The sequence below is a fragment of the Rhinoderma darwinii genome, chromosome 5 (genome assembly GCF_050947455.1).
Source record: "Rhinoderma darwinii isolate aRhiDar2 chromosome 5, aRhiDar2.hap1, whole genome shotgun sequence".
Taxonomy (NCBI): Eukaryota; Metazoa; Chordata; class Amphibia; order Anura; family Rhinodermatidae; genus Rhinoderma; species Rhinoderma darwinii.
In genome coordinates this window covers 298817372-298961550 of record NC_134691.1, presented here as the reverse complement: position 1 = coordinate 298961550, position 144179 = coordinate 298817372, and the positions used below count along the sequence as shown (strand labels likewise).

Genomic DNA, 144179 nt, shown 5'->3' with positions numbered 1-144179 from the left:
TATATATATATATATATATATATCCTGTATACAGTTAAATTATATTCATTTTTGGGTTTTTAATATTGTGTATATTTGTTTTTATTGTGACATTAAAATGGCCCACATATCTGAAAGACAATATTTTTTTCTGATAACCGTGCCATTCTGTGCGTCACATTGTGCATTATACCAAGCACGGGCACTGGATATCACATACAGTCACCAGATCTAAAGTTGTGCATGTAGTACCCTCTATAGACACCTACAGATCTCCTAATTCCCCCACTAAATATTATAAAGGAACATATCATCTCAATCAGTAAATACGACCCACTTTAGAAAGTCTTGATCTATGTCACATACCAGCACATGCCACACATGCTCATTAGCTCCTTGGAAGCTGCAGAACCGGACACTGGCACCTAAAAGCCCCTGGCCTCCCCACATGTTGCTAGGGGTGACCTCCAGCTCTCGGACTTTCATTGTCTTTGTGTTGTAGACCTCCAGCTTAACCGGCTTCTCCATGTTGGCTTTCAAGAGATCTTTGAACATGCTGTTTTCTTTGTTCTGAAAAAAAATAAAATAAATGGAAACACTTCTAAAACAGCACGAGAAGATTTATTGGTCACTTGTGATTCCACCTCAAGCAAAATACAATTTTTTTTTTTAGCAATATGAAAATTTATACAATATACTTTCTGTATCAATTCCCCATGGTTTTCAAGATCTCTGCTTGCAGTCATTCAAAAAGAACTATCATTGCTTGCTCCCATGGGATAAACATCGGTCTACGGTCACGTGATGGACACACAGGTGCATGGCTCGTTACAGGACACCGCTCCGATAACTGTACTGTAATTATAAGCAGTCCAGCACCTGTGTGTGAATCACATGACCACGACAGATCCCCTGGACTAAAAGGGTCTTATTGAATGACAGCAAGCAGAGCTCCTGAATATCGTGAGGAATGGATACAGGAAGTATTTTTTGTATAATGATAACATTTTCCAATATAACATTTATTTGCTGAAACCGGACAACCCCTTTAACGGTCCAAGTCACATTGGACTTTATATTAGGACTTAGAGATACTTTGTATTGTCAGGCAGACTTATGATATGGGCTTCATCAGAGAGAAAGTCCTCATACAGTACAACACCATATTAAAACAGGAATATAAGGTTAACCCCCTCCCAGAATGTAGAATTCCAATATTTCGTTGTGTTTGACCAGAGCAGATCTAGAAGAGGTTGTGTCCGGAGTCCGGATAGACTGGTACAGCCCGGATTTCATTACAATGCAGTCTAAAATCTCCTACAGGGATTCTGATATCTCGAGAGCTCCTACAGGTATTCACAGTTCATGGCTCACGAGGTTTCGTCAGCATGTACAAGCCAAGGCAGGTTTATTCAAACCAGTAGCGATACAGAGCAAATGCACTAAAGGGTTAATTGGACACTGTGTTAGAACAAACCCAAAACTACATGGGTGCTCCCTAGTGCAGTAACATTGGAGAAAGAGGGTGGGGGGAATTGCACACAATCGTTGGATGAAGCACAATGGCGCAGGAGTGCACAGGCATGTAAACCGTAGCGCATGAGTGATGGAGGAGGATATGGCATTCGCTGGTGATGACCAAAGAAATGCCACTTTTATTCAGCAGGAGTAATCATGAAAATAAAGACTCCAATGCACTAAGGCCTCGTTCACATCAGCGTCGGGTTCCGTTAGACCTTTCCGTCAAAGGAACCCATTAACGGAATGACAAACGGAAACCATAGCTTCCGTTTGCATTACCATTGATTTCAATGGTAATGCTTCCGTCGCAAATGGTTTCCATTGGTCTCCTTTCCGTAAGGTTTCAGTTTTGTTTTTTTTAGCGGAACCAATAGCGTAGTCGACTGCATTATTGTTTCCGCTAAAAAACCCGGAAACCTTACGGAACGGAGACAAACTGACACTATTTTCAACGGAAGCATTACCATTGAAATCAATTGTAATGCAAACGGAAGCCATGGTTTCCGTTTGCGTTTCCGTTCATGGGTTCCCCTGACGGAAAGGTCTAACGGAACCCATGAACGGAAACCAATGCTGATATGAACGAGGCCTAAGGTGTACCAGAGGTGTAGTCCAGTAGCCCGGCATGGACTCCTGCAATATGCTCCTCTATTATGCTACTTCCTCGGGAGCACCCCTGTATTTTTGTGATTGTTCTAGAAAACTTGTCCAGTAGATCTAATGTTCAATACTGGATCTTGACCGGGTTCCAGAATGATTCTACAGGGAGCCAGCACCTTAACGACGAGATTTGCTGGCCCCGGACATCTTTTTGTTCTTCTGCGTGTTACGGACCCACGAGCACATTAGAAGGTGAGCTCAATTCTTAGGAAACACTTCCAAAGTTTACTTTTCTTTTTCCTTGCCTTCTACTCCCCCATCATACCGGCGTGGGAGAAATCACAGCTCATTCATAAGCACAGCCCTGGAGGACATTTACTGTTCCTGGATAACTGTAAGGGTTAACCAAATAACACCCCCCTCCCCCAGTATAATAAACATTCACCTTATCTGTAATACTTGGACACACTATTTCAGTCACATATAAAATGAATCAAGATAATAAGTAACTTTGCAAATGCCTAATTGTATTTATCTTGTACTGACAAAAGCTGCATTCAGTTTCAGAGCTCAGAACTCCCAGCATCCCCTGCCGACTCAGTCTGCAGAGATTTTTCGGATGATTTGCATTCTGGGACATGTAGTCCCTGGCACGGTTCAGTAATCTTATGTAGAAACTACTAACTTTACCACTGCATTATAGGTGCTAAGCTGTTAAGGATTAGTCCGGCATCTTGCAGACCAGCACAATTCTGCATTCAGGGCTATAATACGCTTTAACTCGGGATCAGTGCTAGAAAAGTGATGCAATTACTCAACTTTTTATGAAGTTTAATTCTACATCTAATCTGTAAAATAATTTTCTAGGCGGAATATAGCCTTTAATAACAAGCAATCATGAGATCCTCCGTATTTCAATACCTATTATGCTACTTCAACTGTGACAACCAAATTCTTTTTGGTGAAAGTGAAAAGTTGTCCCAATTGCACTCTTGTCCCTAATTTTGATTAAAGTCCTCACCAGTAATATGTCCACCCCAAATGTATTTCAGACTTCTGTTCAGAAGAGAGAAGTACCATTGTGTATAGTCCTCAACCTGTAGCTGTCAGAGCATGCTGGGAGTTGTAGTTTTGCAACAGCTGGAGAGATACAGGTTGGGACCACTGGTGTACAACACCTAGTCTCCAGCTGTTAAAGAAAGTACAACTCTCAGCATGCCAAGGGAGTTGTAGCGTCCCAACAGCCACAGGCTCAGACCACGACTAGTACATTTAGTTTACTTCGCCCAAAATAATTATCTTAAAGAGGCTGTCACCACATTATAAGTGGCCTATATTGTACATGATGTGATCGGCGCTGTAATGTAGATTACAGCAGTGTTTTTTATTTAGAAAAACGATCATTTTTGACAGAGTTATGACCTATATTAGCTTTATGCTAATGAGTTTCTTAATGACCAACTGGGCGTGTTTTACTTTTTGGCCAAGTGGGTGTTGTACAGAGAAGTGTATGACGCTGACCAATCAGTGACCAATCAGCGTCATACACTTCTACCCATTCATTTACACAGCACATAGCGATATAGCTATATCGTTATGTGCAGCCACATACACACACTATAACGTTACTGCAATGTCCTGATAATGAATATACATTACCTCCAGGCAGGACGTGATGTTTATTCAGAATCCTGACATGTCTGTAGCGTCTCTGTGATTTACAGCACAGCACAGCGAGATCTCGCTGTGAATGACAGTTTACAGCATAATCTCGCGAGACTACGCCTGCTATGCTGTAAATCACAGAGATGTGCAGAGAAGTGTCAGGATTCTGAATACACATCACGTCCAGGCTGGAGGAAATGTATATTCATTGTCAGGACACTGCAGTAACGTTAGTGTGTGTGTATGTGGCAGCACATAGTGATATATCTATATCGCTATCTGCAGTGTAAATGAATGGAGAGAAGTGTATGACACGGATTGGTCACTGATTGGTCAGCGTCATACACTTCTCTCCACAACGCCCACTTGGTCAAAAAGTAAAACACACCCAGTTGTCCATTAAGAAACTCATTAGCATAAAGCTAATATAGGTCATAACTCCGTCAAAAATGATCGTTTTTCTAAATAAAAAACACTGCTGTAATCTACATTACAGCGCAGATCACATCATGTACAATATAGGCCACTTATAATGTGGTGACAGAGCCTCTTTAAATCGGGTGGAGATACATTTTCAGGGCTGTGATCATGAAGTATGTTTAGCAAGAGAAGAACATTAATCATAACACTCATCTTTCTATACAAAATAAAACAGTTAATGTAACATAAGTGACACTGATCAAAGCTTAAGATAAAGCTGGAACTTTTCTTAGGATAACAAAGAGCCTCCTGTTTCCCATGTGGTTTATATCCCTAATAATAGTTCCATAAATCCGTGCACACAAGCCAGTGTCCGTGCCAAGTTGTTCAGTCTGCTGCTGCCATATTCTCACTGCAACCAGCTCATGGGCATTTTGTATGCCAGCGCTGTGTACCTGCCAATTAGTCTCTCGGAGGGTTATAGGTACACTAAAACCAGAGCGAATTAGTGTGTCATTAAAAACGTAGTCGTTATAGAATAATATCCATCAGGAAACCCTGGTGCTGAACTCATGGCATTACCACCTACTTTGCCATCCTCTGATGACTGCAGAAGGCTGGTTGACAACGAAAAAATGGGATATAGAGAATAGGGAGTAAAATACATCTGCAAGTCAAAAAGATCCTAGGTTTATAGTCCCACATCGCAGCACAAACATTTTACACATTGGGAATTTTAAGAATCCCATTCATATGAGGAGTCAAGGAACTGTGTAAAGTTTAGGGCAGTTTTGTTTGGGCATGTAGAAGTTGTTTGATGCACTAATAGCTTGGCATTTTTGCTGTACCAGTACCGCCATGTGTGAACCCAGCCTAAATATAGTGGTAAACTAACGGACTGGCTTCCCTGCCAGTGCAATGGAAAGCACATACATACTGCTGTATTACGGCTCTGTGCAGGAGTTATATATCTAGTGCCAAGGACGTGATCGGATCCTCTTGGGTAAAGTCCTGATCTCCCAGAACCAAACACACAGCTACTGCATGGAGCCATAATACAGCCATGTCCATGAGATTATTAATCCCATAGTCACTGATCGTGCTCACTTCATTGCCACAGTCTATGCACTCAATCTTTCATTTTAATTTTATCAAAATTAGCGATATCAACTGACAAAGCATAACTGGTGTAAAGTAACCAGTTATCAGTGAAGATTCCGTACCATAAACCTAGAACCAAGTACATGTGGACGCATTCACAAACAAATTTTAGGGCATGCTGCAGATTTTCAAATCCACCGCATTGTCCTATATGTCATGGATTTATTTTGACCTCTTTGCAAAGCAGAAGGTGAAATCCGCAGCAAATTCCACACGTGACACATGCAGATTTTGATGCAGATTTGGAATTCCACATCGTCTGAACATACCCTACTGTTACCCAAGGTGTCTTTTATGCAAACATATGCCAAGAGCTTCCTTTTAGCACACTGTGACAAGTTTACAACTGTAGAGAAAGAAGCCAACGATACCATTTGGCACAGTAAAAAAAACAAAAAACGACCATGCTACACTTTTCTTTAATAATAATAGAAATCAATTTGCACTGAGATCCAAACTTTTTGGGCTTATAAATTTGGATTTGTCTGCAAAATAAAATGTTAAATGATATGATACATATAAATGTATGTTTTTTTCTAACAAATCCAGGGTCTAAAAACAAAACAAGAACAAGAAAAAAAAACAACAAATGCTTGAAATGCATGTTTTCACTTTGAAGTGAATATAAAAACACAACTTTTACAATGTTTTAAAATGTACAGCCCTAAGGCTGAGTATTTTGACAAGTTTTTTGACGCGGAAACCGCGCCGCAAAACTCGTCAAAAACGGCCCGAAAATGCCTCCCATTGATTTCAATGGGAGGCGGGGGTGGTTTTCTCCCGTGAGCGGTAAAACCGCCTCGCGGGGGAGAGAAGGGACATGCCCTATCTTGGGGCGTTTACTCTTCTGACCTCCCATTGACTTCAATGGGAGGCAGAGAAAGCGCATTTCGCTGTGTTTTATGCCCGCAGCGTTCAATGGCCGCGGGCGTAAAATGCCGTGAAAATCGGCGTGCAGGGAGAGGAAAATCTGCCTCAAACTTCATTTTGAGGAAGAAATTCCACCTGCAAAAAACTCTGTGTGAACAGAAGATGATGTTATGTAAATGTTTATATCTTATACATTATTATGCTTTATTTATGTTTATATGTAAACTTGTCGAACATAAGAAATCACCTACCAGCCGGGAATGTCCAATTGCAATAATAAAATCAAAGAATGGCTCAAGTCCCCCTTTCTGTGCAGGGGAATTCTCTTGTACCTGAAAAAAAAATTGTTTTTTAAATTATTATATTGATTTGCAATGTGTGATCAACACAACAGATATCCTGAAGCGGTTTACTTTGTCAAAGGATGAGATGTAACAATGGGAAATAATGAGGGACATTCGCTCGTGTCCCCTCTCTATGAGCCAGAGCAGTGAGATGCTTCATTTGAATGGCCCCATGTAAAACTACATGTAGTGGCTGCTGCAATGAGCAGTCGACTGCAACCTTAACCCAGCAAAATCAGCCGGGGGTCTTGGGAGCTGGACCCACAGTGATCATGGCGCTCATATTAAAAAAAGTCTTTGCAAAATCACTATGAGTAATAGGCCCCATGATACAACCATAATATGGATCTCTAGTATGGCAGCCATAATTCACCTTCCTGTGCCTTTTCTACTGTACGGAGATTCTCTCACAGATTGCGATCATAATGATCGTTGTTATGTGTAGATGTACACAGGCCTTTAGTCAAGAAGAGCGGATAGCGAGGCGGCGGTAACATCCAAGCAGCACATACTTGTAGGGCTGAGAACATTCACGTCAGGAATGAAGTCCAGAAACACAATATGGCTATTGACTCTTATCTCATTTAAACATACAACACCGAACATTAAAAATAGAAAGGGAAAAGGTCCAGAGACTTGAGACATCTGTTGTGTCTTTACACAGCAGGTGTTGGTGGGTAGGATAGCAGACAGCGCCTGAAGGTTCAGAGTAAACAAGGTCACTGCGGCCCAGCAGAAACAGACACATTATTAAGAGGCTGGCACTGCCGAGGCTTCCAGGACCATCATCATCTCATCAGAATGGGAAGTATACGGATATACACAGTAGTTATTAATATGACGAGGAAACGACAGGGACGTAAAGATGCTTATTCTGATTGCGATGGGCGACCGATGTCCTGTCCCTTCTACAGCCAAAACGCACAACCGCCCATGGATCATTCTGGTCTTCTATGAAGCGATAAGTGTCAAGACAAACATCACGACGTCAGAGGAAAGAGATCCTAGTGGTCTGGTATAGACAATATCTGACTCTTCCCTGGTCCCTTCATCACCATGACGGTCACTCTGAAACTTTTTGTCATTGCTCTTAAATGAATCCCTGAGGTAACTTCAAAATGGTGCCCACACAGCCCTCTGTGGCTTAACCCCTGCATTCCCTATCTCATGGACCTCCCTGGGACGTGTTTTATTGGCACCTTCAAGCTGTGACCACCATGCAATATAACCTCTCCGACAACTCACATTTTAAGAATTATCAGCTGAGACGCCATTTGGGCACAATTTGAAGGGACTACGGTCTCCCTTGCTATGCCTTTAATGGAGAGTATGGCTAGAACTACCGAATTAGTAAAATCACACTATAGCTTTAACAGGTATATGACGTGGTCCTTCATGCCCCTAAGGGACCATCTCTTGCAGATGGACATGTAAATGGACACTTCTGACATAGACTCGAATGACTACGCGGCTATTCTTGGTACCCAACCAGTGGTTGAGGTAGGAGAAGCTGGAGACTTTGGCTCCATGTTGTTCAGGCCTAAATAGGCCTTGGATTGGCTGGGGAAGCCATCGGCTTCGGACGCATGAAGCCCCTCCTCCCAGTTAGGGCCGCCGGAACCACCACTTCCTGGGATGTGGGGCCATCACCCCGCCGGAATAGATGTGCTGCCACAACCGGAAGTCTCACTAGAATGCGCTGGAAGCCACCAACGCTGGGGCATGCGTACCAGCTCCCTAGGGAACGGAGTATGGCCCAGGGAGAACCGCTCTCCCTCCAGAGGAAGGTCTCGCATCGTGGGACCTGAACCACCTGCAAGAAGGGAAGTGATAAACCGGGAGAGGAGAAAGTACCTACCCCAGGCTTAAGGTTGCTCCCTCCAGAGGAGACTTACACCTTCCAGAGAACCCCTAGGGAGAAAGGTAAGAACCTGCTAGGGGGCCTGCAACCCAGGGAGAAGTGCTTTTTTCCAAGAGGACAATCCCATCCAGAGGACAGGAAACCTGACTGGGTGTGTAGAGAGGTGTGTCCTTTTTTATATCATCAGGCTTCCTGTCCAGCGAATGGGATGTCTCTCCAGGGGTGCGGTCATAGATGAAAGGGTAAAGTAAGTTCTCTAGGCCAGGGATCCTCAAGCTTTTTCCACTAAGGCCCTCACAGTAAGATCATGGTAATGCCTGGACCACACGAGCAGTTTATTTCTATGCCAAACTTAGAAATAATTAAACTATATTTAACTTTTCTAGTATAAAGATAAAATACAGATAAAAGGAGTCAACTATATTGATAAATCCGCTATTTTTCAGCATATAAAGACATCAGCATATAATCACTCCTATCAAAACTGCCTCCCAGTCAAGCCTTACCAACAACTGGTGGGCACCTTGCCAACGGGGTCAGTCTCAGTTTGAGAACGGCTATAGGCAAATAATGCAGGGTTGGCAACTGGTATATTTTGGTAAGGTTCCTCTAAAAACCATAGCTTGGCTACTAAAAGACCATCAGCACCATTGCACACCTATTGGACTAGAATATTGATGGCCTATCCTTAGACTAGGCCATCAATATCAGATCGGTGGTGGTCCGACTCCCGGCAAAGCTGCCAATCAGCCGACTGAAGGGGCTTCATAGTTCACTAGGCGCAGTGCCGTACATTTGATAGTGGCTGTGCCTGGTATTCTAGCTCAGTGCCATTCGATTGAATGGGACTGAGATGTAGTGAGCTATAGTATCAGGCACAGCCACTACTAAATGTAAAACATTAAAGAGTAAAAGTGAATAGTTAATGAGCAGCCACACTACTTTGTAGGACCCAGTATGTACATGCATTACACGGACAGGCCATTGATTTCAGTGTGCCGCATGTAATACTTTATTTCTTCTGTGGTGGTGCTGTAGGGGGAAGTAAACACTTGCTGCCAGGCTACCCACAGATCACAGGTGATCGATGGGGTGCTGGGACGCCCTGTGATGATCTTATTTTCTGGAGCCCCTTCTAACAAATATGGATTGTCAGAAGACAAAAAAAACTTGTTTAATTCAGTAGAATCTAAAGGTGTTCCTTCTGTTAGTCAATTGTTTAAATAACCTGTCAGTAACTTATCTGTACTGTAAGGTGTGATGCAATATTGGATTTTCAGCAAATAGTGTTATCTGTCCTCTTGTCAAAATAAAAGACTGAATTTATTATAAATAGATTTTCCAATAGGTTAGAAGTTCGGGAGCTCTTTCCCTTCTGATCGTTGGTAAGTCTAAATTATTGCCTTAGGCTCCATGCACATGGCCGTAAAATCGCCCAGAATTACGGGTCCATTCATTTCTATGGCTGACGGACACCTTCCCGTACGGGAGAGTGTCCGTGCCGTAGAAACCTGCCGAAAAAAATAGGACATGTCCTATTTTTTCATTTTACGGACCGTGCTCCTATACTCTACTCGGTGGCCAGTCGTGCCCGTTATTACGGGTCGTAATGATGGGGATGGTCATGTGCATGAAGCCTTAAATTGGTTTCTCAAAAAGTTAGTCAGTATTTATCTAATTATTATAATTGTATATGATTGTACACAGCGTATTAAAGGGGTCTAACATCTCAAACCGGGGGAAGATTTAGTAGACCATGCATTTCCCCTGCAGCCACCGTTGCAGGGGAAATGTAATATTACATGGCAACCATTGACACATGGCTGGCTCGAGTCCGCCAGAGTGAGAGCCGCTTATTGTCATTACTATGAAGTGTGTACAAAGGAATCAATATTAATGTGTCCATACACTAACCGGTAATGCGACCAGGAAAGACGCCATGCGTAAAAAATAAAAAAGTTCCAACCAATGTAAACTTGTTCCATCACTCGTAACAGATTAGAACAATTTTGTGCCCTTCAATGAAAGTAGCGGAAAATATAGGAAAGCTGGTCCACATCGGAGGCCTCCATTGTCACCCCTGTTCCTCTGTAGTAAGAAGTTTAACATATTGTAATGAACATTACGAAGTGCGAGTACTTTAACCCCTTTAAAGACAAGTAGGTGTTTGTTTGTTTTTAAAATAAAATAAAAATAAAAACATTACCTTGTTGATGCTCTGTACATATATATATATATATTAGTTTAATTAGGTTATAAAATGTAATAAACGTACTATTGATCTGCCAGATCAAAAAGAGTTAAAAACTATCCACAACACCCTGTGCAACCTTTCACAGACTCATTCACCAGGGAGGGGACCCAATTTTTCCTGTTTGTCAAGAGCCACGCCAGCAAATGAGACGTGTCACACCCAAAACCCCAGCCTGACTTCTCAGTCTGGAAAAGCTGATTTACACACAGTCTTTATACAAAGCTCTGATGCCGGTCTCCGGACACGTTCACCCGGCAGAATTCTCATCAGTATTTATAAGCTGAAACCAGAAGTGGGTCCAAAACATGGAAGAGGTGAAAATCTGTCCATTATACTTTTTTTTCCTTGTATGCTCCACTCCTGATTTGGCTCATAAAATACAGACCTAAATAGCCGTGTGAAAGTGGTCTTAGGCTCAATTCACACCTGTGTTAAGGCTTTCCGTTGTTCTGCTCGGTTCTGTTGCACAACAAACACCGCCAATGGCCAACGGAACCCAATGACTTTAATGGGTTACTTCGCGGTGTCCGTGATTCTACTGAATAGCGCAGCATGCTGCACTATTGTTTCCGGTAATCTCTGCCGAATATGCGATGGAGGCCCCTAGCGGAGCCTCCAACGCAGATGTGAATAGGGCCTTAGGCTTCGTTCACATTTGCGTTATACCTTTTTTTTTTATTTAGATCCGCCAAAACAAAACAGACAATAACGGATGCCTGATTGAAAGCAACAGGGGGTAAAAAAAAATATTTTTTTTGACAGATCCATTTGCAAGACCCATCAAAAAACAAAAAAAAAGGACACTTTACCTTCCGTTTGCTTCCGTTTGGCACCAGTTATGCTCCATTTTTAACGGATCCGTTTTATCAGTATTTTTTTCCATTTATGTTTTTCCGTCATTTTCATTCTGCGCATGTGCATATAAAAAAACGGATCCGTTAAACATAATGCATAACGGATACAAACAGAAGGCATATCCGTTTGTATCCGTCATCCATTGACTTCAATGTTAAATAAATAACGGCAAGCTCCTGTCAAGTTTCAGTCATTTTAGATGGAAAAAAATACTACAAGTATAAGGGCCTGTTCACATCACCGTTCATTTCCGTTCCGGGGTTCTGTCGGAGGGTTCCGTCGGGTGAACCCCACAACGGAAAGTGAAACTGACAGCACAGCTGCCGTTTCCGTCACCATTCTGTCTTGTTTCCGGTTTTCCGACGGAATCAATAACGCAGTCGACTACGCTATTGATTCCGTCGGAAAACCGGAAACCAGAAGGAATGGTGACGAACGGAAAGCTTTAGCGATGTTTCCGTCACCATTTAGATCAATGGTGACTGAAACGGAAGCTGTGCTGTCAGTTTCACTTTCCGTTGCGGGGTTCACCCGACGGAACCCCGGAACGGAAATGAATGGTGATGTGAACAGACCCTAACTGAGCACACTTGATGCTAAAACAAAACCCATTTAAATCAATGGGTAGTTTGAGGGAAAGTTTTCCTCTGACGAAACAGAAATGCACAACGCAGATGTGAATGAAGCCTAAAGCTAGGTCAATGCGGGAGGCCTAATTCACATCTGCGTTAGATGCTCCGTTAGGGGCCTTAGTCACCGATTTCGCCCAAAATACTGGAAACAATAGCGCAGCATGTGGCGTTTTTGTTTCCGGTAATACCACGGACGTCCCGACAGAACCCATTAAAGTCAATGGGTTCCGCCGAGCGCGGGTTGTCTCGGCTGTTAAATGGAACCTGCGCTTATGGGATTTTCATTGTTCTGCTCTTCTGACGGAGCAGAACAACTGAATGCCAAACACAGATGTGAACAGGGCTGGACGGAAATGCTACAGATTTTCCTTCCAGATTTGTGGAGGCAAAATCTGCAGCGAATTATAGTACCAGCCATGTAGATGCTGCAGATTTTAGGAACCGTGTGGAAATGTAACTGTGGTGCCGATTTTAAAATTCGCAACATGTTAATTTCTGTTGTGGTTTTTCAATGCAGATTTCACTCTTTAAACCCTGTTCACACGGAGAATTTTGACTAGCTTTTTGGAGCGGAAACCGCTCCGCAAAACTCGTCAAAAACCGGCCGAAAATGCCTCCCATTGATTTCAATGGGAGGCGGAGGCGGCTTTCTCCCGCGAGCTGTAAAACCGCCTCGCGCGAGAAAGACGGGACATCCCCCGTTTACGCCATTGACATCAATGGGAGGCAGAGAGAGCGTATTTTGCTGACTTTTTTGCCCGTAGCACTCAATGGCCGCAGGCGAAAATCGAAGCAAATCCCAAACGGAATTTTGAGGCAGAATTTTCCTCCTGCAAAAAACTCAGTGTGAACACAGCCTTACAATGTAGAGGGATGAAATCCGCTATGAATCAGCAGCAACATCTGCATGTTACACATGTCGATTTTGCTTTGGATTTGCCGCAAATGTGCAGCGAAATCCGTATGCAGCTTGCAGAACACTTTTCCATCCCGTGTGAAACCCTTCCATTTGTTCTAGGAACCATCATTTCTTTATTGACTTCCCGGCTGACTAATACTACAAAGCAGGAGAAGTTGTACTGAGCAGAGAGAATTTCAGATCCCTGGGACGCCAAGACTGGGGCAAAACAAGTGGACGAGCGATCAAAGCCAATGCAAAGGAAAAATAGAGCAGTTGCCCATGGTAACCAATCAGGTCGCTGCTTTCATTTTCCACAGGGCCTCTAGAGGTTGGGTCTGATTGGTTGCCATGGACAACTACTCCACTTTTCCTTTGCACAGGCTTTGATACATCTCCCCCAGTCTTTTCCAGATGCCATATTACAGAGTATTGATCAGTCTGCAGAATACGAGGGCCTTATAATAAATGAGAAGAAAACCATATGCACAAAAACAGACTAAAAACACATCCTGATCTGCTTAGAGTAGTATGAAGTTCAGAAGACGGTGAGTTATGTACAGGCCAAGAAAAACTGATGGTAAATACCATGATAAAGACAAAATATGGATTATTTCATCCCAAGAGAGGGGTTCACGCCTAGCGGAAATGCTGGAGATTTGCGGGCAGAAAATCTGCAGCGTATTATAGTAGCAGCATCTCATTCACACGCTGCGGAAAACTTCTGTGCACCAATTGACCCGCGGTGCAGATTTTAAAACATGCAGCCTGTCAATTCATGTTACAGATTTTCACTGTGCATTTTACGCCTTTCAATGAAATCTGCAACAAATTCTGCAGCAAAATCCGCATGTGTGGCATGTGGGTTTTGGTTCGAAATCGGTAGGCGGATTTTTAGCTGATTTTTCCTATATGTGAACAAACACGTGACGTGGTCCTGAGCAAACGTAAGATTTTTCTTTGATTCTATGAAAGGAAAATCCAGTGAAAAACCTACTATCTGCATCTGAAAATGAATGCTGGAGAAGGCGGAAGAATTCGAAAATCAAGGAGCACAAGATTGGGACATTCAGCGAGCCGGGCAGACGCAGATAGAATAGACATGTGATGAGAATGGAGAAAGCGGATCTTGCTCAAAAAGTCTTTGAGATACGAATGATGGTGGATGATTGAAGAAGTCAGGATCCACCCCGGCTGTAGTGCAAAGGAGCCAAAGGCATCAGTCCGAACATGCAGCGGACTATAGAATAATTGACGCAATAATTAGTTTTCTGTGGACCCAGAAAACCCTTTTAATATTTCATTACATAAACCAGCTGTAGACCCGACCCCGTGAAGGTTTGTAGATTGAATGATTCATTATACTAAGCACGTGAACTGGGAGCTTTTCCTAAGTAACCAGGCATGCAGACATAATAGGAGAGAAGCCGCGTGTCCAAACACGACTGTATATTACAACCAATGACTTCTTTGGAGCTCTACGTCACAATAAACACGTTAGTCGCCTAATATATTTGTATTCGCTAAAAGTGGAGTTATGGAAACGGAGAAGTCTTATGTAATCCCAGATCTCCTGAAGATTTGCAAACTGGCGCTTCTTCTCACCCCCCGCTGTCCTCTGCAGAGCGTCTGTGTGATATTACATTTCATTAGTTTCTAAAACAGAGCATTGCGGCTAATGCAAGTTTATTAGGGACCTGCTTTATAAGCCCCATGTTCCTATGAGGGATGATATGGAGCACAAATTTACTATAGTCTCTATAATTAGTGTTAATATGCAGCCCCAAAGTTGATCTTGGGGACCACTGCTTCTCCGTGGCATTGTTTATATATTCCCCCTTCTCCTTCATACACGTGTAGACAAAATACGATCGACTTTTTGAAGCCTGTTGAACTTTTTTAGTAGCCTGGCATAAAGACATCAATAGAACAGAGTCAAAATTAGCCAATACAGAGCAGACCTATCCAATTGAAAGCCGTATGAGCATATGTAAGCAAACAATACCCCGATCCTCCTACAGCCGCCGGATCTCAACATAAGGGGAGATTCACACGAACGTTGCGTTTTTGCGCGCGCAAACAACGCAGCGTTTTGCGAGCGCAAAAACCATTTGACAGCTGCGTGTGTCATGCGTGTCTGATGCGCGGCTGCGTGATTTTCGCGCAGCCGGCATCATAGAGATGAGGCTTGTCAACGCCCGTCACTGTCCAAGGTGCTGAAAGAGCTAAATCTTTCAGCACCCTCGACAGTGAATGCCGAACACAACAGCGAAAAACCTGTACAAAAAAAAGATAAAGTTCCTACTTACCGAGAACTTCCCGGCCGTTGCCTTGGTGACGCGTCCTTGGTGACGCGTCCTTGGTGACGCGCCTCTCTTGACATCGGGCCCCACCTCCCTGGATGACGCAGCAGTCCAAGTGACCGCTGCAGCCTGTGATTGGCTGCAGCCTGTGCTTGGCCTGTGATTGGCTGGAGCTGTCACTTGAACTGAAGTGTCATCCCGGGAGGTCGGACTGCAGGAAGGAGACAGGAGTAATCGGTAAGTTAGAACTTCGGGTTTTTTTTACAGGTTAATGTATTTTGGGATCGCAAGTCACTGTCCATGGTGCTGAAACAGTTTAACTCTTTCAGCACCATGGACAGTGACTATCTCCTGACGTCGCGTACCGATAATTTTTTTGCCGGGATCGGCCAAAACGAGTTTGGCCGAACCCGGTGAAGTTCGGTACGCAAAGACACTCCGTTTGGATGTTCGGAAACAGAAAAGCACGTGGTGCTTTTCGGTTTTCATTCATCCTTTTCACTGCTGTTGCGCGAATCACGCTCGTCCCACGGAAGTGCTTCCGTGTGGTGCGCGTGATTTTCACGCACCCATTGACTTCAATGGGTGCGTGATGCGCGAAATACGCAGAGTTATTGAACCTGTCGCGCATTTTGCGCAGCAGACAAACGCTGCGCAAAAAGCACGGACTGTCTGTACTGCCCCATAGACTTGTATTGGTCCATGCGTGCCGCGTGAAAACCACGCGGCCCGCACGGACCGAATACACGCTCGTGTGAATCCCCCCTAAGGCCTTATTCACACGACCGTATATAATGTCCGGGTGCTTTCCGTTTAAACAACTCACCCATGCAATTTAATGGGGCTATTCAAACAGCATGCGGCTGTTGCATGAAACCAACAGAATGTCCTATTCTGGTATATTTTTGTGGATCGGACTCACCCATTGAAGTCTATGGGTGCGTGAAAAACACTGCAGCACACGGACGCCATCTGTGTGCTGTCCGTTTTTCATGCATCAGTTGCTGGAGAAAAAGAAAAGTAAAACCGGGAAGTGCTTACAGTGGAGAAACACGGACGAGAGAAAAACGGATGAAACACAGACGAGAGAAGAACGCATGACTCCGAGAAACCACACTGACGCAACACGGATACAAAAACAGACCGCTTTTTGAAGACGCAATTCGGACACGTTTATGTAAATAATACCCAAGGGGCTCCACAGCGACAGTGTCGCCCACGAGTCCGGATAAAGTCACCAGATGTTGTGACCACGCCGCAACCTTAATGTTTCCCTGTGGGTTTAGAAAAAATCTAGTAGCTGTCGATCCTCAAGTAATTTCAATCGTGTGAACACGGTCACATCAAATTCAATGCAACTCAATAGTACAAGAAAGCGGACGTCTTACTGACCCAGGGTGTAAGAACGCGGAGACTGCTACTTGCCGCAGCGATAAAAGGCATAAAGGGGTTTTCTGACTAAAAATGGTTTCCTATGGTCATAAGATACTGAGAAAATAAATTGTAACATACGGTCAGATTCTATGTTGTTCCCGTGTCCCTTTGCCGCTTCTGGTCAGCAATGTTTTTTTTTTTTAATTCAACTGTTTTTATTGAAAGGGTTTTTTAGTTACCATGAAAAGAGAAAAACAAATCAAAAATGAAAAGGAAGCAAGTAATGCGCTGCAGTAATAACGATGAACAAGGTAGGTAGAGAATCACATCAATCTAATACTGCCAGTATCACATCAATGTAAGTTAAAGGGATATCCACAGGATACGCCATAACTGTCAGATAGATGTGGGTCCCATCTCTGGGATCCGCAGCTATCTCTAGAATGGGGCCCCCTAAACTCCGTTCTACCCTGCTCAGCTCCTCTGCCTCCCGGCCACTTCTGGTTAGGTGGTCGGGAGTAAGGGTATGTTCACACCTACACCCACAGTTTTTGTTTTTTTTTGCAGGCAGAAAATTCTGCCTCAAAATTCAGTTTGAAATTTTGAGGCAGATTTTGATCTACCTGCACGCCATTTGCCGCGTTTTTCACCCACGGCCATTGAATGAAATACGCTTTCTCTACCTCCCATTGATTTCAATGGGAGGTCAGAAACGTAAATGCCCGAAGATAGGGCATGTCGCTTCTTTTTCCTGCAAGACGATTTTTCCGCTCGAAGGGAAAAAACGCTGCCGCTTTTGGGACTTTTTTTGGCACGTTTTCCGACACGGTTTCCGCGTCAAAAAACTTACGGAAACAGCCGGGTGTTCGCTGAGCTACGCTGTTTCCGTAACTTCCATAGAAGTACATGGAAGTTGATGAATCAGCGTAGCACGGCGAGCTACGCTGTTTCCGGAACACAGTAGCAACAGAAACAGCGTAGCTCGTTGTGCTCCGCTGTTTCCGTAACTCCCGACCATATATCCAGGATGTGGCCGGGAGTCGAGTAAGCTAGAACGAGTTTAGGGGGCCCCGTTCTAGAGATAGGTGCGGGTCCCAGAGGTGGGACCCGCATCTATCAGACATTTATGTCATATCAACAGGATATGCCATAAATGTCCAAGATGGGAAAACCCCTTTAAGCAGATCTACGGCATATAAATAGTAATAATAAACCAGATAGAGAGCATCAATTCATTGCTTTTGTGATGAGCAGTATGATGAAAAACACAGAAGACACACGCAACGCGACACGGAATACAATAGGGACAAAGGGGAGGGATTGCAGGGTATCCTGACCTTTCATTCTAGTCAAAAAAGGTTGGGAGGGCAAATGTCACTTTCTACAAATGACATGTAATAGAAAATACATCCCACGAGTGCCAAATTTTCGAGAAATCCTCTAGGCGATCAAAAATCACCGCAGTAAGATGTTCTAGACATCTAATATCTTTAATCCTGGAATATAAGTCAGTGGGCACGGGAGGAGCAGGTTGTTTCCAGCAGAGAGCTATGAGACATTTGGCCGATGTCAAAATGTGCGAAAGAAGTGCTAGGGAAGGCTTCCCTACTGGGACGGGCTGGACATTCAACAGGTACAATAAAGGATCCAACAGGACGTCTAATTGAAGTGTATCGAATATGAGTCGTTTAACTTCATCCCAGAATGATCCTATTCTTGGAGATTCCCAAAAAATTGGAAACAAAGACCCCCTAGCATTTTGACATCTTCATCAAGTAGCAGGGATCATTGGGTTCAGGTGGTGGAGGATTTCAGGTGTATGGTACAAGTGCATCATCACTTTATATAGGTTCAACCTATAAATTGTGAGTACCGAGGTTTTGGCAGCTCTCCTCCAAATAGTTTGCCATGTGGCAGCTGAAATCCTTCTCCCCAAATACCGCTCCATATAAGGGGAAGTTCACACAGAGGTTTTTTTACACGTATTTTGACAGGGAAACCGCGCCAAAAAAGCCTCCCATTGATTTCAATGGGAGGTGGAAGCGTTTTTTTTCCTGCGACCGGTGAAAACCGCTCGCGGGAAAAAGAAGCGACATGCCCTATCTTCAGGCATTTACGTCTGACCTCCCATTGACATCAGTGGGAGGCAGAGAAAGCGTTTTTTGCCCGCGGCGCTCAATGGCTGCAGGCAAAAAGACGTAGTGAAAAACGCGGCAAACGGCGTGCAGGTAGGTCAATATCCGGAATTTTGAGGCAGATTTTTCTGCCTGCAAAAAACTCAGTGTCTTAGCAATTGGTCAGGAGTTGGATTAAGCAGAATGTTATAGATAGCAAAAATAAGGCCTTTAGTAGAGGTGCCCTGCCGGCATAAGTGTTCAAAGCCTAGTGGGATGGGCACTGGGTAACCACGGGAGAGAGAATTGTTGTAGTGCATTAGGAGTATGTAGTGGAATTTATCCTGTATGGGCAGGGAGAATTTGTCTTGTAGCCAATCAAAAGGATGTATTTTCCTGGTGGTGAGATCGACTAAGTCCGCAAAGTTAAACAGTCCTTTGTTAAACCAAGGTCTGGACATTTGCGCCATCTGGCCATGAGGAAAGTGCAGCTGAAACAGGAAAGATATCAAGGGGGATTTCCTACAACAGAGGGGAAGTCGCCTAGAACACGTTTTCCACACGTCATGACTGTGCATCATGAGACCTAGTAGGAAATTATTGGGAGGGGAGTATAGGTTGTTCCACAATAAAGAATTTCCATCCATTTAGTGTAAGCAGCTAGTGTGGACCATGCTGGGATACATCGTAGATGCGAGGCCCAATAGTAATAGAGGATATATGGGACTGCAAGGCCCCCCGACACGGTCAGCGAACATGGCCGACTTCAGCAATGTTTTTGAATGTTCATTTTTGTCAATGTCCCAAGCTGACAGCTAGGCCTTATGCACAGAGCCAGAATACGATGACCATACAATTCTATGGGGCCATACTGTAAGTTCATATGAAGTGTTTTTTTCTCTCAGATGATTCAAATAAAACATTTTTTTTTTTATAAAATACAGCGTTTTTTCTGGAATTTTTCTTTTTAGGCTTCTCTGTAGAACATCAAAAGACGCCAGGAAAAGCCTATGTACAAATGGACACTAAATTTAAAAAAAAACATAAAAACTGCTTGAAATGCACAATATGCGTATTATGTGCGGATTTGCACACTATATATTACATGTGGATACAGTACCAGCAAAGTAAACGAGATCTCAAATAATCTCATCTCTGCGTGGCGGAATTTTTCTGCGCGTAAATTGACCTGTCATGTGGTTTAAAAACTGCAGCATGTCGGAAACCTAGCGGAACGGAGGCGAACGGAATCCAACTGCAACAGTGGTAATTCAAACAAAAGTGATGCTTTCCGGTCATCTCTTCCTCTGACGGAAGAGGCCTAAACGGTAGACAAGGCTAGTGTGAAACTAGCCTTAAAATAGCATCTGATAAGTTTATTTAAAAAAAAAAAAAGGCACCAAAATCCACAGCATAAAATCCTCACCTAAAAACCAAAATATGAAGTGCAGATTTTACCTGCGGAATTACCTGCGTTTAACTGCAGTTTTTCCACATGAATCCTGCAACAGGTAGCTTTAAAATGCTGCGGAAAAAAGCGTAAGAGAAGGGGAGTATTTGTACGGCGGGGAGATCTACAAGAGACAGTTTCCCTGCAGGAGGGCTTCTTCACATTAAAAACCTAAAAGTTCACACGTCGCGGTCAAAGCGAGTTTTTTTTAACCAGGAACCTGGTTTCCAGGACTTTAGTATTGATGGCCTATTCTAAGGATAGGCTATAAATATTTGAATGGGTCCAGTAAATCTCCTTAAAATTCGTTGCGTAAAACTCACATGTCATGTCCTTTCTTTGTGCGCTGTTCACGAATCACGCACCCATTGAAGTCAATGGGTGCGTGAAAACCACGCATGCCGCACGAAAGCACTTCCGTGCGAACTGCGTGGTTCGCGTAACAGCTGTCAAACTCTGAATGTAAACAGAAAAGCACCATGTGCTTTTCTGTTTACAAACATCCAAACAGAGTGTCATAATGATGGAGGCTGCGAGAAAATCTCGCAGCCGCGCATCACGCACTGATGACACACGCAGCTGTTAAGTGCCTTTTGCGCACGCAAAACGCACACGCTCGTGTGAATCCGGCCTTATTGTATCGATACTACAGAGGCTATAAGTATATGAGAGTTCTCGGTATTCTAGAGTATACTTTATTACTTAGTGGGTTTCCATTCAAGAATTCATATATGTACGTGAGCAACGTTACCAGGATATTTCCTAATTTTTAGTGTGGTTGTTAAAAAAAATTGGATTTTATATCTTTGAAAACAATAATGAGTGCCATGTATTTTTTTTTCCCTTTATAGTACCATAATCTCCTCATGACCAGTGGGGCCCCCAGAAATCCAAAATGTTTGGCTTATGCTGCATGCAATATTTTTTCCCTATAGGATCACATTAGAATTGAATGAGATATTATGTGAATGAAATTTTATCCGAGATCCCAAGATCATTTTTTTTTTTATGACATTCAGAACGAAGGCTCCACCCTAAATGTAAAAAGGATTCAAAGAAAACGTGCATGCCGCTTTCTGCAACGCTGTATCGCATACAATTGCGATGTATTTGTCACTTACGATTTTCCTGTGCGATCTCATAATCACATCATAACATTGCGTGAGAAAAGTCGCCCCAGAGGTGAGGTCTACGATTCTCCACTGGATTTCCATTTCCCTTATACTTCTTAGCAAGACACTGACACAGAGTAACAACATGATGACAAGTCTGTGCTGATAAGGAGCATTCCCTTATTAGGAAAGCTGAGAACGATCTCATGTATAACATTATATTAGGAAATAGCTATAAACATGAACCTCCATACAACTCCCAGCATGGCTGGAATCAGAAGCTAGGGGTTGTAGTCCCACCACAGACAGAAAACCCTACGTCACCTACCTATAGCACGTTACTTCCCGGTACAGACAGACATATCCAGGGGGGATTCTCCTAGTGACAGAAGTAACGCAGCACATAACAAGAACTCACCCCGTGGACGTGGTAACCCTCATTGCCTCCATCCGCAGGCTCCGAGCTCAGAGATAGCCCCATGTCGGGGAAAGGACTGTGACTGCCGGGACAAGTGGATAAGCGAAGCCGGGGACACGCACAACACTACACGATCGCCAGGCCTAGCAATCCAGCGCCAATGTCAGCCTGTACGGATCAGGGTGGAGAGAATCCGGAATCGACTGGAATGCCTGGCGGGTAGTGACGCCGCATGACAACAGCGGAAGAGAACTGGTAACCAGGGACGCGCACACCGGGAGATCTCACTGGAAGTATAGAGCTATTAATGGGGTGGAAGTGGAAGATCTAGTGGGGAATCTTAAGAGATCCTTAATAGTCACGGGGAACGGGGAGAGAGCGGGTGAAGTAGTAATCCCACTATGGAAGTCATATACAGGCAATATCATCTGTATTTGTGACAGCCTGGGATCAGACACCTGGGTCCAGCAGAGATCTGGAGGAAGGGCCATCTTATCCTAATCTTATCCAAGACACAACCGTCACAGGAGGAGGTCAGCGCAGACACCACAGCAGAATGGCGGATACAGATCCTCAGGTCATGGTGAGATCAGCACTGCATCAGTATATATTATACATTTATATTATTCAATATGATCCAGTGAGATCGCTGAACATGCAAGAAACAATGGTGCACATAGCGTTTATGTGTATTACTCACCTGGATGTTTCACTTGATTCAATGCTATAAATGTAGGTTATTTTAGAAACAATGAGAAGGTTTATCATGGGCAGGAATCAGTTCCCACACGGTGACAAGCATTCTCGTCATAGTGATCGCAAGGGCATTTCTACTGTGGCTGCATGATCATGAGCGAGACATTGCCTGTAAGGGCGCAGTCAGACGCGGCAGATTTTGTTGCAGAAATTTCTGCAACTGAAAATCAGTTCCATTTATCTGATTGGAGCGGTCAGAAATCCATGCACTTGCTGCAGACACCACCCATTCTGATAAATGGAACTTACATTCAGTCTAAGAAATTTCTGCAACAAAATCTGCCAAGTGTGACCCTAAGGGTATGTGCACACACACTAATTACGTCCGTAATTGACGGACGTATTTCGGCCGCAAGTAGTGGACCGAACACACTGCAGGGAGCCGGGCTCCTAGCATCATACTTATGTACGATGCTAGGAGTCCCTGCCTCTCCGTGGAACTACTGTCCTGTACTGAAAACATGATTACAGTATGGGACAGTTGTCCTGCAGAGAGGCATGGACTCCTAGCATCGTATATAACTATGATGCTAGGAGCCCGGCTCCCTGCACTGTGTTCGGTCCGGGACTTGCGGCCGAAATACGTCCGTCAATTACGGACGTAATTAGTGTGTGTGCACATACCCTAATACTACAATATTTAAGTCCTTGGATGGCACAGAAGCAAAGATCCCGATTGGTACCCATACCACAAATGGACACAGCTCAGGGTCCATTAAAAGAGCCCAGAGTTTTCCCACTATATTGCATGTTGTTAGAGCATACTTAGCTATGCCTATTAGCACACTGGCATATATAGATAGATAGATAGATAGATAGATAGATAGATAGATAGATAATGATTATATAGGACACACCCCTTTTTGCATACCACACCCCCTATTTGCATGCTACGCTATTGAATTAATATTGATGAATTGAATCATAAAGTATATTAGAACATTGTAACCTTTCATCTATACAGCGATCAAGCTTTACTTACATAAAACTGGAAAACCCCTTTGGCCATGTTTATGTGCCACTATAGAATCTGCTTACATTCTGCCGGCAAGGCATGTAAATACCTGTATTTTATACCCCATTCACACACTCAGCAAAATATCTGCATGGAATAACGAACACTCTGCAGATTTTAAAATACAAAGCATTTTTTATTATTGCTACAGATACTGAAGTGCCGCGGATTATCTCCATTGAATTACATTAGGGCTAATCCGCAGGCAAATCCACAACAAAAATCTGAGCTGTTGTTGCAGGAAATCCACGCTGTGTGAATATATCCCTATAGTGTCCAAGATCAGATTGGGAAAGAGTACACTTCCTCTTACATGGTCCGTCTTGTGCCGTATTAACGAGCGCCGATCAACGAGACAGCTCCTTGATTGGCGCTCGTCTGCTCCTGTCAAGGAGCTATGTATGCGGATGAGCGCTCGTTACTCCAATCGCTTGTCGCCATACATTATTATCACGTCGGCAGCACGTCTCACTGGTTACACAGGGAGATGTGCTGCCGACAACGATAATATTTTTCATTTTTTAAAACGATACGATCAGCAGATGAACGGGTATTTGCTCCTTCATCTGCTGTTCGCTGTCCTGTTTACACAGGGCAATTATCGGCAACGAGCGTTCTATGAAGGGCCTTAACTTCCGAGCTGATAAAGACGCAATATTAAGCAGGACACACACATGCCATAACTGTTGGGTGAATATTTCTTAGAGCCAAATCCTCTATAAACATACAAATCCAATGTGGCTGAAAGTGCATGTTTTATTATTAGGGGGAGATCGCCGGCTGCCAGGTATAATAGTATCAGACAGATTAAATACAGCAGGAGATGTCAGGCGAACATCAGCCGGTCTCCATAGACATTCGCTTATCCGTGGATTCTGACCAAATTGTCAAGTGAATGTAATGTCTCTGAATTTCCTTTTCTTTTCCAGGCTTCCATTATTTTCTACTGTAATGATAAATACTACCGCCAGATGCAACATATTACCAGAGAAGGCCTGCAGAAGTATCACAATGACCCAGTGCTTCTGTTTTTCAAGGCTTATGGTATCCTCATGGAAGGTAATTTTAAAAGCTGAAATATTTATTACATTTCCAATTCCTCTTCATGTTAGGCAAAATTATTTCTTATATTTTTTAATTTGTATTTTTTATGAATGAGCACAAGACTTAAGGACTCTGTGTAGTTTTAATTTGATTGGTCTGATACAGTCCTTGAGCAGAGATCTCAGGAACTTCATCTGTACGGAGATGTGTATGTGTAAAAAACACAAACATGGACTCTACAGACGTCCATGTGTGAGTGTAGCAATGCTGTACAGCTCCCATTCATTCTAATCGACACGCTACAGCAAGTGATGGCGTATTACTATGGCATTACAGCCTCAACCCCCAACGATCCATAGAATGAAGGGGCCACAATGCCAGTCACTGATGTTTCCTGCACAGCGACGCTCCCATCCACCCGCTGTGCAGGAGACAACAATATAGCCCCATGTACTTGAATGGAGCTGTGTTGCAGTTCTCTGCAGAGCGGGTGGCCAGGAGTGCCAATGTGCAGGAAAAATGCCAAAGGTACATTTCAGAAGGGGACCTTGGCTTATTTCGCTTTTTTGCACAAACAAGAGGTAAAGAAGTTATGATTGTTGCGCTAGTTACTGTATATATTTGGTAGGCCTGTTAAAGGGATCGCATGTATAAGTATATTTTTTTTATGGTAACAGATCATGGGCAGGAAGCAATGCGAGAGCTGGAGTCTCTCAAGGATGTCCCTGAAGTCTCAATATGCGCCATCATGTTGCTTATGTATGCACACAAGAAAAGTGAGGTCATTGGTAAGTGTATAAATAAGGCCTCGTTCACATCTGCATCAGGATTTTGCATTGTTCTGCTTCCGACGACCACACACGACCGAACCCATTGATTTTAATGGGTTCCCTCGGGTTTCCATCATAGTGTCTGTCATTTTACCAAACAATAGTGCTGCATGCTGCGCTATTTTGTCTGGCAAAAAAACAACGTAATCTGCAACGATGGCTCCTGACGAAGCCTACGACATAGATGTGAGCCTAGATACACTGAGGCCTTAGACCTCATGCACATGACTGTGTCCTGCATCTGTATCACACAAATCCCAAATATAGCTACCAAACTAATGTACGTGCCCATGCTGTGCCGTCAATTTTTCACAGAGACACGCAGAGGACAAGGCACACAGAAATGATGGCACCCTCCAATGCGGAGGTACCGCACAGCAATACGGGTTCATACTAAAGGTCCATATTGCAGTCCGTGTACTGCTGCATCCCTACATGCGCCGTGTGCATAAGGCCAACCATATATAAAGCTTATTTACTGTATAATGGAAAGTTCTGTAACTTTTTAACATCCTTTTTGGTTCAATTCATCACCATTTGCAAGATCTCTACTTGCTGTCACTGAATGGAAACATTCTTATATTTATTCAGCGGTGTACGGACTCAAAGACTTTCTATTGAGCCCCTACACCGCTCGCTCAGTGGTCGGACCCCCTCTGATAAAAACTTCTGACATGTCAAAAGTTTTTTTTAAAGTTTAGTTACCCTTTAATATAATATAATACTGCAGATGTATATTTATCTGCTATTTAACATTAACTGATATGATACGGATTCTCTCATAGGTGTCTCACAATTAGTCTTAAACTACCAACATTCAATGTCTTCTGAATTTGATATTCCTTACAGACCGTGATGCTGTCTCTGAGTTAGAGGCAAAATTAAAAGAAACTCGCCGATCAGCTGGACCTAAAGCATTATACTATGCAGGCCTGCTGCTATGGCTGCTCGGAAGAAGTGATAAGGCCCAGGAGTACATCGACAGGATGCTGAAAATGTCCAGTAGGTCTGGTGAGGTAAGTAGTGAAACAATGGCCGGCTGCCATCTTCAGTCTTGATCCAGTTAGGACTAGTTTTCTTTTCTAAAACCTCCACTGCAATCTAAGATATAGATCATACTAGTTGCAGATTTGGGTCCCAGAATACATAGACTTTTTAATGCGTATATATTACAATAATGCATATTTTATAGGTCGTTCATTATAAACCAATGTACAGGGTGGGCCATTTATACGGTGTTGCTATCAGTGTGTGAAGAGTGGGAGAAGAGGGTTGCATTGACAATCCAACACAATGGGCAGCACTTTGAACACATTTTATAAGTGGCCAGAAACTTGTAAATAACTCATGAAAGAATAAAGTAACGTTAAAACCAAGCACACCATTGTTTTTCTTGTGAAATTCTCGATAAGTTTGATGTGTCACATGACCCTCTTCCCATTGAAAAAACTAAAGTTGGATACAAAATGGCCGACTTCAAAATGGCCGCCATGGTCAACACCCAGCTTGAAAAGTTTCCCCCTCCCATATACTAATGTGCCACAAACAGGAAGTTAATATCACCAACCATTCCCATTTTATTTAGGTGTATCCATATAAATGGCCCACCCTGTATAATTCAGGAATACCGCCTCTTTATTTGTCTAGTGAGCAATAAAAACAAAGTGCCTATTGGTAAATGAAATATTACAAAATGATATGATAAGTGTTTGCCCAAGATTCAGACATTTCCCCCAAAGAACATAAACTTGTAAAATATAAAAACATTTTAAATACATTTATTATTAAAATTATCCTCCACCACTAGCGCCCGCCCGATATGTGTATTCACGTGGCCACAGGAGGGGAATTGTCTGAATCTCATACAACCCGACAACGGTTACTGTGTCAAAATTGGAGAATGAGATTTTTCTTTCGCATCATTTTTATTTCTAATATGGCCGATGTGTGTTCTTCCAGGGCTTGGTGTTGAAAGGTTGGCTGAATTTAACTCCTGAGGCGTCTAATGCAAAGTGTCTTAAATATTTTGATGAGGGGACTCAGGGCAATAAGGATTTATTTGGAATTGCTGGAAAGGTATGTATTAATTTTATGATCTGTCGTATAAAACGGACCTGATTATTACGTTAGTATAAAATATATGCTAAACACCTAAGACTTATCCTGCCCAGTACAAGTCTCCATAAGATTCAATGGGGCAGATTTACCATTATCTTTATGCCAGTTTTCCAAATCTAGGGCACAATGCACAGGGGATACCAGTAGTATTATAGTATTAATAACCCCCCCCCCCCCCACTGTCTTGCTATATGTTCAACACTTTGTTAGAACAATTTTTAGATGCCCATTCCCAAACATTGTATTACGTGTGGCCACCCTACCTACTAATAATCTAATAGTATCTGCCACTCAATGATATATATGTATATTTTTGTTTGTTAAAGCAATAAAAAATTGAGGTACTGTACATGTTGAAAAGGTTGTCTCATCAAGCCTACCCCTTCTTAAAAAGAAGTCAGGCCCAGCTTCCCTAACACCTGGCGATCAGCTGGTATCGCCGGGGGAAGTCAGGACAATGTAGAATAACATGGCGGCTATTCAAAAGAATGACTTTCCATGTAATGCATGGACGTGCCTATTCCACAAAAGCACCAAATAGGACATTTGGACAGGGGTTTTCGTGGTGATAATCCCTTTAAAGTACATTTTAAAAATAACTTTCCACTATGATAGACCGATTAAAATAAGGACATCAGTTTGGTACCCTAATATAGTTATACTGGTAGGAAGAATAGAGGGATAGTGACTTTGGTTTTCTTTGTTGTGACGGCCATTTTTTGTAAAAGTGACAACAGAAACTGCAGCCATATTGGTTATGGCCTTTAAATTTGCTTCCCTGAAAGTGATTGTGAATTGGTAATATGTCAGTCAGTTCAAGCAATAACACCGAGAAAATTTACCAAGAAGCTAATTCAAACATGAAAACCAATATGGCTGCACTTCTTGTTGTCATTATTGTCTAAATTACCTCAGCAACAAAAAGGATAAATGCAAATATCTCTGTAATAAACCATATTCACAAACTTTGGCTGCTGCTCTAACTTATGATCTACTCATATATGGCCATTGTTCTGTTTGGGTGGAATTTTTTTTTTAAGCAGTTTATGTTTGTACCTGTAGTGAAAGCTGCCATCTTTCCGTCTGATCTACTGTAGTATGAATGAAACTGCATCGCCCCGCTTAATGCCTCAGTCATATGTACAAGTGAATCCCAGTGATCTTAATGAATTAACAAATGTACACTTTAGATTATGATTGAAAGAAGTCGCCATATTCTTTCAGTTTTGTGTATGATATTGCGACTTTGTCTCATTTAGTCACAATTGTGCTTGTCTTTGCAGGCAGAATGTCTGATGCTGCAAAATAATTATTCGGGAGCATTGGATGTGATCAACCAAACAATTGTTAGTTTTCCTAAATTCCCAGCAGCGCTCACTTTAAAGATGAAATATGTTCTAGCCATGCAGGATTGGGATCAAAGCCTGGAAATAGCACAGCGGTAAGAGCAAACATCAGTTTTTACTAGTGATGAACATGAAAAATAAGACCTATTAATATCACTGACAGGTCAAGCCAAATTTTTGGTGTTCTTGAAATTGTGTCTAGTTAGTCATTTTTTTTTTCCATTTCATTATTTATTGTTGTAGACTATTAACAATACAGAGGAATAACATTGATGCTCTTCAGATGCTGGCCATTCATTGTCTCACAAGAGAAGGAAATGTACCCAAGGTTCGTTTTATCCATTGCTTTCTTCAAATATCACTAAAAAGGATTGTCGATTTTGTTTTTAGTAACTCCACCCAAACCAAAAAATCCATTAACATATGTCCTTCCCCTCAAAGTCTAATATATTACGCTATTGGAAAGATTAAATCAGGTTTAATAATGGGTCACCTGAATATGTCTCACTCATTTTCACATTACGCCAACCGCGCATTCACAAGTGGCGCAGAGAGTCGTCTTCTTAAACCGCACTCCATGTCACGAGTGTCTATAAAAAACGGCAGGGTCTACAGAACTTTTTTAGGGGCTTGTTTTGTTGCTATAGATAACACCACTTACTTTCCGTTCCACTAATACGTAATATTGAGTTGGAGAGTAAGTACATTGTGTATTCTTAAATATCGATTGATTTGAGATTAGGGTAATAAATCAATTGTGTGATTTTGGCTCCTATTTCGTGTATTCTACATTTTTTGCTCTTTGGGGATCCCACCACAGTATTTACTAGTGTGGGCCCAGGACAAAGATAAGTCATGCTATACCGTGACTAAATTACTGTTTTTTTCTTGGCCTGATGAAGATGCCCATTCGGTGTTGAAACGCGTAGCCTCCACTTTAAAACCCTTAATTATCGTTACTCTTATGATCTCTTTTTGATGGTAGTAGCGCTGCACGATGGTTCTTTTTTTTCAAACAATTGACCTCCTAAATTACTGGAAGACTGGCTATTATAGGAAGGAATATCTCTAGTCCTCATCCCTAACCAGAGGTTAAAGTTGCTATATATTAGCTCACATGATTTTTAGGGTTGGACTGATGTTTTCTGCAGTTAAGTGGATTTCCTCCCACAACATAAAATGATAGGTTCTATGGACTATGGTCTATGTTGTCTTTATGATACACCCCATTTATTACATAGACGTTCTATTAATAACCCTAATATTTTTGTCACATTGTAGGCACTTACCCATGTGAAAGAATTGATCAGCGCACTTGAGATATTGGAACCTCGTAACCCAGTTCTACATTTCCACAAACTCCTTGTAATTTGCAATTTGGTAAGAATACGTCTTTTTTGTGGCGTGGTCGTTGTGCCTGGGATTTGATATGTTGAGTGATTTTATTCACAGATCATCTTCTATTATTTATTTATTTCCTGTTCTCAACATACAAAGATTGTCATGACTCACATTAATCCATGTCCCCAATGGGGATCGCAATCTGATTTCCCTGTCTTAGACACACACACCCATTAGGGAAAAATTCATAGGAAGCCACTTAACCTTTCAGTTTGTTTTGGGAGTATGGGAAGAAACCGAGGAAAGGGCACACGAACACGGGGAGAACATACAAACTCTGTAAGGATGTTGTCTTTGGTCGAATTTGAACCCAGGACCCCAGCGCTGCAAGGCAACAGTGCTGCCCATTGTCCATACAACATATGCAAGCTGGATACACTGGAATAGAAACCAACAACTTATGTCTAGAGTCTTTTCCTTCTGATACAACCGTTGCATAATCTTATGTACTCCAACAGATCAACATGCAGAAGAGAGTATTTATTATGTATAAAGGTTCTCTGTACTGGAATAAGTTTTTTTTCTCAGTTTTCTTTTCTTCAAATTTGTCTTCTTTTTAGTGTGGAAGGAGCAAGCTAATCCTGCAAGAGATCTCTGCCTTCTGTGAGCGCGCATACAGGATTTCTCCAGAGCGGGCAGAACTCGCCACAGAACTGGGCAATCAGCAGATGTACCAAGGCAACGTGACAAAAGCCGCCAGCTGGTATTCAACAGCCATGAAGCTAGATGGGAATCACGTCGAAGCTCTGATAGGTCCTTATCTACATTTCTTCTTGCATTTTGTCTTTAAAGTGAATGTTCGTCTATTTGTTTTATAGTCCAAAATTCTGTTGATTAATGCTGATTAATTTCATAATATAGCTTTACAGAATTGGAGCTCCGTTTTTTCTTACTGTATATAGAGCGCAAACACCCTTATATAGCCCTAGAATTAACTGATGGGCCTCATGTACACGAATGTGTATTTGCATCAGCAATTCATCCGCATCTTTTATGTGCATGGTCCGTGATTGCGGACGGCCGCGGATGACACTCCTCGGGCCATCCGTGGCGTAGTCATGGACCGTGCACACAGCTGCGGCCATGTGCATGAGGCCATAAAGTTCTGGCTGCCTGCATTTACTACGAGGAGAATCTTAGGATCTACTTAGACAACTATAACATATTTTATGTTTTTCTATCAGTTCAATTTGCAAAAGTTTTATTGTTATTTTAAGATGGCTTTAATGCTGAAAATATAACGTTGATAGACAACTTTATTTGTATTTGGCAATAGGAATTATATGGTGCCAGATACTACAAGATAACCTGGAAGAAGCAGGGCAGCAACTTGACTTCCTCCGTGAAGTACAACAGTCCCTAGGGAAATCAAAGGTTAGTAAATTTTTCCAGATTAAAATGATGCCCACATAATACCAACCCGACTAAACTTCCTAATTGAATGGCAATAGATGTGCATAGTGGTTGTATACATGATCTAGATGAAGTAAAGACATTGGTCTAGGGTAGTATTTTGTTTATGTGGGACTGCATATTAGAACTATCTATGTAATAGGGGATGGACACTACTTAACCCCTTAAGGACGCAGCCTAGTTTTGGCCTTAAGGCTCAGAGCCCATTTTTCAAATCTGACATATTTCACTTTATGTGGTAATAACGTCGGAATGCTTAAACCCACCCAAGCGATTCTGAGATTGTTTTCTCGTGACACATTGGGCTTCATGTTCGTGGTAAAATGTGGTCGATATATTCAGTGTTTATTGGTGAAAAATTGCAAAATTTAGAGAAAATTTTGAAAAAATTGCATTTTTCAGAATTGAAATGCATCTGCTTGTAAAACAGACGGTTATACCACCCAAAATAGTTACTAGTTCACATTTCCCATATGTCTACTTTAGATCGGCATCGTTTTTTGAACATTCTTTTATTTTTCTTGGACGTTACAAGGCTTAGAACATAAACAGCAATTTCTCATATTTTTAAGAAAATTTCAAAAGCCTTTTTTTTAAGGTACCTCTTGAGTTCTGAAGTGGCTTTGTGGGGCCTATGTATTAGAAACCCCCATAAAACACCCCATTTTAAAAACTAGACCCCTCAAAGTATTCAAAACAGCATTTAGAAAGTATTTTAACCCTTCAGGCATTTCACAGGAATTAAAGCAAAGTGGAGGTGAAATTTGCAAATTTCATTTTTCTTGCTGAATTTCAATTTTATTCATTTTTTTTTCTGTAACACAGAAGGTTTTACCAGAGAAACACTACTAAATATGTATTGTCCAGATTCTGCAGTTTTTAGAAATGTCCCACATGTGGCTCTAGTGCGCTCGTGGACTAAAACACAAGCCCTAGAAGCAAAGAAGCACCTAGTGCATTTTGAGGCCTCTTTTTTTATTAGAATATATTTTAGGCAGCATGCCAGGTTTGAAGAGGTGTTGAGGTGCCAAAACAGTAGGAATCCCCCAATAGTGACCCCATTTTAGAAACTACACCCCTCAAGGAATTCATTTATGGTTGTTGTTACCATTTTGACCGCACAGTTTTTTCACAGCACGTATTTGAATTGGGCTGTGAAATGAAAAAAATGTCATTTTTTCCAATAAAATGTCAGTTGTGATCAAAATTTCTTATTTTCACAGGGAACAAAATACCCCATTTTCTTTCCCAATTTGTCCTTAGTGTGGCAATACCCCATTTGTGGTGATAAACTGCCGTTTGGGCCCATGGGAAGGCTCAGAAGGAAAGGAGCGCTATATGTTTGTTGGAGTCCAGATTTTGCTGGATTGGTTTTCGGGTGCCATGTCGCATTTGCAGAGCCTCAGAGGTATCAAAGCAATGGAAACCCACCAAAAGTGAACCCATTTTGGAAACTACACCCCTCAAGGAATTTATTTATGGTTGTTAGCATTTTGACCACACAGTTTTTTCACAGCACCTATTTCAATTGGGCTGTGACATTAAAAAAATGACATTTTTTCCAATAAGATGTAATTTTTTATCAAAATTTCTTATTTTCACAGGGAACAAAATACTCAATTTTGTTGCCCAATTTCTCCTGAGTGCAGCAATACCCCATTTGTGGCAATAAACTGCCGTTTGGGCCCATGGGAGGCCTCAGAAGGGAAGGAGCGCTGTGTGTTCTTTAGAGTGCAGATTTTGCTGGATTGGTTTTCGGGTGCCATGTCGCATTTGCAGAGCCCCAGAGGTATCAAAGCAATGGAAACCCGCCAGAAGTGACCCCATTTTGGAAACTACACCCCTCAAGGAATTCATTTATGGGTAATGTGACCATTTAGACCCTATAGTTTCTTCACAGAACTTATTTGAATTGGGCTGGGAATTAAAAAAAAATATATTTTTTCCAATAATATGTCATTTTAGCTCAAAAATTCTTATTTTCACAAGAAATAAAATACTCCATTTTGTTTCCCAAATTGTCCTGAGTGCGGCAATACCTCATTTTTGGTGATAAACTGCCGTTTGGGCCCATGGGAGGGCTCAGAAGGAAAGGACCACCATTTGGCCTACTGGGGATTTTCTAGTGCGAAGTCATGTATGCAGAAGCCCCTGAGGTACCAGTACAGTTGAAACCCGCCAGAAGTGACCCCGTTTTAATATCTACCCCCTTAAGGCATTCACCTAGAGGTGTAGTGAGCATTTTGACCAGAGACCTTCACCCCATAAACTGTAATGTGGGTTCTCCCGGGTATGTCAATACCCTACATGTGGCTGTTATCAGCTGCCTGGGCACACAGCAGGGCCAAGAGGGGAAAGACGAGGGGGGATAAGCTGTGCGGAGTGCATCAGGGTAAGTAAAATTGGGGTAAATTATAAACCAAGGGATGTATGATAAATTTTAAAACTGACTTTCATACAGAGCTCTGGTTATTCGGGACACGTGTCACATTGATATATTGTGTCATCCCTTATCGCCCTCTTATAGCAGACTTTGCACCTCTTTTGACTTTTTCCATTCTTGCCAGTTTGGGGAACTTCTCCTGGAAAGTGTTGCCGCCTTGGTACGATGCGTGTGGCCCCGCTTCCAGAAGTACTGGGTGCCCCCCCTTCTTGGTCCCTAAAGATTAGGTTCTTGATAATCACCTCTTGAAATTCCAGGAAAGTTCCCGTCTGGCCTGCACATCGACGTAGCACGTACGCATTGTACAATGCCATCTGTATGATGTGCCCGGCCAGCTTCTTATACCACACCGCATAGCGCTGTAGGGCTTCAGGATTTGATCTTACAAGTCCATCCCTCCCATGTACCTATTGTAGTCCAGGATGCAGTCTGGTTTGGGGGTGTCCTTCCCTTCATATAGCCTAAACCTGTAGGTATACCCGGATGCACTCTTGCAGCTTATACATCTTCACGCCATACCTTGCTCTCTTACCCGGCAGGTACTCGCGGAATTGAACCCTCCCTTTAAAATGTACCAGGGACTCATCAATAGAAATACACTTCTCGGGGGTGTATGCTTGGGAAAACCGGGCACTGGAACGGTCTAATAGGGGTCTCCGTTTATACAAACGGTCAAAACTGGGGTCATCTCGGGGTGGGCACGGCTCATTATCAGTATAATGTAAGAAGCGAAGTATTGCCTCATTTATTATTTTTTTTAGGTTCCAGTTCAGTTCTGAAGTTGCTTTGAGGGGCCCATATATTAGAAACCCCTATCAAATACCCCATTTTGGAAACTAGACCCCTCAAAGTATTCACAACAGCATTTAGAAAGTTTATGAACCCTTTAGGTGTTTCACAGAAATTTAGAGCAAAGTAGAGGTGAAATTAAAAAATTTTTTTTGTCCGAAAATCCTCTTTATACCATTTTTTTTATAACACAATAGGATTTATCACAGAAACGCAACTTAATACGTATTGCCCAGATTCTGCAGTTTTGAGAAATATCCCACATGTGGCCCTAGTGTGATAATGGACTGAAGCGCCGGCCTCCGAAGCAAAGGAGCACCTAGTGGATTTTGAGGCCTCTTTTTTATTAGGCACCATGTCCGGTTTGAAGAGGTCTTGTGGTGCAAAAACATTGGAAACCCCCCAAAAGTGACCCCAATTTGGAAACTAGACCCCTTGAGGAATCCATTGTAGTTTTCTTGGGGTGCATGCGGCTTTTTGATCAGTTTTTATTCTATTTTTAGGTGGCGTGGTGACTAAAAAACAGCAATTGTACGATTGTTTTTTTATTCTTTTTTTTTTACAGCGTGCACCGTGCGCTATAAATGACATATTCACTTTATTCTGCGGGGCGATACGATTACGGCGATACCAGATGTTTATAGTTTTTTTTTATGTCTTATGGCGTTTGCACAATAAAATACGTTTTGGAAGCAATCATTCACTTTTTGTGTTACCTTATTCTAAGAGCCAGAACGTTTTTATTTTTCCATCAAGAAAGCCGTGCGAGGACTTATTTTTTGCGTAACAAACTGTAGTTTCCATCAGTACCATTTTTAGGTACATGCGACTTTTTGATCTCTTTTTATTCCATTTTTTGGGAGGTGAAGTGACCAAACAATTGTGATTGTGGTTCGGTTTATTATTATTTTTTTTTACGGCGTTCACCGTGCGGGATAAATAATGAAATAATTTAGTAGTTCAGGCCGTTACGGACGCGGCGATACCAATTATGTATAGTTTATTTGTTTATATATTTTTATTAATAATAAATGACTGATAAGGTAAAAAGGGGGATTTTTACTTTTAATACTTTTAAAACTTTTATTTTCTTATTTTTACACATCTTTTTTTTACTTATGAGAGCTGACCAATCAGCGTCATACACTTCTCATCGTTCCCACCCAGCCTCTTTCACTGCACAGACACACAGCGAGATATGCTGCTGCAGATTCAACTGTACCCTCTCGGACACCTGGAGCCGATGTGTCTTCTCTCGTCCGACGCGATGGTGAAGGACCTGTGGGAGGAAGTCACGTCACAGCGTGATCTCGCGAGAACACGCTGTGTGTCTGTGCAGTGAAAGAAGCTGGGTGGGAACGATGAGAAGTGTATGACGCTGATTGGTCAGCTCTCATAGGTCCTTATAGGTCCATTGAAAAACGAATTTGCATAAATCTAAAATTTTAATCTAAAACGTTACTGTTATCTACATTGCAGCGACGATCAAATTCAATAGAAGATAGGGATTTTATCATCTGGTGACAGAGCTTCTTTAAAGGATTTTCCACTTATGCAATCTTCTGGCAATTGAACATGTCAGATTACATTGGTGGGTGTCCTTGATTCTTGTTAATGGCCTAAATATGTGCACAGCCTTTGTGGCCATTGAATTTAATAGCTACCTGGTTAAGTCCTTTTATAACAAGTTGTAAAAAGTTCTATTCAACAAGTTATATCTGTAAAAGATGGTTGGTAATCACCACCCTGACAGCTTCCACAGGGGGTGTCACCCATCATTTTCATACTCCCGAATCGCAACTCTGCTGTTTATGCAATGATATAAGAAGGGTGAATGGAAATGTATTAAGATTATCAAGAAAAATTGGGATCAAAAATATCCCTGCACGGCCACATGTTCGTCATCCATTTTTCAGGAGCCAATACTTCCTCACGTCACAGTTGTTATTTATGGGACATATCTGTGTATTTTAATCTATCTAGTCTGCTGTGATTTTTTTTTATGTTGGCGTTTGCAGGAATTATGCTTTGTGGAGGCAATTCTTGCTTCAAAGGAAAATAAGGATGAGAAAGTCGTGGCCGGATTTTTAAAGGAAGCCGTGGACATGCACTTTTCAGCAATAAATGGCCTACCTCTTGGGGTGGAATATTTAGAGAAGCTCAATCCTACTTTTATCGTTGATGTTGTCAAAGAGTATTTGGCATATTGTCCAACACAGGTAATAAATATTACATGAATATCTTGTGGTGTCTTATTTTATTATTCATTACATAGATATTATTGTCATACTCTTCAGAGCTGTTTATAGAATATATCTGATCACATCAGTCCCATCCCCCATGGAGCTTACAGACTGATTTCACTGCCTCTTAAAAACATCTGACATAGAAATCTTTTTTTATTTAATACAATAATCCAGTTTTCATCATACTCCTAATGTCATATCTCAAGCTTAATGAATATGCTAATTGGTATATGTCAGGAGACAGATATATGGGGTGCTGTATGCATCGTGCTCACACCTTAAATCGGGGGATTCATCAATACTTTTCTTTACCTTATCAAAGTTGTAGCTATGTATAGTAAAAATGTTTCTAGTTTTTACCCATTAGTCCTGTTACCAGGCTATGGCACAGGTTTTGTTCCATTAGATTTCTGTTGTTCCTGTCTGAATAGAATAATGGAGCAGTAATAAAAAAATAAACTTGACAAAAACCCGACGTCACATTCTAAGGATCAGGTTCATAAGGATCAAAACCGATCTGTCATATCCATCAAGGATCCATCAGTATAAGGGGGATGTCATATCGAGCTTGACAATCAAAGCATAATTTATACACATTAGAAGTTATTTTTGGAGATCTTGAAGACATAATTGTTCTCTTGGAGACTATTTAAAATGCACTTTTCCACATATCCATAGTGAACCTATTGTCGGTCTGTTTCGCTAGCCTAAACCGGCTGAAATTGGAAACCCTCTTTAAAGAGGTTGTCCAATTTGAAAAACCCATTTTCATATACCCTATTGGGGAATTGTGAATTCAGAAACCTCAACTCTTGGCCAGAGTGGAGAGCGGATACAAAGGGTGTCTCTCGCTCTGGAGGACCTGCATTACAAAGATAAATGGGCACCATGTAATGCTTCATTTCCCCTATGGTGGTGCTGCAGGGAAATTGAACACTTACTGCCAGGTTTCTCCACAGAATTCAGCTGATCTCTGGCAGTCCCATTAGGGGGACACTTTGTGATCAGCTTGTTGTCAAGGAACCTTCTAACAGGTAGGGATTCCCAAAGTAACTGGATAACCCCTTTAACACATCTTCTGATCTGTTACACAGACGTGTCAGATGATGTCATTGATGAGGATCCATGAGTTTAGACCAATATTAATTTCTAAATTGAAGGGAGCATTGGGAAACGTCTGAAGTCTGGCTGTAGAACTCCTAGTCTGGAAATGAATAGCAGCACAATTCCCTATAGCGTGAAATGTGGTTCATTCATCCATGTAAATCACTTCTAATTTCTACACAAAACTTGTGCATCCCTCAACTGGAATCATGTCTTATGTCATTAAGGTGTAAAGATCTACATGAAAACCCAAAGCTGAGGTCAATACTTTTATTTGACTACATTTCTAACTGTGAAACATTTTATTACTTTTCTAGCCCACAGGCCCTGGACAGTCGGCATCACCCATCCTGGAAAAGGCGGCTGCTATTTTGGCACCAGTGATTACAGTAGCACCTTGTCTACCAGAGCCTCTATACTTCATGTCTCAGATCATCTACTTGTCAGGTATGTAATTTGAAGCGACCTACATTGGAAGATTCTAGCGCTCATAGTCCCGAATGTAATTGCCACATATACAGTTATATCAGTCATCATCCAAATACATATTCCTGCTGTCTCCATTCAGTTGTTGATAAGGACTGCTGGTTTAATAGGCTTACAAGCTATTAGAATAATGGGGATACTTTGTTCACTAACTACAGGAGTTCCGGCAATGTTTAGGCTTCTTGCACATGATCATAGTGTGGATCCACATAGAAACAGATCTGCAATATGGCGTCCCCTATAACTCTGTGTGCATCCTATTGCATTAAGGCATTTAACGTTTGTTTTGAACAGATTTATACAGACTCTGTAAGAAGAAAAGATTGTGGCATTGGATGCCGTATTACAGGTATTCTCCTCTAGAAGCCATTAAAACAATTTGCACAATCATTCATATAAGCCTCTAGACGACCATAATCTGTATATTTACTTTCTAACTGCGGATGCTCCGTGCAGCTAAAACTTAAATATGTGGTCGTCTTTATTGCCAGATTGCACTCTATAGCACTCTGCCATTAAAGAGGTTGGACTGACACTGTGTCAGCCTGATCCTACTGAGGTGGCAGGGAGTTGAAATGACAGCTCACTATCATAAAAAATGCTAAACACAGCACTCAAAATGAACTATGTGTATAGCACTGGTACCCAAATCCAGGAAGATTCCTTCCTGCATTTGGGTCATTGCCATGAAAACATCATAGGCATCGAGCTGTCACATAGGGGACAGGAGCATGATAGGAGGACATGATCTGTGTTCTCCCAGCATTCCTCTGTATACAGATCACTGCTAATACTGACCTAATCCTCAGCAGCCATTAGATCATTATTATGTGTGATCTGCATACAGAGGAATGCTGGGAGAACACCGATCATGTCATCCCAGCATCCTCCAGTCCCACGAAAAATAAATGAAATAGAAATAAATTAATTTATTAAAAAACAAATAAAAATAATGGGAAAAAAAATAAGCCTGTGAAATAAAAAAAAAAGTCTAACCTTTTCCCTAACCCACCCGCACCACCAGGGACCATCCTCTGTGACACGGAAGCATTTTACATGGATATCATGAACCCATTTATTTCGTCCATATTACAGAATATATGTTTTATATCAGATCTACACATATTTTTAAAGGGTTATTCAAGTTTTTTTTATTATATAGTTGTTTATAGATTAGGAAATCATACAATTTCCTAATACACATGTATTTAAAATTCTGCTCTCATACCTCTCATATCAGTGCAGTTGATCCCTGTCTGCACAGTAGAATGGTATAGCTCATGGATCAGTCTAGTGTAATTGGGGAAAATCAGGCATCTGAAAAGGGTTAAATTAGACTTCTCAAAACCGGAAAATTCAAACCTGACTGCAGATACCCACAATACTCCACATACTGACAGGAGTCCATGAGGTGGAGATCTAGGGAGTCATTTTGGTCCTTACAGCGGAGAGATGGTAACTGTCCCTGTGCCTGCACAATTGACATACAGGTAGTAAGGGGATCAACAGAAAATGTATTTTCCCTTACTAACAAAATAGCGGCTCTGCTCAGGGGTTTTCTTTTCTACTGTGCAGACCCACTATTTTGTTAGTCAGGGTAATAAAACAGCCTCTATATCAATTGCGCAGGCACATGGACAGCTAAAACGGGGCTCCACCGACCAACCCTGCGTTTCTTAGCTCCCTGGACCTTCCTTAGTATGTACTTCAAGGTCCTGCTGCGGGATTTGGTCTTTCACAAGTATGTTTCCACGTTCCCATGCATTTGGAGAGTTATGATTTAGTTTCTGTCTGTATTCTGCAGGAAACTTTGATGGTGCACAAGGGACCTTGCAGCGTTGCATAGAGCTGAACCCTGAGTGGTCTGATGCCCACCTTCTAATGGCACAGATACATTTGTCACAAGGACAATATACTGAGTGCTCACAGTCTCTAGAGACAGGAGTCAGTCACAATTTTACGGTAAATGCTTACTGACAATCTAGCACATGATCATGTCTTTCACAGTTTATCAGTTGTATTTTATATTTGGGTGATATTATTACAAATATCGAAACTGATGGAAATGGGAAATGGTGAAGGCAGGTGTTCTATTAGTTGTTCATCGAATTTCAGGGGTCTACATATTTACATAATGACATACATACTTTGAATATAGGAGAGATGGTATTATAGGGGTTTTCTGTGATATTACAATGATGGCCTATCCTTAGAATCCCTGTGACCACCACCGATCAAGCAGCATCCCCCTTCACTGCAGTGCTCTGCAGTAGCGACATCTATACAAGTCACTCGTACTGCAGTTCAGTCCATTGAAATGAACAAGGTTGAGCATGGTTTTCTGCAGTACCAAAATGCCTCTTCATTCTGCTGAATGGTGGGGGCCCCGGGGGATAGGCCATCAATGTAATATCCCATAATATACTGTCGGTTGAAATAATACCATGGTAGGTTTAAAAGAATTGTGCCATCAGGACAACCCCTGTCCATATGCTCTAAGGGCATATGAATGTCATAAAGGAGGGTCCCCTGCTCTGGACACCACTCTATGAGTTAGTGGAGACCCGCTAACAAGCAGCTGCTCTCACTCCATGTGTTATATGGACAGCCATTCATCTGAATGGCCGCCATGTAAGACTATATTTCCTTGTAGCGGCTAAAAACGTTGCCAGCTAATTGTTGCGGAGTTGTCTGTGATGAGACGACCGTTTTAAAAGATCAAGAATGAGGGGTTCATGTTATCATAGACGATAAATAACATATATTAAAGGGGTTTTCTGTGTTTTTTTTTTTCCTTTCCTTTTTAATGATGAATAAGAGCGCTTTTCCAATATGTGTTATAAAAAAATATGACCTCCCTCCCCACGGTATACACTGTATATATTGCAGTGTCCTCGCTGAGGTCGTGTCACATAGTCACAGTTCTTTTATAACATGTTTTGGGAAATCCCTCTTATTCTTCATGAATAAAAAGACTGGATAAAAAAGGGAACAGAGGGACTGATGATAGACGTGGATTATAATTGAAGACATCGTGTTCTAGATTTCTAATAATTAGAGATGCAAGCAGTATTTTTCGTCAGATCATTTTATAATATTACTTTACGTGTCTTTACCCTGATTCAGTATGAAGAGCTGTGTACATATGTTACTTATGTTTTCAGATGAGAGAACATCCATTTTATCATCTGATTAAAGCAAGAGTCTTAAAGCAAACAGGTAAACTAGCAGAAGCCACTCAGATGTTAAGGATGTGTATGAGCCTACCCGAAATGAAGAGAGGAGCAGCCACAAGAGGAAAAGCAGACACACTCAACGTTAGTCAACGTGTCTCTGTATATCTGGAACTTGCAGAACTTCTTCGTATAAATGGAGAACAGGTAAGGGTGCAATTAGACTTTTTTCCAAAAATAAGTAAAGTTTATACTTTGTTTTGTAAGTGTGTAAAGTTAGAATCCCACAAAGTCAGGTACTCATTTGCTGAGTATGAATCAAATGTAACATATATAGTCATAGGCCTCAAATATTTTATTATGTACTTTTTGACCTTTTTTGACTGGGGTGAAATATCAGACTCTATATTTTTCACTTTTTTTTTTTTTACTTTATATGGTCCAACCAATTTCTGTGTTCACTGCTACTGCTTCAAAAGTGGCACAGAAGGAAAACTACTCAAATGTCACATATTAATATTATATGGCATTTACGAACAGCAAGAGAGATCACACAGAACACAGGGAGATTTGCAGAAGAGTTTTGTGATTCTTCTCTATAAGCCAGTAGTGAACCTACCACAGTAAGAAAACTTTAACATGTGGCGGATTTTCATTGCGGAAATCCTATAGATTGCATTGTACTGTACTTCGTTGCAAATACGTTTTTTTCTAAACCCAATTCACATGAAGTGGAAAAATTTGCACAAATTTCTTTTGACTGTATTACACCTAAATCTTGTGTTTTTAGCATGAAGCTACAAAGATTATACAAGATGCCATCCATGCATTCCGAGGTACCCCAGAAGAGATCCGAATTGTTGTGGCCAATGCAGATATGTGTCTCAGTAAAGGTGATGTGGAAATGGCATTAAGCATGCTGAGAGATGTCAAGCCAAACCAGCCGTATTACATTGACGTCAAGAAAAAGATGGCTGACATTTATCTCAGAGTTCGACTGGATAAGAAATTATATATTGCTTGTTATAGGTAAATATCCATTAACACTGGCTTTATCTGCACCCTTTCACTTCATGTGTAATATGAAATAGGAGAATTTTACTTTGTTATTGATGTTATATTTCAGCTGTAATAATAGACAAATGTATGGCACCAAATAAGAATTTTTGGCCACTTGCATAGCTTAGTAGGAAGATGATCGTAATTGGACTGAGCATATAATTATCTCAAATTTAATAGTTACTTATTAATTTTCATATCAACCATGTTGCTGGAAAGTTACATATTACTTGTGAAATATGCATTATCACAATGTAGCCTTCTGTTGGAAAGCATTGTATGTTCCCCATCTCGAACACAAAGACTAACCCAAAAATCCTCACGTGGTCATCGGAACTATGGATTTAATCCAGATATGCGATGATTCAGCTATAGAAAGCCTTTCTCAAGCATGCGAAACACTAGCACAGTGCACATATATATACCAAATGACATCATCAGATAGAAACACAAGGGAACGGGATGTATTGTCAAAGGTCACGGATACCAACTTGATACCAAGAATTTATTGTCCTCGGGCCGCAGATATAGTGGAGTCCAATGTTGAAGCAGAGAACTGTCAGCTCCCTGCTTCAGCATTCACAGTGTGAAGTGGCCATGAGCGGCTCGGCACAGGCAGACGCGATGCAGTGGCGTCATCGAGCCTGCCTGCGCCGAGCCACTCATAGCATAGAGTGGAGGAGCAGAAGGGATCGGAGCTAGGTAAGTATTTTTTTAATTAGGCACGATGGGGCGTTCTACTGTATGGGAGCACCTGCTAAGGGGGCATTATATTGTATGGGGGCACCTGCTAAGGGGGCATTATATTGTATGGGGGCACCTGCTAAGGGGGCATTATACTGTATGGTGGCACCTGCTTAAGGGGTCATTATACTGTATATTAGCAGCTAAGGGGACTTTATTCTGTATGGAGTAGCTAAGGGGGCATTATACGGTATAGGGCAATGAACGGGTAATTATACTGTATGGGGTAGCTATGGGGGCATTGTACTATATGGCAGCAGCAATGGGGGTATTATACTGTATGGGGGCAGCTATGGGGACATTTTACTGTATGGGGCAGCTATGGTGGCATTATACAGTATAAAGGCTGCTATGGAGCATTATACTGTATGGGGCATCTGTGTGGGCATTATACAAGGGAGGAGTGCACCAAATTTCGCTTGGTTTTGACCAAGAGTGATGTCTATCCAAATTTTACCTACCCAATAATACTGTCTTCATGGGATCATTCTCATTTTTCAAATTGTAGCAAGGAGCACTGGCACTGTGCCCATAGCAGTCAAGTTATGTGTGGGCTAAAAACTTTGCAATGAACTTTTGTTATCAGTGTTTTATTCTCTTCCCTGACAGGGAGCTCAGTGAACAGCTGCCAGGTGCACACACAAGTCTTCTCCTGGGAGATGCATACATGAATATACAAGAGGTATTTTCTCTACTGGTAGCATTCTTCAGTTATACATGAGTTCACTGATGTCTAGTGCGCAGTGGAACATCAATAGGGTATACAGAGGTTGTAATCACAACCCAGCGCCTATAGCGATGGAGCCCACTGCCCAGGTGGACAACATCTGCCCCTTGTTACAACATACTGAGGTTCTGTATAGCATGATATCATCACATATTGTTGCGTGTGATGTCATCAGCACAAATATAATACTCCATATTAGTATCTCAAGGACAGACTAGTGGAGAAATTGTATTTTCATGGATAACTATAAATGTTTCTGGACGTAGACATTGCAATCATAATGAAAACCACTTTAACAATCTGCACTTTTAACAAAGTATTAAACTATAAATTACCCTGTGATGTTTATGTCTGTCCTAGATAAGCAGAATTTTCTAACTATGTTTTTTTTTAGCCAGAGAAAGCTTTGGAGGTGTATGATCAAGCACAACGGAAGAAGCCCAATGATGCAACACTGGCAAAAAGAGTAGGCCTGTCTCTTGTAAAAACTCACCAGTTCAAAAAGGTTTTTATAGATATAATTTATTTTATCCACTCATTTATAGAACGCACACTATTTATCAGAGTATTTGAGGCCATTCTGATGGATTCGTCTAGCAAAGTGGCACTTTGTCACCTTTCTCTGCGCAGTCACATGGACGACCATTGACAGGACCTGTCATTATTAAGTTGCACATCGCTTTCCTAGCACCACCTTGCTCCAGTGATCAGGAGTCACAGTGGTTGGACACCAGCCAATTGTGGTATAATAGTGATATGCTACCAATGTCTTTGATAAGACAACCCCTTTAAATATTGGACAACCCCTTTAACATAGCATGAGTCCTGGGTTATTAAGTTTTTTATAATATATATATATATATATATATATATATATATATATATGTCAGTTAGTGTGTTTGGTGTACCTTTCTAATTAGTTTTTATTCAAATATATTTTTTACTTTTTGTGATACAGCTGCTCTGTATACTGAGCAGCTGTATCGTACACTGTATCCTGTACCCGTCAGGTCCGCAGGCCTGACAGGTTCAGTGACAGCGGGTCCTGCGTGTCATCGAGCTGCTTTCGATCACATATAAGTTCATAACTGTCAGGGACACACAGGACCCGCTGACACTGAACCCGTCAGGTCCGCGGGACTGACGGATTCAGGTCTTAGCGAAAGATACAGCTGCTCTGTATAGAGAATACAGAGCAGCTGTATCTCAAAAAGTTAAAATAATTTTTAAAAAAACTAATTAGAAAGTTGCATTAATTACACTGACTGCCATTTTTATTTAAAAAAAAACACAAAATCATTTAAAAAAGTTTACATAGCCTTTAATGTGTGTTCAAACAGATTGACAGTTTTTGCCACGTTTTTCTTGTACAAGTGATGGAACTGGTTTGTGTGTGCAGTTAATGAAGAGTTTATCCATTAATATTATCAGACCCCATATTAGAAGAGCAATATGTATTCGGATCACAGGGGTAATTATTTATATACAGTAATATTGTATTTCAGTTCTTTTGCTTACATTGCCTTTCTCCTGCTGCAGGCAATAAACTATTATGAAGCGGCGCTGAAGATGAGTCCCGAAGATTTCTTATATAGTGATTTTGCTGAACTTTTTCTTAAACTCAAAAATTACAGCAAGGCAGAAAGTCTTCTCCAACGTGCTCTAGATCATGGACCTGGTACGTTTCTTCCCTAAGCTTCTACTATTCTGATTATAAACCAACACAATGGAGCAAAAACATTCTTCACCATAACAAATATTATTGGTAGAGGACATAACCATGATTTGTTTTTTACTGTATAATCAAATTCAGTTATTATTACTAATGAGGGGACTAATAAGAAGTAATGAAAAAGAAACCTCTGGCAGCGTCCTGCCTCTTATAGGAACAAAGGATCTGGCATGTTGAAATCCAATATGCCTGATCCTACTTCTCCTTTATATCGATCATCAGGGTAGATTTGGGAGGCCCCCATACACATTAGATCATCAGCCGATCCCACTGAAATCAGTGGGATTGGCCGAGCTTCGTCTAATGCAAGGCAAGATATATGTTTGGATCAGTATTATCTGCCCTAATACTAATATAAAATATAATAATCTAATATAGTTCCTTAATCTTACTTTTCTCATTTCAGTTTCTGATTTACCTTCTATGGTTAATGATGTTAAGTTTCTTATGCTACTTGGACACACATATCAATACTCCAAAAAAGAGCTGTTGGTTGAAACTTTAAACAAGGTAATGTTCATAAAATGCACCTCTTACACGTATAGTGAGAAATGACATATATATTGATCTCAAGATATAGGTTTTGTAATAAAGGGGTTGTCCAGGATTAGAAAAACATGGCTGCTTTCTTCCAGAAATAGCGCCACACCTGTCCATGGGTTTTGTCTTGTATTGCACCTCAGTTCCAGTGAAGTGAATGGGGCTAAGCTGCAATAACAGACACAAGTTGTCTTTAAATGCTCATCTCCTTTCAAAGATTATAAATCAATTTTAAAGGCACACCAGGCTTTGGGAATTAGAAGCAATGAAATGCGATGCAAAATGTATAAAATTGCCAGTTATGACCCACATGTATCATTATTGACTTATTCATCAGTCTTATTTTTTATTTTTTGTGTCAGGTTTATGGCGTTTGTTTTGGTGCACGTCATTTGTTAAATGGGTCACATTTTATCTTGGAGAAGGTTTGCTGCTATTGATGTACTTACTTACATGCTGGTGGAGTGCAGATGCTACGTTTAGAAAATCGCATTTCATATACATGGATAAAAGTCACTCCTAGTTAACTTCCCTGTTGCCCCTTTCCCCCAAAAAATAAAACTCTGTAGGCTGCAAAGAAAAAACATAAAGCCTTTAAAGCTATTGCAGGGATGCAAATGCAGCAATTCCTCAGGGTGTACCTCCAGGTACAACTAACTTTTAATATGTTACTTGACTTACTAATAGAAGCCTCTTTACAATCTACACTTGTAGAGAACTTTGCCTCTTTGGTAATAATCCGCACAGGACGCCTTTGCTTCACAGGTGCAAACTTATGGGAGAGGCATTCTGTCTCCGAAGCCTCTTTGCCCATTGGAAGTGCAGTCTTCTAGCATGATGGCCTATATGTTGGCCCGTGGGGTGAGAGGAAAGCACCGAAGGTCTCAATCACAGTGCGGCACGCAGGGAGCTGACCACGTCTGCCGCTCGTGAATATGGATTACAGCCATTTCCCCCACAGGCTTTATTTCCTATCTATACAGCGTTATTATCTTCGTTTCTAATTTCCAACTAGCAAGTCCATTTAGGTAGAATTAGCTTTACAATGCTAGGTGTAAACCTGACCAAATAAAGAAGTCATCTGAGATATATATATATTTCTATTATGAATGTCAGGCTGCACTGCTATTTCTATTTCTGTTAATCAGAAATGTAATTTGTCTCTTTGTGTCAGATTTACACCTAGTATAGCCGGTTTTAAACATTTATGATGCTAAATGATAACATATGGAGAATGCATAATACATAATGGCTATTTATGGCCTTAAAAATGACTTGCGTTTAAGACATTGCACATTTCTGTAGATTATGAAAGAGCTTTACTTACTACATAATTGTCATATGCTCTGTGATAAGTATTCCCAGTTATATATTGACCTCTGACATTATTCTCATAGGCCCTGGATATCCAGATTAGGATACTGAAGCGAGTCCATCTAGAGCAGCCAGATATGAACACAAAACAGCAACAAGTAGCTTCTACGATTTGTGTGCAACTTGCCGACTATTACTTGGAGGAAAAGGATTATCCAAATGCTCTTAAACACTACAAGGAAGCAATATCGTACTCTGATGCAGATAACAAGGTTTGTGTTTGAGACTGGGGGACAGTTTTGTGCATTACATGATGTGGATGAAATCACTTTATTATGGAAAGTATCTAACAATTCTAAGGGCTTGTCGACACGCAACGGAATTGCTGCAGAAAAACGGCACCATTTTCTTTGGTCTTTACTGCAGAAAATGGTGTGGAATTTGCTGCGTTTTTCTCAATGCCGGGAGATGGGGATATCTCCTGAAAAACAAAAAATACGCACCGCATGTGAATTTCTGCAAGGAAATTTTACGCAGCGTGTGGATGAGATTTGCTAAATCTCACCCACTTTGCATCTATTGTATTCTGCTGCGTATTCTCTGTCCGCAATTCCGCTACATGTGGACAAGCCCTAAGACTTTCTTAAAAGTGCTGTCCCGATTGAGCCTTGTCGTGACCTTGTTATATGTTACATCTCGTCAGCACATTTCCAGGTCTCTCACAGTGCTGGCATAGTTGGAAATGTTCTTAGACTAGAGCTACACATGGACTTCCAGCGCATATTGTATTGTACTAGCAGAAGTTGTGCGAGGTCACCTGCCATAGGAAGGCATTGGGTTATTCAATGTATGGGATTCACTGCTCCTGAGAAGAAGCCACAACTTTTCTGGAATCCAACATTTGTTCTCCTCCAATGATATCCACCTATAGAAGTCATAGGCAAAAATTGCCTATGCCATTCCAGAACTTTGTTTCATTTTGTTTCAATTAGATGTAGACTTTCTTTTATATTTTGGATGAATTTCCTGATACAGAACAGTTCAGACAAAAGAGATATTGTGGTTTTAGCAAATGAAGGATATTCATTATATTACGAAAAGTTATTCCTTTTTTTTTTTTACTTTCTAAATCTAACACTCACGGTTTTCAATATCTCTGCTTGCGGTCATTCAGTAATGGCTATTATTGATTACTTAGGGTTTAAAAAAAATGTTCTGGTCATGTGATGAACACACAGGTGCACGGCTCATTACCGTTACAGTATGTGTATCAGAGCACTGTCTTGTAACAAGCCGTGCACCTGTGTGTCCATCACATGACCAGGACAGATTTTTATTCACTGAAAGTAAGCATTGAAGATTCCTATTGAATGACTGCAAGCATAGATCTTGAAAACCGTGAGAAATTGATACAGAAAAAATATATATTTTTTTATAACTTTTCATTATTTAACAGATAAGCTATATTTGCTGAAACCGTAATACCGTTTTAAGGACAGTTAAGAGTTTGACGTAGAGCGTATCTATCCATAGAACATCCCAAAAATAGATTGTAGATCATCCAAGTTCATCGACAGGAAGTTACAAGTAACTTCCTGTTCCTGCACTGATCTCTATGACCAATTCAGGAACAAGAGGATGGGGCAGCTGCCTTGTTGACTCAGTTCTCTTTGATCCGTAGCATCTTTTGATAACTGCATCCTTCTTTGTGATCATATCAATAGTCTGTGTGATGGACAAGACTGTCTTCTCTTTCAAAGGACCCTGCTTTAGATAAAGACATTTTAGTTGTGTTGTACCATTGAACAACAAAACACATCTACAACTTTCTCCTTTACATTTAACAGGTATTGTTGAAGTTGACTCATCTTTTCTTAATAATGGATGACCTGGATTCCTGTCAAACCCAGTGTAAAGACCTCCTTCAGGACCCGAAATATAAGGACGAAGTTACCCTGGTAAATTGTTCCGTTTTTGAGTTTGTGATTTAAGATAGACTTGCTTTTCTATAGGGAGTCATAGACACCTGGTTTATACCATTCTTAGAAGAGTAAAGTGTCTTTGCAGTAACACTGGGTGACCACTTAAAGCTTCTTTAAAGACATAAAGTTGGGTTACCTTTCTCTAACAGATGCTGGTTTTCCAAAGTGGGCAATCACTAGAAGCAGATATTACAGGGGATTCTCACTAAGTATTATAGTTCTGGCATTCTGGCTCAAACAAGAAATCTTTGGCTGAACAGTGATAGTGGAAGAAGTGGGAGATTTAAAAAAAAAAGAGGGAAATTACATATAAGATGAAAAAATATCTAAAAACAAACGTGACCATTATCTATATGGGCTTTTTATTAGCTCCTTAAAGCAGTTCTAAAGATTGCTTTACAGACGGCATCTGGACAACTCATAAACTTGTATGGGAGAGTGTTGTGGGCATGCTCTGTGACATGTGTAGAGGTCACTGTGCAGGGAGGGGGGAGCGTGGAAGAGCTGAGCTGTACATCATCAATTTTCAATAGTATGATCCTGTGTTTCTGCTTCCAGCTATATAATAGAGGTATTACTTTTATATTGAAGTTTTTCCATTCACAAAAATACAGTTTCCTTCATTTGAATACGGTTGTTTCTGCAGAAGCTGAATGGATTTCTGCAAGTTCCACTCAGATGAAAAGAACTGATTTTCTGTCGCAGAAATATCTGCAACAAAATCTGCTGTGTGTGAATCCACCCTTAGGCTACGTTCACACAGGGCAGATACTCTGTGTAAAAGCACACAGTGTATCTGCCCTGTATGCCGCAGGGAGTTCCGGCCAAAAAACCGCACCAAATTGTCATGCAGTTTTCCAGCCGGAATGTCTGCTGCGGAAAACTGCCCAGAAAAAGAAAAAATGGATACTTACCAGGTCGACGCATCCCTCCGACGTCCTGACATCATGACGCTCTGCAGCACTTGGATGACGCATCATCCCATGTGACCGCTGCAGCCTTTGATTGGCTGCAGCGGGGTGAAACGTCATCCCAGGAGGTAAATTTCTGAGCATTTTTTCCGCTCCGCATTTACACAGCGTGTGGATGAGATTTCATCAACTCTCATCCACAATGCTGCTACTGTATTATGCTGCGGATTTTCCGCAACGAGATCCTTTGCGGAAAATCCACAGTATTTACGCTACAAGTGAACTTACCCTTATACTCTACATTGTAATCTGTCAAAATATATTGTCAAAGTTAATAGTCCTTTTTCTTAACAGTAAACAAAAGAGCATTTGTGTAATATTTCAGAACTTCTTAGCAATTCTGTATATTTTTATAGTTTTCACCTACTTATAATTGTATCTATATTTTTATTTTCTATGGTCTGGCAGGTGATGGCTGACATAATGTTTCAGAAACAGGAATATGAGAAAGCAATAGAATATTTTCACCAAGTTCTGGAAAAAACACCAGGTGGGTATTTTTTTTTCCGAAGGTTTTTTTAAAAGGATTATATGCTATTATTGGTGTATGTGTCCGGAAGTAAAACTGTTGCAAAGTAAACAAAAGAAAAATAAATAACATGATAAAAATAGAAAAATTGGCATTGTTGTTTATTACAAATAATCAGTTGTTCATTGAAAATGAAAGCCGCACTGTGATTGGTTACTATGGGCAATAAGGCCATTTTTGTATTAGACAGTTTTGGTAAATGTAGCACAGGGTATTGGAGACACATTTTTGACCCTTACCATGTGTCCCAATATGTCATTGATTTAGAAATTGTAAAACTGACCTTACATAAAGAATGTCCCCTATCCAATGAGTGTTTTAGTATTTTTGTAATTGGGACTGTCATTGAGAAAGGAGCATACATCCCCTTACAAGAGGCATTCCATCAGATTTGACGGGAAGAATAGCGCATTCCCTTTAAAACAAAGGATACCACAATGGAACCCAAGTGTCTCCATTATTAGTCAATGGGTCCATCATACGATGGATCCGACACCGCATCGTGCCTTCCATTATAAAAGGAAACCACGTCCAAATGTGAATAAAGCTTAACGTGTGTGTTTCATGTGTGATGGTTTTGAATACTATATAACACTATTATTGTATACAAATCATAGTACTTGCCTATTCCAGATAATTTTACTGTACAGAGTAAATTCATTGATCTTCTAAGAAGAAGTGGAAAGCTGACAGAAGCGCAGCGGTTCTTTGATATGGCATTACAACAATCTTCAAGAACTACCCTTGAACCTGGATATAATTTTTGTAAAGGCCTCTACTGCTGGTAAGTAGGCAGCTCTGTTAAAATGTAGAATAAAGAGGATCTGTCACTAGTTTAGTAATGCCCAATCTCCTAGCTAATCTAATAGGCACTATACCACTGATGATGCCTTACTGGTTATGAGCATTTTTGTAAATATGCAAATGAAACTGTACTAGCCAAGTAGGCGTCAATGCCAGCGATTCTCCTGAGGTGGAGCTACCTCACAGCCACTGGCGTAGCTATAGGGGTCGCAGCGGTCGCAATTGCGACCGGGCCCGAAAGCCAGGGGGGCCCACGGCCCCCCGCACCACATCAATAAAAAGTTACTATAGTAACTCGGGCCGCGGGCCCCTGTTACTATAGTAACATACTTTACTTACCTTCCTGGTTCCGGATCGCAGCGGAGGTCCTGACGTCAAGCGCTGTGCGCAGCGCATGACCTCACAGCGCTATGCCGCCGCGCACAGCATCGAGACTACAGAACTCCCGCCGCGGCCGAAGAGGAAGGTAAGGTTAGCCCTGACTGGCGGGGTCTGACTCCCGGGACCCGCCAATCAGCTGTTTTGAAGGGGCCGCAGCACTCGTACGAGAGCTGCTCCCCTTCATTCCTGTCACTTCATTCCGGTCACACTGTGAATCGGTGTCGGTGATTCACAGTGTGAGCGAGTGGTGAAATGAAGGGGAAGCAGCTCTCGTACGAGTGCTGCGGCCCCTTCAAAACAGCTGATTTGCGGGTCCCGGGCGACACATCAGCTATTGATGGCCTATCCTGTGGATAGGCCATCAATGTTTAGGGACTGCACAACCCCGAAGTCTACGATGTAGCAGGCTTAGGGGGCCCATGAGACAGGATCACAGATTGTGTGATCCTGTCTGCTGGGCCCTGTATCTAAGCCAATCACATGGTAGGCTTAGATACATGGCCCATGCGTGATCCTGTCTGCTGGGCCCTGTATCTAAGCCTACCACACTGTAGGTTTAGATACAGGGCCCCAGCACACAGTAATCTTATACTGTATAAGATTACTGTCTGCTGGACCCTGTATATAAGCCTACGTTCTGGTAGGCTTAGATACAGGGTCCCACAGACAGTATCACACATGGGCCCTGTATCTAAGCCTTAGGGTATGTGCACAGACACTAATTACGTCCGTAATTGACGGACGTATTTCGGCCGCAAGTACCGGACCGAACACAGTGCAGGGAGCCGGGCTCCTAGCATTATACTTATGTACGATGCTAGGAGTCCCTGCCTCGCTGCAGGACAACTGTCCCGTACTGAAAACATGTTTTCAGTACGGGACAGTTGTCCGGCAGCGAGGCAGGGACTCCTAGCGTCGTACATAAGTACGACGCTAGAAGCCCGGCTCCCTGCATTGTGTTCGGTCCGGTACTTGCGGCCGAAATACGTCCGTCAATTCCGGACGTAATTAGTGTGTGTGCACATACCCTAACACATGTGTTACTAATCATTTTTTGTGTGTTTTCTTACAGGTTCGGTCGTTGGACTACGTCGGATTCCAGGACTACTTCGATGACAGCTTTTTTTTTATTATCAATAAAATGGTTAATGAGGGTTGTGTGTTTTTCTTTTATTTCAATAAAATATTTTTTCTATGTCTTTGTGTTTTTTTTTTAAACTATATTACTACCGCCTTAGTAATGGCCGCCGGCTGATTGACAGTATCCATTGCTAAGGCGGGGCTTAGTGTTAGCGGATGCAGAGGCGAACACTAACCCCCTTTATTACCCCGGTACCCACCGCCACCAGGGGTCCTGGGAAGAGCCGGGTACGATCCAGTACCTGACCATCTGTAGTGATGGTCGGCCACTGGGGTGGCCGCAGGCTGGTATTATCAGGAGGGGAAAGGCCAAAAAGTGGCCCTTCCCATCCTGGTAATGCTGCCTTCTGCTGCTTTATTGTATCTGGCTGGTTATGAAAATGGGGGGGACCCCACGTCATTTAAAAAAATAATAATTGGAAAGAACGATGTCGGGTCCCCCCCAATTTTCATAACCAGCCAGATACAACACAGCAGCAGCAGGCAGCATTACCAGGGTGGGAAGGGCCACTGTTTTTGGCCTTCCCCAGCCTAATACTACCAGCCTGCGGCCACCCCGGTGCCTGCCCGTCACTACAGATGGTCGGGTACTGGTTTGTACCCGGCTCTTCCCAGTACCCCTGGTGGCGGTGGGTACCGGGGTAATAATGGGGGTTAGTGTAGCCTCTGCACCGGCTAACATTAAGCCTCGCCTTAGTAATGGAGGTTGTCAATCAGCCAGCGGCCATTACTAAGGCGGTGATAATAAAGTTTAAAAAGATACAAGCACATAGAAAAAATATTTTATTGAAATAAAAAAACACAACCCTCATTAACCATTTTATTGAGAATAAAAAAAACGCCGTCATTGAAGTCCTCGAATCCGAAGTCCAACAACCGAACCTGTAAAAAAAACACAAACATAAAAATAATCAGTAACACATAAAGAAGCAAAATTATTATTCTTACCTATCCTGGGTCCAGCGCTGGAGCCGCAATGTCAGCGAGCTGGGCCCTGTATCTAATCCTATCATGTGTGATACAGTCTGCTGAGCTGTGTATCTAATCCAATCATGTATGATACTGTCTGCTGGGCCCTATATCTAATCCGATCATGTGTGATACTGTCTGCTGAGCCACTGTATCTAATCCTATCATGTGTGATACTGTCTGCTGAGCCACTGTATCTAATCCTATCATGTGTGGTACTGTCTGCTGAGCCACTGTATCTAATCCTATCATGTGTGATACTGCCTTCTGAGCCACTGTATCTAATCCTATCCTGTGTGATACTGTCTGCTGAGCCACTGTATCTAATCCTATCCATAGTTTATAGGGTCGTAGTGCTATAGATATGCTATGCTGTCTCATATACACACTTTTTTTTTGGGGCGGACACATGTATTGGGGCTATTTCCCGGACATTTTAAGCCCTGAGGGTATGTTCACACGGCAGCGTCTGTTACGGCTGAAATTACTGTGCTGTTTTCAGGAGAAAACAGCACCGTAATTTCAGCCGTAATGGCATGTGCAGGCGTCTTTCGCTGCGTCCATTACGGAAGTAACTGAAGCTGGTTTTCCATGGAGTCCATGGAAAACGGCTCCATTTACGTCTGAAGAAGTGACAGGCACTTTTTTACGCCGCCTTTTGACAGCGGCGCGTAAAAAAAAATGACCGTCGGCACAGAACATCGTAAGACCCATTCAAATGAATGGGCAGATGTTTGCCAACGCTTTTGAGCCGCATTTTCGGACGTAATTCAATGCTAAAACGCCCGAATTACGTCCGTAAATAGTGTGTGTGAACCCAGCCTTAGTGACGCCCCCGGCTGCTAGTGCTGCATTGTTGGGTCACTTAGGAGACCCAGCGATGCAGCTGAAAGCGGACCGAAGGCCATGAGAAGTTTGCGGGGGGGGGGGCCCAGTAAGAATTTTTGCATCGGGGCCCATGAGCCTCTAGCTACGCCCCTGCTCACAGCCTCTGACTCTGTCCTATCAGCATGAAGCTGCTTCACAAACAGTGTGAGACTGAGGCTGGAGGAAAGGGGGATCACTTCAAATAGCCATATATCAGGCTGTGGACCACCTAGAACAGCGGTTCTGATGGCATATGAAAGATGAGATTCTAATATTTCCTATGCCAGGATCGCAGCTGTGAAACAGCCAGAGATATAATCAGTTGAATCTTCATAGCTTGAATAACATGGGGTAGATTTATCAAAACTAGTGCAAATAAAAAGTGGAGCCGTTTCTAATATTCTAATTGCCATAGAAAACGCATCTAATCTTCCATTCCACCAGTTCTGATAAAACGCACCTATTAGATTTAAAGCTAGGCTTTCCTTCATCCGGGACAATGATTGTTTGCTGCCCTAGCTCTTAATTTAAAACCCTAGGCATTTTTTGTACCCAGCACTCGGGGGAACATGCTCCATCGGCACTTTTAGCTTTGCTACTTTATGTCTTGAATAACGTTGTAATAACAGTTCTAACAACTGTAAGCCAATTGTCACACTCTGTGTCTTTAATCTGAATGGCATTGGTCCTACTAAAAACCAGTCGGCACTGGGGAGCACATTTTAGAATTACAGCAATGACCATGTGAATGCTAAAAATATCCAGTGAACAGTTCTGTATGTGCTCATGATATAAACTGAGGGATCTAAACCACCCCACCCTCTTTTTCTATCATACCACATATAGAATACATTTTTGTGATAAAATGTAGTCATTCTCGCTGTATTTTGCATTCCAGGCATATAGGACAGCCAAATGAGGCACTGAAATTTTTTAATAAGGCTCGCAAAGACAATGACTGGGGTCAAAGAGCCATCACCAATATGATCCAGATCTGTCTTAATCCAGACAATGAGATCGTTGGTGGGGAGGTGTTTGACAGCTTAGAAGAAGATAACAGGTAACATTTTGCTTGGCTGAATTTTTTCAGCAATTAAAAAAATAAATTATATAGTCATGAAATAACTTTTTGATATAAAATGATCACCATTACTCCAGAACATACAAAATAAATTGATATGCAGCATTCAGGTGTTGGTGATGAGAAGGACACAATGTGCAGTAATTGTGTCATATCACGAGTGAAAAGGAACATTGCGACCAATCAAAATAGAAGTAATAGCAATAAGAAAAATACTGACAAACACTGGCATAGCCTAGAACATGACAGCTTTACTAGAAGTGATTGGCATTGGCATGGGTTTTCTCATTCTGTCGGACTTAGTGTCTTAGGACAAAAGAGGGATTCAGAGAAGTTGGGAGTTCGGACAGCAGAGAAGTTACTGAAGGAGTTCCACCCGCGCACTGCACATGGGCAGAACCAGCTAACTATGCTACAGTGTTATTGCCTCATGGCTACCCGAGATAAAGGCAACATTGAAACTGCACTCAGCACATTCACAGACATGACTACCACTGAGGTAATGCATTATCGAGTTTTATATTATTTCTATATTTTCTCTTTATATTGTGCTAAGTTCTATAATTTACTCTTGAGTGTAAGTATACTATCAATTAACCAGATGGATTTAATTTAGGCCGAATGGCGGATGGTGTATAGTGGTGGAATTTAACATTTTCCCATTTTATTGCGGCAGCCATTGTTCCAAAGCGACAACACGAAGTGCAGCAATATTTGTTGTCACATTTCAACGAGTGTCTAAGAATCTTCTATCAATAACAAAGTGACAATTTTACCATTAGTTGAAGACGCAAAATCAAAGATGACAACCAATATGGCTGCACTTCCTGTTGTCACTTTTGTAAAAATGGCCGCCACAACTGAATAGAAAAGTGCCAATATCTTTGTAAGTAAAATAAACATAATTAGAAAAACATTGGCTATATCTGTAACTTCTGATCTACTCATATATAACTGTTTTTATGGTTTTAATAGAAATTCATTTAAATAGTAGAAACTTGGCTTCAGGTTTTTAATCACAGTAAGTTGTAGTATGATCTCAGTACAGTGATCTGTGGTAAGAACTCCAAGATGTAAATTGCATATCGCCTTTGTCCACCCGCACGATCACTCCTATTTTACTAATTAATAATTCCTTAATATTTTTGTTACCACTTGTGGGTGTAGAAAGAGAATGTCTCCGTGCTCCTGGCAGTAGCTCAAGCTTACATGATTCTCAAGCAAACACCTCGAGCAAGAAACCAGCTGAAGAGGTTGTCTAAAGCTCACTGGAACTTGGAAGATGCTGAAGATCTTGAAAAGAGTTGGTTGCTTCTTGCTGATATTTACATAAAATCAGGCAAATATGACATAGCAACAGATCTGCTAAAGCGTTGTCTTAAATACAATAAGGTAAGAAGAAAAGAAATATAAATACACAGGGACTCTATGATACATATTTGTTCAGAACAATATGAAATCCTATGTAATCTGAGATATTTATCACAGCATAAAGTCTCAAAATTCAAGTTCAGTACCTTGTTCAAACCCTATGGAACTTCATGATTCATGGATTGTACTGTGCTCTGTTGCAGATTCCGCACTGTGGTCTGCAACAAATCCGCTACTTCTGCAAATGGCCTAATAGACAACAGTTATGTGACCTTAGAAGTAGTTTTAAATATACTCCTTAACATTGAAATTGCAACACAAAGAAGGAAAAGTTTTGGACAAGTGGAAATCACTGTATCGATAGACAAGTTAATGATAAAAAAATGGAAACAAAATATTCCAAAGATCTTGATTTATTCAGTATTGAGTATGAGCTCCACGCGCAGAAACACACTCACTTACACGCCTTGGCATGCTACCAATGAGGTTATTAATGGTTGTCTCAGGAATGTTATGCCATGCTGAATGCATTTGGGCACGTAAATAATAAAGATTGGCTGCTGGCAGCTCCCTTTGCAATTGCCGACCAATGACGTCCCAGATGTGCTCAATGGGAGACAAGTCCGGAGACGCTGCAGGCCATGGTAGCACGTTTAGGCCATGCAGGCTGCTCACAGTAGCACGCGCAACATGCGGCCTATCACCCTGTTGAAAAACGGCTTCTGAAACACTTCGGAGAAATGGCCATACCACTGGTTCCATGACCAAATCAATGTAACGCCGAGCTGTTAGTGTACCTAAAATGAAGACTAGAGTGGTCCGGCTACAGTACATTATGCCACGCCACACCAGAATCCCGGGAGTAGGGCCTGTCTGACCTTCCCTTGTGAAGGCCTCTTCATGGCGTTGCCCAAGTGGTCTCCAAACTAATCTCCGGCTATCATTGCATCCGAGACAAAGTGGGACTCATCCCTGAAAAGAAAAGACCTCCATTCCACCCTCCTTTGCCGTCTTGCTGTGCACCATGATAGTCTTTGAGAGTGGAGGCGTGGGACGTCTGGCTTGTAGCCCAATGTCGTACAAACGTTTTCTGATAGTTTGTGTCAACACTGGTTGCCGCCCTAGGCTTAGGATGTGACGTCAAATTTCACTTGCAGTACAGAATAGATCACTATGCGCCATTCTAACAATCAGACGATCCATCCGTGCAGAGGTTCATCTCCGCGCGCCTTTTGCTGTTATTCCCATTTGTTGTTGTTGTTCTCCCAACCTCCAGGACACGCAACCTTGAATAGTCTCGGCCTAGGCGCGTAGCGATCTGCCGGAGTGATAAACCAGGGTCTCTCTGTTCAAGGATTCTGTCCCTCTCAGTTTGCGACAAGTGGCGATAACTGGCATGTCGACAAACAGGAGGCATCGCGCAATCATCCCGCACCACTTGATCCGATTTTTGAGGTTTCATGTAGCTAAAAAACATTGCTTTCAATCTTTCTTTTATGACCCTCCCACATGTCACAGATTGGTGCGAGGTGCTTGAAATTTTATCATCTGCAGATCTTAGCGACACCTGCTACTTCCTTGATTTGCATAACCTTACGGCTTGTCCTTCTTGGTGTTGCAATTTGAATGTTGAGGAGTGTATGTAATGGCAGGTATTGCATTTTTTTTAAATCATTACTGCATCAAAATCCTAGATGTTTAGCCACTATTATAGCTAAAAAATGAGCACCTTTACTAATACGCCCAGCTTTACACCAGTATGGAATTTTAGTGTACTGTAAGCCATATTCCACCACATGTGGAACACAATGCAGATGCTCATCTATTCCAAATTAAACATGGCGTAGATTAAGGCCTCTTTTCCATGCAGAGAAGTGGATTAAATCTTTACAAAATGAGTTGCACAGTTGCAAGCCACTAATATAAAATTTGTAAGTGTCAGAAAAAGTGGTGTGGAGGCTCGATAAATATGGCGCTCTCGCTTATTGCAATTCCTTTCAATGCAATCATGCCAGAAAACTAGCGCAAGTGTATTGATAAATATGCCCCACTGGTATGGTCATAGGGGTCCCAGTTATGGGTCACCCTGAAGCCCGCAATAAATGGTGTCTCTAAAGGTTGTGTCAGTACATTGATGTTTAATGGTTTTCCTGTTGCGTAGACAATCAATATTGGGCCTCATTTATCAAAACTGTCTAAACACACCCTGGCTTTATTGCCGACTGCAACCAATCATGTCACAGCTTTCATTTTCCAGAGATTTTAAATAAATGAAAGCTGAGTTCTGATTGGTTTTCTTTTTCAGGTAATCTCCTTATTAAATGTTTAGACTTCATTTCCTCTATCTTTGATGGTCTTGGCACAATAAGACCACACGTTCTATGTTTCCCTACTACTACATATTTTATCATGCACCCTGGAATACTTTGCAGCTTTTCCCTACTGTCCCAACCTTTATCCACTAGATGCTTCTGTGTTTGACATTTAGATCTATGTACATGCACAGTAACTGTAATAACATTCAGATCCCCCAGTCCAGAGAGAACAAATTCTTATGTTTTCCATTACAGTCTTGCTGTAAAGCTTATGAATGTCTTGGCTTCATAATGGAAAAGGAACAATCCTATAAAGATGCTGCAGAGAACTACAAACTCGCCTGGGAATACAGCAGTCAGTCTAGTCCGGCTGTAGGTATGTATTTCTCTAGAAGCTGCAATATCATATTCATTAGTATGGATTGCAGTTCTATGATACCACCATCTCTTGCGGCATTCCTTTTGATTGTGGTATAGTGTTTTGTAGAAACTTTGTGGTGACTACGCTACTATTATGGTAAATTTCATTATAAAGAAATAGGTTTAAATTCAACAAAGGTGTGAAAGACTAATATTGTTAACGCCCGCCTGCAAAAGGATGTACTATTACGTCCCAAGTGCGGTGATCTTACCTGAATAGGACGTAATGGTACGTTCTGGTGATCATGATTAGGCATTGCTAATAGATTGCCTGTCAGTGATACACTGACAGGCAAGAATGCTATGGAATAAACGTTAACCAATAAATTATATATTACCCTAAAATAGTGCCATTGTAAAATACAGCACGTCCAGCAAAATTATTGATTATTCAGGTTTTCTTTGTTTAATATTACGTTTTGTTTAAAGATCAGAAATCGATTTATGTTAAAGACATCTGGTAGGGGCAAATACTATGTGAAAAGTCAGTCCACAAAACTGGACTATAAACTAACCTAGAGGTCCCAAAGTTGTGCCGATTGCCATCCCCTGTAAAAATACTCCCTCTTCTGGAGCCCAAGGGTATAACAGGAAGAGAAAGTTTTGGGTGTAATGTTTCTTACTATAAAATATGGAGTACAAAGCGTCTGATTTAACTGAAAAGGAATAATATTTGTTTGATATTTTTCTCATGCAATTGTTCCAGGTTTTAGGCTTGCATTCAACTATCTAAAAGACAAGAAGTATGTGGATGCTATAGATATTTGCCATAAGGTAAATGAAGATTGGAAATTTATATTGTTCCTAGAAAAATCTATTCTTTCATATGTACATTAACCACCATATATTTATTCTAGGTACTTAAAGCTCACCCCACATATCCCAAAATGAAAAAAGAAATAATGGAAAAAGCTCAAGCCAGTCTCAAGACATAAGTCTACAGTGTGATGACATATCTGTCATATATGTCAGTGTTCCTTTTATATTAATGTTACCAAAGAACTAAGGTTTATAATTAAAAGTTGAATGTTAAATTATAATTTTTGTATTTTAATTCCTGGTTTGCATTGACTAATCTCTTAAAGGCTATGTAAACCTTTATAGCCTTTTTCATTATCAAACCCTGTGTAGCCTGATCCTGCAGTTATATTTCCTTCCTTTGGTCCTCTACTTCTTGTTAACATGCATTGGGTAGGTTAGTAAAAAGGAGGTGACAGATGGAAGAGAGAGAAGACTGCTGGATCAAACTTCAAAAGGTTTGTTTGTTGTCTGGTACCATGGAGATGCATACGTTTGGACAAAAGCTGTAAAAACCAAATTTTTAGTTAAAGCCTATTTCAAACTTGATTTATTTTTCATTTTAGATTCATTAGGACAATAAAAAAAAGTGGTTGCAATGGTGTACATAGCCTTTAACCCCTTCCCTCCGCAGCCATTTTTCGGATTTTCACTTTTGTTTTTTCCTCCCCATCTTCCAAAAGCCATAACTCTTCTATTTTTCCATCAATATTGCCGTATGAGGGCTTGCAGATTTTCACAGCACCATTTTTTGTACCATGTAATGTAGTGGGAAATGAGAAAAAATATATATGTGGGGTGGAATAGGAAAAAAACAGCGATTCCCTCAACCTTTTGGATGGTTTTGTTTTTACGGCATTCACCGTACGGTAAAAACGGCATGTTAAATGTATTCTACAAGGTCAATACGATTACAGCGATGCCAAATTTATATCGTTTTCTTTATGTTTTACTACTTTTACAAGGAAAAAAATGATTGTTAAAAATAAAATTTGAGATTTGTCGCCACATTCTGAGAGCCATAACGTTTTTATTTTTCTGTCGATTTAGCTTATTTTTTGCGGGGCGAGCTGCAGTTTATATTGATACCATTTTGAGGTACGTGAGACTTTTTGATCACTTTTTATTTCATTTTTTGCGGTAGAAGAAGGGACTAAATCTGCGTTTGCAGGTAAGTCGATGTAGCTACTTACCTGCAAACGCCGATGCTGCTGCAGAATCAAATGTAGCCTCTGGTGCCGATGTGTCCTCGCTCGTCCGACACGATGCAGGACCTGGGGCAGGAAGTGAGTGACGTGACAGCGTGATCTCTCGAGAACACGCTGTGTGTCTGCACTGCCAGAAGCTGGGTGTTAACGAAAAGAAGTGGATGATGCTGATTCGTCAGCATCATACACTCCCATTCACAACGCCCAGCTAGTAAAAGAAGTAAAAACGGCCCGATGTACGCACATAATACACGCCCAGTTGTACTTTTACTTTAAACACGCCCAGTTGTACTTTTACTTTAAACACGCCCAGTTGTACTTTAGAAAGCCTCATTTGCATAAATATAAAAATGGTCATAACTTGGCCAAAAATGGTCGCTTTTTAAAAAAAAAAACGTTACTCTTATCTACATTGCAGCGCCGATCTGCTGCAATAGGAGATAGGGGTTGCAAAATCTGGTGACAGAGCCTCTTTAAACATACATGGGGTTGGATTAAAAAAAGTACCAGTTCAGGTGAAGAGTAGTGTGTTAACCATTCAATTGGTGGATTTATGCCGTACCAAGGCTGAAATAGCTGATAGCTGTGGTTATGAGGTAAATATAACCTCTTAGTACATGTATGTGTTTAAATCAATATACGTAACCAATATGTTTAGCTATATCAAAAAGGAACGTCAAACAGACACATGAACACGAATCAATACAAGAAGACAAAGCAGAAGATTTTTCCCAATGACATGTATCAGATCGTATACTTAGCATCGATAATGCTACTCCCAGGAAATCGATCAGGTAATAGTCACAAAGTTCCTTTTAGATAACGAACTGTTGATTCGTAAGATCCATGCCTTTGCAGAAGACCATGTTGTAGCTGACAGCCCACAATTGAGCCAAAGGAGGACAAAGAGTAGCAACGCCAATCCAAGGGAAACTATCCGTCCCAGCGAGGTTCCTTTATCAGACATGCAATACGTAACACCAAGGTCCAGGTGAGGTTGGAGAGGCAGGGCACATTTGTATCAACCGGAAAGTCTTATCCCATCTGGGCTACATCGACATGAATGCCGTGCGATTTCATCGTGCATGTGTGGCAGGCAGCTCCACAGGTGAGTACTCACACTACTCAATCTCAATCTGTGACGTCAGAAAAGAGGCGTGCACTGACGCGTTTCGTCACCACGTGACTTCCTCAGAGCGTAACAGCCATATCATTAGACATCTATTTCACTAGATCCTCAACCAATCAAAGGTTAGTATCAACATTGCTCAATGTATTTTAACCCTATATGTACAAAATAGAGATACTGGCACATCATTTGTCATTAACCAATACATATTAACAGGTGATGTCTAAATGGAGATCTTCAATATAAATGTAAATAATAGAAAAGTAAAAATAAATTAAATAAAAATAAATATAGATATAAATATGAAAATAAGAGTAAATGGAAATAAAATAAATATAAAATAAAAAAGAAACGAAAAAGAGAAGAAAAAGAAAAAAGGAAAGGAAGAGGTCATGGAAGATGCGGAACGGGTTCAAGGAGTCAGGTCACACACTCATAGATTCATGTGAACAGAGTCCAAGGACGCATACCGCATCATAAGAACATATGTAGCTTGAGTTCATTATTTAGACCCAGGGGATTTAAAGTTTTTAAGTTATAAATCCACATACTTTTTGGAGTAGCATCCGATCACGGTTGCCACCCCTATTGCCCCTCGGGAGCTGATAGATAGCCATAAATGATAGCCCTTCTGGGGATTGGTTATGATATTCTTTAAAGTGCATGGCCAAAGGGCTCTTCTCTTCTCCATGTTTTATATCCCTGACGTGTTCAGAGATTCTCAATTGTACTTCTCTTATTGTTTTCCCTACATAGATTTTATTACATGGACAATATATCAAGTAAACAACCATCGAAGAGCGACAGTTGAGAAAAGTTCGCACATTGAAATTTAGTCAGAGTCAAAGAAAACATTTGATTCTTTGACAAATTTACATTGGGAACATGTACCGCATATTCATTCTTATTGGTGAGAAGGGTGATAACATGAAGAAAGGTTCTGGGGTCACTGCAGGGCTGTACAGGGGGGAGATGATAGTAACAGGCTGTAATCTTCCTTCCTACTGTCACTTGCAGCTTCCCCACCCCTTCCAGAGGCACTAAACCAGAAAGTAAAACTTTTCACCCTGCTTCCCAAATTCAAGCGAGTGCTGCACCCCTAAGGGCTTGGACACGAGTAGCATGATTTGCTGCGTATTTTTCGTCTGGAATTGCGGACGGAAAATACGCAGCCAAATACAGTAGCAGCAAAGTGGGTGAGATTTAACAAATCTCATCCACACACTTCGTAAAATTTCCGAACAGAAATTAACCTGCGGTGCGTATTTTTCGTACAACATCATGTCAATTCCTGCTGCGGAAAGTGGACTGAATTGCTGCGTTTTTCAGAGGAGATGTCACCGTCTCCCATCATTGAGAAAAACGCAGCAAATTCCGTAACATTTTCTGCAGTAAAAAACGAAGCGGAAATCCTGCTAGTTTCTGCGGAATTGCTGCAGACATTTTCTGCAGCAATTCCATTACGTGTGGACAAGCCCTAATACTGCACCTAGAGTTTTGGTTTACCAAGCTCTAGCACTTCTATTGTAGCCGTGGAAAATTTGGGCCCAGCATACACATTTTTATTACATTCTGATCATGTGCTGCCACAAATCTGTTTCTTGGTTCCTAGAGGTATAACTTAAAGTTCTTGGACTCTAATGCAAAATTTGTAACAGGGTCTCCCAACATGTAAGGCACCAGTTCCCAGGTGCAACAGTAACCTCACATACTTACATGTCCCTTAAAAAAAATTACTCAGGGTTGGCACTGCATAGAAACACAATTCTTACAGTTATATCACAGAACCTGGATAATGCACACAATGACTAGAAGAACAATAAACACAATAATGTGATCGTATACATATAATAAATACAGTGACATCTCTGCACAGGGATAATTAACATATTGATGAAAAACACAAAAATAACAGTACCCTATAGTGAGTAAAGAGTGAATGGTGCAAAGCTGCTAGTGAGGTAGGATCAAATCCTAATTAAATATGTAAAAAAGGAGTAGCACTCACATATGCACTATCTGGCCAAAGTATGTGAACACCTGACCATCACACCTATATGAACTTGTTGGACATCCCATTCCAAAACCATGGGTGTTAATATGGAGTTGGGTCCCTTTGCAGCTAAAACAGACTCTACTCTTTCTGGCAAGAATTTCCACTAGATTTTGGAGCATTTTTTGGGAAGTTCAGTCAAAAGAACATATGTGAGGTCAGGCACTGATTTTGGATTGGAAGGTCTGGCTTACAATCGCTGTTCCATGTCATCCCAAAGGAGTTCAATGGGGTTGAGGTCATGGCTCTGTGAAGGCACTTCAGTTTGCCCACACCAAACTCGTCACACCACTCGTAACTTAGTCATGCTGGAACGAGACTTTCCCAAATTGCCGCCACAAAGTTGGAAATATACAATTGTCCATAATGTTTTTATTAATGCTACATTTATACTGTAGCAATAATAAAAACAGCCCCAGACCATTATTCCTCCTTCACCTAATTTTACAGTAGGCACTATGCATTCTGGAGGTAGTGTTCTCTTAGCATCCACTAAAAACAGATTCGTCCATATCACAGCGTGCTTTACATCATTCTAGCCGACGCTTGGTATTGCACATAGTGATCTTTGGCTTGTGTGAAGCTGCTCGAGCATGCAAACTCATTTCATGACGCACAGTTTTTGTGCTGATGTCACTTCCAGAGCCAATTTAGAACTTTGTAGTGAGTGATAGAACAGAGGATAGGCGATTTTCATGCAGCTCTGTGGGTTTGCATAGTCTACTGCTTCTTGGATAAGCTGTTGCTGCTAGATTCTTCCACCTAAAAATGATAGCAATTACATTTCACTGGGGCAGATCTAGAAGATCAAAATTGTAAAAAGTGACTAGTGGCAACGTGCCAATCTAGTTCCATGTTTAAAGTCACTGAGCTCTTTATTATGGCTCATACAACCAGCAGTGTCTCTATGGAGATTGCATGGCTGTGTGATAGATAGTATGCACCTGTTTGCTATGGATGTGGCTGAAACACCTAAATTCAATCATTAGCAGGATCGCCCACATACTTTTATATAGTGGATCTTTAGTCCACTGGAACTATCTTAATGTATCCATCCATGGGATGTTTCATCTAAATAAGCCTTTTTCAATTTTCATTATAAAAATGTCTAAAGATGGTACATTTTTCTTGTTTTGGTGGTCTACAAACCCATTCATGTTAGTGGACAAAGCTGCACATTAAAAAATTAAAGGAGAACATCACAAAACTGACTTTAAAGGGGTTGTCCGGGCACGGGACTGTTTTTCATACTGGTGACCCATCTACAGGATAGGTCATCAGTATGTGATCGGTGGAGGTCCAACACCCGGACCCCGCACCGATCGGCTGCCTTAGGGCACCAGATGTTATGCACTGTATGCATCGGTGCCGGAAGCAGATGGCTCCATACACTGCATGGCGACCATGCAGCAGAACTGCAGCTCTGTTCCAATTCACTTGAATAGGAGCAGAGCTGCAGTACTGCAGCACGGTCGCTGTACTGTGACTTGGAGCCATCTGCTTTCAGCACCGACATTCGGTGCATGGGGGCAGCCGGAGCAGCTGATCGGTGCAGGGTCCAGGTGTCTAACCCCCACCAATCATATTCTGATGACCTACGCTGTGGATAGGTCATCAGTATGAACAATGGTACTGAGCCCGGACAACGCATTTAATCATGGATGACCTTCGACCTCCTATATTTGCCAAATTGCGTCAATATCATTAAAACAAAACTACAAAATAGTATGTTCCTTGGCCATCGTAGACGGTTAGCAAAAGCCAGATATTACAGTACTTCCTTATCATTTCTGCTTGCCAGAAGTGTCCCTAGAATAGGTGGCTAAGAAGAAGCCAAATATAATAAGACTAGATGTTATAGAGGAATAAGAAGCCTTTATGATCTAATAAGTTTAGATGTTGGGCTGGAGATTTATTATATTTTTGTCATCATGTTGGGAAGGTCCATGATTTGTAAGAACAAAGCAGCAGCAGATGAGTGTGCTGTTCTTGTTGGAGTAAGTGACCAGAGCTACATGTAAAGGAATAGGATAAAATTTGGGAACAAATTTTGTGATAATAAATCCACTTTATGTGAAACAAAGAACTGTCCACCTTTTTTAATCATTCACATCCACATTACATGTCTCCAGATATAAGTAATTATGTTCTGCATGATTGAGACCCATGGAAACATTACATTGAGACAATATTGAACATGACATTCTGCTGTCTGCACATGTAAATTGCTAGATATGTGAATTCAAGGCCAGGCCAATGGAACATTTCTTACCTGCCAAATGTACAGAATATGTCTGTGTAATATTAACCATCAAACTAATTTAATAAAAGAAAGATTCATTTTTACATGTAATTCCTCATAATTCTTGGTGGTAAAAACCCAATATTGCAATAGTGCTATAAAATGTCGTAAATGTTTGTAATCTGTTTACGTTTTGGGTGCATACAGTAAGGTAAATATATGTACATCCTGAGATTTTTATATGGTAATGAAGGACATGTAGATGTGGCAAAAAATCTTGATGTCCCAGAGGGCAAGCCACAGTGCCTCCATCATTAGCCACCATTCACCCCAGCAGACATAGTGCCCCCCAGTGTTATCCACAGTACTCCTATCTGATCCACAGTGCCCCCAGTGTCTTCCACAAACAGTACTCCTATGTCACCCACAGTGCACCACTCTCCCCAGTGTCAGCAATAGTGCGCCTGCACACTTGTCCCTTCCTGTTACTTTACTAATGTGCACGATATAAGGTCTGCCCAGCTAAAGCCACCTGTAATAGTTTGCTTCTGTCAGGACTGTCTCAAGGACTGATTCACGAACAATTGGGAGGTCTGTCTCTGATGTGTTTATATTACATCACGTAAGCTCTGAAATGTATCCATATTCAGCCTGGGGCTTTAAGGGGTTTTCTGTATGTATATATATATATATATATATATATATATATATATATATATGTGTTAAAGGGCTGGGGTGATAGCGGGGCTCACTTACTCGTGTCACCCACTATTACTACCTCCTATATAATCAGGGTCACTAGGGTTATGCCTAGTTCCCCTACCTTTTTCTTATACTGACATCGATGTAATTGCTTTGCTGCTACTCAAGGGAATAAGACCGTATAGTAATTACAGGTATATTTATTCACACTTACTTATAAAATACACCAAACACAGTAATTGATCACAGTATAGTATCAGTATACCTCAATACATATAACAAGTTAATATATATTGAGTCTACTCACACTATACGTAGTACAGTATAAACACGGTATCACAATCCTACTTTATACCACCACCCACTTACCTAAACATACATATGAATACAGTTACAATACAATACACACGCTTGCTGTATCTGTCCCACTCCCTCCTAACTATAACTGTCCCTGTACACTAAAGTGTTAACATAAGATAGGGAGGATAAAGGGTTAACAAGGGGAATGGGTTGCTGTGTGGAAGTGCAGGTAAGGTGGGGAAGGGCTACTAGGGATGTATGTGCAGGCAGATGGGATGGGTTACTAAGGATGTAAGTGTTAACCAGGGGTATGGGAATGTGCAGGTAGGGGTGCAGGTAATGTGGGGGTTGCAGGAAAGAGTTACTGGGGAGGTATAGGTATCAGCTTGTTGTATAGGGGGGAGATAATTAGCGCTTGTTGTCCAGGGGATCGTTAGTAGAGTGGAGGACGTCGGTGGTGCGGCGAGCCAGGGAGAGGAGACCAGGAGAAGAGATGTCCGTTGGTGGAGCCGAGGAGCAGAAAACAGAGCGAACCGGCGCAGGGCTATTTACACCCCGCCGGCACGCTCTCTCCTGAGCCAGGCGCAGGCACAATAGCGCCGCTTGCGCCCGGCTCACATATGTCGGTGCGGTGATATGACGTCACCGGCCGGCTCATGAGCGTGCAGGGGGGGGGGACCAAGTCTAATCAGAGGTGGATGTCCTGTGGTGCACAAGTGCACCACAGGATGCATGCCCAATTACCTCTCCGGCCCCCTGCAGAGTGTGGAGACAGGAGATCAAAGGTAGTATCTCCTGTCTCACTCTCTGATAATCAAGTCAGGACAGTGACTAAGAGTATGTTCCCATGGCCAGGCCTGTGTTTCTACAGACCTGGCTCATGGGACATTAAGACATATATATATATATATATATATATATATATATATATATATATATATACACACACATTACACGTATCCCCCCCTACATCTACATTAAAGGGGGGGGGGACACACTTCCCTTTACAATATATATATATATATATATTGTAAGGGAATTAGGTAGCGGGACAGTCGTCTCCTTGGATAGACGGGCACTCGGTATCAAACACACCAGTAAATTTCAGTCCGCACAGCAAAGATGTGATACTACTGGCCTCAGACAGTTTTATTTGCAGGTTGTACATGAATAAAAAAGAAAACAAATAAAAGAAAACTCTATGCCTGTCCGGCACTAACTATACAGTCAGGTATCCTAACTAACACAGTGCAGGCCTAATGCCTGGCACCATAAACCATGCAGCCCATACAACCTGTTATGAATGCAGTCGATTTGCTCTCACAAGCTCCTCTCCCAAGGCTGAGAGAGAGTGTGACTGAACTGCAGCCTTTTTAAAGGGCTATCACAACTGACCCCTGATTAATAGCTAGACAGCCCAAGACCAGGACTGTGTGGATGGAGTGGGGACCCACCTATCTCTCCCCACTCCAACAACCAGGCCCTTTTCCAGGTTTTAGATAAAACCTATTGCAGAGGGAGAACCACATTCTATGCTGAATTTAGTCCCTGGTTGTTTTCAGATAGCAGAAGACAGAAATCTTGGGGAAATATAGACCCCATCCACAACCTCTCCACATGGTCTGTCACAATATATATATATATAAGTTGAATCCCTCATTAGTGAAAAGTTTTGCAACTTTTTAAAATACTATTATTTGTTCAATCCACATCTAGCGCAGCTCCCTGTTGTTTCTTGGTGTCTTTTGAAATCAATGAACACCTATAGATCTCAGTAGATATCCAATACTTTGGCTTAAATGTATTAAATTTACAATAATACATATTAATGTGACACTCTATTTTGATATTGCACTTTACTGAAATGATCTAATAAATGTGATATGATCTGTTGTGTCACATGATAAAGGTTCTAAAGTAGCTGATATTAATTTGTTTTACACTCACGCGTTTAGCCCTATTATTGGTTATTCGATTTTTATTATAAGATTCAAGTGAAGGCTTAAGACCCGTTCTCTTTGATTTCACTTTACAATGCTCGAAAAGGTGTTTATTGTGGTGTCCCAGGGTAAGTTATCATTTTATAATTCTTGCAGCCTATAGGACGTGAACACAAATACTCCTATTGGGCAGTTTATTATGAGCAGCTACTTAATGTAAAAGTGTTGTCTTCACTCTATTGTATCCAGTAAGCAGCTTTTTTAGGCTGACTAGTATTCTTCATTGGGATTATTATTGACAGGAAGTCCAGAAAAATGTCTGCCCCCATGATCACTACTTTACCGCAAATATTTATGGTTCTGAGACTCTTCGGAAACGCTTTGTATATGGTTTTTATGAAAGCATCATTGCTATTGTCATGAGACATCTACAGCAAATGGCTATATCGGTGACAGGTCGGCCCTACTGATGTCAAAAGTGTGGCCAGAGATTGGAAGCAGTGGTCACATGTTGAGACGACACACCATTGCTAGACCCTGGTAAATCTTGACCGGCGGGGGATCAGCGATACATGATCACGGGAGAGGCAGGGAGTTGGTACGGTTAATATTACTCTTTTTGTTATTTTATACCTTTGTCATCAGTTTCTAAAAAAATCTCATGGAGTTGTAAAACCTCTTTAAGGTCTTATGACAGTGAAAGCCAGTGGCGTAACTATAGGGGTAGCAGCGGTCGCAATTGCGACCGGGCTCCGAAGCCAGGGGGCCCGCGGCCCCCTGCACCACATCAATGAAGAGTTACTATCGGAAATGGGGCCTATGTAATAAACTACACGGGCCCCTGTTACTATAGTAACTGACAGTACTTACCCTCCCTCTTTTCCGAGAGCAGCGGAGGTTCTGACGTCACAGCGCTGTGCGCAGCGCATGACGTCATGACGCTATGCACTGCGCACAACATCCCGACACTCGATTGTGTGAGGACATCCACTTCGGCCGAAGAGGAGGGTAAGTTTAATACCACTGTCTTGCTGAAGCTGATGGGTCGGGGTCCAACTCCCGGGACCCCCGCCAATCAGCTGTTTTGTAGGGGGTGCAGAGCTGGTACGAGCGCTACTTCCCCTTCATTCCGGTTACTTTCTCACACTGAATCGCCGACACGGACGTGTCAGCGATTCACAGTGTGAGCAAGTGAGGGAGATGAAGGGGAAGCAGCGCTCGTACGAGCTCTGCACCCCCTTGAAAACAGCTGATTGGCGGGGGTCCCGGGAGTCGGACCCGACCCATCAGCTATTGATGGACTATCCTGAGAATAGGCCATCAATGTTTAGGGACTGGACAACCCCTTTAACGTGTGTTAGGCTTAGATACAGGGCCCCAGCAGACAGTAATCTTATACTGTATAAGATTACTGTCTGCTGGACCCTGTATCTAGGCCTACCTTAGGGCGGCTGTAGGCTGGTATTATTAGGCTGGAAAAGCCTAAATCAGTGGCCCATCCCACCCTGGTAATACTAGCCTGCTGCTGCTGTGTTGTATCTGGCTGGTTATGAAAAATGGGGGGGGGGGGCGACATTTTTTTTATAAATAATTGGACAGCACGATGTGGGGTTCCCCATTTTCATAACCAGGCAGATACAACACAGCAGCAGCAGGATGTCACAGCGCAGGGTGTGGACTCACTGGGCCGTACTGCGTAGCGGGCTAGCAGCTGGCCAAACAGGTATAATGCAATGTCTATAGATCTGAAAGGGTACCTGAGGCAATGTAGACAGTAGCGGTGATTTCAGGCTAAGATGAGGCTCCGACAGTAGACAAACACCCGGCGGGGTGCGACACAATAGATGCAGCGTAGGGCACAACACGACTCCAGCTCTTGAAGGCACAGAGGCACGGTAGCACGATATACAGGGTACAGGCAGCAGGAACGGGAAACACTGGGAACTGGAAAACACTATTAGACCATTTGCAAGGACAAACTTAAGGTAACACAACAACAACAACCCTCAGGCAATGATCGAGAGGGCAGAACCCCTTTTATAGCCCAGAGGCATTCTGGGCTAATTGCAGCTATTCTGCAAATGTGCGCATACTGGCCCTTTAAGGCCGTGCAGGCGCTGGCATGCGCACCCTGCGGGAGACAGTGTCCGGACCAGGAAGTGAGTGCCGCTGGGAACTCACCTGTCCATGGCCGCGGCCGTCAGAGGGTAAGTCAGGACGACGGTCCGCGGCCATAGACGTTACACAGGCTAGTATTACCAGGGTCGGAAGGGCCACTGATTTTGAGCATGCGGCCGCCACAGTGCCCCTCCGTCACTACAGTTGGTCGGGTACCGGATCGTACCAGGCTCTGGTGGCGGTGAGTACCAGGGTAATAATGGGGGTTAGTGTTAGCCACTTCATGTCTAACATTAAGCCTCGCCTTAGTACTGGGCGTTGTCAATCAGCCAGCAGCTATTAATAAGGTTGTAGTAATAAAGTTTAAAAAATACCAACACATAGATAAAATATTTTATTGAAATAAAAATCCCACACACAAGCCCCGTTATCCATTTTATTGAGAATAAAAAAAGCGCAGTTATCGAAGTAGTCCTCGAATCTGAAGTAGTCCAACAACCGAACTTGTAAAGAAACACAAACACACAAAAATAATTAGTAACACATAAAAAAGGAAAATAATTCTTATACTTACCTTTCCTGGGTCCAGCGCTGGAGCTGCAATGTCAGCGAGCTGGGCCCTATATCTAATCCTATCATGTGTGATACTGTCTGCTGAGCCACTGTATCTAATCCTATACTGTGTTATATGGTCTGCTGAGCCCTATATCTAATCCTATCATGTGTCATACTGTCTGCTGAGCCACTGTATCTAATCCTATCATGTGTGATACAGTCTGCTGTGCCCTATATGTAATCCTATCATGTGTGATACAGTCTGCTGTGCCCTATATGTAATCCTATCATGTGTGATACAGTCTGCTGGGCCACTGTATCTTATCCTATAATGTGTGATACCGTCTGCTGAGCCGCTGTATCTAATCCTATCCCTAGCTATAGGGTCATATTGCTATATATATGCTGTCTCATATATATATATATATATATATATATATATATATATATATATCCACACACACACACACACACACACACACATATACATCCACGCACACATTTTGTTAGGGGGGGGGCACATATGTATTGGGGCTATGCTCCCTGATGAAGTATTTGGGGGGGAGGCAAGAAAAACCTTTGCATCGGGGCTCATGAGCCATTAGCTACGCCCCTGGTGAAACTCAAAGTAAATCTCCAACTTTTATCATCATGTTTTTAGGTCCAAAATGGATTAATTTCTTAATATATCTTTATAGTGGTTGTAGCTCCGTGTTTTTTTTGTTTTTTTAATTTAATACAGAACTCCACAGACGTAGATTTAAAAGACAACATGCTGACTACCACTAGAGGGAGCATACAGCATGTTGTGTTATTCTTGTGTTTAACGTATAAGTATAAGCTCCCTCTAGTAAGTATAGATATAATATCACTCTAGCCAGCATGTTATCTTTTAACCATTGAAGGACACAACAAATTTTCCTTTAGGACACAGCATATTTTTTCGTGCCTAACTGCATGTTTTAGCTATAACAATTTTTACTGTTGTATTTTTTTCTTTACAACTTTTTGATACATCAAAATTAATGTTTAATTTAAAAGAAAATTGTGAAATGCATAAAAAATTGTATTCCACTATATCATGTATTTTGTTTTTTTTTCATCATTGTCCGAACACCTAAATTACTTTTTACTCTATAGGTTGTAACAAATAAAGGAATACCTAATATATAATTTTTTTTATTGTTTTCATTTTTTATGTAATAAAAATAAAACAGTTTTGTGCCTGCGCGGTCACATTAACCCACTGTGTACTGCACAGGAAGTTAACTACTAACTGCGAGCTGTATATTTACGGCGCATGGGCAGCAATGGGTTATCTGTAACAAGCATCTGCAACATGTGTGCCCACCACATGACCAGGGCGGATTTAAGCCCCTTGGAAGTACCATTAAAAGTACTCATTGAATAACAACAGGAGATCTTGAAAACCGCGAGAAATTGACACAGAAAATATATTGGAAAATTTTAAAATTTTTCACTATAAAATGAGTAACCTCCATTTCCTGAAAACTATATATACTTTTAAGCCCTTATTCACACGACAGGGTTTTCCGGCCGGGTGACGTCCGTTCATAAAACGGCCGTCACCCGGCTGCAGTAGGAACAATAGACCCCTAATGGGGCTATTCACACGACCGATTTTTTGACGGCCCGGGAAACCTGGCCGTCAAAAAATGGGACATGTCCTATTTTCGGCCGTTTATCCGGCCGCCCGGCTCCCATAGAAGTCTATGGGGCCAGGTAATACACGGCCATCACCGGAATGTGTCCCGAGTGATGGCCATGTATTCCATCGCTCGCTCCCTCCTCACAGCGCAGAGTGCATGTGAGGAGGAGGAGTTTATGCCATGCGGACGAATGGCTGTACGCTGGAGGTAAGTTTATACACTGTGTGGCAGGGCCGGGGTGTACAGCAGGTGGAAGGGAGCACTGCGCTGGGTCCCTTCCCCTGCTTGTTTTAAAAGCACCCTGGCCCGGCGACACCTTCCATGGCCGATGGCGCCGCTAGCAGCTGCTGCGGCTGCTACTACAGTAGCGACGCCACTATAGCACAGCAGCGAGGTATCTCCCTGCTCTGCTATGTGCTAGCCTCACTTTAGGTCCCTGAAGGAGAGGAATCCCCATGTGTTCGGGGATTCCACTCCTGGACAGAGCGCTTGATGTCTCTGTCCATATCTGCAGTGGCGGATTATCATATGGGCGATTCGGGCGGCCGCCCGGGGCCCGAGGCTCCCAGGGGGCCCATGGCAGCCCGAACCGCACATTATCGTACAAAACTATTCAGCGCGCTAGCGCTGCTAATTTCCGAAGATGAGGAGGGGAGGAGCAGGGAATTGGCCGGGAAAGGGGTAGGACACGCCTCCCTGACAAGTGCGGGCGCCGCCATGAGTAACAGAACAGCGACGGACGGCTGTTCTGTTGCTCTAAAGCTGCAAGAGAAGACCCGGGCGGGCGTTCACCGGCGCTGAGGTTAGTCGGCTTATCCTCCTGCCCAACTGGTTCCCGACCGCTGGCTGTATTTTTACGGCCAGCGGTCAGGGACGGGTCCTTAAAACCCGAGCCATAGACTTTCTACGGCTCGGGTTTTAACTTGCTGCCCGCGCGATTCGGCAGCTGAATGTCGGGTCTCCGGCTGTCAGTGACTGCCGGGGACCCTGAGGAGAAGACAGAAGCAGCTTTCGCTGCTTCTGTCTTCTCCGATGTCTTCTTACACAGCGTTCAATGAACGCTGTGTATAGGAATAGAGACAGCAGCAGCGGCGCTGTCTCTATTCCTCCCGGTGATCATGTGACTGGTCACATGATCGCCGGGTGCCGTTACTAACATACTGTTACTAGACCCAGCACAGCCCTATTAGTGACAATCGTCACTATGAGAGGGCTGATTTCCCCTGTAACTGGGGCTGCTGTGCAGCTCCAGTTACAGGGGAAAAGATGGTGTAAAAGAAAGAAAAAAAATATATAAAGTTCCCCAAAGGTCTTTTTTGACCTTTGAGGAACAGACCACAGTAATAAAAAATAATAAAGTAAAGTGCAAAAAAAAATTAAATAATAAATACACATAAAATACCCATCCCAAAAAAAAACGTTCCCCCTCCCGCCAAACATTGTTGTAACGCTAGCGCTGACCCAATTACCCTAATATAGACATGTAATATATTAAAATTTACGGTAAACAATGACAATTACAAATAAAAGGTCTATTTTAGGGTAAAACTATGTTATTACCAAAAAAAATAGCTGAAACGTAAAAAAGCTTATTTTTTTTACTATTATTTTCAAACTTTATGAATAAAAATTCTAAAATAGCAAAAAAGTGTGCATAAAAACGATAAAAAAGGAAACCTGCATTGTCTACGGAAAAAAACGTTGCAAAAATCACGTCTTTTTTTTTTTCTTTTTATAAAAATGTGTGTTTGGTGCAACTTTGTAATTCCGTTTTATTAAAAAATATTTTCACTTTTTGAGATACAGCTGCTTTGTATCCTGTATCCGTCAGGTCAGCAGGACTGACGGGATCAGTGAAACGGGCCTTGCGCTAAATTATAATCTTAGATGTGATAGATTTGAGGTGGATCCTGCGTGTCACTGATCCTGTCAGTCCTGCTGACCTGACGGATACAGGATACAAAGCAGCTGTATCTCAAAAAGTGAAAATATTTTTTAATAAAATCAATCACACACATACTAATATATATATATAAAATTATGATAACGTTTTTAAATGTGTACATAACCTTGTGGCACTATATACAAGGGGGAGCGCTGTGTGCCACTATATACAAGGGGGATATATACAAGGGGAGTGCTGTGTGGCACTATATACAAGGGGGATATATACAAGGGGAGTGCTGTGTGGCACTATATACAAGGGGGAGCGCTGTGTGGCACTATATACAAGGGGGTGCGCTGTGTGGCACTATATACAAGGGGGAGCGCTGTGTGGCACTATATACAAGGGGGAGCGCTGTGTGGCACTATATACAAGGGGGAGCGCTGTGTGGCACTATATACAAGGGGGGGCTGTGTAGTGCTATCCACAGTGGTATGTGTGTGGCGCTCTTTATAGGGGGGCTTTTTGGTGCTATTTACAAGAGGGGGAGGGCTGTGTGGCGCTCTCTACAGGGGGCTGTATGGCACTATCTATATGGGGCTGTGTGTAACACTCTCTACGGGGGGATGTGTGATATATAGAGGGGGCTGTGTATGGCGATATCTATGGGGGTGTGTAATATCTACAGGGGCTGTGTGTGGCACTATGTACAGGGGGCTGTGTGTATGTGGTGTTTTACAGTGTGTGGTATTATTATATTCAGGCGCGCAGTGTTTGGTGCTATTATATTTAGGGGCACAGTATGTGGCACCATGATAACTTTATTTTCGTTTATAGGTGTGGAAATGTTGGAAAAGTGAGGAGACGTCTGAGTGGCAAATTCTGCAGAAATGAGTCATGGCCGGGAGAAGTCGTCATGAGTGCTGGACCGGATGGAGAAGAAAAGAGGAAAAAACTACTAGAATCTGAGACGTCGTCACCTGTGAGTCACTAGATTTATAGAGAATCTGTCACCTCTCCTGACATGTTTATTATAGGAATCCTTGTATTTCACAAAAAGTCTGCAGTCCAGGACTGATAGACAATTCCCCTTGTCAGGAGGTTGTGTCCCTGCACAGTGTGATACTGTCAGTATGTAGGGACACCGCGCTGTGACAAGGGAAATCGTAACACTGTTAATGCTTGCCCAAAAAGGTAGTGTTAAAAATAGTTACGGCAGGGCGGCGGTGAGGAAGGGGGGCCCAAGTTTGGGTAACAGCCCAGGGCCCATGGTCTACTTAATCCGCCACTGCATATCTGGGCAGTGACATCAGGGGAAACTCCTGAAGCGGAGTCCCCGAACACTCTGTGACCGGGGATTCCACACCAGGCGAAGCCAGTAACGTTCAGTGTCCATAAATGGACACAGACGACAGGGGCTTTTTCTGAAGTGGAATCACCGGCCACATGGGGATTCCCCTTCAGGAGTTGCCCCTGACGTCACTGTCCAGATATGCCCGGCCCGGAACGGATGCAAAACTAATGCAAACCGGTCGGGAAAAACGGCCGATTTTATCGGCCGACACTCGGGCTCGGGCGGGACCCTGTCGTGTGAATAAGGCCTTAATTATTCTACCTACTAGATGCAGCTCTATTAGTCTGCCCTTTTGGCCTTTCTTTTATAGTTACAATGGAATAGTTTTAATATTTGCTGTGTATCTACTGGAAGTCATCTTTTTGGGTTATATTCTTTTTGAACGACACAAACTTTTAAATCTCCAACTTTTTTCCTTTTTCTAGTGGTTCTTGCCTGCTGTTTTGATCATGCTGTCCATAATGAGCAGGTGCCAGAGAGAATAATGGGAGTACAAGAAGCGGCAAAACATCGTTGGATGTGGCAGGCGTGTATACCTTCATATGGCTTCATGAGTGAAATTCTGGCCTAAATTGAATTTATTTTCCCCGTTCAAAAATAAGATGATTTGATTTTCAATTTGTTTTTAATTCAGTTTTTAATACATGCAAACCAAAATCATTTCCATCATAAAGTCATGCCGTACATCCTTAGATTCCAATCATCTGCAGAGAATTTTGTAACCATTGGACCGGATTTCCATTGACCAGATTACTTCAAATGGCGTATGATGACGATCCGGAATATTTCTACCATCTGTGTGGTGGCACTGTGGTCGGCAGAGACTGGGTTTTGACTTCAGCTCATTGTGTGGAATTGTAAGTAAATAAGACACTAATAGTTTTATGCAGGGCAGTCCTTAGGGCTGTGTGACCTGTGGGGCACTGCACCCTCCCAGCATGTCGGGGCGCCACTAGGCTCTGCCTCTTCTCTGTCCTCTGCTCCTCGTTAGACACACAGAGGAAACAAGAGCTGAGGAGCAAGAGCAGAGGAGGAAGCTCTGCCCACAGCCTGTCCTGCAAGAAGCCTGTGAGCCTGTCAGCAAGAAGAGATGGTAAGTGCCTATGTGTCTGTGTGTGTGTGTGTGTGTGTGTGTGTGTGTGTGTGTGTGTGTGTGTGTGTGTGTGTGTATATTATATGTGTATATGTGTATATGTGTCTCTATGTTAGTGTATATATGTATTTATTTGTGTATTTATATATGTGTGGGTATAATTATCAGAGTGTGATATCTGTGGTGTTACATAGGACTGCAGATAACATCTACTACATTATCTGTAATCAGAGAGTTGTCACTTTGTGTTATCTGTGGTGTTACATAGGACTGCAGGTAACATCTACTACATTATCTGTAATCAGAGAGTTATCACTGTGTTATCTGTGGTGTTACATAGGACTGCAGGTAACATCTACTACATTATCTGTACTCAGAGAGTTATCACTGTGACTTATTTGTGGTGTTACATAGGACTGCAGGTAACATCTACTACATTATCTGTACTCAGAGAGTTATCACTGTGTTATCTGTGGTGTTACATAGGACTGCAGGCGACATGTACTACATTATCTCCAGTGTGTATATATGGGTATGTAAGTGAATGTGTCTCTGTGCTTGTATATATGTGCCTTTTATGTATTTGTATATGTTCCTGTCAGTGTATTTATGTGCCTGTGTGTGTGTGTGTGTGTGTGTGTGTGTGTCTGTATATACAGTATGTGTCGGTATGTCTATATATTTACCTTTATTTTTCTATATATTCCAGAATATGTGTGTATATATTTACCTTTATGTATGTATATATTCTAGAATGTGTGTGTATGTATTTACCTTTATGTATGTATATATTCTAGAATGTGTGTGTATATATTTGCCTATTTGTCTAAATATGTCCCTCTATGTATGTACAGTATTTATGTTCCATTATGTGCGTGTCTATATAGGTGGTTAATTTTTAGTTTGTCGACGGCAGCAGTAGAAAATCCCGCACAGGGCGCCATCCAACTAAGGCCGGCCCTGGTTTTATTATCTCTTCAACAATTCCACTATTTTTATGACCAAGTGTAGGCCATACCAATGCATTAGTCAGCATAGTTCTGGATGTGAAGCACTTGCTCCAGCAATTGAAGGAGGTGAAATCAAATCAATTTGGACACTGCATTATGTATGGTGGGTAGAATATAGTTGCATGCAAGGTCATAGTTCTCAACAAGTAATATATCATGTTTATTTTAACTAACAAAGCATTTACGTCTGAGTCTGTATTACATTTTAAATTTTTTTTACAAGAAGACCATGACAAATGATGTGATTTTTGATCATATGGTGTCCTGGTGTTATATCCTAGACAGTTAATATTACACGAGTGGTCTATTAAGCTGACCCATGCAATTTAGTTGGGTTTCCTATATTTAAGGGGTTTTAGGGATTCAACATTAATTAACATTAATGCCCCTGTCCCAAGGCTTCCACAATCACTAGAAAGAGGGTGCCATAATGCTGCCGTGGGTCCTTTGCCACAGGGTTATTCCCATCACAAAAAGTAATGGCATAACGCTAGGATGTACCACCCTTTTCTGATCAGTGGGTCTACGACTGCCGGTACCCTCACAATTCTGAGAATGATCGCACCGCGACTGGCTATTAAGGGAACTACAGCACAGCTCCGTTCACGTGAATGGGGCTGCGCGTTCATTTCTCTGCACATTGGATGGTCAGACGATCAATCTATTTAACCTTAGCAAAATTTTTTACTAAAGCTCCTTGCAGTCCCGCTGTCCCCCTCAGACTTTTAGTCCACTGCTTTTAAGAAAGCACAACACCCACCCATCAAATTTGCCCTAAGGTGCTGATACACATTACATGTTGGGGGAAAGAAGAATCAGGTATGTTGGATTTCAACATGCCCGCTCCTTTGTTGCCATGAAGATAAGCTGCCGCCAGCGGTGTCTGGCAGCAGCTTATTTAATCTACTCATTGAAATAAAACATGCACGCTCAGCCGAGGAGTCGTGGAGTCAAGAGAGAAATAGCTGTAGGCCAAATGAACATTCGTCTGAATGTTAACGTGTGTAGTCACCTTTAGGGCTTATTCAGACGAACGAATAATACGTCCGTGCAACGCGCGTGATTTTCACGCTCCTCGCACGGACCTATGTTAGTCTATGGGGCCTTTCAGACAGTCCGTGATTTTCATGCAGCGTATGTCCGCTGCGTAATACTCACAACATGTCCTATATTTGTGCGTTTTTCACACATCACGCACCCATTGAAGTCAATGGGTGCGTGAAAATTACGCGCAGCACACGGAAGCACTTCCGTGTGACGCGCATGAATCGCGCAACAGCAGTCAAAACTATGAATGAAAACAGAAAAGCACCACGTGCTTTTCTGTTTACAAACATACAAACAGAGTGTCATAATGATGGCGGCTGCGCGAAAATCACACAGCCACGCATCATATGCTGCTGACACACGGAGCTGTTATGTACCTTTTGCATGCGCAAAACGCCATGATTTTTTCGCGCGCAAAACGCACACACTCATGTGAATCCGGCCTTAGAGTATGTTCACATGCTAAACTAAAAATGCCTGTAAAATACGGAGCTGTTTTCAAGGGAAAACCTCTGATTTTCAGCAGTTTTTAAAGCATCAAGCGTTTTTTGATGCGTTTTTTACGGCTGTTTTTGGAGCTGTTTTTTTATTGAGACAATGAAAAACAGCTCCATAATGGGCTCAAGAAGTGACATGCACTTCTTTTTATGGGGCATTTTTTTTTTTGCACCATTTTTTACAAACGGTCACGTAAAAAAACGCCGCGTGGGAACGAAATGCCATTTTTCCCATTGAAATCAATGAGCAGATGTTTGGAGGCGTTCAGCCCCCATATTTTCAGTCCCATATAAACGCCCCGAAAAACTTCTGAAAATAAGCCGTGTGAGCATACCCTGAAGGCCTTATTCACACGAACGTATTTCACGTCCTTGTTACGTGCGTTAAAACAACGGACGTCAAACGGACCTATGCTCAGGCGCGGCCGCCAGAGGAAGATGGTGCTTGAGGGACGAGATCTCCTCCCCCCTTGATACACACAATTTTACTGGTGGCCTTGAGATGTCTTCTATGTAAATGGCTGGAAACTGATACACCGGGTCTGACATGATAGTGTTACGTTTGGAACAGTTATTAACTCTCGAGCGGGTGGAGGTGGAAAGACGGAAAGAAGTTATTTGCTAAATGGCGGATATTTATTGAAACGCACTGCACAGCTGCCGAGGTGGCAGAAATTGTTACGCCTTTTAGGCACACAGCTTGGTATCATACGCAGCTTCTGGCAGGCACTTTAGGAGGTTTGGAACTTTAGCCTTGAGTGGGGATGGTAGGGGGGGGGGAGATCTCGGGCTCTCGTTGGCACCGGTTTCTTACTATTATAATCTAGACGTTGTTACTTTTTGCTGACCTAAGTCGTGCTCGGGGGTAGGGGAGGTCTTGTTCTTTCATTTGTTATGTAGATCGAACCATATGCCATGTTTATATGTTTTTGTCTTGTTTGCAGTTGCGCGTTGTTCACTTATGACGCAACCTTTATGTGATATGTTTATAAGAAAATGTGAAAACTGTCAATAAAAATGATGTTTTCAAAAAAAACAAAAAAAAAACGGACCTATGCAATTCAATGGGTCAGACATTCAGTGTTTTTCATGCTGCGTGAAACTCACTGCATGTCCTATTCTTGTGTGTTTTTTGCGCATCAAGCACCCATTGAAGTCAATGGGTGCGTGAAAATCGCAGACAGCACACGGAAGCACATCCGTGTGCTGTCCGTGATTCACGCAACAGTTGCTAAAGAAATGATGAGAAAAAGAAAAACACCTCCTTGAGTTTTTTTTGCTGACGCGTGACATACACATGACATACGCACGTAAAAAATGCAGACGCGCACCGTACACGGATGTCACACGAAACTGCATCGCGTGCAAAACGTTGCTTTTTTTTACGCGTGCAAAACTGGACACGCCCGTGTGAATAAGGCCTTAGTGTACTAGGAGGTTGCAGGGGATGGTGGGACCACAAACAGCCACGAGCTGCTGTTACATAAAACTGTAAGTACATTTTTTTATTCACCCGATGTGGTCACCTTGTCAATTATTTTGGACTGGAGGACCTTTTGATTCTTACTGCCACATGGGACAGCTCTGATATTCACAGGCTATTCTAAGTAACCTTTAATATGCTGAATGTTATTAGGGATGGAACTTATAAACATCATGGGATAGTTTATGATTCAGGTGTGAACTTCACTGAACTTCACTGATCATTCTGAGAAAACGGAAATGACCTAATAATGCTGCATATAAAGAACCGGCCACGATTTCATTATTGGTGTTGTTCTTTGTTTTATTAGTACAGGTATTGCGTACAGAGCTGCATTTGGAGAACACAACCTTTTTGAAATTGACGGCAGTGAATATTTCATTACTGTCGATCAAATAATTGTTCATGAAAACTGAGATGACACCTACACTGCAAATGGGTACGATTTTTGTTCTTAATTATTATTAAATCAGATTATATAACATATTAATAAATTAATATAATGCCGACAAAGGCCAGTTTCGCACAAGCATATGTGCTGTATTACGGATCCTACTGCATAAGTATGTCATCAGTAATTCATTTGTCTGATCAGAACTTGTGGCTCTACAGAACTGGATTGAACATGGAAATCTTTTGTGATCTAAGTTTGGTTCAGTAGATCTTCAGGGCTCCTTGTGTTGTGGTCGTAATTTGGACCCTAAAATGCATTCTCATTAGGGTCATATGAAGCCAGCCTGAAGAAAAATCTGTGGTTAGTGGAATATGTCCTAATGAATGTCATCTGTTTTAAAAAAAAATTACATTTTATTTTAGCATATGATCTAAGTCAGGGGTCTCAAACTCGGCCGGATAAGTGGGCCACATATAGAAAAAATGTGAAGTTGACGGGCCGCATTACTTTCAGATTTGATACATTACAAAATTATTGTTAATTAGTTATTTGAACTACTATAACACTATATTACTATAACAATACTACATTACTATAACAATACTACGTTACTATAATACTACATTACTATAATAATATCGCTAGGTTTAAACTTACCGGAAATTTGCAAGATTTCTCCACGTGCTTATTTTAACAATCCACTTTTACAGTTTAAGTGTCGCTAAATGCAGTCCGGCAGCTCAGTTGGCAGCGTTTGGCAGACACACAAATGTCAAAATTAGGCAGGCGCTTTTTAGATCGTGCCACAGAGCCGTTTATAGATACTGCCACAGTGCCCTCTGTAGATACTGCCACAGTGCCCTCTGTAGATGCTGCCACAGTGCCCCCTGTAGATGCTGCCACAGTGCCTTCTGTAGATGCTGCCACAGTGCCCTCTGTAGATGCTGCCACAGTGCCCTCTGTAGATGCTGCCACAGTGCCCTCTGTAGATGCTGCCACAGTGCCCTATGCTGATGCTGCCACAGTGCCCTCTGTAGATGCTGCCACAGTGCCCTCTGTAGATACTGCCACAGTGCCCTCTGTAGATGCTGCCACAGTGCCCTCTGTAGATGCTGCCACAGTGCCCTCTGTAGAGGCTGCCACAGTGCCCTCTGTAGAGGCTGCCACAGTGCCCTCTGTAGATGCTGCCACAGTGCCCTCTGTAGATAATGGCACACACCCCTTGTAGATAGTGGCACAGACACCCCCAGTAGATAGCTCCATTGGGGCTCCCTCTAGGAGTGGAATCCCCCGCCAGAGCGTTGCCGACGCTTTGGCCAGGGATTCCTCTGCTGGAGGAGCCCCTGATGTCACTGTTCATACACAGTGACGTGAGGGGATCCTCCTGGACCGGAATGTGATGTCAGGAGCAACCCCAGAGCCGGTGTCCCAGAGCGGAGCACTAGTATAAGCTCTACTCCGGAACTCTGGGGAAGCAACTGAAATCAGTTTCCATATATGGAGAGTGATGTCGGGGGCTTGCCCAGAGCTGGAGTCCCGGAGCAGAGCCGCTTCTAGCATCCTGCCTGGGATTCCAGCTCTTCTCCTGACATCACTGTTCATATATGGTCAGAGATGTCAGGGGCAACCCCAGAGCTGGAGTCCCAGGCAGAGCGCTACTAGCGCTACTACTGGGACTCCAGCTGTTCTCCTGACATCACTGTCCAGTTCTGGGGAATCCCTAGACATCGCTGTCCATATGTGGACAGCGATGTCAGGAGATTCCAGAGTCCCGGAGCAGAGTCTATGCTAGCGCTCTGCCGAAGACTCCGCTCTGTGGAAGACCCTGACAAAACTGTCCATATATGGACAGCGATGTCAGGGAATTCCACAGAGTCCCGGATCAGAACCTATACTAGCGTTCTGCCCGGGACTCAGGCTCTGGGGAAGCCCCAGACATCGCGTGTCCATTCATGGACAGCGATGTCAAGGGATTCCACAGAGTCCCGGAGCAGAGCGTATGCTAGCGCTCTGCCCGGGACTCCGCTCTGGGGAAGACACTGACATCGCGTGTCCATTCATGGACAGCGATTTCAGGGAATTCCACAGAGTCCCGGAGCAGAGCCGATACTAGCGCTCTCTGCCCGGGACGCCGCTCTGGGGAAGACCCTGGCAAAACTGTCCATATATGGACAGCGATGTCGGGGATTTCCACAAAGTCCCAGAGCAGAGCCTATGCTAGCGCTCTGCTTGGGACTCCGCTCTGGGGAAGACCCTGACATCGCATGTCCATTCATGGGCAGCGATTTCACAAAGTACCGGAGCAGAGCCGATACTAGCGGCTCTGTGTCCCGCGGGCCGCAGATGACAGCCTCAGAGGCCGCATGCGGCCCGCGGGCTGCGTGCTTGAGACCCCTGTTCTAAGTTATCATAACCCTGTGTGTAGTATGATCATGTAGTCATTTTCTGTTTAATTTTTTCACTACTTTCTGCTAACATACATTTGGCAGGTTATCAAGCAGTAGGGGACAGATGAAACGGGTTAAGGGTCCCTTTACTCTGATCCCTTTACTCGGGTCCCTTTACTCGGGTCAATATGGGCAGTGAAAACGAGCACCGATCAACGAGACAACTGCCTGATCGGCGCTCGTTTTCTACTTTCACAAGGAGCTATGATTGGTAATGAATAGGGACAAACGATATTTACTACGATCACTCGTCCCCATACATGTCCATGTCGGCAGCACATCTTTCTGTTTACACAAGGAGATGTGCTGCTGACTAGTGACCATTTAAAGGAGCTGATCAGTCGATGAACGAGCGTTTGTTCGTTCATCAGCTGATCGTTGCCCTGTTTGCACAGGGAAATGATCGGGAACGAGCGTTCGTATGAAAGCTTGTTTGTCCAATCATTGACCCATGTAAAAGGGCCTTTATGTTTCTTTAGGACCTATTTACATTTTAATACACCTTTATATGTATTTTATGGACAAGTATTAGGCTCTGTTTACATCTGCGTTGGGTCCCGTTCTGACGTTCGGTTCGTCAGAACGGGACCCTGAGCAGACACAAACTGACACAGACGGAAACCAGTCGACTACGCTATTGCTTCCGGCAAAACAACGGGTCCGGTGCACAACAGAGACAAACGGAAACCACGGGCAGCAGATCCGTCACCATTGAAATCAATGGTGATGGAAACGGAAACCTCTGGTTTCCGTCTGTGTCAGTTTGTGTCTGCTCAGGGTCCCGTTCTGATGGAAAGCTCCGACGGAACATCAGAACGGGACCCCAACGAAGATGTGAACAGAGCCTAACTCTGACAGAGGTTAGGTGTAACTTTCATACAGACCTGGAGAGACTCGAAAGTGACTTTAATATCTTGAAATTAATATCAGTATTGTTTAGAACTTGTCCTCCTCTTCCAGATATGACATAGCTTTGTTACACTTAATTGAGAGTGCCTACGATAATGGATATGTAGCAATAGCAAGACTGCCAAATCCTGATGACATCCTGCCTAGTACCACTACCTGCTATGTCACCGGATGGGGAGTAACACATGGTAATTTGGAGCAACTTGTCCCCTAAAAATACTTTTACATCTTCAGGGCGGATCTGTCAGGTCTCCTATTCTCCTGTGTCTGAGTGTCAGCATAGGACAAAGGGGGAGATGCTGAGACCGGGGATTGAGATACAAAAAAATCTGTCAATCACGTTGTGTGGATGGGGCAAGCAGGACGCATTTATACAGATATTTATAGGAAAATTTATGAATAACTATATATCCCTAAGCTCAGCATATCCCCTCTATCTGTGCTGCCTTCAGATAGGTTAGCATAGGAGACATTACAGATCTGCTTTAAACATCAACATCACAAAAATACCATTTATTTCTGGCATTTTATATACTGCACTGAAATATGACCATATGCAGATATTTAAAAATCCTACAAAAAATCTTTAAATTTCATTTAGGTGCTGGAAGTCAGGGAAACAAAGAAATTATAAGGGATTTTTCCTAGAATGAAATTATTCCTTCCTGAGCAGGTGTCCGCAATTAGATAAATCTCGATATGGTGTATAGTTCATTATGAGTGCCGGTGTGAGGCTCTATTCACTGACACTTATTGGGTCTATTATTACAGGATCTATGATGGATCCTGACAGATCTTATTGACTTATAATTGATCCTTTAGTTTTTGTTTTTACTATTCTAGTCTGTTTTTCGAGAAAAAAATGGATACGTGATGAACCAAAACCTAACACCTGTGTGAACAGAGTCTTATATATTTTGTAAGTGGTGGAGACCAATGTAGGGCTGTGCATAGAGCACAATGTTTAGAGAAGTTATAAATGGCAAATATCTTTCCAGAATAAATATACTACACCAGGGTCATGTTCTTTTGTGGCTATATGGAGATTACTGTTTTGACATTCAACTAAATATGGCTGAACTGTAATACGAGCAGCAACCCATAGACAAAAGTGGTGCTGTTTCTGAAAAAATAAAATAAAATCATAGCTGTATTTTCCAAACTCATACAACCATTTTAATTCACTGTTAGGAATAAATGTCTAGTTTAAAAAAAATGTGTTACCATTCCAGTCGGAGGAGGCGTTCCACCCAAACTGCAAGAAGCTGAGCTGCCACTTGTCCCATCAGCTCTCAGCTCACAACCTGACTGGTGAGGGGAGGATGCAAGAGACAACATGGTTTGTGCTGGAGGAGACGGTCTGAAATCTGGGTGCAGTGCCCCATTGACTTTCTGTGCCCAATATGTGCCCATGAATAGGACGGCAAACAGGGCAACCTATTTGGAAAGTACAGTTCTGGTTTTGACTAGTCTATACCTCACAAATGAAGTGGTAGCATTGCTTTCTACAACTCAGCCAATTATCCCTCAGTCAGGACGTCCCATGGTAAAGAATTCTCTTCCTACTCTGATGCTGCCATTTATAAGGGCACTGTGCCTGGGGGTACTAGGGCTTATACTTAGGCTTTATTCAGACGAACGGGAAAAACGTCAGTGCAACGCGCGTGATTTGCACGCGCGTTGCACGGACCTATATGTGTCTATGGGGCCGTGTAGACATGTCCGTGATTTTTCATCAGCGCGAGTCCGCTGAAAAAAAGTCACGTCATGTCCATTATTTCAGCGTTTTGCACGCATCACGCACCCATTGAAGTGAAACCACGCATGCCGCACGGAAGCACTTCCGTGTGAACTGCGTGATTCGCGCAAGAGCTGTCAAAAGGATGAATGTAAACAGAAAAGCACCGCGTGCTTTTCTGTTTACAAATATCCAAACGGAGTGTCTTTGAGATGAGCGAAACGGACAACCGAACTTCACCGGGTTCGGCCGAACTCGTTTTGCCCGAACCCGGCCAAAAAATTTCCGGTACGCGACGTCAGGAGATAGTCACTGTCCAGGGTGCTGAAAGAATTAAACTGTTTCAGCACCCTGGACAGTGACTTCCGATCCCAATATACATGAACGTGTAAAAAAAAAGTTCTGACTTACCGATAACTCCTGGCTTCTTCCTCCAGTCTGACCTCCCGGGATGACAATTCAGTCCAAGTGACAGCTCCAGCCAATCACAGGCTGCAGCGGTCACATGGACTGCCGTGTCATCCAGGGAGGTGGGGCCAGATGTCAAGAGAGGCGCGTCACCAAGGACGCGTCACCAAGGCAACGGCCGGGAGGGAAGTTCTCGGTAAGTACAAACGTGTTTTTTTTTTTTAAACAGGTTGCTCGATATGGTGATCGGAATTCACTGTCGAGGGTGCTGAAAGAGTTACTGCCGATCAGTTAACTCTTTCAGCACCCTGGACAGTGACTGACGTCGACTAGCCTCTATCACGCAGCCGCGCATCATACACTGAATCCAGCCTTACACTTTTGTACCTATTTTGTATTTCTGAATGTTGGAGGCTAAACATAGCAAGCAACATAGGTGACAACCTCTATTGGAGCGGCAATAGCTGCCATTTTTTGTTGGCTACTATTTCTGGAAAAATTTTGAGAGAAAAAAAAAGGTAATAAGGTACAGGCTTAAAGGGGTAGTCCCATCAAAACTTTGCATATCACTAAGATATGACACCAATGTCTGATTGATGGGATTATAACCACTGTGACCTCTGGCAATCACTAGTACAAAGCGGGACTGGTGCTAGGAAAGTCACTTTGTCTCCCATGAGCTCTCATTGGCTTTTTCCGGGCAGCGACATAGCCAATATCTATAGTGAGACAACCCTTTTATCAGAATTTATAAAAACTTGAGGACACAAAATAACTAAAGAGCTAATATTTACTGGTGATTTTTTAATTCTAGGTGTAAATAGTAATGTTAGATAATGTGTAGTCTCTAGTGTCTCATTACTTGTATATTGGTAATAACTGTGTCATTGGTTGTGGTTCACTGTCAGCACGTCGTGTAATGGCAACTATCCGCGCCATCCAATAAAACGTTGGATGCCAACCATTATCTGTAGAAACCATCTAAAAGTTGAACAACTAAAAATATAATTGCTCTTAACACGTACAATAAATAGAGATTTACAATATCCCTTACAAATTTTGATCAAGTGTTTGACATGTGTCAAAATGTTATATTATTGCATAGATGTGTATCTTATAATACCTCTTATAGCTTTCGTCTTGCATTCACATGGAGACTCAGGTGGTCCTTGGAGCTGTTACATGAATGGTCTCTGGGAAGTGCATAGTAATAACAGGATTTGTTTTTATCTGTTTTTTTTTTTATTAGTATTAATTTTTTTTTCTCCCTCTCCTTCTGGGTGGGGTTTGGGGAGGGTGGTGGGTTCCTTTTTCTTTCACTTATTTCTTCATTTTGTTTACCTGAAATAGGGAAGAGTTAGAAAGTCTTTTTTAAAAAGGTAATTTGGAAAGGACGTTTTTTCTTGTGCTTTCCTCTTCTTTAGTTATCTTTTTGTAAACTTTTGAAACAGTAAAAAATAAGTAAAAAAAAACATATTAAGGTCAATTGGTAGCAAACTCAAAGACCGATCAGTTCAACAGCAAAAAAAAAACATATCTTGCTCTCCCTCTGGTGGTGTTTATCAATACACGATGCCAAGGTTGAACTGGCCCACCGGAGTACCAGATGATCTCCAGATGGGCCCTGGTTTTGATACAATAATAGGTCCCTATAAAAACAGGGCCACAAATGTCAATAGAAAATAGCCCCTTCACATGAGCGCCGATCGACTTGTTATATTGTCAATCGGCGCCCCTTATGGCCAAAAATCTGCCCGTGTAAAGGGACTCTAATACTGCCACTCACTACTACCACCAGCATTTCCCACTTACCGGCAACTGCGACCGCAGGACTCTGAAACCTGGCCGGCGTCTCCTTCCTCAGAGACCCCAGCGCACATTTTTCTCTCCTCCTGCTCATGCCCGTAGGGCGCGCAGGCACTGTCGTCCTTAGTCTTAAAGGGCCAGCGTGTGCACCAGGAACTTTGTCCCTGACCATTTCCAGTGCACCCAAGACTTTAAAAGGAACTCTGCCCACTTCCTCATTGACTGGGCAATGTTGTATCTAACCCTCTGTTGGTCTGCAGAGGTTCCCGTGCGTTATCCTGTATCCTGTATTTTGTATCCTATATCCAGTGTCAAATCCAGTGTCCGGTGTTCATGCCAAGTCCTGTGTTTTTCACGACTTCAGTATCCGTGTCCGATGTCCGTGCCAAGTCCAGTGTCCGTGACGACTTCAGTATTCGTATCCGTGCCAAGTCCAGTGTCCGTGATGACTTCAGTATTCGTGACCGGTGTCCATGTCAAGTCCTGTGTCTGTGACGACTTCAGTATCCGTGTCCGGTGTCCATGTCAAGTCATGTGTCTATGATGACCTCAGTCTCCATGTCCGGTGTCCATACCAAGTCCAGTGTCTGAGACGACTTCTGTATCCATGTCCTGTATCCGAGAAATGTCCTGTTGTCCGGCACAAGCCAGCTTTCAATAGTCCGGCACAAGCCAGCTTCTGATCATCCGGCACAAGTCATCTACCCATGTATTCTTGTTCTAGAGACTATTATTGACTCTCGTTTGACCAACTGCTACTCCGCTATGGCGGAGCACCCCAGTGGGTCCACATACCCCACAGCCGTGACACTTATGCCCCTGGCTATACATATTATACTATTATTTTAGTACTTCACATATATATTTTTTTATTCTAAATTTGAATTTGTTTAATCTTTCTGCATGATCTTCACCTCAAAAGGTAAAGGGATTACTACTTTGTTATAGATCTTCATATATTCCAAGCTCACATGAAGGATTCAGCTCCTCCAACTGAACAAAAGAGAGAAAACCTAGCACCATCTGTTCTATTAATAACATGGAATTAACCTTATTGTTCAGGTGAACTGTGAGATGAAAAGAGCCACAGGGGTTATAGAGACTTGCGCATGTCTCATTAATTTGGCTTGGATGCCATTGTTTATGTCATTGCTGTAAACCTGCACCTTTGCATAAACTGAGAAATCCACCTAGACTACGTTCAGTTATTATGGAAGCACTGGAATGCTCTTTAACGCAGAGGAATGGATGGAAAACCCCTTCGGTTATATATCCAAACCTGGGATGACCCCATTGTACCAACTTTTGGCCTCCCTATTGTACCCATCACAGCAGCCCTCTTATGCATATTACAGTATATTTGTCCATTATACTGCCAATGGAGGTATATTTAATTTTTGTATGCAAGGTGCCTGACGTAATATTGTCTATGGGAGGAATGTATTTAGATATTCAGAGGAAAGAGTCATTTTAGGGTGAACCGGAGTAAATTCCTGGTGTCCACGAGACTGTGACATCATTATAAATGCACTAAGCAGCTGAGGGTCTCGAGATCCCTGTAATGGCACAGTGAGCCTGGTGGATGCTGCGAGGCATTTGCCCATGATTTTTCTTGTTCTACTTTGGCACTGTGTGTTGTAGTTATGAAGGGAAAGTAAAATTTCCTTGGCGGTTAACAAGTGCCAAAATCGATGATACAGCATATCAATCAACGCACGTTAGCTCCATTTACATGGGCAATGATCATATATGGGGACGAACAATCGTTAATACAATAGTTCATCCCCGTCAGGGGCGTAACTAGGAAAGACTGGGCCCCATAGCAAACTTTTGACTGGGGCCCCCCCTCCCCTGGGTGCCACACAAACACCTCTTGTAGATAGTGCCTCCCTGTAGATTCTGCCACACAGTGCCCCCCTGTAGATAGCACCATACAGCCCCCTCCCTGTATAAAGCGCCATGCAGCCCCCCTGTAGATAGTGTCATACTGCCCCCTCCCTGTCAAGGGCATAGCTAAAGGCTCATAGGCCCCGATACAAAAGTCCTTCTTGGACCCCCCCCAACTTCTCATGACCGCCGGCCTGCAGCTTTCAGCTTCATCGCTTAGTCTCCTAAGTGACCCAACGATGCAGAACTAGCAGCCAGGGGCATCACTAAGGACTTAAAACGTATGGGGCATTAGTCCCAATACATATCCCCCAAAAATGTGTGTGCGTGTATGTGTGTATCTGTGTATGTATATATATATATATATATATATATATATATATATATATATATATATAGGAGACAGCATATCTATAGCACTATGACCCTATATCTATGGAAAGGATTAGATACAATGGCTCAGCAGACAGTATCACACATGATAGGCTTAGATATAGGACTCAGCTCACTGACATTACGTCTCCAGCGTTGGACCAGGAAATTTAAGATAATAATTGCTTTGCTTTTTTATGTGTTACTAATTTTTTTTTGTCTTTTTTTTGCAGGTTTGGTTGTTGGACTACTTCGGATTCAAGTACTACGTCAATGACGGAGTTTTTTTTATTCTTAATAAAATGGTTAACAAGGGTTGTGTGGTGTTTTTTTTTATTTCAATAAAATATTTTTTCTATGTCCTTGTAAAAACCGCTCACGGGAAGAAGCGACTTGCCCCTATCTTGGGGCGTTTACGTCTCTGACCTCCCATTGACAATAGGAGGCAGATAAATTTACAAAATTTACAAAAATACAGCAAACGGCAGGGGAAAATCTGCAGATTTTTCTGCCTGCAAAAAACTCTGTGTGAACAGGGCCAAAAGTTTCAGTATAGGTGTTAGGGGAAGTTCACACTGAGTTTTTTGGGAAGTTTTTTGACGCGGAAACCATGTCGGAAACCGCTGCAAAAAAACGGACGAAAGCGCCTCCCATTGATTTCAATGGGAGGCGCTTTTGGGCGTTTTTTTCCTGCAAGCGGTAAAAAAACGCTTGTGGGAAAAAGAAGCGTAATGCCCTTTCTTCAGGCATTTCTGTCTCTGACTTCCCATTGACATCAATGTCAGGAAGAAAATGCGTTTTTCGCTGCATTTTTCTGCCCACGGCTCAATGGCCGAAAAACGCCACGAAATACGAGGGATGTGTTCTGCCGGCAGGTCAAAATCTGCCTCAAAATTCCTGAAGGAATTTTGAGGCAGATTTTTCTACCTAAAAACTTCTCCCTCCTCCCTTGAACTTTTTAACTTAATCTACCTGTCCTCTGCACATCCTCCGCCCGCCCTGTGACTGTCCTCCGCCCATCCTATGAGACAGTACTCCGGCCGTCCTGACTGTCCAGCGCCCGAAATCTTGCGTCGTTCCCTTTAGCTCCGCCCCCTATCCTCTTCTGGCCTGAGCGCTCCTACCACCTGATCCAGGTCCCAGCATCGCCGTCGTATACAAATGTGGCAGTGCAGTGACTAGCACCGGGCATCCGGCCCCCCCGGATACCAGTGTTAGTGATGCTACTAGGCATGAGGGGGCCCGTGCCGCCAGGCCACGAACATAATGTAATGTGCCTGGCAGAGCGACATGGACCCCATCACGCCACTGATCCCCGTACACTTGCATCTTGTTGGCAGCTCAAAACTCTGTTTACACAGGTGTGCTCCTGACTAGCGACAATTTTTTGGGGCGCATAAAAGATGCAATCACTCGATGAATGAGCGTTTGCTTATTCGTAGCCTGATGGCTGCCCTGTTTACACAGGTCAAGGAACGGGAATACGTATTTTTTATCGTCAGGGCCCTAAGTTCGGTGAAAAGCCCTGGCGCATAGGCCAAACGTTTCCAAAGGCCCACATTCACCTGGCGTATACCAAAAGTGTTCTTTTTGAAGATGTTAGGCCAGTATGCATTGGCATACCTTGTTTTTTGTGATATTTCATATAAAGGTATGCTGTAAAAAACAAAAAAAAATTCTTTGTTCAATTGATCCTATGGCCAACGTATTCCATTGTTTGTCTGTACTTTGGTATAAGTCGCAGCCTGCTATCGTAGGTAAACATTGGGAAATCTTCCTGATGTATATCTCTGACAAAGGGCTCTGACGTGATGTGAACAGGGCCTAAGAGGTTTCTGAAAACTGTTGTATGTGGATTGTGCCCAGTGTTTTCTCAGTCTAAACTATGAACTCTAGAGATTATAGCACTAAAAATTCCAAACTCTGTAGACATGTACAGTTGCTATTGGGCTTGTTGACCTCAATGAAATACTGTTTTAACTCTTTTATTTCCAAAATGCACACCTTAGGGCTCATTCAGATGAGAGTATATGTAGTCCGTGTGACGGCCGTTAAAACAACAGCCGTCACTCAGACTCATATACTTCAATGGGGCCGTTCATATGATCGTTATTTCAACGGAGCGTGTGACAGGTCCGTGAAAAAATAAGACATGTCCTATTTTACTGCTTGTCACGCATCCCCCCATAGACTCTAGTCTATGGGGGATCCGTGACAACGCGCCACGCACGGGTACACCTCGGACGTAAAGAACAGCAGTTTTTCACGTCCGAGGTTAGCTACGCTCATCAGAATGTAGCCTTAGAAAGTTAGTAGAGTACGGCTAGTGTTAGAGTTAGAGCTAGAATTGTGCCATATTTATCAATCAGTTGAGACATTTTTGAAGCTATAGGGTATGTTCACACAGTTCGTATTTGTTGCAGAAAAGAAGGGATTTTTTTTTAATTTTTTTATAAAAAAAAGCTAATCTCACCAGCTCTGGTTCTACCGTAACGAAGAGTCCGTGTAGCTATTCCGCTGCAAAAAAAAAAACAAAAACCATTTGTTGCGGATTTTCCCTTCCTCATTGTATTCAACCGGGGAAAATGTGCAACCATTCCGTAGCATAACTTGGCATGCTGTGGATTAAAAAATCCCTGCACAGAAATTTTCTGCAGCATGTGGATGAGATTTGTTAAAAGGAGCAGATTTATCAATACTGTCATAGGAGCATATTCAGATTAATCAGTCATTGCTCTGGGTGACTCCTAAGACATATTCAGTAGGGGATTTATGGTTCATTATAAATTCAAACTCTGATCCAGAACCTGTTGGATATTTCCTTGTGCAGTACATGGTATCTACCACTAGATGGCAGAAGTGACCCATTACATCTTATTTGACCTCTTGTAACTTTCACACAGTACATCCGTGTTCACTCTCATTCAGATCAGCTGCAATGTTCCAGGAAATCTTCTTTGTCACTGCTTATAAATTTAGTCAAACTGAGAGTCTTAGTCGAAAAACACATCTGCTATTACTTACTGGATTTCTTTACAAAACATCGCTTTTTTCCCCTCTTATCCCTCCAATGATCACAAATCTTTAAGCAGAGGGTCGGGTGTGTCTATATAGGAAAAAAAATAATACAGTAAAAAGTTGGCATGTGTCCAGGGTTTTGCCAGAGTAACAGGATCAGCAAATATAGTTAGTTTCTATAGTGACTGTCTAACTAAAACCAAATAGTATTTATCACTCGGCAGCTGATCATAGTCACATTACGTGATTAGTAGAAGTCATTGGTGAATTGCTTAAATAGCTATTTCCTAATTCAATGCTACTAGAGCAGCGTTTCCCATACTGTGAGTCTCGACCCCCTGGGGGGGAATGTGAAGACCTCCGGGGGTCGCGAGCCACTTACCGATGTCCTGGTTCCAACTGTATCTGCGTCCTCAGGACACAGATACAGTTGAATTCAAGGCTGGAGAAAGGAGCTGACAGGCACAATGTAGTGACATCATCGTGCATGTCTGCGTTGTCATCCATAGCACAGACCAAAGGAGGAGTAGCATCTCCACCACTCGTCGTGGGAACGGGGATAGGTAAGTAATTATTTTATTATTTTTCTATTAGACACTATGGGGGCATTATACTGGGTATGGGGAGGAGGGCCGTTATGGGCCAATATACTGAATGAGGGCCACTGTAGGGGCATTATACTTGTGGGGGTAGCTATTGGGGCACTATACTGTATGGGGGCAGCTATAGGGACAGTATACTGTATTGGGGCAGCTATGGCAGCATTATACTGTGTGATGCAGCTATGGGGGCATAATACTGAGTGTAGGGCAGCTTAGGGGCATTATACTGTGTAGGAAGGCACTATAGGGGCATTACACTGTGTAGGGAGGCACTATATGGGCATTAAACTGTGTAGGGGCAGCTTTAGGTACATTATCCTGTGTAGGGAGGCACTATAAAGGCATTATACTATGTGGAGGCAGCTATAGGGGCATTATACTGTGTAAAGGGGCGCTATAGGGGCATTACACTGTGCAGGGGCAGCTATAGGGGCATTATACTGTGTAAAGAGGCCCTATAGGGGCATTACACTGTGCAGGGGCAGCTATAGGGGCATTATACTGTGTAAAGAGGCCCTATAGGGGCATTACACTGTGCAGGGGCAGCTTTAGGTGCATTATACTGTGTAGGGAGGCACTATAGGAGCATTATACTGTGTAATGGCAGCTATAGGGGTATTATACTGTGTGGGGGCAGCTATAATGGCATTATGCTGTGTGGGGCCACTAAGGGGTCATTATACTGTTTGGAGGGCCCACTGGGTTGGGGTACACTCAGATGTGTTTCACTCTCCTGTGCTAACCCATAGCTATGCCTCTGATGGCCACTGATGGACGGGACGGGTCAAATGACCCACCATAAGCAGCCATAGTTGGGCTTCAGCGACGCCTTTCAGCAGCATACCTTGAGCCTGCCCCCTCCCTGGCCCGCACAATAATGATTGTTTTCAATGTTGCAGGAACTTATTTTTGAATAGAGCTTAAGTGCCGGCATCCAGCTACGGATAATGTTGACACACGTCAGACGAGATGGGGCTAAGAACGGTAGAGGAGGGTCCCAAACAAAAGTCTTGGCCAAAAGTGGGTCCCGACCTCAGAAAGTTTGGGACTGCAAGGACCCATTATCCACTTTACCTGCCCAGGACCTTAACCATCCTTCTTTGAATTAACACACCAACACCTTCTTTATGCAAATGTGGAAGTGGCCACAGCTTTATTATTATTTACAACCATCGGCATGAAGACATATATATATTTATTTATTTCCTCTCCTCCTGAAATGCCGATGCTCCCTGTCTCCATCAGGCATGTAGGGTGCTACCTCCGTCTTCATCTGCCGTACTTTCCGCCAGCTGTGACATCTACGAAAAAACCAGAAAAACGCCAGAACAAGAATATAACCGTAGAAAAAATGTATTAAAAAACAAAACCAAAACCACCAGGGGAGGGAGGGCGGGTGTTTCTTCCACTGCAGCTTGAAGGTAAGAGGGCTTCCTGCTCCAAACCTCTGCCTTATATCTTCTTAACCACGCCCCTCTTACCCCTTGTTGACCAATCCTGATCCTGGGCATTATTTTAAACCGTTCCATCCTTTCTTAACCCCTTGCAGTCCCTGACACTCTCCCTAGGCGCTTCAGTGTCTACAAGAACCACAGTACTAGAGGAATCAGAGGCGTAACTTGAAGTTTCTGGGCCTCGATGCAAAATCTATGACAGCCCCCCCCCCCCCCCAACTTTACATACAATTCATAGTACTGGTGTCCTGTTACGTGGCAAAGGAAGCATTGGGCTACCGCGAGTTCCAGTTTACTGCTGCAACTTCTACATCTGCCCCATATACTTTACACTATACGATCACTGTGCAGGAATTATTATTACAGTTATGTCACTGAACCTGGAAATTTGACACAATTCTGTCCCACCACAGGAATAATAGACACAGTGATGTCACAGCACAGGAATAATAGACACAGTGATGTCACAGCACAGGTTTAATGACCAAAGTGAAGTCAGGAGTAATAGTCACAGTCATGTCACAGTACATGCAATAGCAAACACATTAACGTCATAGGGGTGATGCACACAGTGATGTCATAGTACAGTAATCATGGTTAAAGTGTAGCTAAACGTTCGGCAAACTTCTGACATGTCATAGTGACATGTCAGAAGTTTGGATTGGTGGGGGTCTGAGCACGGAGACCCCCAACAATCGCTAGAGCGAAGCAGCTGAAGTGCTTGCGTGAGCGCTCAGCTACTTTGTGTCTATTCGGCTTTTTCCGGAAATAAATGTATCGGTGTACGGACTCAATACAAAGTCTATGAGTCCGTACACTGATACATCGGCTTTCCAGAAAAAGCCGTACAGAAACGAAGCAGCTGAACGCTCACACGAGTGCTTCAGCTCCTTAGTTCTAGAGATTGGTGGGGTTCTCCGTGCTCGGACCCCCACCAATCCAAACTTCTGACATGTCACTATGACATGTCAGAAGTTTGTCGAACGTTTAGCTACACTTTAAGATTCACAAAGTGATGGGATAATTCACAGGTGATGTCACAAAACAGGAAAAGAAAACTCAGTGATGTCACAGTACATAGATAATAAACACAATGATGTCATAGAACATAGGGGAAAAACTGTGATTTTACAGCTTTAGGCTAAGGTATTCCTTTATGTGACAGAGTGGGCGTTGGACCCCCTCATGCCCTAGGACTCAGGTGCGACTGCAAGCTCTGCACCCCTAAAATTTTGCCTCTGAGAGAAATTGCACTCATTAGCAATGAGAAATATCCATATTTACAGCAGGGCAGAAGGAAATTTAGTAGTCTTGCAGTTTTTCTGTTATTTCTTGTTCTCGTTCCATTCAGAGACCGCACGAGAGCAGCCGTGGGGAATATGAGTAACTGCTCTGCTCTATTAATTGTAAAACCAACAATTACAGTAGGAAATATCTATTAGTGAACTGCTGATAATGTAGATCCTTGATATAAAGTTTAACGTGGCTCAAAGATGGAGTTTTACTGTAACGTTCTAAATACCTTTTCCATCCATCAGTCCTGCTATAAGTTAAAGGGGCTTTTTAGGATATACATTGATGGCCTAGCCTAAAGACAGGCCATCAATGTGTTATATCTGGGGGTGTGACAATAATGTCCATGTTCAACTGGTTGCATATGTTACTGAAGCTCTGCTCCATTCAAATGGATTGGTCTGAGCTGCAGTACCAGACACAGCCACATGAATGAGTGTGACGCTGTATGAACACGAGCATAGCTATAGGGGTAGCAGTCGAAACCCCGGCCCTTGTTCCTGAGGAGGCCAAATGGCCCCTTTGCCATATACAAAGACACTAGTATTATAAATATCACATGTTAGGGAGGGCCTGTTACAGATTTTTTTTTTTACTTCAAATTTTGCCTCTGTGTGTAAAATACTACGTTCTGCTGATCAGGAGGGTACCGAGGGTCAGATCCCACAATTACACCCTAGCCTACCATAAGTATAAGCATTGTATTGTTAGAATAAAGTAATTTTCCCTTGAAATTTTTTGTGATAGTTGCTAAAATCATAACAATTATCAGCCAGGAATATTGTCTAGCATTTTCCAGGCTGATCAGTTGGCTTCCTATGAAACCACATTCTTTGCAGTTTCTAACCATCAAAACTGCGTGTCGAAAGGATGGCATATGCGTGAAAATCACGCAGCCACGCACCATTCACTGATGACACACGGAACTGCAACGCGCGCAAAACGCTGCGTTTTTTGCGTGCGCAAAATGCACACGTTCGTGTAAATAAGGCCTAATTTACCAACACAAACAGGTAAATTAGCCACCTAAGCAAATACGGCACAACATGTCTCCACAAGCAAATTGTCTGGAGACAAAAGTCCTAAATGAACCCTGTGCCAGAGGTTACTAAACTCTGCATCACCAGCAGCGTAAATGATAGTGAAATTGATATATCAAACATTGGCATGAACGCAACTTGTATATCCAGTTTATTCTAGTGTAAACCCCAGGGAGAGTAAAGATTATTAGAATGAAGGCCATTGGATTGTGTTCTCTGCAGCTCTACAACTGTTGCTGATCATAGTTGCTGGGGTTTACCCTATACGATGCAGCATATTATCTATGAATACTGTACGTGCTTCAGTGACTATTAATAGAACATAGTGTAAATGCATAGGGACATATTTACGCGAAGCCGGTATGAAAATGTCGTGAGGAATGGGGGAGGTTTATGTAAAGGAAAGTGAAAAAAGCCTGATTTGTGCATGAAACGAGTTGTTAATTGGAAAACAGCTAGCCAAGATGCCTGTACTTTAGGGCAATCCAACTATGCATTTAGTTAAAGGGGTTATCCGGGACTTTTAAAATCGGCAGCAGGGCAGGGGATGTGTAAAATAGTAATCTGGCAGATACTCCCTGAAGTGCCCCCCCTCTCCGCTCCAGTGTTGATGCTCCGTTCTCCACGGCTACCAGAAGCTCCTGCAGCAGTCACGTCCCGTTCATCGAACACGTGCCACTGCATCCAAAAAAAAACCATCAGAATTGCCGTTTTTTTTGTTACCTTGTTTAGCACAAAAAATGGAATAAAAAGTGATCAAAAAGTAATATGTGTTGTGCCCGCGCTCGCTGACCACAGGCACATCCTACTTACCGGCAGCCGCGACCGCAGGACACTCTCTTCATGCCGGCATCTCCTTCCCCAGAGACGCTGGTACATGCGGCTGCAGCTTCCCCACTGAATCTGTGGGGTGCGCGCGCTCGTTCCCGGCCTTAAAGGGCCAGCGTGCGCACCAGTTCAAAATTCCCTGGCCAATCCCTAATAGATCCAAGACTTTAAAAAGGGTCCTGCCCTTCCTCTCCTTGCCTGAGCCTTGTTGTGTCTGCCCATGTTAGTCTTTGCACATGGTCCCTTAGTTGCATCCTGTATCCAGTGTTCCCGTTTCCTTTATCCAGTGTTCCCGTTTCCTGTATTCCCCATCCCGTATTCAATAATTGTGTTTGTTCCAGGGCATTATCTAGTGTCAGAGTCGAGAATGCCATCTGTGCCAAGTGTCATCTGTGCTAAGTATCATCTTTGTCAAGAATCTGTGCCAAGTGTCTGCTACGCCACGTGTTGCTATGCGCTACGTGCCTGCTAGGCCTAGTATCTGCCACGCAGAGTGGCTGCCAAATCATCTATCCAGGTACTCTTGTCCTAGAGACTGTTATTGACTTTTGTTTGGCCAGCTGCTACTCCGCTGCGGCCTGGTGGGTCCACATACCCCATAACAATGACAATATGTACGCCAAAATGGTACCAATAAAAAACTAGATCTGAGCCATAAAAAACCAAGTCCACATACTGCTCCATCGATGAAAAAATGAAAAAGTTATGGCTCTCATAATATGACGACACAAACCAATTTTTTTTAATAAAATGTTTCTATTTTGTAAAAGTAGTAAAACAGAAAAATAATTATATAAATCTGGTATCGCCATAATCGTAGTGACCCACAGAATAAAGTTAACATGTCATTTTTAACGAAGCGTGAACGCCATAAAAACAAAATTCGAAAAACTATGGGGCAATTACTGTTTTTTTTCCATTTTACCTTACAAAATAATTTTTTTACATTTCCCAGTACATTAAATGGTAGCATTAATAAGTACAACTCGTCCTGCAAAAAAAAAAAAAAAAGCCCTCATATGACTGTTAATGGAAAAATAAAAAGTGGTGAAAAAGGAAAAAACGAAAATGAAAAAAATTCAAATGGTCTGTCATTAGGGGGTTGAAATTGGCTATAGAAATTTTCATTATTCTCCAGTCAATTTATTTTGATTAGAATAAATCTTTAAAGGGAAGGTGTCCCGAATTTTTTTTTTTATATATAATTTTGCTTTTAGTATGGTATTAAAATAAATTTTATTTATTGGTGTTCTTGTGTTGTACTTTTTTCTTTTTCCTTACTTTTACTTCTCTATGGGGGCTGCCATTTTTTTTTCATCTCTGTATGTGTCGATTAACGACACATACAGAGATGGAATACGGCACATACATCCCCATAGGGAATGCGAACGGGAGCCGTTCCATTCACTATAGCGTACGCCGTCTGTGTGGGAATGGCGCATGCCCCTCCCACACAGACCAAAAGGAAGGTCTTTGGTAGAGCGATATCCGGCACCATTTTCATGTGGACCGGAAGCCGCGGCTGGACAGTAAGATGACAACTTCCGGTCATATGTTCCAGGCAGCGAAGACGCAAGGTGTAGGAGCGGAGGCGACAGCGGCGGCAGGAGCAGGTAAGTTATGTTTGTGTATGTGATGTGTGTATTATGTTCGTGTATGTTTGTGTTATACTGTCTGATTACCACTGTATCTGATCCTCCTACACTGTGCAGTCGCTCAGAAAATGGCGGCACACAGTGTAGGAGGTTTGAAGATTCAACCCCCTCCTTCTCCTGGCACTAGCCAGAATAAGGGAGGGGGGATTGTGTGAGGATACTAGAGCGAGTGTGTCTACCCCAAATTTGCAGCATAAACCAATGAGGTTGCTTTACCACATTGCCAATGCTGCAATTTCAGGAATTGCTCCCTCTAGTGACCAGCACATGGAAATGTTATAAATTAGAATCTAATTTATAATATTTCCTGACTTGTGAAAACATTAAAAAAATTAAAACAATGTGTAATCACTTATATACTAACAGTTTAACTAAAAAAAGAAATAAAAAAATTTCTAGTGTGTACAATGACAACAAGAAAGATGGAAATAAAAATGGTCATGCACATGTTCTGTAAAGAAGGACGATGGGCCCTCAGAATCATTTCCTCTGGTGGTTGCAGATTTTGCAAGTATTTTTTTAAGTCAAAACTAGAAACTGAACCTAAACAGAAGAAATATATAAAGGAAGGCCTTACAGGACTGCTCTCCTGCATCCAATTCTGGTTTTGGCTGGAAAAAATGCATGCAAAATCTGCATCAATTCTGCACTGTGTGAACAAGGCCTTACACTGCTCTGACAACTGATACCTACAAGCACCTTTAAGTTACTTCAAATACTTCCTTTTAAGCTGAGATTTGTGTTGGCTGCTTTGGATGATGGACATGGTCCTCAATGGGTGCTTCTCAGCCAAAATGTGTCCCCCTCTGGCAGAAGATGTGATCATTTTGCATACATCAACAGGATGAACAGCTATGTTCCCCTTTGAATCTGCAAGTTGGTGGAAGAATAGATTTACTATATAATTCTTAATTCATATATTACATATAGTGCACAGTCACATGACCCATAAAACGCGAATTTACATTTTTCATATTTCAAAGACCCTTTGAATTCTCGCTAGCAGCACCTATCTAGTGACATGCCTAATAAACGTCACAGGTGCTCACAATTCCTCAAAGATTAATTAGTGTCTTTTTATCAGCGGATGTGACAGCAGTGCAGACCCAGCTGTAAAATGGACCAGTCACTTCATCTCATACCTGCGGTGTTGATCTGCTTTGTTCTGCTGTTCAGGATACTAGATTCTGCTGATGCTGATGAGATGACATGATCTTTATACACAACTCAGAGTCTTGTAGAGAAACTCGTCTTGTTTAATGTGATCTAAAGTGTATGACATTTTACTTATAACTAGGCATTTTTGCCTTACACTTATTGCTATGCAAAGCACCAGGCGCTCATGAGAGCTGAAGACAAGATAAAGAAAGATGTGATAAGGATGCCTGAATCATGCAGTAATGAACAATTCACTTTACAACTTATATAAGGTCTCAGGATTTAAAGGCAAAGTAAATACAATATTTTAAATGTATTTTAAATACATATCACAACTGCTGTATATTTCTCACTGGAATTCTCAAAGGACCATTTTTAGAGATAAAACTAAAATAATGTCTTAAATATGAGTTTCTGCTCATTGAATTTTAGTTAATTGCTTAGAAACCTTATTAGATGTGCTTAAAATATCTATAGATGGTTGCTATCAGGGCCGGGTTATAAGAAAGGCCAAAGGGGCAAATGCCCTTGGACCTCCACCTGTCTCCTCAAGATGATTATTATTGGAGCACCCTATGGTGGTGTTATTTGGACCCTGCATGGTACTTATGGTGGTTATTTGTGCACTTTGTTAATTTTTCAGGGTCTATTGTGATTGAGTCCTTTTGTAATATATTTTAATTGAATAGTTTGATTTTCCCCTTGTTTCCTTCCCCTTAATAAAAACATAGGAGATCCCAAACTCTTTACTCAGGGACCTCCAAAAACCTTGATCCAATCCTGTTTGCAAATGTAAATTGCATTTAGCCTATAATTTTCTATGTTAACAACTAATCTGCTCTTTAAAAGTGGGGAAAAGTTGTCCCTAATGTAGTAAAATATCTCTTCATTAAAGATGTGTAACGAAAACAGCCCTCTTATAAAATAAAGTCATGGGTCCAGCATCTCTGTTATCACTGGCGGAAGCTGTGTCAGGAGAAATAAAGTACTGTATTTTTTCGGACTATAAGACACACTTTTTGTCCTAAAAACTGAGCTGTAATCTTATTGTGCATCTTATAGTCCGAATTAGGACTGCCAGTGTATGAAGAAGCAGGAGACTGCCAGTGTATGAAGAAGCAGGAGACTGAGCTCCATGATTCAAAGGTCCTTGTAGTGCAGTTTTGTGGAAGCAGCATGTCCTGTGCTGTGTGTAAAAAATCTCTGTTATCTGCACACTGAACAGTCGCATCTTACACACAAAATTCTGTAAAATCTGACTGTTCAGTGAGCTAATAACAGACATTTGTACACACAGCACAGTAAATCTGTGCAGGTACTGATCTGCAAGGACCTTCTAGCCACATCCTCCCCCCCTCCTGTGAGCAACATCAACTCTAAAGCAGTGACCTGAGCAGATTCATCCCTATTAACCCCTGCCTCTCCACTCCTCTGATGTTTGGTGAGTTCAGGAGAGGATGAGGGCCCAATAGCTGCCAAAACATTGTATTACTGTGGCTGGCATTGTGGTGGGGTACTGGATCTGTACCATATCACTCATTGGAAATGTGCAGTAAAAGAACAAAACATTTTCTCCTCTTTTAAGCTTGAAATTATGTGTGTGTCATATGATCCAGTGTGTCCTATAGTCCAAAAAATACGGTATGACATGGCGGCCATTCAAATAAATGCCCATTGATGTAATGCATGGAAGCGCCAAGTCCGTTCTTACAGAGTGGCTCTCTGTTCCGGCACATAAAGGGGGTCAGAAGTGGGGAACTCCACGCTATGTTGTACCTATTCCCTAATAGGGCATATGGACAGGGGTTGTTAACTAGAGATTAATGTAATACGGTAAAATTTACTTTAATTTGGCAATAATAAGAGCTGAGAAGTCACGGATTTTCAAAAGTTCTGGCTAGAAAATGATATTAAATTTACTTGTCAGAATAGAGAGCCTTGCCAAGTTGGATACTATGAGCTACTGGTAAACTCAGTCTCATATCCATCTCATCTTAATCTCATATCAATCTCATCTCAATCTCATATCGCATATCGACGTTCTCTTAAGGAATTTGTCATCTTTATGAATCCAGACAATAACTTCCGTGAAATCTAGTAAGAAACATGACATTTCTACATTCCAGTGGAATAATCGCTGCATTTTCTGTACTTCTTAGTCTGTCACTGATTGTAAATTCCACATTTCAAGAATTTGACTTATGAATGACTAGGAAATATTGCAGTGGAGTCATGAAAAGATGACATCTGCCATTTACTGTACACAGCCATTAAAGTTCAAGTTATCCATGTTATTTGGGCCGTGAGAGGCAGATTTGTAGGGCATAGGTCATGGATTTTGGTGAACCCAACTAGAATTTCAGCCTTTTAGACATAACAGAGAATTACAAATTAAGATTGTTAAACGCCTAGAGGCACCGCAGTCATAGAGAAAGTGCGAGACCGAGCAACCAAGTCATTAGGTACAGAGGCTCCTTGTTAAAAGGGCTAAATATCGAAATTATGGATGTTTACTCTAGAAACAAAAGGTTACCCCAGACTTACTATTAACTTAAAGCGTATGTATTATTTTTTTCAATAAAAATGCCAGTGTGTTTGGTGCAACTTTCAAATTGGTTCTTATTAAAAATTATTTTTACTTTTTGAGATACAGCTGCCCTGTATCCTTTATAAGGATCCGCTGTATCGTTCGCTGAATCCTGTACCTGTTCATAACTTAGATGTGATAGATTACAGGTGGATCCTGCGTGTCAGACACACTCAGGACCCGCTGACACTGAATCCGTCAGTCCTGCGGATCTGATGGATTCAGGTCTTCGCGAACGATACAGCTGCTCTATATACAGAATACTAAGCAGCTGTATCTCAAAAAGAAAACAAAAGGAAAAAACAGCACCGTTTCAGTTGTATAGGGTGCAAAGTCCTCGTCCGAACATATGACCAATGTCCCAAAGTACCCAGCAAACACCAAAATACAAGGCAGCACTCCAAATTTTGTGAAAAATAGGATCACTTTGATCACCTCTTGCGACGTTTCAGCCCTACTCCATGGGACCTTTCCCAAGCAATGCATTTCAGTGAACAGTGCACATATAAATATTGATTTACCAAAGTACATAATAAAACAATTTGAATAAAGAACTGTATAATTTGTCACTATGGATACATAGTACAAAAATGAAAAAATATTCTGTGTAATTAATAGGATATGGTGATCATATTTCAATTAAGAAGGCAATCAGCCTATACTGTATATACAACCTCAAAGGGTGTTAAGCGCCAATACATAAAGTGCAGGTGTGCAGAATTAGAAATATTTAAAACTTTTAGTCAGTAGAATTAAGTTCACCATCTGGCGGATCCCTTTACTTCTTCCATGCTGTTCCAATCTCTCTGCGTCTTCCGAGAGTTAGTGCGCATGCGTTAACCCTATCATCTCACGCAATTGCAATACAAAAGAAAATATGGCACCATTGGCTTCCACATCAAGGACCTTCCTCCATATCAGATCAGATGACCCATATTAGCCAATAGAAGCTTGCAGGTTCTTCATACACACAGGTTCCTATAACAACCCAGTCATTTTTGTTTTACACCGGATTTCTGTAACAATCCAGCCATCTTTCTTTACTCGCCGTGAACTGACTGCACCTATACTACTGTAATGATGGGGGTAAGGAAACAGACAAGTGAGCCCTAATCTACCTGCCACTCAGTCCCTGCCTACTTGCAACGACCCGCCCTAGGCGACGGGGTACAACTGGGCGACGGTCCCTACGCTCAATAAGTGCCCGACAGACAAACAGACAAGGGTACACAGAAGCAAGGGAAAAGGGGCAGTTGCCCACGGCAACACCGTGAGCAACAAGAGTGGTGAACGAGCCGAGTCAAACCAGGAGTGTACGAGGTACCAAACGCAGAGCAGGAGAATAGTCAGTAAGCCAGGATCAATATGAAGCAGGGTCAAATGGTTCAAGAAGCTGCAGCAGGGCCAGGAAACCAAACGAGAAGAATCATAAGCAAGGAGGAACAGGAAAGGCAGGTATAAATAGACAGAGGGCGGGAGCTAGCTCCGTCTGGCCAGGCTGTGATAGGCTCTCCCACTCCTAAGCCTGCCATCCTGAGTGGTGGAAGATGGAGTCAGTCTCACAGACATAAAAGCAGGTGCAGACTGATTACCTATGGACGTGGATACAGAAGCTGTGCCTGGCAGATCCTTAACAACTACACTGTACTTATACTGGATTTCAGCATTCTCATAAATTGAACCCCTTTCAGACCAGTCATGCCTCCAAAAAGGCACTTGGCTGGAAGACTCCTGCAGCAAAGCGCATGGCTGCTGCCCGAGCTGCTGAAACCTCTCAACAAACCCAAACCCGTCTCCAGGCTGACAAGAAACGTCACAGCCAACAGCGAGCTGCTGAAACTCCCCAGCAGACTGAGGCAGGACTGCAGTCTAAGCGAGATAGACGAGCATTGGCTTCATATCCGTAGGAAACAACGTTTTTAACTGCACACAATAAACAACAAACACATAGACCCATGCGAAGCCGGGTAACTCCGCTAGTATGCTATAAAATGAAGAATTTACTTGTAGCCTGAGATAGCTTTGTCTAGAATAATTACATTACTGTACAATTACCAGTTCTATTTCTGCTCACTTCTAAACCAACTTTTCTCTCATGTATGGACCCCCAACGAGCAGAGGCCTGGATGTACTTTGAGACTCTTTAACCATTTAATATGATAAGAAATAGGCAACCAACATGTGTGACACATTGATCGAAAACAAGGTCGCTCCTCATAAATTGATGACATATTTTCAAATGTTCTCCAGTCTAAATCCAATTATTAAAATATCACCCAGTGAAAACAGGATGCCTGTAAATAGAGGCTTCTTCAGATGTCCTATTTCATGACTGTTTTTACTGTAATGGTTACATAGAAAGACCCTCTAGACGTCAGTCAGTGCTGCTGGTTCACACCTTCCACGCTCGCCCAGGCAGTACAGCCAGTTACCAGGAACACTGTAGAGAGTATTCCCATTAACTATTCTAAATTGTCTGAAATGAAGATGAAATTACGTGACAATATTGGATTCCGTGCGCTAAGACCTGAATCAGTCAGGTCCTCGGGACTCACAGGTTCAGTGTCAGCGGGTCCTGGGTGTCTCTGACACGCAGGATTCACCTGTAATCAATCACATCTAAGTTATGAACTTAGATGTGATCGATAGCAGCTCGATCAGGACCCGCTGACACTGAACCCATCAGTCCCGCGGACCTGACAGATACAGGTTTCAGCGCTAGATACAGTTGCTCTGTATACAGGATACAAAGCAGCTGTATCTCAAAAAGTAAATATAATTTTTTAATAAAAAGTATTTTGAAAGTTGCACCAATCACACTGATGCACAATTTTTATTTTTTTTTAGCAATTTGTTCTACAGTAGCTGTTATTTTTTTTTAGCAATTTATGCTACATTAGCTCTTCTGCGTAATTGAACTGGACGGACTAGCTTTTGCTCCCTACGCACATCAATGAGTCTCAGGCACCTATGAACCTGTCGCTGGTTGTCCTTCTTCAGACATTTTTTGGTAGATACTAATCCATACCAGTAACACCCCACAAGAACCGCCATTTTGGAGATGCTCTGACCAAGTCATCTAGACATCAAAATTTGGCCATTGTCAAAGTCACTTAGATCCTTACGCTTGCTCATTTTTCCTGCTTCCAACGCATCAACTCCAAGATCTGACCGTTCACTTGCTGCCTAATAAATCCTTCCCATTGTCAAGCACCATTGTAACCAGATAATCAATGTTATTACCTTCACCTGTCAGTGGTTTTAAAGTTGTAGGTAGCTGATCGGTCTAATGTATTTTAGAAAATATCTATTAATTTTAAGAGTGTAATGTATAAGATGTAACACTAACTGTGTGAATAGCGTGACACTTAGTGGTCAAATTATTAGAAACAAATCACACAAATACTACTGTGCTGAGTATCATTTGTTTTATTTGACATATACAATGTGTATTTAACATAATATTTTTTCCACACTTTTCGTCCTGATTTTATGTGATTGGTCCCAATACACTACATTGAAACTCCACTCCTTAACCTGAATCACACTTGTTAGTAACAAAGGAGGAGATCCTCAATTGATACCTCCTTATAATAAAAAAAAAATGTTTTTAGGATAGTTTAAAAGAAGATCCACCCTTTATCGCCTTCCATGTCGTGCAGTACGTCATCTACACACACCTAGGTAATTGCTGCTAGTCATTCCTTCTCAATGAGTACCCTGCTAATCTATGTAATCCCTTTCGGAAGAATAAATTTGTGTGACAGCATAAAAATACATTGTTTCTCCAAGCAGCTTGGTCTTGACGCATTTTAATACCGGAGGATATAGTCAGAGTTGCTGTAGAAGCATTGTACAGCGTTGCTGTACTGCACTTGGTTACTGAATCTTCTTACTGCCGGTCTACATGTGTGTTTGTATTCAGACTTTTCTGGCTGAAAAAGTCTCAAAGTAGCATGACTGCTTGTATTAATTTGAGCATTTTGTTTGTATTTGTTTTCGTGGCACATTATTTTTGCTTTATGATTGATTTTAGAGTTGTGCCTGTTCTATAGACAACTACATCAGGTAAGCCTAACCATTTTGCATCTTGTCTTTGAACCTTTTTGCAATTTTGGTTAAACTATGGTATACCATGTGTTTTTTTTTTTCTCTTTCCTTTTACAAAATGTTAAAGCTGTGTGTCATGCCCATGGCCGCAGGCCGTCAGGCTCACTCACCTCCTGAAGCTCGCAGCCATGGATCTGCGAGCGCTGGCCCCAGTCTCCTCCTCAGGGGACGCCAGCGCTCACTTCCGCTCACCTCGGCCGGGACCCGTAGGGTGCGTGCGTACGCTCGTGCCCGCTCTTAAAGGGGCAGTGCGCGCACCAAACTTTCATGTATTATTAGCCCATAGCACCCTAGACTATAAGAAGGGCTCAGCCCCTTCCTCCCACGCCTGAGTGTTGTTGTCGTACCCTAAGTTCTTCTATGTAAATGGTCTCCTAGTGTTTCCCAGTTCCCAGTGTTCCCTGCTCCTGTATCCTGTATCCCGTGCTATCCTGGTCAAGTACCATGCTGAGCTGAAGTCGTGCTGTGCTGTATACCACGCCTGTCCTGCTACACCGCGCCTGACGTCTACCTGCTGCCTAGTCCCAGCCGTACCTGCCTTGCTACTGACCGAGCTGCCACAGGTACCCTATACGAACTATAGACTGTAATCTGCGCCCTGTTGGCCAGCTGCCATACCGCCAGTCTCAGATATGGCTTTTTCTTTGCCACTCTGCCCTGAAGGCCAGCATCCCGGAGTCGCCTCTTCACTGTAGACATTGACACTGGCGTTTTGCGGGTACTATTTAATGAAGCTGCCAGTTGAGGACTTGTGAGGCGTCTATTTCTCAAACTAGAGACTCTAATTTACTTGTCTTGTTGCTCAGTTGTGCAGCGGGGCCTCCCACTTCTCTTTCTACTCTGGTTAGAGCCTGTTTGTGCTGTCCTCTGAAGGGAGTAGTACACACCGTTGTAGGAAATCTTCAGTTTCTTGGCAATTTCTCGCATGGAATAGCCTTCATTTCTAAGAACAAGAACAGACTGTCGAGTTTCACATGAAAGCTCTCTTTTTCTAGCCATTTTGAGAGTTTAATCGAACCCACAAATGTAATGCTCCAGATTCTCAACTAGCTCAAAGGAAGGTCAGTTTTATAGCTCCTCTAAACAGCAAAACTGTTTACAGCGGTGCTAACATAATTGCACAAGGGTTTTCAAGTGTTTTCTAATCATCCATTAGCCTTCTAACACAGTTAGCAAACACAATGTACCATTAGAATACTTGAGTGATGGTTTATGGAAATGGGCCTTTATACACCTATGTAGATATTGCATTAAAAACCAGACGTTTGCAGCTAGAATATTCATTTAGCACATTAACAATGTATAGAGTGTATTTCTGATTAATTTAATAAAACTGTGCTTTTCATGCAAAAATAAGGAAATTTCTAAGTGACCCTAAACTTTTGAACGGTCGTGTATGTCATGAATAGTGCGTTGAGTGGGGAACAAACACCAGCCCCATCTACCCTGTGTGGCAAAACTTGGCATCATAATTGGGGGGGGGGGGTAATTTTGATCTTTGCTATGGGGCCTCAATCTTTTAAGTACACCAGTTCCTGAACACTTTATAGAGCAGACTGTGCTGGCATCTTATAGTATAAGACTAGTCCATGGAGGAAGTTTTGGCTACTGCTTACCCCTATTTCTCATGCAGGGAAGCACTAATCCAAAGTCACGCAGACAACCATCACCATGACATTTTATGAAAAGTTCTTAATAAAATGTTTGCAAAAGTGGAGCTTTCTCTTTCCTGCATTATGAATTACTTCTTGTGTATTATCCCGTGGACTACTTGTAGTCTCAATATGTGAGCTTTAGACTTCAGATTTTTTTCTGACTGGAACAGAAGCACGGAACCGCTTTCTGGAAACGTTCCATGTTGTAGAGATGTAAAGCGTCTGCCACTTGAAACTGAAAACACAGTCTATTAATTCATAAGCAGGTGTTATAACCACAGACTGTAACTTCCTTCTGCAGCTGAGTAGGAGCTTGTTATGTGCAATGTCGGCGTATCTTCTTATTTTCATGTGGAAAAGATCAGCCCTGAAGACAGCTCCGGTACTTTGCTTTTTATGTATTAAATGCCTGACAAACAATACAGTCTGATACCTCAATATACGCCTATTACTGTACAAAAGAAGAAGGGCATTTGAAGTGACGGTCCTCCATGGAGCTGCTTGAATTAAATATAATATGGAATTTTTTCAAATAAATTCCCTAACATAATGTCATTACGGAATTCTCTCCATTTAGCCACAATGGAGTTCCAATAATAACACACAAACTCTCAGTGGCTTCACTTTATACCTGTCAGCTGTCGCAGGCTGTTTTATGACAGCCTGTTTATGTAGTCTGCTGATGGGCAGTAGGGAGGGATTAAAAATGAATGTCGGAACACTTATGTTTGTAAAGGTAGTGTTTTGATAATACACAGAGAATACCCAAATTGGCAATTGTTTTTCTGGAAAATTTTATTAAGTGCAAAAGTACTAATAACGCAAACTCATAACAAAAGCAAACGTCAGAATCCCAACAAGAGCCACAAACCCCCACAGTAACAGACATAGCCCCCAGATGTAATTCACCCATGCACTCCACTAAGTGAGCATCACACCTGCTATTCTTCCACACATGCTATCCTTGCTAATGCTTTGAAGTGGACAGGCCGAGTGGGAGGCGCATCACATGTGCCCCAAAAATTCTCATGCGTGCTGCGTTGGGCACACATGCCACATGTACTAGATCATTGCTATTTAAAGCTGACCATAAATATTAGGTAGCTGTTTGCCAAACAACTTATCTGCTATCACCCCCAACTCACTGGGCTTAACTGAACACACGTTATTTCAATAGAAGAAGAACATAAGCAGTTGTCAGAGACCTCAGGGGCCACTCGTCTCTGGGGCAAACAGAGGATCAGACAGGTTAAAACTCAATCTGTGCGCCGGGATAGTCCATTCAAGGATTGGATTTGATTTCTCATTGATTCTATAGCGCCAACATATTCTGCAACGCTGTAGACAGATTGTAGACAGATTGTCATCACTCACATCAGTCCCTGTCCCCAATGGGACTCACAATCTAATTTGCTTATCTAGGACACACCTAGGGCCAACTCCGCAGGATGTCAATTAACCTATTAGTTAGGCCGGGTTACCACGGGTCGGATACACTGCATAAAGACCACGCAGTGTATCCGACCTGGAACCCGCAGTACATTCCGCCTGAAAAAAACGCTTTTTGGAACGGAATTTCCGTTGCGGAAAGCAGCGCTATGGGTAAAAAAAACACTTTCATACTTACCCCCTCCATTTTCTCTGCCCGTAGTCCGGCCTCCTAAGGTGACATTACAGACCATGTGACGCTGCAGCCTGTGATTCGCTGCAGCGGTCACATGGGATGCAACATCATCCCAAGAGGCCGGACTGCAGGAAGAAGCAGGGAGGTCTGGGTAAGTATAATTTTTTTCCCCTGAGTTGCGATTTTGCGGCGGAATCGCTACGATTCCACTGCAAAAATCGTAACACTTGGCTATCTGCGGGTTTTGCATTCCTATTGAATTAAATGGGGAAAACTCGCAAAAGAAAACGCAACATAAATTGACATGCTGTGGATTTAAATTCCGCTCCGCAGGTCAATTTATTAGCATTTACGCTGATTTTTTTTCTGAATCTCATCCACTTTGCTGCTACTGTAAATGCTGTGAATTTTCTGCACAGAATTCCGCTGTGGAAATTCTGCAGTATTTATGCTATGTGGGAATCCGGCCTTCGGGTGTATTCACATGCTGCGGTTTTGCCGCACGGCCAAAAACCACATTGAAAAACGCGCAAGTTTTTACCGCAATTTTGCTAATTGCGGTAAAATCTCATGCGTTTTGCGGTGCAAAACTGCACCCTGTGAATACATCCCTAGGCTACGTGCACACGTTGTGTAATTTGGTGCAGAAAATCCGCCTCAAAACCACAAGTAAATGAAGGTAATTCCGCAGGTAAAATCTGCACCTAATAGTGCGTTTTTTAAATGCGTTTTTAGATTTCAATGCGGAAATAGGTGCACTTTTATGCTGCAGATTTTGGTGCATTTTTTTTATAAACTTGTCAGATACAATTCGCAGGCGGAAACACAAGATAAATTGACATGCTGCAGATTTTAAAACAAGCACTGCAGGTCAATTTAACTATAGAAAAATTCTGCAATGTGTAGATGAGATTGCTTAAAATCTCAGTTACTTTGCTGGTACTGTCTTACGCTGCGGATTTGCCACAGTAAAATATGCACGTAATACACATCGTGTGCATTCGCCCGTAGTGTTTTTTTCCAGTCTGCGCGTGGATCTGCAGAATCAACCCCAGCTCCTAAACAATCACGGATGCACTATTTGTATGGACTGTCTGGGAATTTATGGATGGCTGGCACTACTGGGTGGATTTGATCATCTACGTTACAATGCAGATCTATCACCCCCACTATCACTCTACAAAAATCATATTTGTTATGAGTGGTTTTCAAGCTAGAATCCTGGCAGCTCACCAACTTTGGTGCCCGGGTAGCTGAATCCACCACTGCTCCACCAAACTCTATTAACGTTCATTTCTGATTTTGCTGCACAGCCTTTGACTATTATTCTTACTAAAACTTACATAAAAACATGTTTTCCCAATGTGGTTTGCAGTAATTTCACAGATGCTTGTGGTGAAAGGCTAGAGGTCACATGAATTAATGTTATAAACATTAAAATGTATGAAATAATTTAGGAACTAAAAAAAAAAACTAAACCATGTGAGGGTGAATTTAGATATTGTACTTCCCTTTTCCCATAAACTAAAGCTGCTTATTATACGGCCGGGTTCCCACGGGACGGATCTGCTGTTTAAAAGCCACGCAATATATCCGACCTGGAACCTGCATGCATTCCGTCCCACAACTGAACCACACCGTGGTGCGTTTTTTCGGACTGAATTTCCGTGGCGGATAGCAGCGGTAAAAACCACTCATACTTACATAGGTCATTGTTATGGTGACGCGTCCCTCCATCACAGTCCGGTCCGGCCTCCCTGGATAACGCTGCAGCCCATGTGACCGCTGCAACCTGTGATTGGCTGCAGCGGTCACATGGGATACAACGTAATCCCAGGAGGCCAGACTGCTGGAAGGAGGAGTACGTTCTGGGTAAGGGCAGATGCAGACGAACGTTGCGTTTTTGCGCGCGAAAACAACGCAGCGTTTTTCGCGCACAAAAACCATTTGACAGCTGCGTGTGTCATCCGTGTATGATGCGCGGCTGCGTGATTTTCGCGCAGCCGCCATCATAGAGATGAGGCTAGTCGACGCCCGTCACTGTCCAAGGTGCTGAAAGAGCTAACTCTTTCAGCACCCTCGACAGTGAATGCCGAACACAATATCGAAAAACCTGTTGAAAAAAAAGAAAAAGTTCGTACTTACCGAGAACTTCCCGGCCGTTGCCTTGGTGACGCGTCCTTGGTGACGCGCCTCTCGACATCGGGCCCCACCTCCCTGGATGACGCGCCAGTCCATGTGACCGCTGCAGCCTGTGCTTGGCCTGTGATTGGCTGGAGCTGTCACTTGGACTGAATTGTCATCCCGGGAGGTCAGACTGGAGGAAGACGCCGGGAGTTATCGGTAAGTCAGAACTTCGTTTTTTTTTCTACAGGTTCATGTATATTGCGATCGGAAGTCACTGTCCATGGTGCTGAAACAGTTTAACTCTTTCAGCACCATGGACAGTGACTATCTCCTGACGTCGCGTACCGATAATTTTTTTGCCGGGTTCGGCCAAAACGAGTTCGGCCGAACCCGGTGAAGTTCGGTTGGTTGTCCGGGTTCGCTCATCGCAAAGACACTCCGTTTGGATGTTCGGAAACAGAAAAGCACGTGGTGCTTTTCTGTTTACATTCATCCTTTTGACAGCTGGTGCGCTGTTTCAGTCGGTTCGCACGGAAGTGCTTCCGTGCAACCTGCGTGGTTTTCACGCACCCATTGACTTCAATGGGTACGTGATGCGCGAAATACGCAGAGTTATTGAACCTGTCGCGCTTTTTGCGCAGCAGACAAACGCTGCGCAAAAAGCACGGACTGTCTGTACTGCCCCATAGACTTGTATTGGTCAATGCGTGCCGCGTGAAAACCACGCGGCCCGCACGGACCGAATACACGCTCGTGTGAATCCCCCCTAAGTATGATTTTATTTTTTTCCTAGTTGCGATTTTTGAGGCGTAATCGCTGTGAAGTCGCAACACTGGGCTTTCTGTTGTGGGTTTTTAATTCAATGGGGAAGACCCGCAATGGAAAGTCCACAAAAACGCAGCATAAATTTACATGCTGTGGAATATAATTCCGCACCGCAGGTCAATTTATTAACGTTTACGCTGCGTTTTTTTCCTCGCAGTGTGGGCATCAGATTTTCTGAATCTTATTCACTTTACTGCTACTGTAAATGCTGCAGAATTTCCACACAGAATTCCGTTACGGGAATTCCGCAAGCGTTTACGCCATGTGGGAACCTGGCCTGATGGTTCTATCATTTTACATATAGCAATCCTTGCAGCACTTTATATTATTACCAAAAGTATGGACCATTCTCAGTAGGGCAAAGTGATGTGCAGAAGCCCTGCAGGTCGACACACTAAGTCCCTATGGCTCTTTATTACGGAGCCATAGGCAGCCACGGAGCCATAGGCACTCCGTGGCTGCTGTATGGTGCCTTAGTGAGGCACCATAGGTTTGCCTAGAAGCAAAACACCTCCATAATACAGCATTCATTGCAACATGTGATGCAGAAGCAGTTGGCTCCGTACACTGTATAGCGGCTGGGCTGAGTTAATGCAGCTCTGCTCCTATTTACTTGAATAGGAGCAGAGTTGCAGTTCTGCAGCACGCCGCTATACAGTGGTCGGAGCCATTTGCTTCCGGCTCCAAACTCTGTATAACTCCCGATGCCAGAGGCAGCAATCACAGCTGATCGGTGCAGAGTCTGGGTGTCGGACACCCACCGATCATATACTAATGACCTATCCTGTGGATAGGTCATCAGTATAAAATACCGCCCCATGATCAGAAAACCCTATTTATTTTTATGTAAGACCTGTGCATTTAATGTCTATTTACATGTAAAATGTTTATGTATGAATATATAGATTGTTGCCGTCAGGTCTGCCAGAGTAAAATTATGATCCAGGTTGGTCACACACAGGTTAATCCAGCTACTCATTTTAAAGGCCACAAAGTTTTTCAGAAAGAAACATAGATGTCAATCAAATCAAATTTGCACAGCAGTTCTCAGTAGTGTATGATCTGCCATTGCGCTAGGTGATCTGTAGTCATAGAGTGTGTAATACATGTACTGTATAATGGGTTTGTAAATAAAGGGGATGTGCGCTTTTGCAACCATTTTGTTATTGCTCTAATACATACAAAATAGGAAACGTAGCAACTTTGCAAAGTTTTGATTATAAATATATTACAAATACATTATCTTGCCAAAATGTGTAGGCAGCTCCTATGCAGACCTATATCTCCATACCCTACATACAAACCTAGTATGTAATCTGATCCTGCAGTCATCTGTTGCTTCCTTCCATCTGTTCTGTCTTTTTTCCAACCTGTTGTCTGTAGGTTAGAAAGGAGAGGGGGCAAAGGGTGACTGCTCAGACCATCATCAATAACATGACTGGGGATAATAGAGTTCGGTTCTGTCTTCCCTTAAACCTACTGCTGTGGCGAAACACACCAGCTCCTCCTCAGATTTTTCTTTTATTTCTCTAATCCCAAATAATGACACTGAGACTTAGGGTATGTTCACACGACCTCTTTTCAGACGTAATGGTAGCGTTTTACGCCGCAAATTACGCCTGAAAAGACGGCTCCAATAAGTCGGCAAACATCTGCCCATTGCTTGCAATGGGTCTTACGATGTTCTGTGCAGACGAGCTGTCATTTTACATGTCGCTGTCAAAATACGGCGCGTAAAATGACGGCTCGTCAAAAGAAGTGCAGGACACTTCTTGGGACGTTTTTGGAGCCATTTTCTCATAGACTGTATTGAAAACAGCTCCAAAAACGGCCGTAAAAAATGCTGCGAAAACGCAGCGAAAAACGCAGCGAAATACGCGATTTGCTCAAAAAACGTCTGAAAATCAGGGGCTGTTTTCCCTTGAAAATAGCTCCGTATTTTGAGACGTTTTTGACTCTGCGTGGGTCTGTTCACACAGAGTATTTTGACTAGCTTTTTGGAGCGGAAACCGCTCCGCAAAACTCGTCAAAAACCGGACGAAAATGCCTCCCATTGATTTCAATGGGAGACGGGGGCGGTTTTCTCCCGCGAGCGATAAAACCGTTTCGCGGGAGAAAGAAGGGACATGCCCTATCTTCGCACATTTATGCCTCTGACCTCCCATTGACAACAATGGGAGGCAGAGAAAGCGTATTTCGCAGAGTATTTTGCCCGAAAAACGCGGTGAAAATCGTGGCAAACGATGTGCAGGAAGGACAAAATCTGCCTCAAAATCCCAAATGGAATTTTGAGGCAGAATTTTCCTCCTGCAAAAAACTCTGTGTGAACACAGACTTAGAGCTGGAATGAATTGGCCACAGCAGCCATTTTATTAACAAGCAACAAAAAACAACTTAATAATAAATACCAATAAATACAAAATAAATAACAACAACTTAACTTTTCACGCAAACCCCCATACAAACATCATTCACGTGAAAAAAACATTCACCCCTTATGGAAAATTGGGAAGATCCTTGAAGCTAATAAATAGGATCTAGCGCCACTCTGCCCATATCTCTATTTTATCCCCAGCTGTCCTACCACAGGCTCAGGGGCAACGTGATAACAGCAGATGTCTAAAATGTCATCATTTTGCTCCCCGGGACCCCACCCAGCAGGAGCCCATATAAGCCAGCTCCCCCATAATGACAATCTGGGAGGGACCATCTCCAGTATGACTCACTCCCCCACCAATTTTAACCAACACCAAGGACTCCCCAAAGAGCATACCTTGACCACCTCAAGCATGCCATTCCCCCACAACAACAGAGCACATTTGATTCTCTCCTGAATCCTCAATGCCCACAAATCAATTCCCACCGCATTCAAATGCACACCAGAAGTTACCTGTACATCCTCAAAATCATAATGTCGCACAAACACACCACCATTCCTCACCACAAAAGCTGACACAGCCTGATTCACCGTCACATGAGCCCTATTGATCCCAACCACCAACCTAACAGATCTCTACGCTCTCTGATGCACAATCTCCGACCACAATCACGCGAGGAAAAAGCGACCATAACCTAATTAAATCATAACTTATGTCCCTGATCAACTCGCGGAAGGGCCTGACCCCCAGGTCATTCTCCCCAACTTGAAGAAACAGCTCATCAGGTACCCTATCTAACATCATGTAACAGTGAAACTCAAAGAGGACCCCCCTCAGCCATACCTCGGAATCCAAGCCAGCGCAAAGTAGCCGCTAACATGGAAAAACCGAGTTTCTACCCGTCCGGACGAACATCCGCCCGCAACGCCCCTCAATGTACATAGGAGTGCCTAACAATCCAGACCAGACACGTGGAAGAATCTAAAAGAAAAAAAAATGAAAACGTCAGTAACTTCACCCGTGGCAGAAAAAACCCAGAGCATGAACAAAAGGAAACCCCCCTATAGTGAGAAACCAATTACAGCAATTACATACGATGAGGGCAGACATATAACCGGAACCGTTGGGACTGCCACCGATACGGCGTACTGCGTCGGGCCCCAGACCCCATCCCACAGCCTCTGCTGTGGCTCCTATCCGAAAGGAGTGCGGGGCAAAAGCCTTACCATTAAGGCCAACGTTTCCAAAAAACCATGGTAAATTGATAACATGACAAAAACGTGCCATCCATATGTCGCAACAAGGGCCCATCCACGAACCGGCTATTGCTAAAGCAAGACCTGAGGGAGTGAACGGGACACATGACAGCACTCTCAACGGAGTCTAAAACCACCCACTTCCCTCTACCCCCCCTGGTCCGTTTTGGATTGACGAATCCAGAACTACATGCTGTGAGCCAGAAGCACAACATCGTCATTCAACAAACCACGTGGCCGAGCCCCGCTTGGGGATACCTATTCACCCATCCGAAGCGCCCCGAAAAAAGCCCAAGAAAAAGCCAGTCATCCATCAGGCACCACCCTTTCTAAAGACCCTCAGGGCCTGGTCGACTAGAAATTCCTTTCTGACGTTCCGCTGGCTCCTCCATTTACACCCGAAAGCCACAGCCGCCACAAAGCGATTAAACTTCGCAACTGACCAACCCGCACCGACACATAAGCCAAGAATGCCAACAAAGCCACTATAACGGTTCTCACCGGTTTGTTTGTGGATCCTCGGTGTCGTCTGGGAGATGGTGCTTGGAACCCAGGCAACGCTTGGCACAGCGGGTAGAGGTGGTCGGATGGAAAGGCAGAAGTCAGGACAGGCAGCAGACGTCATAACAGGTATGGAAGCAATAGGTCAAGGCAGGCAGCAGGTGTCGTAACGGGTATGGATAGCAATAGGTCAAGGCAAACGGCAGGCAAGGATAGTCAAGTTTAGGCAGAGGTCAGCAACGGGAAATCCAGACAAAGGCAGAAGGGAAGGAAACAGAGAACCAGGGCATAGGGAAAACTCACGGGGAACTAGGTTGAACAAGCATGGATGAAAGGAAGGAGGAAACTTAAATAGGAAGTCTTTAGAATTAAGGCGTGCACTGGCCCTTTAAGACAGAACGAGTCATCGCGCGCGCCCTCTAGTGACTGCAACCGCACATCAAGGATGACGGCCGCGGAGGGAGGTAAGGGATGCACTTACCTGACGCCACCCTGGGCCAGCAGAGCGTCCGGATCGGGTAAGTGGAGCTCGGGATGTGCATACGGTAATGGATGGCGCAGGAACCGGAGCAGAGGCCGTGGGGAAGGCGGGGAACAAAGCCTCCTAATCACACCATGCTGCCTCATAAGCAGTTCACATCCCCGGAGCCAAGGAGGAACGGATCAGTTGATTCGCTCACCGCAGACCAGATCCCACAAGTGCTGAGGACGAGAGGCTTCCGGAGCCAACTGCCGAAATTGGTCCCCCCGTATCCAAGAAAGAGAATCTGCAAATGAGTTGTTGACCCCTGGGACGTGAACCGCAGTAACCCAAGCATTAAGCGATAGGCATACCAAGACTAATGTTGCAACAAACAGACCACAGGGGGAGATGATGCCGAAACATTGTTAATTGCCATCACCACCCCCATGTTGTCACAATGTAAACGTACCTTCCTATCTCTAAATCGGTCCCCCCAAATCGTCACTGACACTACGATGGGGAACAATTCCAAAAAGCCAAGTTACGCACCAAAACCTCCTCTACCCACTTGAAGGCCACTGGCCCCCACCACCAATCCCCGCAATAGGCCCCAAAACCCACGCTGCCCGACGTGTCCGTAAATCCCAATGTTCTCCACAACAGGCGACATGATAATCGACCTACCATTGTATTAACCCAGGAAGTCTGACCACACCTTCAGATCCTCACGATGTTCACGAGACAAGCAAACAAAATGATGGGGAGCCCCTAACCCCGCCGTTGCCCTCGGCAATCGCCTACAGAAAACCCGGCCCATGGGCATAATTCGGCAAGCGAAATGAAGCTTCCCCAGGAGATATTGCAAATTATGCAACGTAACATTCCGCAACTGGCACGCCCTCCTCACCAACAATTTCAAATTGTCCAATTTCTCCTGGGGGTGCCAGCATTTCATGCTCTCCGAATCATTGGTTATTCCTAAAATCACCAAAACAGACCGTGGGCCCCCTGTCTTATCAGGCGTGTAGCGTCCATGGCCGCGTGCCGTTGGGTTTACTCACCTCCCGACACCCGCAGCCATGGATCCGTGAGCGCTGGTCCCCATCTCCTTCCTAGGAGACGCCAGCGCTCACTTCTGCTCCAGTCTGCTGTGTCCCGTAGGGTGCGCACGCACACAAAGGAAATCGTCATCATCATCAACTGCCACGATTTCCTGGTCTATAAGAAGGCCCCAGGCCTTCTGATCCTTGCCTGAGCGTTGTTAGTTTTCCCAGTCTGTCCCTTAGTGTTTCTCGTTGCAATTGTTACCCGTGCCTTGTTACCTGTTCCTGTTTCCCATGCTGTGCCTTTAGTATTGAGTCATGCCACGTCCTGTGCCATCTGCCACGTCCGGAGGAATCCGCCACGTCCTCTGTCATCTGCCACATCCAGAGGAATCCGCCACGTCCTGTGTCATGTGCCACGTCCAGAGGAATCCGCCACATCCTGTGTCATCTGCCACGTCCGGAGGAATCCGCCACGTCTGGTGCAACCTGCGGCACCTGTGTCATCCGCCACGTTTGGCATCATCTGCTGCACCCATCTCCATCAGTGCCAGGAATCCGCCATGTCCTGTGTCATGTGCCACGTCCAGAGGAATCTGCCACGTCCTGTGTCATCTGCCACATCCGGAGGAATCCGCCATGTCTGGTGCAACCAGCGGCACCTGTGTGCCACGTTTGGCGTCATCTGCTGCACCCATCTCCATCAGTGCCAGAGCTGCGGCCACTGTCTGGACTATCCAGGTACCCTTGTGCGGGACATTGTATTGCTGGGGTTTCCTGTTGTTTGGCCAGCTGCCTGCCCGCTACGGCGGCACGGCCTTGTGGGTCCACTAACCCGCTACGTGACAAGGCGCAAGGGGCACTCCGGATCGGCTAGCCACTCATTCAGCCGTAGCTCAAAAGTTTCTGCAAACAGGGGACCCGCCGGACCAATACAAAGCAAATCTTCCAAGTAATGAATGAGTGAGGCAACTCCAGCCACCTCACAAATCACCCATTCCAAGAATGAACTAAAGGCTTTAAAGTTGGCGCATGAAATGGAGCAGCCCATCGGAAGACATCTGTCAACGAAGTACGCCCCCTCCCAATAACAACCCAACAGCCGAATACTATCATGGTGAACCAGAAGCAAACGGAAAGCTGACTCCGCATCCATTTTTGCCATAAGGGACCCCTTCCGATAATGCCCCAAATCAACCGCCGCATCAAAAAAGGTATACACTATGGAACAAAGCGTCTGGTCAATCCCATCATTCACTGAAGCCTCCCTAGGATGTGACAGGTGATGAATGAGCCGGAATTTATTGGGCTTCGTTTTTGGGACCACCCCTAGGGGGAAACTACCAAGTCATGAATGGGAGGGGACAAAAATGGGCCCACCATTCTACTCAGCCCCACCTCTTTTCACAGCTTTTCCGACACAACCGACAGGAAATCTCGTGTGGACTTTAAATTACGTAATGAAACAGGAACAACATGAGGAATCCGTCATGAAAACCCCACTCTAAAAAGCAGGCCCTCATCCTATCAGTGTATCTATTTAGATAGGGTAGCATCTCTTCCAACCTCAGCGGCGTCACCCCCATCGCCACCCTTTCCTTTTCCCTTCTTAAAGCATTGCGACGCTCCATCGTACGCCCCATTGCAGACCGAACAGGAATGCTTGAACTTGCAGCTTGTTCCAAACTTATACTGTACTTAATTGAATTTTCATTCCGCATAAACCTCCCTTGAAGTGAATAGGAGTTGGAATATTCCTGCCAACAGCAGGAATAATTCTGCGGCGGATTTTGCGGCAGGACCCGTCAAGCAAAATCCCCCGTGTGAACATTGCCTAAGAGGGACCAGGAGCTTAAAATTACTGGTTCCTGATCCTGTGATTGCTATAATAACAAATCCCCCCTTACTATATTACATGAAGGCTAGAGACCCCCCCATTACTGTATATTATATGCATGTATATTATAGGCGTTTTTTAATGCCTCGTTTTCCAAAAACGGCACGTAAAAAGACGGCCGCAAAAAAGAAGTGCATGTCACTTCATGGGCCGTTTTTGGAGCCGTTTTTCATTGACTCCATAGAGAAACAGCTCCAAAAACGGCCGTAAAAAACGCAGCAAAAATCGCGAGTGGTTTAAAAAACATCTGAAAATCAGGAGCTGTTTTCTCTTGATTTTGATTTTGTGTGTGCAAATAGCCTTAGACACAGCTCTCATACACATACTGTGAGGGCTCATTCAGACGAACGTGATATACGTCCGTGCAATGCGTGTGATTTTCACGCGCCTCGCACGGACCTATGTTAGTCAATGGGGCCGTTCAGACAGTCCGTAATTTTCACGCAGCGTATGTCCGCTGCGTAAAACTCTCGACATCTCCTATATTTGTGCGTCTTTCGCGCATCACGCACCCATTGAAGTCAATGGGTGCGTGATAATCACGTGCAGCACACGGAAGCACTTCCATGTGACGCGCGTGATTTGCGCAACAGCAGTAAAAACTATGAATGAAAACAAAAAAGCACCACGTGCTTTTCTGTTTACAAACATAGAGTGTCATAATGATGGCGGCTGCGCAAAAATCACGCAGCCACGCATCATACGCGGCTGACACACGAAGCTGTTATGTACCTTTTGCGCGCGCAAAACGCCGCGTTTTTTTGCGCGTACAAAACGCACACGCTCGTGTGAATCCGGCCTTACTGTAACGAGTCGTGCACCTGTGCGTCCATCACATGACCATAGACAGAATTATGTCCACTGGAAGTAAACAATGAATTTTGAATAACAACAAGCAGAGATCTTGACAAGGAATTAATACAGAAATATATTGGAAAATTGCATAACTTTTAATTTTGCAAAATATATAATTAACTTGTTGAAACCGAACAATCCCTTTAAATGAATCAGACCCAGATCACACCCCCTGAATTAATAAGACCCCAGATCAAACCTACTAGTCAAATTTATGCTGCGAAATGGTTGTGTAGTTGTTGCAGATTTTCCCCTTGAGTACAATGGGGAAGTGAAAATCCACAACAAATGCCAAATGTTGTGTTCTCCTTGCTGCCGAATAGCTGCATTCCCGCAGCAAAAATCTCAAGTACAGCCAGTTTAGGTGAGAATGTTTTTTTTTTAAATCCGCAGCGACAAATCTGGCCAACAATCTGCACCAAATCAAATCAATTTGGTGCAAACTTTTGTACTGAAATCCCTGCGGAATGAGAGTTTTCTGCAGCAAATTCGACTCGTGTGAACATACCCTAATAGAAGGATTTACACCTCTTCCATGTTTTGGACCCACTCCTGGTTTTGGTTTACAAACATTGAAGCAAAAATACTGCCGTGTGAAAGTGGGCTAAAAACTGGAGTAGAAGCGGACAGAAATGTACTTTATAAGCAGTTTGTCAGTCACTCAGGTTTTATTTATCAAGGGCACATCGCTGAGGGAATATTGAGCCAGACATCCTGCAGAACACTTCCTCTACTAGCTCTACTAGAATATTTCCTTTGTTTTCTGTGAATTACTGGTGAATAATTACTGGTAAATCCTTTATTGTACCTTTCCCATCCCCCTCTGCACCCGGAGTACAGCTGCCTTCCCAGTGCAAAGTGGGAATTCATCCAAAAATGTGCACTTGAACAATGCCCGAGTTTGGCAGCTGTCCTGCATAATTTAGCTACTTAGGTATTTTTCTGCAATTTTGGAATAGTTATAAACAGATGGATTCATTTAAAACTAATATGTACATTATTATTTTTTACATATTGCATTCTATACACTGGATATATATATGGCAATATATTCTAAAAAGCATGAATATTTATCTTTGTATATTCAATAATATCCTTAATGCACACCACCAATGAATGCGCTTGTGTATTGCAATTTTCCAAATTTAAGTGCAATTGCCACAGGGCATCATAAAACTTCTTGACGGAAACACTGAGAAATGGCCGTTACTGAAGAACGCTTGTGCAACTTAAATCCAAATTTTAATTCCCTTTATATAATACTTATACAAGGCGCATTCATAAAAATTATAAATTGTCTCTTGAAGGAACTGCAAAGCCACCAAAGAAAACTTAAAGTGTACAACAGGCAAGACTAGGTCAGAACTGTACTCAGGAGATGCTCCTTAAAGAGGCTCTGTCACCACATTATAAGTGCCCTATCTCCTACATAAGGAGATCGGCGCTGTAATGTAGGTGACAGTAATGCTTTTTACTTAGAAAAACAATCTATTTTTACCACGTTAGGAGCGATTTTAGCTTTATGCTAATTAGTTTCTTAATGCCCAAGTGGGCGTGTTTTTACTTTAGACCAAGTGGGCGTTGTACAGAGAGTGTATGACGCTGACCAATCAGTGACCAATCAGCGTCATGCACTTCTCTCCATTCATTTAGTCAGCGCATAGGGATCCTGCGTTGTTCGCTATGTGCTGTCTTATACTGACATATTAACGTTACTGAAGTGTTTAGGCAGTGAATAGACATTCTTTCCAGCCAGGACGGGATGTCTATTCACAATCCCGGCACTTTGTTAACGTTTGTTTGGTACTTACAGCAGAGCAAAGCGTAATCTCGTTGTAACCTGTCATTTACAGCGAGATTACGCTTTGCTCTGCTGTAAGTACCAAACAAACGTTGACGAAGTGCAGGGATTGTGAATAGACATCCCGTCCTGTCTGGAAGGAATGTCTAGTCACTGTCTAAACACTTCAGTAACGTTAATATGTCAGTATAAGACAGCACATAGCGAACAATGCAGGATCCCTATGCGCTGACTAAATGAAAGAGAAGTGCATGATGCTGATTGTAATTCAATGGGGAAACCCACAACAGAAGAACAGCGCTTCCGCAGCATCAACTGACATGATGCGGTTGAAGAAACTGCACCGCAGGTAAATTTATGTGCAATTTTTTTCGGCTGCATTTTTCCGCAGTGTGGGGACGAGATTTGTTGAAATCTCACCTAGACTGCTGCTACTTTAATACGCTGCGGATTTTCCGCAATTAATCCGTTGCGGAATATCCGCAGTGTTTACTCTGTGTGTATTCCTACCCTAATGGGGCTGTCCATTTTTTTCATTAGGCATCTCCCCCTCTGCTGTGAATAGCTGTTATATCTAGACGCGCCACTTGCTTCAGGAGCACCGCTTTAGAGGAAAGTATTATATGACCCCTGTTGAAATCAATGGGTATTCATGTACTGGATGTTCCTTAGCCTAGGATCACACACACAGTTTTGATGCAGTTTTTGTGGCAGTTCTTGGCTACGTTTTGTGAGACAAACACAGAAAAGGACACAAAAGAAAGGAGATCAATCAGTCTTCTCTTTATACCTTTCCTTCTGTCTGGATCCACTTCTGGCTTTGGCTCAAAAAACTGAGCCAAAAACCGCCACAAAAACTGCATCAAAACTGTGTGTGTGATCCTGACCTTACAGTTCTTAGAAAAGACTGCAGCATGCCCTGAAAATTGAATGGGGTTTCTCCTAGACTGCGTGAATAGGATTTTTAAATTCCCATTCTCTACAATCTAACATCTGGCACTGTGATGAATTATGGCAGCAGTCAAAATGCATTACCCTGCTAGGGAATATGGGGAGGGGCTGTCAAAGGGAACAACTACTATGAAGGCTAGATCAAGCCTAGATGTAGCGTAAGGAATTTACTAATGAATTCTCCAAAAATCTGTGGCGACTTTGCTGCGAAATCTGCATGTTAAATGTCTATTGTGCTGCGGATTCACTGCAGATTTCACCCTATACATTGAAAGGGTAAAATCCACTGTGAATATCCGCAAGATGTCTAAAGAAGCATGCAGCGGATTAAAAAATCTGCAGCTTGCTCACACTTTCGTGCATAATTTTTCCGCTACCTGAGCGGATTTGAGGTGCAGAATCTGCACTACATATCTGCGGCAATTCCACCGTGTCTGAACGTGGCCTAAGGGGTCCTACTGCACCTCTGTATACCTCAACTTCAATTGTGACAGCCTCCACCCGATGCTGTATTACAGAGGCGTTCTCCTATAGAGACATTGCTGAATGGGTGTTTATTATCGTTTTTTATTGTGGTAAAAGATTTTCCTGCTTTTTGTCTTGCTAGATGTATATCAGCAGCATTCTCGTAGGTTTGGTCCCGTGGTTTTCAATAACTGGAGGATGAATTTAGGATATCTTGAATTTCGATCAGCATGGCTTTATGTGGATGCAGTACATTAATGTGTGTTTCGGATTGTAATATGAATTGTTTTTTTTTTTTTTTTTTTTTTAATACTGTGTGTTTTGCATCACTTTCCTCACCATTTATAAATACTTTTTCTTGGTGAGCCTAAATAAATGTTTAGCACCTTTTTTATTTATCATCACTCATATTTTTTCACATTCACTCTCATTTTCACTGTCATTATATTATTCAACAATATATCTACAGTGAAGGAAATAAGTATTTGATCCCTTGCTGATTTTGTAAGTTTGCCCACTGTCAAAGTCATGAACACTCTAGAATTTTTAGGCTAGGTTAATTTTACCAGTGAGAGATAGATTATATTTAAAAAAAAACTGAAAATCACATTGTCAAAATTATATATATTTATTTGCATTGTGCACAGAAAAATAAGTATTTGATCCCTTTGGCAAACAAGACTTAGGCCTCATGCACACGACCGTGTTTTTGCGTCCGCAATTCAACCGCAAATCCACGGGTTAATTGCGGACCCATTCATTTCTATGTGGCCATACCCACTATCCGTGTTTTCACGGCTCTCCGCATGTCCGCACATCCGTGCCGCAGAAACTCCGGACATGTCTTATTATGGGCCGCAAATGCGGTGCGGACATGCCAATAGAAGTCAATGGGCCCGTGGAAATTGCGGATACACCGCCGTGTGTCATCCGCAGTTTGCGGATTTGCGGATCATGTGACCTTCTAAAGGGGGTTTGACCAAGCTTTTGGCATCCTGTTTAAAAGTCCTTTTTTTTTTTTTTTTTTTTCATCCGCATTTTTGCGGATTACATACGGATGAACTGCGGATGACATTCCACGGAACACGGTCCTGGAATTTGCGGACCAGAAAAACACCACGGTCGTGTGCATGAGGCCTTAATACTTGGTGGAAAAACCCTTGTTGGCAGCCACACGTTTTTTGTAGTTGATGATGAGGTTTGCACACATGTTAGATGGAATTTTGGCCCACTCCTCTTTGCAGATCATCTGTAAATCATTAAGATTTCGAGGCTGTCGCTTGGCAACTCGGATCTTCAGCTCCCTCCATAAGTTTTCGATGGGATTAAGGTCTGGAGACTGGCTAAGCCACTCCATGACCTTAATGTGCTTCTTTTTGAGCCACTCCTTTGTTGCCTTGGCTGTATCTTTCGGGTCATTGTCATGCTGGAAGACCCAGCCACGAGCCATTTTTAATGTCCTGGTGGAGAGAAGGAGGTTGTCACTCAGGATTTGACGGTACATGGCTCCATCCATTCTCCCATTGATACGGTGAAGTAGTCCTGTGCCCTTAGCAGAGAAACACCCCCAAAACATAATGTTTCCACCTCCATGCTTGACAGTGGGGACGGTGTTCTTTGGGTCATAGGCAGCATTTCTCTTCCTCCAAACACGGCGAGTTGAGTTAATGCCAAAGAGCTCAATTTTAGTCTCATCTGACCACAGCACCTTCTCCCAATCACTCTCAGAATCATCCAGATGTTCATTTGCAAACTTCAGATGGGCCTGTACATGTGCCTTCTTGAGCAGGGGGACCTTGCGGGCACTGCAGGATTTTAATCCATTACGGCGTAATGTGTTACCAATGGTTTTCTTGGTGACTGTGGTCCCAGCTGCCTTGAGATCATTAACAAGTTCCCCCCGTGTAGTTTTCGGCTGAGCTCTCACCTTCCTCAGGTTCAAGGATACCCCACTAGGTGAGATTTTGCATGGAGCCCCAGATCGATGTCGATTGACAGTCATTTTGTATGTCTTCCATTTTCTTACTATTGCACCAACAGTTGTCTCCTTCTCACCCAGCGTCTTACTTATGGTTTTGTAGCCCATTCCAGCCTTGTGCAGGTCTATGATCTTGTCCCTGACATCCTTAGAAAGCTCTTTTGTCTTGCCCATGTTGTAGAGGTTAGAGTCAGACTGATTAATTGAGTCTGTGGACAGGAGTCTTTTATACAGGTGACTATGTAAGACAGCTGTCTTTAATGCAGGCACCAAGTTGATTTGGAGCGTGTAACTGGTCTGGAGGAGGCTGAACTCTTAATGGTTGGTAGGGGACCAAATACTTATTTCTCTGTGCACAATGCAAATAAATATATATAATTTTGACTATGTTATTTTTTTTATTTTTTTTATATAATCTATCTCTCACTGGTAAAATTAACCTAGCCTAAAAATTCTAGACTGTTCATGACTTTGACAGTGGGCAAACTTACAAAATCAGCAAGGGATCAAATACTTATTTCCTTCACTGTATATTTTTATATATAACTTTTATAGTATTTACATCTTAACATTATATTTATTTATTTTCACATGTTCACTTTCTCACTGTTTTTATACAATATTATTTATACACACATTGGTTTTTATATATACACATTGTTATATTTCTATATGTATATGTGTATGTATGTATTTATGTGTGTGTGTGTATATTTTTGAACATTTAAACAATGTATGCATCCATTTTATTTAATCTTTTTGATTTGTATAAATGTTTGTCCATATTAAGGGGATTTAGTTCCCTTTAACCTCATGTTTGACGGTCTGCTGGTATTTACACATCCTTGTGGGCATTTATCCTTCACGTTATTGTGATATTCAGTGTTGCAATATGTTGGATGTGCTAAATGGATGTGCTTGGGCATGACAGTCTTTTCTGTGGGCTCTTATTTCCCTCACTAAGGCGTTATTCACACGAACATATGCGTTTTGCGCGTGCAAAAAACGCAGCATTTTTTGCGTGTTGCAGTGGCGTGTGTCATCAGTATGTGCTGCGCGGCTGCGTGATTTTCACGCATATACCATGCTTATGACACGCGGTTTTGAAGTTTAGAAAAATAAATGAAGGAAGTGCTTTTATTTTTTCCTTCATTTCTTTATCTACTGTTGGGTGAATCAGACGCGTCACACGGAAGTGCTTCCGTGTGCCGAGCACGATTTTCTGGCTTTTTTTTTCTTCAATGGGTGCGTGATGCGCGAAAAACGGCCAAGTATAGGACATGTCGTGAGTTTTACGCAGCGGACATACGCTGCGTGAAAATCACGGACTGTCTGAACGGCCCCATTCACTAACATAGGTCCGTGCGACGCGTGTGATTTTCACGCGCGTATCACGGATGAAATACACGTTCGTGTGAATAAGGCCTTAAGAAGGCTGCTAGTCTATCAGCACACACACATCTATGGTGCGCATGCGCTCTGAGGCGTGGCTATGCTGAAGATGTTACCTGCGCCATGTAAGTAACACGGATGTCTTTTATATATACAGCTGAGTACACTTGGCCATTATAACCAGTTTACCTTGGATCAGGCATGACTATTCATCCTTCCCCTGGCTACTTTTTCATTGGGTTTGACTATTGACCCGCTCCTTTTCTGGGACTATTACTGACCTCCTGTTCTTTTCTACCTCAGTACCCGTTGAGAAAGCTGACTGCAAAACGCGCGTCGGGGTCATGAGGTGGTGGTCTTTACAGCAGTGCAATAATTTTTTGCAAGTATCCCATGATGGGTTAGTATTGGTGTTAATCATTAGGTATCTACTGGGTACGTGGAAAGTATATGCTGCTTCCATTGGATGTATATGCATATTTTGTGCTTAGTTGATGTTTCCTAACATATATTCCTTGCCTTGGGTTTTAGTTAGGCCTGATTTACACGAGCGTGTGCGTTTTGCGCCTGCAAAAAACGCGGCGTTTTGCGTGCGCAAAATGCACTTAACAGCTGCGTGTGTCATCAGTGTATGATGCGCGGCTGTGTGATTTTCGCGCAGCCGCCATCATTATGACACTCCGTTTGGATGTTTGTAAACAGAAAAGCACGTGGTGCTTTTCTGTTTACATTCAGAGTTTGACAGCTGTTGCGCGTATCACGCAGTTCGCACGGAAGTGCTTCCGTGCGACCTGCGTGGTTTTCACGCACCCATTGACTTCAATGGGTGCGTGGTGTGCGAAAAACGCTGAAATATAGAACATGTCGTGAGTTTTACGCAGCGCACTCACGCTGTGCAAAACCCACGGACTGTCTGCACTGCCCCATAGAGTAATATAGGTGCGTACGACACTCGTGAAAAGCACGCGCGTCGCACGCGCGTATTTTACGCTCATGTAAATGATGCCTAAGTCTTACCTTTCATACACGTTCTTGGTTCTAACGATGCTGATATACTGTTTATATGATATTTGACTTCTATACGTATGGCATACGTTTGTTCTTTGTACATTGTGTATATTCATGCTGGATAATTGATCACCATCTCAGTTTGGTTTTATGGACCTTTTAATATTTTATCTTGAAACAGTCCATGTCTGATTTTTGCAATTTCAATAAATATTTATTGTTATAATTATTATTACATTTTTCATTGTCTTTTGTGGTATACAGTGATAGGTATTGCTGAATGGAGGCACCATATGGCAGAACATGATGTACCTACAGTTTTATAGTACTGAGTCACCGCAGAGACTCAGTACAGAAATATATATTGAAAGGTCTTAAAGGTGTCCCCACCAGGATCCAATTCTGGTTTTGGCTAACAAAATGAATTAAAAATCTGCGGCAAATTTGAGTCTATCGACATTACAATTGGAGCTCGTTGTCGGACAGGAAATTGGGCCCTGTAAAAGGACCCTTTGCCATAGCTCAAAATGAAATGGTCTTCTTCCCCTCATCACTGCACACTACATAGTTAGGGGGTTACCCTTCATGAGAACAAGCTATCCAGATGCACGCTTTGATCAGTTGAGGAGGTGTGCCATTCCAGCAGAGAGTAGAGCGGTAATTCAATAAGTCACCAGTAATGTGAAGCAGAAGGTAAGGTCGGCTCGGTGACATCATTCAGGGAGAGTGCAGAGATTGTGGAAATCAGGTCTGTACTTCAGCTGCATTTAATTACATGTACTGGCTGCGTTAATGTTTGTGTAATTGCTACACTGTTCTTTTGGATAGATCTCGCTCTTGCTGTGGTGTCTCTGTTATAATAACTAAAAGCCTTCCTTCAAAGGAAAAGAATATTAGATTATGTAACCTTCACCAATCTCAGGGCAAAATAATTACTTTGTTTTCTCCAGTTTGCACTATATAACATCCTTATTTTGTTCCCAGTGTGCTTTTCAAACAGAAGCTAAACAGATATAAATGATCTCAAGTGTAGGTTCAGTTTCCCTCTTCTGACAGTTGCTCCTTAGCAGCAGTAAATGCTTACAAAGAGGCAGTTTGCCGTCTTTTACTGAGGAGTAACTGGCAGAATTTTAGATGGAACATTTTCAGATGTGCAGGTTTTTCTGCTTTAGTGGTGGTTTAAAAAAAAAACAAAAAAAAAACCTATCCATCAATTGCAAAACCGCCAGATTTAAGATGTGGTTATTACCACCAGAAGTTTTTGTAGCGCTGTAGTCAGGGTGCACCGTCCGTGTGGTGACTGTAGGAAGGACAAAGTGTGGACAGATATCCAGTCCATTCATGTACTTTACCATCATTTAAAAAAAGGGTCTGCTTATTTTTCCAGAAAGAGCGCCCCTCTTGTCCATGGACTGGGTTTGGTATTGCAGGACAGCCCTAGTCACTGGAATTCTTTTTCCTGTCTAGTTTATTACAATGTGTCAGTGAAGTTAAAATGAAAGGGTGTCCAAGGCACTTCTGCACCATTTCTCTATTCTCATGTATGTAAGACTAGTTTCAAAACACATTTACACCATATATTTATAAAGGGTGCAACTGTAGAACAGATGTAAACTATTTTATACAGTTGCATATAGCTAGCATCCATTCGACAGATACCAGTGTGTATACGTTTGAATACATCTGCCAATGACTTCCATTATTAAAAAACCAACTACATGTACTTTAATAAATATGTTTTAGTGGTTTCCTGTTTTGAAAAACAGAATATCCTATGCTTTTCAGTACTGTAAGAAAGTCATCCAGATGTATGCCAAAAGGACACACTTTTGGCATACATCAGCCCCATAGAAGCCATTGAATACTGTACGGTGGACATCTGGATGCACTTATTTTATATACTGTGAATATGACCAAACATTATGTAATTCAAATTCTTGTATTAGACGTAACAATGGTTCGTTGCGCTCTTCAATACAGTGGAGGCAAAGGTATACCGACAAAAATGATATGAGTGAACTTTGCCTTTTCGGGCTGCATGCGAACCACAATATTACGGTTCCGTGTTGTATGGTTCCATTATGGGGCCCACACGGTGTAGTGTGCCCCCGATTTGGAGCCAATTTTCCTAATACATGTTGGCATACTGTATTGTGCAGGCATTCTACCCTAGAAGCAATGCATCACAGAGAGAATACGGTGCCTCACCGATACACCAGATGGAGTTTCATGGCTACACAACCATATTTAATTCCTCAGCTACATTTATGCACGTGGCACGGAAAGTCGCTCACTCTGCGAATACAGGACACAATCCCCAGAAGAGAAGTATTGAGCCCGAATACTAGCGATGATCCCAATACCCTAGTGCCACCGATTGGGAGTTGTTGGGGAAGAGGTTAATGAAACATCTCTTTGGCAGGTGTATATTATCATCAGTGCTTCCGGATGATGCCGATTAAAGAAATCGCTTACTTCTGAGATTGTAAATGCAGGTAAAGCCCATATTATATTTCAGAGTGTAGGAAATGCTGTGAGACTGAGTCAGGCTTTGAAGCCAGTGGTTGATGGACTCTGGGGAAATGTGAGGAAGTTCTCTCTTACATTAAAACACTCTGAAAACCCATGAAGAACTAATGGTTATGCAACTCCTGAGGAAAGTGTATAAATGAGCAGAGTGTGCTAAATCCCAAGCGCACCACGATTAATGCTCGCCACCATAATCTTATACCTTGTTAGAAAATCAATATGCAGGAAAAATGTTTGGCAAAGAGCCAGTGACAACTAAAGGGGTTCTCCGTCAATAAAGTTAAATTGGTTGTACAGGATTGGAAAAACATGGCTGCCTTCTTCCAAAAACCACACCTGTCCATAGGTTGTGTCTGGTATTGCAGCTCTGTTCTTTTACATGGGTCAGATACGGTGAGTAAAAGTCTGCAGTGTATCCGACCCACAACCCGCAGAGAAATCCGGATGAATATTCGCACCATGGTGCTTTTATTTGGTGTGGCTATTTGGCTGGATTGACCGCCGCGGAAAGCGGGCAACTGAAAAAAAAAAAGCCTAGTCACCTCTCCTGGCGCTGTGATAGCAATGCATCCCTGCTTCTCCGGCTGCTTTCCGTACACCCACCTCCTTTGATGTTTCATTACATTTAAACACTGCAGGGGTCACATGTAAAGAAACGTCATCACAGGAGGTTGCCTGTACACAGAGCAGGCACGCGTCGCTATAGGAACGCCAGGTGAGAAGTCTTTATTTTTTATTAAAAATAAAAAAATATTATTTTAATGTTATTATACCTGCGGAATTTGCTGCATTTGCATTTGTTGTGGAATTTGAACTCCGCCTTTCCACAACATAAATGGACGTGCTGCAAATTTAAAATCCATACAGCAGGTTAATTTAGGCACATATTCTGTGCTTAATTTTCCATAGCATGTGGAGGAGATTTGATAAAAGCTTATAAATTTTGCTACTACTGAAATTCTGCATCACGTGTGAACGTTCCTTTGAAGTGAACGGGGCTGAACTGCAATATCAGACACAAACCATGAATACGTGCGGTCCTGTTTCTGGAAGAGAGCAGTCATGTTTTTCTAATCCTGTACCACCCCTTTAAAAAGGGACATAGGCAGATCATGTGCTCATTTGTAGTATATCCGGTTGTCATTTTGTCCAAAGAAGAAATCGACATTATGTGCTCACTTCAATTAAAGGAGCATTTGCCCCTAAAAAAAATAAAAAATAATATTGGTCCTTTAGTTGCCACCAGGAAGCATGCGAGCTGCAGCTGGATTCCTCTGCAAATGAATTAGTGGGAACAACACTTTCTAGCAGCAGGGGGTTCACGTTTGAGTGAAGTTTAAAAACTATACACATGGGATAAATGTTGTTCCAAAGAGGTTTTAGACAGCAAATAATGCGGATTTTCAACCATTATCCTGCATGAGCGGGTCAGTCAAATGTGCTTATTAACGCCCCATGCACCAGACGGTATATTTATATTTTATATATTTAGTAATTACGGACCCATTCATTTCTATTGGCCACGGACACCTTTCAGTATTTTTACTTACGGGTATGCGTGCTGAATTATAGAACCGGTCCTATTCTTGTCTGTAATTACAGCACGGACTCTCCATAAAAGCCTATGGGCACTTCTGTAAATACGGACTGCAAAGGATGTGCATCCGTATTTACGGAAGCGTTGCTATGCAATATGTTGGTGACATCATTTGCAACCTCCCTCTTTTTTACAGATCAGTATATACAGATGAAATATGGATTCAATACAGACCGTATTTACGAACAACCTTCTGTATATACGGATGAATTACAGCGCACTACGGGTCCGTATTTACGGATGGATGAAAATACGGTCGTGTTCATGGAGCCTGAGGCTTTGTCAGACACCTATGCTATGGTTTATTTCGGGGGAAAACGATAGAATCAGACAGGAAAAATCCAACCTGTCCAATTAATATGCCAATTAAAATCCAAACTTTACTGTATTGCATATAGGACCAATGTGACTAGATAAAATAATCTGTTGTACAGTGTGGCAGTATAAAGAAAATAACGGCAACTAGAAGAGTAACCATGTATCAGGCACAACAGACAATGTGGGGCACAGTCTCCAAAAAAATGGTATGATTTGAGTACAGATGTAGCAATCCCCAACTTGACTGATCACGCTGCAGCGATCACTTTAGCCATTGAATGGAAAAAGTCAAGTTAAAGTTTCTTGCCACTGTGTATTTAACGTCACGTCAGAGATCGCTACGTCTGTATGACGTGCCAAACTTTTTACTCTAAGAAACGGTCTGCAACAGTTGTTTACTGTGCCAAAAAAAAGAGAAACAAGACGTTTACCTATAAACAAGATCAGTACAAGATAGTGATTTTTAGATTTTTATTTAAAGTGTAATGGATATTTTCTTCATATTGCTTTAATGAAATGACAGACAGCAGTTGCAGAAATTTTCTTTGCTTTAAAAAAAATGTATTAAAAAAACGACAATATTTACAAAATGGCAAAGTTTAGCAATTGTGAGAGGTTCCATAAAGATAGTTACAAGCCGTGTCAATAAATACCCAGGACAATTAGACAAGAAACATTGTTACATAAACTGAAACAGAATACAATCTGAAGTTTTTTTTTTGTTTTTTTGGCACAAACAAATAAATTAAATGCACAGAGTTATGAAGGCCGGATATTTAATTTACCTTATATATACCCAATATATATCTGTTATGCAAAGTAATCCAGGAATGTTGTAACATGGTATTAGTGCCAATAAATAGAAATGAGTACCAGAGTATTGCCAGCATTTCAAAGACAAAACACTCAGACCTTGTGAGTTATGCTGCCAGGACCAGTCTATTTAATGATGAATGTCTCCAAGCTTTAGTGGGAATGTGTATTCGGGTATGTTCACACGGCAGCGTACATAACGGCTGAAATTACGGGGATGTTTTCAGTAGGAAACATCCCCGTAATTTCAGCCGTAACGGCATGTGCAGGCGCTTGAACGCCGCGTCCATTACGGACGTAATTGGCGCTGCTATTCATTGGAGTCAATGAATAACTGCTCCAATTACGCCCAAAGTGACAGGTCACTTCTTTGACGCGGGCGTCTATTTACGTGCCGTCATTTGACAGCGGTGCGTAAATATACGCCTCGTGTGAACAGACAAACGTCAGCCCATTGCTTTCAATGGGCAGATGTTTGTCAACGCTATCGAGGCGCATTTTTCAGACGTAATTCGGGGCAAAAACGCCCGAATTACGTCCGTAATTAGTGCGTGTGAACATACCCTAACATTGAAATGCTAAGAGACAACGCAAGACGGACAACAACAAGTCACGTCCCCGTAGGTTTATCCTTCCAGTTTGGCATGGTAGCCGACAGCATATTTACCAACAATGGCTTGTAGACACATAGGGGATGAGTAGCCATAGTGAAGCGTGCCCTTTTCTCCAAAACACAAGAGGAGGCAGCCATTCGGTTTCTTAAATTCTGCAAATGACCACGTAGATGGAAGTGGCTGCATGGACAAATTTTAGGTCTGTGTTGCTTTCCAGACCTAAAAAGGAAATGTTTCCCTTCTTGCCTAATCTGGTATATTGAGCAATACAGACCGAAAAAAATCCAAAATAAATTTAAAAAAAAAAAAATAAATAAATAAAAATAAAATATATATATATATATAGGCTGTATTTCCAAAACAGCTGCGTCTACTGTGGTTCGGTCACATAAAAAGGTATAAGTACAGCTTAAACTTCAGATACTGAGAAACTAGTATACAATTCAATGTCTTTCATAATGCATTTACTATGAGGCACCTCCATAGTTCAGAAAGTTACCACAAATAAAGCCATATTGTGCCATGAAGGCAATAAATGAGAGAATCTGAAGAAAGCGAGAATAGTATTGCTGTAGTGATCTGGAGACGCACACTACTTCTACATGGTCATTAAAGACATGTGGGTACAGTAATAACACCGGCATACAAAAGTAGTGCTGGCAAAGGCACTTGTGTGTATATCGCTAGAATGAGGATTATGTCTAAATAATAATAATTCACCAGAGTGCATTGCACCAAAACGACACCATAAAGCTTATTTAATGTATAGGACAAGACTGTAAATGTGCCATAACAATTATCCATTATCTTCTAGAATAGCAGCTTTCACTGGACATACATCTAATAAAAGCCGCTATGCGTTACGGCACATTTACTCCAGGAATTAAATAAACCTTTCTTACATGCAGTGTATACCTTTGGCACACAGCTTAGACCATATGATGGATTGCAAAGGCTACAGCATTAGCATTTCTAAACCTACTCCAGCCAATTGAGGGTGGCTCATTATTCGACAAGTACAAATATTTTCGCAAATGTAACGCTATAAGAGAGGGGGGGGGGGGGTCGGTTAAACCCTTTCATTGCCTGAACAGTACAATGCTTTTAATGCCATCTTCATCCTACAAGGATTCAGGAGCTTAGGTAATATGCAAAGACATCCAGCTAGAACATGTATATAACTGCATTGCCAAAATAGGTCATTTCCCAAGTTTGTCCCGTCAGGCAGGACAGTTTTCACAGTAGCCAATTAGGTCACACACAAAACAGCAATCTTCATAAATAATAGGATAATTATGACCTGGTTCTTTTCAACAAGGTATTGGACGGGTATATGTAGTAGGCTGGTACTGGAAAGGCCATTTGATACTTTCTTCACAATGGTACTAGGTAACCTTTTGGTAGAGCAGCTCAAAGAAAATGTAGTAGAGAACGGTCTTGGTCTCTGGCAATATAACAAGGTTTTATAATTTAAATTAAAAAAAACTATAAAAACAACTTTCATCTTCTAATTTGCACCATAAATGTTAATTTTAATAAACATTAGCAATTAAATATTTGCATTTAATTTTAAAGCTTAAATAGTGTTAGCTTCTCATTTAAATACATGTGTATTGTAGAAAATAAAATTCATAAGGATATTCACTGTGTTTTAAATGTCGTAAAGCAATAAATAATCTATTTTGTTTTACATATACATTACTTAAATTAAAAAGAAATTAGATATAAATTGCCGGGACCATATATTATAGGAGAATACAGAACCATCTAGGCTTTCTAATAAGCAGATGGAAAGGAATTTATCTTTGCTCGTGCTGTTCTGGCTCTATGTAGCTTTATTTATATTGCAACGGTTCCGCACCATATTCAGCCGATTGGGTGCCCAAATTGGGGGCACAACCAACTGCTTAGAATCTTATGGCCAAATCCCTAGATATATAAAATAAATATGAAATAAGTTATAGAAAGATTAAATAATTGAACTCAAAATTATGGCTTGTAAATGGAGCACAGATGGGGACGTCTGGGAAGAAGTTTTGAATCTACAAAAGATAGAAATTGCTTTACTTCCAAATAACATCCTTGTGCTTTCACGTGAACAGTGGTGTATCGAATTAATGGAGACTGCTGCTGTAATATTGCACAATAGGGGGAAGAAATTGTGTGAACATTTAAATTTATTGTACAGAAGTTAGAAAATAAAAATAATAGTCTATAAATAATGCAGATATATTATGGAAAAATAGGATTGTACTCATAATACATCTGAGGTATTTCCAATTTAAATAAAACTCATGCTAGTTCAAGCTTCAGTCTCATTCCTGGAATTTGCAATAAATAAACAGCTCTGTATAAAGTATGCGTTTTTCATTTTTCCTTTTGTAAACCCAAGTAGTGCCCACTACCTCTGCAAATATTTCTTTTTACAATAAATACATGAATAGAGTTTCTTAAAAGCATTGAACGCGGTTATCTAGGAACACTTGTATACCCATTCATAAAAGAATAGCTCTTCACAGGTCCACATACGTAAGAATTTTTCTCCAAACTATGTACAAGTCTTTTACAAAAAAACTAATAATAAATTTGATCAAACCGACGTAAGGTAGGCAGATTGCAGTGACAGTGTCCCATAAAAAGACCCAAGTAGAGTAATCCATGTAAAATCAACATAGAAACATTCCATATTTTATTCACTGTTCCTGCACATTATCCACAGCTTGGATTCACCTATTTATGCTATGAGGGATTCAAAAGGAGACGGTGATTTTAAGGCATCCTCCAAATATTGATTGTCACCACAGGACTCTGAAGAACTAATTAAAGATTCCAAGAAGCTCGCAGTAGTGTCCGCAGGCGGGGCAAATCCAGGAAGAAGTGTCACCAGACACTGCTGAGAACACAAGTTTTCGTATTCATTCAGTGAATTGTAAAGGGTTCCAAAATTGTAGTCTGTTTCATCTGAAATATCAAATGTTTCCGAAGAAAGGCTGATATCCATATAGTTTTTTAAGAGTGGCTCTCCTTGCGCCACAGTAGAATCGGTAGAGATGGCCACAGACACCTCATTGTCAGTAAAACAATCTGCACTTTGGTTTGCATTTTCATCTACGCATTTTGAAATGTTCGATAAAGAGTTGGAGCATAATCCACTAGCAGATTTTTCAGAGCTGTAGAGAGATTCGAACACCTTATCACAGAAAAAATCAGTATTATGAAAGAAGCTCAAGTTGTCCGGGCAGTCACTGCTGTTCTCCTCATACTCCGAGTCGTTGAAATGAAGAATCCTAGCGAGATAGTCTTCCTCAAAATCCGACTGCGATTTATCAGATGAAGAGGCAAGTTCAAATGGACCTTCAGAGCTTTCACTCTGACCAGATGAGGATGAACTGTCCATTGTGTCACTACTGCAACTGTTTTCACCTGCTGGCTCCAAGTCTACGTTGAAATGATAGGGTGCAGTGGATGAGGTGGTACTAATGGTAGTGGTGGGACCAGTCCTTTCTTCATCTTCACTAGCTTCTATAGATGAGCACCCAAAAGGATTTAATCTTTCACTGCATGATATTTCAGGCTGGTCATTCCCATCATTATGTTGCCTCTTCTCCTCAAGCTCAAGTTTCATAACAGTATGGATAAAATGGGTTTGTACCCGGGATGAATTGAATTCTACTCTTCCATTCTGGTTTCCACATCCATCCTTGGTACATCCACACGGGAAAGTTGAATGATCTCTCTGGAAGAGAACAGAAACATAATATTATGAATCAATGTTTTTTTTTTTGTGGGAATAGCATTTAGGCTCCCCAAGTGTGAAGCTATTCCTTCTAGCAATCTTCATATATTTTGAAATATAATTGGGTACAAAACTAAGGACACATCCAATCCAGTGGTTAAGGAAATAAAATGAAGATTTTTTTTTTATTAGTATAAAGATTAGGGACACAAAGTGGATGCAGAGAGAAAGAAATGAAAAGCTGAGCAAAAAAAAAAAAAAAGGATTGAAGTATTTAAAAAAACAAACAAAAAAACACAAACTGAAGAGCGATCACAAAAACTGATGCTAACCTGACATTTGATGCCTGCCAAGTTACAACTGCAGGTTTCTGGCTCACAGAAGTCCTGGCAATCGCAGCCACAATCTTCTCTTGACTTCCGGATTTCATTAAGTTCATGCTTTTCACTTTTGTCAATCTTCTTTACACCTTCTCCTTTGAGCAATGCCCGCCGTTTCTTGGCAGGGTACATCCGTGGACTGAAACCATCTTCGATTTCTGCGTTGGTCATGTCAATATCTTCATCACAGATGTCATCTATGCTGAGGTTAGTAGCCTTTTCGGACTCTATCGTACCATTCT

The 144179-nt window shown here is 42.4% G+C and overlaps 3 protein-coding genes and 1 pseudogene across 3 annotated transcripts in view; 2 read left to right on the top strand and 2 right to left on the bottom strand.

Annotated features, from left to right (window-relative positions):
• Positions 1-22051, bottom strand: part of GORASP1 (golgi reassembly stacking protein 1) — a 31478-nt gene extending 9427 nt beyond the window's left edge. Inside the window, exons 1-3 of the mRNA XM_075827340.1 lie at positions 21832-22051; positions 6468-6548; positions 346-549 (exon numbers count right to left, since the gene is read on the bottom strand). Of these exons, the coding sequence (XP_075683455.1) occupies positions 346-549; positions 6468-6548; positions 21832-21894 (348 nt within the window). The 5' untranslated portion in view covers positions 21895-22051. The remainder of the gene's footprint in view (positions 1-345; positions 550-6467; positions 6549-21831) is intronic.
• On the top strand, positions 21811-62747 carry TTC21A (tetratricopeptide repeat domain 21A). The gene is made up of 29 exons (XM_075827339.1): positions 21811-22414; positions 24532-24661; positions 25324-25434; positions 26326-26492; positions 27436-27552; positions 28878-29035; positions 29184-29268; positions 30222-30320; positions 30902-31094; positions 31618-31715; positions 37005-37205; positions 38654-38783; positions 40627-40784; positions 41987-42202; positions 42786-43024; positions 44408-44480; positions 44920-45030; positions 46065-46203; positions 46664-46767; positions 48195-48383; positions 49959-50069; positions 51473-51554; positions 52227-52377; positions 56653-56814; positions 57139-57334; positions 58003-58227; positions 60777-60897; positions 61648-61715; positions 61799-62747. Exons 1-29 carry the CDS (start codon positions 22388-22390, stop codon positions 61874-61876), a joined length of 3939 nt encoding a protein of 1312 aa, XP_075683454.1. The 5' UTR covers positions 21811-22387; the 3' UTR covers positions 61877-62747.
• An 8651-nt stretch (positions 62748-71398) lies between these two features.
• Positions 71399-109528, top strand: LOC142652605 (chymotrypsin-like elastase family member 1; annotated as a pseudogene).
• Positions 109529-140172: 30644 nt separating this feature from the next.
• Positions 140173-144179, bottom strand: part of CSRNP1 (cysteine and serine rich nuclear protein 1) — a 23048-nt gene continuing 19041 nt past the window's right edge. Inside the window, exons 4-5 of the mRNA XM_075827338.1 lie at positions 143890-144179; positions 140173-143557 (exon numbers count right to left, since the gene is read on the bottom strand). The exon at positions 143890-144179 is cut by the window's right edge and continues 7 nt beyond it. Coding sequence (XP_075683453.1) covers positions 142556-143557; positions 143890-144179 — 1292 coding nt within the window. The 3' untranslated portion in view covers positions 140173-142555. The remainder of the gene's footprint in view (positions 143558-143889) is intronic.

Excerpts from the sequence above, each read along its gene's own strand:
- TTC21A (XM_075827339.1), top strand. The coding sequence starts at position 22,388 with ATGGCGGATACAGATCCTCAGGTCATG. Across the intron at positions 58,228-60,776 it reads GTTGTCTTAAATACAATAAG|TCTTGCTGTAAAGCTTATGA; the intron begins GTAAGAAGAAAA and ends TTTCCATTACAG. Across the intron at positions 61,716-61,798 it reads CTATAGATATTTGCCATAAG|GTACTTAAAGCTCACCCCAC; the intron begins GTAAATGAAGAT and ends TATTTATTCTAG.